The sequence below is a fragment of the Staurois parvus genome, unplaced genomic scaffold (assembly GCF_062004578.1).
Source record: "Staurois parvus isolate SC_StPar_1 unplaced genomic scaffold, SC_StPar_1.0 ptg000212l, whole genome shotgun sequence".
In the NCBI taxonomy this organism is placed as follows: domain Eukaryota; kingdom Metazoa; phylum Chordata; class Amphibia; order Anura; family Ranidae; genus Staurois; species Staurois parvus.
The window spans coordinates 733,674-877,852 of NW_028318008.1; the positions used below are offsets into that span (position 1 = coordinate 733,674).

General features: G+C 44.6%; 4 protein-coding genes across 4 annotated transcripts in view; all 4 read left to right on the forward strand.

Annotated features, from left to right (window-relative positions):
* Positions 1-608: 608 nt before the first annotated feature.
* TBX20 (T-box transcription factor 20) lies at positions 609-81,765 on the forward strand. The gene is made up of 8 exons (XM_089678919.1): positions 609-876; positions 7,604-7,835; positions 27,057-27,221; positions 48,873-48,981; positions 55,136-55,294; positions 59,341-59,417; positions 75,588-75,697; positions 79,088-81,765. Exons 1-8 carry the CDS (start codon positions 750-752, stop codon positions 79,426-79,428), a joined length of 1,320 nt encoding a protein of 439 aa, XP_089535045.1. The 5' UTR covers positions 609-749; the 3' UTR covers positions 79,429-81,765.
* A 14,729-nt stretch (positions 81,766-96,494) lies between these two features.
* Positions 96,495-105,679, forward strand: YAE1 (YAE1 maturation factor of ABCE1). The gene is made up of 3 exons (XM_089678920.1): positions 96,495-96,667; positions 98,221-98,342; positions 104,287-105,679. Exons 1-3 carry the CDS (start codon positions 96,554-96,556, stop codon positions 104,702-104,704), a joined length of 654 nt encoding a protein of 217 aa, XP_089535046.1. The 5' UTR covers positions 96,495-96,553; the 3' UTR covers positions 104,705-105,679.
* Positions 105,680-115,374: 9,695 nt separating this feature from the next.
* On the forward strand, positions 115,375-121,437 carry LOC149461024 (uncharacterized). The gene is made up of 2 exons (XM_089678918.1): positions 115,375-115,486; positions 118,861-121,437. The coding sequence occupies exon 2, from the start codon at positions 118,895-118,897 to the stop codon at positions 120,878-120,880; it is 1,986 nt and encodes a 661-aa protein (XP_089535044.1). The 5' UTR covers positions 115,375-115,486; positions 118,861-118,894; the 3' UTR covers positions 120,881-121,437.
* A 4,165-nt stretch (positions 121,438-125,602) lies between these two features.
* LOC149461025 (uncharacterized) overlaps positions 125,603-144,179 on the forward strand; it is a 28,678-nt gene continuing 10,101 nt past the window's right edge. Inside the window, exons 1-9 of the mRNA XM_089678933.1 lie at positions 125,603-125,678; positions 131,036-131,146; positions 131,251-131,418; positions 131,505-131,676; positions 132,060-134,083; positions 134,198-134,231; positions 134,876-134,985; positions 136,031-136,122; positions 144,033-144,053. Of these exons, the coding sequence (XP_089535059.1) occupies positions 131,069-131,146; positions 131,251-131,418; positions 131,505-131,676; positions 132,060-134,083; positions 134,198-134,231; positions 134,876-134,985; positions 136,031-136,122; positions 144,033-144,053 (2,699 nt within the window). The 5' untranslated portion in view covers positions 125,603-125,678; positions 131,036-131,068. The remainder of the gene's footprint in view (positions 125,679-131,035; positions 131,147-131,250; positions 131,419-131,504; positions 131,677-132,059; positions 134,084-134,197; positions 134,232-134,875; positions 134,986-136,030; positions 136,123-144,032; positions 144,054-144,179) is intronic.

Sequence of the window (144,179 nt, forward strand, 5' to 3'; positions counted from 1 at the left end):
CTCCCATTGACATGATGGCACTGGTGAAGGTGGGTCCCAGATGTCTGACCTGACAAGTGCTGCGTCCTTCCAGCTGACATCTGCAGCCTTGGAGCATTTAGGAACATTATGTAAAGCCCTTTAAATATATGTGTACATTCAGTCAGCGATCTGTATCTTCATGGTGAGGTTTCAGAGGCACGTTGCTGTCTGCTATAAGGGGAATAAAGGTTGTCCCAGTCCTGATCATAATCATACCATAAGGGTAATGACCCAACTCCCCAGCCTAATATTCCCAGCACCCCTCCCTGTAATCCAGGGCTGACATGTAATGATCACCTCTCAGGAAATGACAGAAATGTTGTATTTAGGTATAATCTGTGTACATCTCAGGGCAGCCTGTCTGTGTCCTTCAGTCTTCTAGACATTTATCAGCTGGATCAGCCAGATGTGACGCACAAGTCCTGCCATTGGCCAGTCAGGAGATATGATCTGTGTGGCCATCAAATGGAGGAAGTGGAGGCTGAGATTCAACACAGAATACTACATCAGCTCCAGCCAATCGGCGGCCTCCCTCCCAGGATACTAAGTTCTGTCCTAATGCCAAGGCTTCCCTCCTGCCAGTACACTGCAAGCCTGGAGTCACTGCCACAGACTGTCATCATGTCTCCATAGAAGAACTACTGACACCTTCCATCCTCCAGCTCATCGGATCTACAGCCAGCCGCCTTCTGTCTGCTTCTGACGTGCAGGAGAGAAGAGAGGACAGCATGGAATACACAGCTTCCCCCAAACCTCAGCTCTCCTCCAGGGCGAACGCCTTCTCTATAGCTGCACTCATGTCCACTGCCCCAGGCAAGGACAAGGATGCCTCGGAGAGCACCATCAAACCTCTGGGTAAGTGGAAGCCTGAGGATGGAGACACAGCTATATACTTCTATATACTGGGGGAGTACAATCACTGCTGCACAAGTGCCTTCAACAAAGGAAAGGGCAGTTACAGCTGTCTCTGTGAGATATATATATACATGTGTGTAGCGGGAGAGAACATGAGAAAGTAATCACAACTCAATACATGAGGGCGATATACTGACAAAGTAAACTCACCACTGCACAAATGTAGTCTGACAGGCAGCTGTTGCTAGGAATATATTTTGTATATACTGTATATATATAGAGAGAGAGAAAGAAGAAAGAAAGAAAGAAAGAAACCTATAAAAATACATATAAAAGAATACTATAAGAAGAGAGAGAGAGAGAGAGAGAGAGAGATGCCTATATCAATATAAAACAATATAAATAGTAACATTTTCAGGATTTATCTGTGTATATACTGTATATATATATAGAGAGAGAAAGAGAGAGAGGAAGGAAAGAAAGAAAGAAAGAAAGAAAGAAACCTATAAAAATAAATATAAAAGAATACTATAAGTTGAGAGAGAGAGACAGATGCCTATATCAATATAAAACAATATAAATAGTAACATTTTCAGGATTTATCTGTGTATATACTGTATATATATAGAGAGAGAAAGGAAGGGAGAAAGGAAGGAAGGAAGGAAGGAAGGAAGGAAGGAAAGAAAGAAAGAAAGAAAGAAAGAAAGAAAGAAAGAAAGAAAGAAAGAAAGAAAGAAAGAAAGAAAGAAAGAAAGAAAGAAAGAAAGAGAAAGAAAATATTAATACTATAGATATTAGGCTTCCTCTGTGTAAATACTGTATACATAGAGAGAGAAACACACAGACAGACATGCAAACATAAATATGACTATATCAATATAAAACAATATAAATACTGGTATTTTCAAGCTTTCTCTGTGTATATAGCAAAGAGAGAGAGAGAGAGAAAGAAAAAGAGAAAGAAAGAGAGACGTCTATACAAATATAAAATAATAATACTATAGATCTCAGGCTTTCTCTATGTAAATACTATATATAGAGAGAGACAAACGGAAATATGCCTATATCAATATAAAACAATATAGATACTAAAATGTTTCAGACTTTCTCTGTATATACTGTATATATATATAGAGAGAGAGAGAGAGAGAGAGAGAGAGAGACTTCTGTGAGACTTCTGTCCCATATTCCAAGATGAAACATATAATAAATAAATATTATAGTAACGGTTTCCAGCTGTCTCTGCGAATACATAGAGAGGGAAAGAGATAGAGAGAAATATAAACAGACAGATAAATATATATATAGATAGATAGATAGATAGATAGATAGACTTTGTTATGTTCCAAGATAAAACATATTAAAAAATATATACGTTTTGTTCCTACCTTGGCTTTAGAGTGAATATTTATTAAAGATTTATTTAGCACAGCATATGTCTTATTGTGACACTGTAGGAGTTGATCTACTAAAGGAACAAAGACTTGTTGACAGAAGTTAGTAAACAAGAAGTGTTCGCTGTAATCAGTCAGGTGCCAGTGACGGGTCTATCTTTGTAAAGTCCCCCTCCTATATAAATGTGTATTTGAAGTGGGCTCAGGTTCACCTGGCTTGCTAGCATGTACTTTGCACGTGTTTAGTAATAGTTCAATAAACTCTAATGTTTCTGAGTGTCTCTAGTTCTGACCAGATAGATACAGAACATTGCCTTCCTCTATGGATGATCTAGAAGTCACCCCATTGTATGGCATATACGCAGAACCCGGTGATGACATGGCAGCCATTGGGGTTGAACAGGGAAAAGTGCAATCACCATAGAAAGCAGTGCGTGGCCATCCGAATTTCCTGGAAAAGTGAAGGAAGGAGTTTCCTCGGTCACAGTTTGTGTCTGTCAGTGAGACTGAATTGTAAGTCAGTCTAGTTTGCTTTAAAGAAACAATCGGATCCAGGGGGCTGTTTTCTAATCCCCCCAAATCTGTTTTGGTATCTTAAGCAAATGCAGGCTAGTGTGTAAATCATCCCCTTAGCAGCAGAAGTATTTTTTTCCCAATCGGTGTAGCCAGGATCTTCCAACAGTCTAGCTGTGTTTATTCTGAATCCTGGAAAAAGAATGTATGGAGGTGAACTAATGTGGCATGGTGCCATGTAGAGCCTTAGTATCAGATCTCTAATATAGAAGCAAAGCTTTACATTCAATCTGTACCGGAAAGTTTCTTCCTGGAAATGTCTATACTGTTCAGTACAGTCCAATAGTTTTCTGTATAGTCAGTCCCTGGCTTCATACCTGGCAGACTCATGTTTATAGAGGCACTGGGTAAAATACACATTTTTTTAATTATGTAAAAATAAGTACTTGGCTTAGGCTATGATAGCTATACTGATTTATATTTATACTGAAAAGCATTAATGCGATTGAATGAATTTTGCAGGGTTGAACTATAGCTTACCAGGTGCCTTTCATTCATTCCAGATAATAATATACTCCAGACACATATTCTGCATTGGTATTACTCATTAATACAAAAGGCACAGATGCTAACACTTGTTCTGATACATTCAGCACTATTGTAACATTCCACATTTATATTCTGATACATCAAACACTTTTCTTTAACATTCACATTTAAACATAATTATGAATTACAGCATTCTCCTTTGTATGTAATAATAATATACTCTGTATTTTATAGATTCTGCAGTGCCTTTTAATGCAAAGCCTGAATAGTACTGGTTCTAATTCATTTAACACTATTCTATATAAAAGTATTCCCTTTTCTATCAAATAATAAAATACTATACTGTATAGATTCCGCATTGCTTTTATCGATTAATAAAAATGTCCAAAATAGTGCTGGTTCTAATTAAACACTATGCTATATAAAAGTATTCCCTTTTCTATCAAATAATAAAGTACTATACTGTATAGATTCTGCATTGCTTTTACTGATTAATTAAAATGTCCAAAATAGTACTGGCTCTAATTAATTTAACACTATTCTATATAAAAGTATTCCCTTTTCTATCAAATAATAAAATACTATACTGTATAGATTCCGCATTGCTTTTATCGATTAATAAAAATGTCCAAAATAGTGCTGGCTCTAATTAATTAAACACTATGCTATATAAAAGTATTCCCTTTTATATCAAATAATAAAATACTATGTACTGTATAGATTCCGCATTGCTTTTACTAAATAATAAAAATGTCCAAAATAGTACTGGCTCTAATTAATTCAACACTATATAACAGTATTCCCCTTTATATCAAATAATATACTCTATACCCCTATTAATTCTGATTTACTGGTTAATATAAATAGTACTGATTCATTCAACACTGTTCTAAATCACCATATTCCAAATTATATCAAATAATTGTATACGCTGTGCTCATTCTCCATTGCTTTTACTAATTGATACAAATGCCCAGATAACACTAGTCCCACACATTCAACTATATTTTAAATAACAGTATTCCCCTTTATAATATACTAATATACTTTGCGTTTTTCCTGTATTGTTTTTACCGAATAGTACAAATACCCAGATTACAGTGGTTCTAATACATTCAACACAATTTTTAAATTAATAATAATATTCTCTCTTTTATGTAAAATACTATGTTATTTGATATAAAATATTATATATATTGACTGCCCTTATGTTGTAAAGCGCTGCATAAACTGGTGCTATAAATATCCTGTATAATAATAATATATTCATATGCAATGTTTTTACTAATTAAGATATGCAGAGAACACTGTTTTTTGTCAATATTGATTCTGATTAATTAAATACTATTATAAATAATAATTAAATCCCTTTTATGCATTCATTTTTAGCTTTGTTAACTATTTTTTTTAAATTAGATATTCTTTTGCTAAACATACCGATTTTGCCTAATAGTATCCAAGGGTGAAATGAAATATGCTGAACCCAGTCTGATGTTCTGTCCTTCAAAACCAAGTACAAGCAGAGTAGATCAGAAGGATCCCAGAGTAGACCAGTAAGTTTAATATGTCTGAAGACTCTCACCTTAGAAGAATTGCAATTCCTAAAGGAATCCATTCCCATACTATAACCATATAACTGTCATATTTGTTTTTTTAGTGTATAGGTGATCATGGATAATTCTATGTAAAGGACCAATGTGAAGTGGTTACAGCATTCTGGGAACTGTAAGGGTTAATGTATGTAATCATTGTATTCAGTATATGATTTCCTTCTTCTATTTTACATGCTTTTAATTATATTTGTCTCTACATTTACATGCAAACAATTTTCTCTGTGATTTATGCTGGGTACCTTGGTCTGCATCTAAATGTGGAGAAAACTGATAAAAGCATGTGAACTAAAAAAAGAATGTATATACTATATGCTATCATTACATAAATTAATCTCATGTGGTTTTCAGCCTACAGCATTATCAGTGATAGCTGTTCCTTTAAGAGAGACGTTTTTTACATAAGATCACCTGATATTAGTTCAATTAGCTTGAAAAGCGGAGGCATTGCATTTTAAAGAAAATGACGTTTCTGTAATGTAACCCTTCAGGATACTTTAAGCATGGGGATTTTTAAATCTCTGTTTATGTCTGTAAAAATGTCCCCCAATAGGCACATTAGTGCTTAATGTCCTCAATGGGAAAGGCTGCAACATTTGTAAGATTTGCCATAAAAATGGCAATAAAATCTATATGAATTATGTGTATATAACCATTTGCATTTGTTTCATTTTCTGACATTAAAATAGATAGGGTTGCAGTATTATCTTAAAATAAAAAGTAATTTGTTCTATCTTGAGAAATGTTCAAATATATTGAGGCTCTATTATTTAGGAATATATCTCTTTCTTTATGTTATTTTACTGTAATTATTTTCTAATGTATTATTTAAATAAACAAATATATAATAATCAAAGCTAGCAGTTTTCTTTCTTTCTTTCTTTCTTTCTTTCTTTTTTTCTTTCTTTCTTTCTTTCTTTCTTTCTTTCTTTCTTTCTTTCTTTCTTTCTTTTCTTTCTTTCTTTCCTGACCCTTCTACTTTTTATACTTCTAAATTTGCTGGATTCAGTAAAAAAAAGGTTAGACTCAGCTGAAAATAAACCTTAATCTCTTCAAACGATCTGATGTTTTTACTGTAAATCCCTTGAAAATAAGCTCTTTTTTTAATATGGCATTACATTTGTTATTAAAAGAAATCTATGACTTTGATAGCTCAATGTAATTGACCTACTGGCTGACATACCCTATAACTGATCATAGCACATAAAAAGTTATTTAGGGATTTAGGAAATTTTACTTTCTTTGAGCAAATCTGCAGCATTCAGAATATTTCAAATGTGCATCATACTTTTATTCATCATTCATGGATACAATATGTCCTGTGACACTCTGAATTGACTTTCTGCACAAAGGTACACACCAATTGCTTCTATAGATACTTTGACAGCACAAACTGTCATTACATAATTGCTAAACCTTATGTGCAGTAACTTGGAGCAACCAATCAGCAAAAAGAATGGTAATTTCTTCTGCATCTGAGAATTAGCACTTTAGAATATATCCCTTTTTATTTATTAGGGCCATTTATCCCACCTTGTACAGAGGACATTCAGGTGTTTTAAGTCCCGGATCACACCGGTATGTTGTTAGTGTTGCTTCCTCTGTGTTTGTCTGATAATTCTATGGTACAGGGAAGATGAATGCTTTACACTTTACTGCTTTGATTGAACTTGTGCATCATCCACTTCAATGTTAATAGTTGATTCCCTGTTGGCAAAGTGAAGTTGTGTTTGCTTTGGCCCTCCGGGCGCATGCAAGGGAAGCATCTATGTTTTTAAAATTCTCCTGCATATGATTGGGTGTATGGAGTAAACAATATATACTTACCCCATCAAAAATAGAAATAATATCTTTAGTAAATCAACCTTTAAATACATAGCTGAATAGCATAGGCAATTTGTAAACTACAATGAGTTTTATTACGGGTGAGCTATCCTGTTCCAAAAAAGAATTTTAATATTTAAGATTTTTTATGTTCCTTTCATTTTATTCACATAGGGGGTTGATTACTAAAAGTGGAGAGTAAAATCTGGTGCAGCTCTGCATATACACCAATGAGCTTCCAGGTTTTGCTGCAAAACCGTAATTGAACAAGCTGAAGTTAGAAGCTGATTGGCTACCATGCACAGCTGCACCAGACTCTGGGTGCACTAGTTTTAGTAAATCTCCCCCAGAGTGCTTTGGTAATACTTATAACTTATGAAGTGTGGGTTATGTTGACCAGACATTATGGGGTTGATTTACTAAAACTGGAGAGTGCAAACTCTGGTGCAGTTCTGCATAGAAACCAATCAGCTTCCCGATTTTATTGCCAAAGCTTAATTAAAAAAGCTGAAGTTAGAAGCTGATTGGCAACCATGCACATCTGCACCAGATTTTTCACTCTCATCCCCTATGCAAGCCTTTATACAATACAGTACAATACAATACAATACAGTACAATGCAATACCCATCTATGGGGATAAGGGACACTTTCTGATCCACTTTCATACATATCTCTCGCTGACGTGAATGGAATAGACACTAATGCACAGCTTTTATCTTTCTCATCACCAGCCCAGTATATTCAATTGCTTTTAAATGAGAGAGACTCTCCAGGTCTGCTGCTTTGTGTCCTTGTTAGCTCAGTCACTGATACATTTTCCCTTCCTTTGTGCTAGAACAATTTGTCGAGAAGTCATCCTGTGTTCCTCTGAGTGACATATCCAGCGTGGACCCTCATGGGGATTTCAGCAGCAGCCCTGTCTCTCTGTGTACAGAGCCTCTTATCCCTACCACTCCCATCATCCCCAGCGAAGAGATGGCTAAGATTTCCTGCAGCCTGGAGACCAAGGAACTGTGGGATAAGTTCCATGACCTAGGGACGGAAATGATCATTACCAAGTCTGGCAGGTAAATCTCCTAACTTCCCATCAGGCTTTGTATTTTATATAATACAGGCAAGTCAATGTGATGCATCATTTTCTGCATTCAATTAAAAATCTTTGTTTTTAGCTTACAAACTCTTTTAGGTTGTTCTTTGCTTCATAGCACACATTATAACATATTGGAATGGGTATTGAAAACTATGGAATGCATTTAATAGGTGCCCCAAAGGATGAGCATATCATCTTTTGAGGCCCAACACATGAATAATATAGCAATAAAAATGACACGACATCCATTACACATAATTTGTTGCTGACGTGACGTTCTGGGCCCAGCCAATACACCAGAAAGAAAATTGCAACAACACTAAATATTTTCCAGGAATCCCCGGCCAATCATTTCTTGAAAGCTAGAGACTAATCCCTACCTCCAACTGAGTTAAAAGCTTTACCTACTTTTGTAGCTTTGTGCCTCCATTAGTGAAGAGATCTGTAAAAATGAAAACATACCTGGCCTTATACAGTAAAGGCTGGTCATAGACAATGCATGTTGGGGATTAAAAATGTCCTGACACCTCCACAACTATGTTCCAAATGTGCATTCATGAATACTCAGCTCATGATGAGACGTATTGCCATTTGATGGCTATTTTAAGTGGCAGTTGAACCAATCAAAATCCTTCAAACCTGTTCAATAATTTAAAGGAATTTTGTGCCTGTGGTTAAGAGTCAAATGTAAGAATGTTTGCAGAGCAAAATGTTACTTGTTTCTTTTCAAGCATTTATTCAGTGCTGACATATGACGCAATGGGGCTGATTTACTAAAACTGTCGAGTACAAAATCTGGTGCAGCTGTGCATGGGAGCCAATCAGCTTCTAATTTCAGCTTGTTCAATTAAGCGTTGCCAGAAATACTGGAAGCTGATTGGTTTCTATGCAGAGCTGCACTAGATTTCGAACTCTCCAGGTTTAGTAAATCACCCCCAGTATTTTATAGGGTGTTTGGAACTATTCACTTTGTACAAACAATACCCCATTATTACAAGCTTTTGGAGTGATTGTAACTACATTTTAAAGGAAAGACGCTTATGATAAACAGTTTGAACAGTTTAGCTGTTGCAGGCATTGCTGTCATTTTAAGATTTTTTCAACATTCTGTACACTTAGGCTGGCCATACATTATACAATTTTCTTGAGATTTTTTCTTTGGATTTACCAAAAACCATATAATATGAGGTCAAACCTAACAACACTTTCAGTTGTATCCAATCAGGCAGGCCCTTGCACTACACAGTTGAAGGTAAATCTAAAGGAAATTGGGTAGAAAATTGTAAGAAAATTGAATAATGTATGGCCAGTCTTAGCGTCATCATACACTATACAATTTTCTTACAGTTTTCTGTCCAATTTCTGCCCAATTTCCTTTAGATTTACCTTCAACTATGTAGTGCAAGGGCCGGCCTGATTGGATAGAATTGAAAGTATTGTTCATGTTTAACCTCATATTATATGGTTTTTGGTAAATCTAAAGCAAAATTCTCAAGAAAATTGTATAATGTATGTCCAGCCTTAGACTGGCCATACACTATACAATTTTCTTTAGAAAATCTGAACAACACTTTCAATTGTATCCAATTAAGCAAGCCCTTGCACTACATAGTTGAAGGTAAATCTAAAGGAAATTGGACAGAAAATTGTAAGAAAACTGTATAGTGTATGGCCAGCCTTAGGCTGGCCATACATTATACAATTTTCTTGAGAAATGTGCTTTAGATTTACCCAAAAAAAATATATGAGGTCCAACCTAAACAACAATTTCAATTGTATCCAATTAGGCAGGCCCTTGCACTACATAGTTGAAGGTAAATCTAAAGGAAATTGGACAGAAAATTGTAAGAAAACTGTATAGTGTATGGCCAGCCTAAGCCTAGGGGGTTCATATAATAGATTATTTGTCCTGGCTTTACTCATTCTTTTATCCTTCAAAAGGTGGGTTTGGATTCACACCTTTTCATATGTGTTTTTGTGTGTTTTTACATAAATGGTGTACATGCATTGACGTGTTTTAATACACATAGGTGTGACGAATTTTCAATATTTCAATAAAATCTGTGCCAATGAGAGGAGCCCTGCAGCTGATCTCTGATTAGTTAAAGTATCATGTTTTTTTTACAAAATCAGCCAGTGTCTGAATTGCTGTTGCCGTATAATATTAACTGCCCTCTGGGGAAAACCAATCCGAATATCTACTGCAGGATATAGGCAGAAAGCAGTGCGGGGATCTCTTGCCTCCTTGCAGCTTTCTGCTATAGGCTTTGGTTTTCTAAGGAAAATACTTACTTTGTTTAGTGAGTAAAATGAAGCTGTGTTCACACCAAATACCTAACCACATGAAGGGGAATTACAAAACAACACAGGACTTTGTCTTGCTCATGATGATTGAATTACTAAACACAGTGACTCTTTATTCACTTTATTGGCAATTTTAATTTATAAAATACATGTGGTTTCCATATAGTATCAGTATGAACCGTACTTAACGGATCACAATTACCTGCAGACTATTTTTAATGGGAAAAATGCAACAAAAAAGTTGACTTTAACTCAAATTTGTCTTATAAAAGTAGGTAAAAAAAACATAAACTATTTAAATCTTATTTGTTTATTTTTGTTTTTTTCTTTAATCGTTTTGCCACTGTAAAGAAATCAGCAGTGGAAGATCAGGGGGTCACCTGATCAGGGGGTTGCCTTTTTATTTAAACCTTAGGCTCCATAGATAAAAGTTGCCATGGGGGAGATTTACTAAAATGGAAAAGTTGCCATGGGGGAGATTTACTAAAACTGGAGCACTCAAAATCTGATACATCTGTGCATAGTAACCAATCAGCTTTTAACTGCAGCTTGTCCAATGAAGCTTTGCCAATAAAACCTAGAAGCTGATTGGTTACTATGCGCAGCTCCACCAGATTTTGTGTGCACCAGTTTTAGTAAATCTCCCTATGGAGTTTAATGCCTCACCAGACTTGTAAGTACCCAGATCACTGTTCTTTCTCACTATAAATCTTGAGGATAATTAAAGCTGTATTCTGGTAAAAGTAAAAGTACTCCCTTGCAATGGGGTTACGCATGAACTACAGGAGTTAACTGTTTTTTTATGTCTAGGGGACTGAGTAAAGCAGTTTTACTCACCTGATCCTCTGCTCCCACTGGCTCCTCGATGCTGCCAGACCAGTCTCCTGCACTCCGGTGGTTGGCTGCCCCTGATGTCATCAAATCCAATGCAGGGTCCATAGACCTGCAATGGGCAAGAGGATGCTGAGGGACAGCCCACTGTTGGAGTGCCATTTGCCAGGGGAGTGGAGGATCAGGTAAGTAAAAGTGCTTTTACCATCCCCTAGACTAAACAAGCATTTAACCCTTGCAGTGTGGGCACAGCCCCATCACGAAGGAGAACTTTTACATTTCCCAGAGTTGGGCCTAAACTGTGGACTCCATTTATCATTATAATTATACCTCTTTAGATCAGGCCTCACTTTTTGCATAGCTGATCATTTTCCAATACTCTGGGGGAAGTTATGGTTTAGAATTCCTAGAAATGTGTAATGAATGTGTCTCTGTATTGTTATACTCTATAGTTGACATTCAGCACTCCCAAGTTTTAATACATCTTCTTAGTTAGAGGTTGATTCTTCCAATTAAAGAGAACTTCAGGCTCTCCCCCAAAATTTAAAGTTCAAAATACTGTAGCTGCTGGCTTTTAATATAAGGACACTTACCTGTCCAGGGGTCCAACAACGTCATCACGCAGGCTAGTTCTTCACCAGCCTCGGGGTTCCTGACGCTGACGTTGCAAGGAAGGGAAACCGGAAGTGAAGCTGTGCGGTCGATTTCCTACTGTACATGTTCAAGTCGCACTACGCCTTGTGATTGGTCCCGGTCCCCCCCCCCAAAACAAAGTGCCAAATGTGGCAGGGGAGGGTGTAAACAAGCAGAGCTTCCCCATTTGGGTGGGGCTATGCTTTAAGCTTTGCTTTTTAAATGCAATACAGTTGGATTTTACTAAAGAAATAGTGTTTACGTAACAAATGAAATGTTCACCTAGCTTAGTGCAATGGTTGGAATTGTGTCACCTTCAGTCATATAACCATGTTCATGCAAAATGGGTTTTTTTCTTCTATACCTCACCCATGATTGAGTAGTAAGCCCGGGTTCACACTGATCTGGTGCGGAATTCGGTTTTCTGTGTGAATTCTGCATCAGAATCGCACCCTGTTTGTGCGAACCACTGCGGGTGTGTATGTTAAGTTAACAACACCCCGAAAATGGTCTGCAAAACGTGGTGCGATGTGCAGAATCGGATCACATAGGAGTGAATACCCATGCTATCCTATTCTAGTGCGGACCAAAAAAAGGGTCCTGCGTGTTTTTGGTGCGGGTGCAGTGCGATTAGAGCCATACAAAATGTAAGGCTCCAATCGCACCGCACACAAATCGCATGTTATTTGCACAGGAATGCGGTGCGGTTCCTGTGCGAATCACATGCGATATACCGCACTGCATATGTGTGAACCCGGGCTCAAAATGAACATAACTGGAGCTGGTTTAATAAGCTAAGGGGTAGATTTACTAAACCTGGTGCACTCAGAATATGGCAGCTCTGCATGGCAGCCAATCAGTTTCTAACTTCAGCTTGTTCAATTACACTTTGACAATAAAAACTGGAAGCTGATTGGTTTCTATACAGCAGGGTTGCACCAGATTTTGCACTCTCCAGTTTTAGTAAATAACCCCCTTTGTGTATACACAAATCTCATTACTTTGGTAAGTGAACAGTCTTTATTCCTCTAGTAAAGCGACCCCATAGTGATCTGCAAATGCTTTTGGGATATGATAGAAGCTTACTGTTTGTTTTAACCTATCTGGTCAGACGACAAAGTGATATCTTGAAGTAGGTATAAACTAGGCAAGTACAATTTCATTGATTTTTCTTCACGGCCATTCAGTTCTGTGGTTTCCAGTATTATGTCTTGCTGATTGAGGCTATGAATAATCCATTCGTTTCTAGTACATGCTATTTATTATGGAAGGATTAATGCACTTGTTTTTTCACCATGTCAAGATAACCACAAGGTATCTGTGTATTATCCCTGATTTGTAAAGAATTTAGCAAAGCAATTTAAAGTTATGTCAAGGCAAAAAAAAACCCAAAACATAAGCGGTACATCATGCACTTTAGCACATTCTCTATGAAGACCCTGCAAGTAAAAATACCTCTTGATCTACCAGAAAAGCACTCGGCCCCCTAAGTCCTATTGTGGGCTAACAACACACAACATTTTTGTGGCCTGAGTGGTGTCAGCCCTGCCCAGTTTTCTTTTTACTAAACTTTACCAACTCTCCCATCTCTACAACAAAAAGGCTAATCAGTCTGTAGTTCCAAGATTAGGCTCCGTGCACATTGGAGGTGTTAATAACACTGGTAACGTTAGCTGTATAAAATCACATTAAAAACGTGAGTTTTTCTGCATTTTGGTATTAGCGTTTAGACGCGTTTTTCGCATTTGCGGTTTTTAGCATTTTTTAGAGGTTTTTTTACACAAAAAAAATTTGTTTTTGGTCAAAAAAAGTCCAAAAACGCTGGTTTGCCGCAATTTGCTGCGTTTTTGAGCATTAGAGTGTTTTCACAGCTAAAAAAACTCCTCTAGAAACCCATTAGTTCTGGATTTTTTTTACCAGTCAAAAAACGCCCCTGCCAAAAAACGTTGATTACAGTCTATGTGTGTATGGACACATAGGTAACATACTGGGGGGTTTACTGGCTGTGGAAAAAAAACGTCAAAAGCCAAAAACAGCCGCTGTAAAAACGTCCCGTGTGCATGTTTCACCATGTCAAGATAACTTCAAGATACTGTGTATTATCCCCTGATTTGCAAAGAACTTAGCAAGGCAATTTAACCCCTCGCCTACCGGGCACTTATACCCCCTTCCTTACCAGGCCAATTTTCAGCTTTCAGCGCTGCCGCACTTTGATTGACAATTGCGCAGTCATGCAACATTGTACCCATATGAAATTTTGATCATTTTTTTCTCACAAATAGAGCTTTCTTTTGGTGGTATTTAATCGCCACTGGGCGCTTTACTTTTTGCGCTATAAATAAAAAAATTGCAAAAAATTTGAAAAAAAAAAAAGTTTCTTTGTTTCTATTATAAAATTTTTCAAACAGGTAATTTTTCTCCTTCACTGATGTGCGTTGATGAGGCAGCACTGATGGGCACTGATAGGCAGCACTGATGGGCACTGATAGGCGGCACTGATGGGCACTGATAGGCGGCACTGATGGGCACTAATAGGCAGCACTAAAGGGCACTGATAGGCAGTACTAATGAGGTGGCACGGATAGGCGGCACTGATAGACAGCACTAATGAGGTGTCACAGATAGGCGGCATTAATATGCAGCACTGATAGGCGGCACTGATAGGTGACACTGATGATGGGTACTGATAGACGGCACTGACTGGCATCACTGCTGGGCACTGACTGGCGGCACTGACTGGCACAACCGCTGGGCACTGACTGGTGGCACTGACTGGCAGCACTGCTGGGCTGCACTGGTGGGTGGCACTGGTGGGCAGCACTGGTGGGTGGGCACAGGTGGGTGGCACTGGTGGGCACAGGTGGGTGGGCACAGGTGGGTGGCACTGCTGGGCACAGGTAGGTGGCACTTTTGGGCACAGGTGTGTGACACTGCAGAGTGGCACAGGTGGGTGCTCTGCTGGGCACAGGTGGGTGCACTGCTGGGCACAGGTGGGTGATCTGCTGGGCACAGGTGGGCGGAGCTAGTGGGCGCACTGCTGGGCACAGGTGGGCGGAACTTGTGGGTGGCACTGCTGGGCACCGATCATCAGGGCACTGATCATCAGTGCCCTGATGATCGGTGCCGATCCCCGCTCTGACAACTGCTGGTAATCGGCAGTACTTTCCTCACAATCTGACAGCGTGAGGAAAGTGCAGCCAAGAACCGGCATTTGCATTTCCCTCTGATCAGCGTGTCATTGGACACGGCTGATCACGTGGTAAAAGGCCGGTATGATTGGCCTTTTACCACATCTCGTGATCAGCTGTGTCCGTAGGACACAGCGATCACGGAGATCGCCGGGTGCGCTCCCCCTGGGGCACGCAGGAGAGCGTGTTCTGGGGGGACGTCATATGACGTCCACCCAGAACTGGCCGGCCGCAGTGCAGCCGTCATTCGGCTATCTGCGGTCGGCAACTAGTTAAAGTTATGTCAAGGCAAAAAAAACCTCCAAACAGGAGCGGACTGACCATTTGGAAACTTGGGCACTGCCTGAGGGCCCGGGGTCAGTAGGGGGCCCCATGAGATGCCCCTGGTACTTTTTTCATAGGCTTTTTTGAGTTTGGGCAAGGACACAGGGGCCCCATGATCCCCTATTGCTCGGGGGCCCCATGAGTTGTCAGTCCCCCCCTGCCCCCAAAACATAAGCAGTACATCATGCACTTTAGCACATTCTCTATGAAGACCCTGCAAGTACAATAAGAATACCTCTTGATCTACCAGAAAAGCACTCGGCCCCCTAAGTCCTATTGTGGGCTAACAACACACAACATTTTTGTGGGCTGAGTGGTGTCAGCCCTGCCCAGTTTTCTTTTTACTAAACTATACCTCCTCTCCCATCTCTACAACAAAAAAGGCTAATCAGTCTGTAGTTCCAAGATTAGGCTCCATGCACATTGGAGGTTTTAATAACAGTAGTAACATTAGCTGTATAAAGTCACGTTAAAATGTGAATTTTTTAGCGTTTGCGTATTAGCGTTTAGCAGCATTTTGCTGCTTTTTTTTACATTTGTGGTTTTTAGCGTTTTTTAGAGGTTTTTTTTACAAACAAATTGGGGTTTTTTTGGTCCACAAATGCTGGTTTGCCACAATTTACTGCGTTTTGACGTGTTTTTCAGCGTTAGAGCGTTTTTACAGTTAAAAAACTCCTCTAGTAACCCAATAGTCCTGGGGTTTTTTTCCAGCCAGAAAACGTCCCTGCCAAAAAACGTTGATTACATGATGTGATGATGTGTGCATGGACACATAGGATAACATGCTGCGGAGTTTACTGGTTGTAGGAAAAAACGTCAAAAGCCAAAAACAGCCGCTGTAAAAACATCCCGTGTGCGTGAGGACTAAGAACTAGTTGTTATGCAGACAACACAGGACAGCTTTGAATTTCTGACAAGATCAACAGGTATTATTTGCACTTGGGGTACATTCACACTTGTAAACGCATCAGCAGTCTGACTACAGTACATGTGAGAAACCCAGACAGGGTCCCCGTGATTCGCTGTGAGAGGCTGCCCAATTGAAAGCAATGGGAGGCTGCCATCGCATGTAATTGCCCATGTTCATGCTCAATCACTTGCATGTGATTGCTCTATGAGCAATTGTATGGGAATGGGCGCAATTAGCTGTGGGAACTAGCAGCCTCCAGTTTCTATGGGGCAGCCTCCAGTTCGCAGCTAATCGCGGGAACCCACGCTGGGGGTATGTACAGTATATGGTCCAGTCTTGGGGGGACCAGTCTTGCAGCACGGAGGAGCCAGCGAGAGAGGAGGATCAGGTAAATAAAGCTGCTCTTCCCAGTCCCCTAGACATAGAAGAGCAGTTAACCCATGCAGCGCATGCACAACCCCACTGCAAAGGATGACTTTTATTTTTCCCAAAGTACAGCTTTAATTATCCTAAAAATCTTTGGTGAGAAAAAAATAATCATCTGGCTACTAAAAATTTTGGTGAGGCGTTAGAGTCTAAGGCAACTTTTATCTATGGAATCAGAAGTTTATATAAAAAGACAACCCCTTGATCAGGTGGCCCCCTGGTTTTCCACTTCTGATTGGCAGTGGCAGTGTGAATGAAAAAAAAAAATATTTAAACAGCTTTTTATGTTTTTACCTGCTTTTATAAAACAGATTTGCTTTAAAGTACAATTTCCTGTTGTATTTTATTCCCTTAAATCTAATCTGTCAGTAACTGTAATCTGTTAGGTAAGATTCATACTGAAACTATATGGAAACTACATGCATTATTTTAAATAATATTGCCAATAAAGTGAATAAATAGTCACTGGGGTTGATTTACTAAATCTGGAGAGTGCAAAACCCGGAGCAGCTGTGCACTGTAGCCAATCAGCATTTACCTTCAGCTTGTTCAAGTAAAGCAGAGTTCCAGCGGCGAACTGCGCTGGAAGTGGAAGCGGGTACCTGTCAAAACCAGGTACCCGCCCTCCCCCAAAAGGTGCCAAATATGGCAGTGGAGGGGGGAGGAGGCAACCAAGCGGAGCTTCCACTTTTGGGTGGAACTCCGCTTTAAACTTTGACAATAAAACCTGGAAGCTGCACCAGATTCTGTACTCTTCAATTTTAGTAAATAACACCCATTGTGTTCACTTCAGTTATTCAGTTGTCATGAACAAGACAAAGTCCAGTCTTTTTTTTAATTGCCCATCAGATATAACAAACAGACACAAATAGGAAACGTTCCTTGTTAGGGTTTCCATACACTTGCCATGCCATGTTACATTTTAACTGTTTTCAGATCTGACTAAACCAGGAATTTGTTCTCCGTAAAGAGAACTGCGTTTAGGGTTAGGGTGACCAAAAACAACAAACAATGGCCCCCATTTCAAGCTTTACTTGCAATAATCAAGGTTGGTCAATGTTAGTCCTGCTTCTGTTGCATATTACTGTAAAAAGACACACAAAGAGCGCACCGGCCTAGTGCCTTATCCAAAGCAAATTTTATTAAAATGCTGATAAAGGTTACACTCACAAACAGTGATGGTTGAGACCCTGTGGACCTCCAACACCAGATGGGTGTCATCCAGGAACCAAGAAATTGGCAGACAATGGATGACACCCATTTGGCATTGGAAGGCATTAGAAGGTCCACTAAGTCTCACCCATCACTGTACTATAACTTGTTATGCAAGCTTTGATACACTGTTTGTGAGTATAACCTTTAGGAGCATTTTAATAACATTTGCTTGGTGTAATGCATAGGCTGGTACACTCTTTGTTTGTCTTTTTACAGTTGTGTTTTGGACTACCCCAGCCATGTAAAGAGAACAAGGCCTTTGCCTACCATCATTTTAGGAGAGCGGACTTCGATCCTCCATACCTATGCACAGGAGTATTTGGCATTTTAAACTGTTATTTTGCACATTAGCCTTGACAGAGGGGAAGACCTTGGCCCCAAAAGAGGTTGACTTTTTTTTGATGCTCTTAACCAATAAACATTTAAAAAAGACCTCTGAGTGATAGAAATCTTGGTACTATGCGCTCCTCAATAACTACCCCAGAGTTTTGCAATCAAGCCATTTGTGGCCTCCACTGGATTGATAATTTGTTGAAATATTTTCCTAGGCAAACAGGCCTGACTCTTCAAATGTCCATATACAAGGGTGAAAGCACAAATGACCACATGTTCCCTATTGTCACATGAGGCAAGGTGTACAGTAGACCATGGTGCTCTGTAGGCTCATTTGAAGACAGATACAGTCTCTTCCCATGCAAAGTTCTTTGGTAGATATCTGTCACCTTGACCACAAGCAAATGCAGGCCCTCTTACAATGAAGTCATCATTTCCATACTTTCTGTATGATCCATGATTCCCCACAGTACAGTTTTACTAAGAGTTCTGCTGTAATAGGTTATTTAGTCATTTTAAACCAAGACAATGGTGTCAAGGGATGGTAAGAAGCAGCAAAAACTGGGAAGCTTCAATCTAGAAATTACTGATGTTTTTATTTATGAAATACATCCCATTGTTGAATCAGAATTTGCTCAAGTATTATAAAACAGACATAGCAAGGAAACATAATTGCTTTTCACTGAACAAAGATATTTGGTAGTTTATAATGTCTAAGGCCCCCTTCACATGATCGGTCCAATTGTGTCTACCTGCCCGTTTTTCAGCCTGACCTGATCAGACCCTCCATTCTCATCTATAGAGCAGCAGATGTAAATGGACTTGTGTCCAATTATACCCACCTAACTCCCAATCCAGTCCAATCTGCTAAAAACAAATGGAAATGGATTTGTTCCCTTTCTGTCTAGCAGGTCGGATCGGAGGACAATTGGGTGTAAACATTCTGTTCAAACAATCAGTAGCCCAGATCAGGCTGTATCCGTGATGTCTCTACATAAACGGAGCAGACACAGACCTATCATCCGCCCGCTCTGCTGATAGGGGGGATCAACAGACAGATCCCCCAGCTGAGCTAAGTGGAGTCAAACGGAGTCCACCCCGTGTGAAAATGGCCTCGGTTAAAAGTTAGCCAGAAGGTAATGAGATGCTCTAAGCAGGGGCGGACTGACAACTCATGGGGCCCCCGGGCAATAGGGGATCATGGGGCCCCTGTGTCCTCGCCCAAACTCAAACCACACCCAAAAAAGCCTATGAAAAAGGTACCAGGGGCATCTCATGGGGCCCCCTACTGACTCCGGGCCCTCTGGCAGTGCCCGAGTTTCCAAATTGTCAGTCCGCCCCTGGCTCTAAAGTGCTCCTCGGCATTAGATGATTGTCACCTAATCCAGTTGACTCAGGTCAGATCCATGGACACTATCTATGGGCACCTTCAAATGTGAGCAGATACATCCGTCCAACCTGGACTTACCTGGTCAAACATTAATGTTCTACATAACGCCTGAATTAGGAGGTCTGACTTTACTGAAAAGGACATGGCTGTTTCAGTGAGCTAAAGGTTGAAAATATATTGCTTGACGTTTTTCAATATAAATAAATGCTAAATAATTTAAAATGTTCTCTTCTTTCTCTGCAAAGGTGCAAGTCACTGTTTAAAGAAAAGTATACAATTACAGGATTGACCTAAATGTAATCCTATATGTGAAATTCACATTTTACATGATTAGTTCAATGTCTTTATTATTGTATTAGATGCAAAGATGTTTAGATTAACGTCTATAGGCAGCGTAGATTATGAACTAATTATATTGAGCAGCACTAGAATGCTGGCAGAGGAGCCTGAGTATGTAATGACTGTCCCAATGAACATTTATAATCGCATTGAATTGTATTTATAACAAACATTTTTTAAAAACAAATTTATAATGGTGCACCGAAATTAAAATTCTGGACTGAAACCAAATCCGAAAATTCAGGATGCACCAAAAATCAACTGAAATGAACATTTTTTATATATATATATATATATATATATATATTTTTTTTATATATATCCAGTAACTAAAAAAAACTTTTATTGAAAGTATATTTATATCTTGGGTTGTAAGCTATATGTATATCAGTATGTATATGCTGCACAGTAATTGAAAGGATAAGTTCACCTTTTGAAAAAAAATAATAAATGTACAATTATTTGCAGGTAAAAAAATGTGCATCTATTATTTTTTCGTTGCAGGAGCCTGGTGCCATGCAGGACTCCTGCAGACCTGTCAGTATATCTGCTTGCCCATACATCCCTTTCAAGAAAGCCGATACACTCTGACAGGAAGGACCAATGAACTACCACAGCCCTCACATCACTGTGGCAGTTCACTGAGAACTACAAGCCAATAGCTGCTAAGGCTGTTGGGACTTGTAGTTTTCTCAGTCACAGAATACTGTGAATAAGTGATGCGGCTGGGCAGGTGGAGCCCCGCACAGCCGCGATTTTTAAAAATGTTCACAGTTAGTGGAAGGAAAAGATAACCTACTAGTTTGGGGGGGGAGCAGGGGACAGTCCTTTCATAACATGTTCCATGGTACACCCTGAATATGGGTGTAACATGATGTTATGAGAGGTGAACTTATCCTTTAAAAACATTGGCATTATCGACACCTTTTTTTCTTTCTATTGGCAAGATGTCGATAACCCTATGTTCGGACGATAATTTTCAGCAGCGATATATCGGTACATCCAGGGGCGGACTGACCATTTGAGCACTCGGGCACTGCCTGAGGGCCCGTGGTCAGTAGGGGTTTCCCCTGGTACCTTTTTATAGGCTTTTTTGGGTGTTTTTTGAGTGTGGGCAAGGACACAGGGGCCCCAGGATCCCCTATTTCCCGGGGGCCCCATGCGTTGTCAGTCCGCTCCTGGGTACATCACTACAAATTTATAAAAACATTAATAAACAAGAGCAAATTAACATGATTTATGATAATGTATTTTACATATGTATATGAAAAAAATAGTATTAGATTACAACCTGCATTTAAAGAAGGACTCCAGTATTTCAGGTTTTCTTTTACATTGTAATCATTCAAAAAACCACACTTCCTGTCCCTTGTGACTATTACACTCACTCTCCTCCTATACACTATCTGTAGAGGGAGCCATGGTTGCCGCCCAGGTTGGGCTTCAATACGTCTGCCTTTGATTTTCTCCTATACATGGGGTGTGATGAGTTTATTGGGGAAAGATAAGATTTGTTTCTGTAAAGCTCACATGAAGTATCAAGGACATTGCATTTCTGGAAATCTAAAAAATAAAAAATAATGCAAGCACGACATCTAAGGACTCCCAACCTGCCATGCATTTCGTTTTTATTGGGTTAAGTTATCCTTTAAGTGATTTTTTTAGACTTTTTTGGCTTGACTTCAAAAGGTTTTAAAATCAAAAAGTTGATAGTGAGAGCAATTTCTTTTACAACTGATTCGATCTGCCAAGTGCAGATGTGGAACCCACTGCTTGATCAACATTATGGTCCTATGATTGGCTCACCTTTGAAGCTAGGTACCCACTGGGGCCAGAAATACACTGAACTATCTGAGCAACCTTTTGGTTTTTGGAGAAGTCTGAACTTGATCTTATGATCAATAAATAAACTACTGGATGGTCATAGATGATTTATAGTGTTTGATGTCAGCACTACAAAACCATTTTTATAATCTTAGCATGTATGTAGGCATAGGCAGTTTTATCTTTGATAAAATAGGATCCAACCCTGCCATGGTCACCAAGCAATCCTGGCAGTTGCAGTACAATGTAAGAGTCTCCTTCCCCACATCTCCACAGTCTCCTTCACATTGTTTGTCAAACAGACTTTACAGCTGAACAACAGAAACTTTCCAGCGTGGGGGATTATTATTGGTTCATAAACACTCACATGGTGTATTTAAAGATACTTTTCTAAATTTAAAGGACAGCACTGAAATTTTGGGTGCAATTATCATTAAATGTCACTCCTAAAGTAATGTTTTGTTCTGTGCACCTATTAGAAAAAAAATTAAAAATTTTCAGTGCGTTACAGATATGGGGAGTAGATACAACAGAGAAAATTACTTGTTATAATCATTGGCACACTTGCTGCAGAGTATGACATCATCATATGACAACCCGCTATCCATGAGGAATCCAGTTAATAGTCATGGGCCCTGATACATAGTGGCACTTAAGGCATGATAAAATGAAAAACAATAGTATTGATGGAGAAGCCACTTTAGAATAAATATTGTGCATTTTAAGTTTCCTGAAGTTTAATAAATCAGCTCTATGATCTACATATTTACAAATATTTACATTTTCTGTTATTTATCTTCAGCTGCCCCTGCTTCTTTGGAGATTGAAGATACAGCAGAGATATATTTTCAGTATACAGTGTATAATATATATACACTCACACAATATACACTGATCAGCCAGAATACTATGCCCACCCAATATCCAATATTAAGTTGGTCCCTCGTTTGTCACCAAAAAAGGCCCCTTTTATAGAGGAATAGACACCACTAGATCTCTGAAGGTATGCTGTGGTATCTGTAAGTTCTGTCTTGTAAATTGTGTCCTGTAAGTTGCAAGGTGGAACCTCCAGCCGTGATTTGTCATCATTGTGATGATTATGGCTTACAGCTCATGAAAACCCCAAATCCACAATCTCAGAAAATGAGAATATTCCATGCAATCAATAAAACACGGATTGTACATAGAACAATATCACACCTCTGAAAAGTAGAAGCTGCATATGTACTGAGTACTTGGTTTGGGCCCCTTTTGCAGCAATTACTGCCTCAATGCGGCGTGGCATGGAAGCTATCAGCCTGTGGCACTGCTGAGGTGTTATGGAAGACCAGGATGCTTCAATAGCGGCCTTCAGCTCTTCTGCATTGTTGCGTCTCATGTCTCTCATCTTTCTCTTGGCAATGCCCCATAGATTCTCTATGGGGTTCAGGTCAGGCGAGTTTGCTGGCCAATCAAGCACAGTAATCCCACGGTCATTGAACCAGGTTTTGGTGCTTTTGGCAGTGTGGGCGGTGCCAAGTCCTGCTGGAAAATGAAGTCAGCATCCCCATAAACCTCATCTGCGGAAGGAAGCATGAAGTGCTCCAAAATCTCCTGGTAGAAGGCTGCGTTGACCCTGGACTTAATGAAGCACAGTGGGCCAACACCAGCAGATGACATGGCTCCCCAAATCAACACAGACTGTGGAAACTTCACACTGGACTTCAAGCATCTTGCAGTCTTCCTCCATACTCGGGGTCCTTGGGCCTCTCCATTCTTCCTCCATACTCGGGGTCCTTGGGCCTCTCCATTCTTCCTCCATACTCGGGGTCCTTGGGCCTCTCCATTCTTCCTCCATACTCGGGGTCCTTGGGCCTCTCCATTCTTCCTCCATACTTGGGGTCCTTGTGCCTCTCCATTCTTCCTCCATACTCGGGGTCCTTGGGCCTCTCCATTCTTCCTCCATACTTGAGGTCCTTGGGCCTCTCCATTCTTCCTCCATACTCGGGGTCCTTGGGCCTCTCCATTCTCATCCAGCCTCAGTCCACGACTCCATGACTCCAGCCTCAGTCCACTCCTTGTGAAAGTCCAACACTTTTGAATGGCCTTTTCCTGACAATCCTCTCCAGGCTGCGGTCATCCCTGCTGCTTGTGCACCTTTTTCTTCCACACTTTTCCCTCCCACATAACTTTCTATTAATGTGCTTTGATGCAGCACTTTGGGAACATCCAACTTCTTCTGCAATTCCCTTTTGAGGCTTTCCCTCCTTATGGAGGGTGTCAGTGATGGTGTCAGGTCAGCAGTCTTTCCCTCCTTATGGAGGGTGTCAGTGATGGTGTCAGGTCAGCAGTCTTTCCCATGATTGTGATTCCTACTGAACCAGACTGAGAGACCATTTAAAGGCTCAGGAACCCTTTGCAGGTGTTATGGCTGAATGAGCTGATTAGAGTGGGACACTTTGAGCCGAGATTATTCCACCCTTTCACAATATTCTCATTTTCTGAGATTGTGGATTTGGGGTTTTCATGAGCTGTAAGCCATAATCATCACAATGATGACAAATCACGGCTGGAACTATCTTGCTTTGCATGGAATGAGTCTCATATATTAGTTTCACCTTTTAAGTTGCTGCACTTAAATAAATGAACTTTTGAACCATATTCTCATTTTTCGAGTTTCACCTGTATATGTAGGGCGCTGAATAAATTGACAGCACTATATAAGTACGTCTAATAATAATAAAATAAAACAATGTGAACTGTCAGTGATCATAAAGGTATGGCGGATCAGTGTATACACTAAAGCTGGCCATACACAGATCAAATTTTGGACTTTTTCCAGCTGAAATTGAATTAGTGGGTGATCCTGCCAGCACCACCTGGCTCAACAAACTTTAATCTGAAGACTGAAGGAGCCTGGCAAAAAATGTTTGACTAAACAGTGATGACAGTCAATCAGGTATAGTTAGACCTCATGTAAACTGCTGCAACGTGAGTTTAGGAGCTTCTGGAATTCTTTTGCCAAAGCCCCGGAACTCAACTCCCTGTACACACAGGCTTTTACCAGACTTTAGGAGCAGAAGAGTTTAGGGACAGTTAAAAGAACTGTTGTGCCAGGAAACTCTAAAAACGGCAAAAACGCTTGAAAACACATTTGATGCTAGCTACATTTAGCACTTTGGCGTTTATTCATGTAAATGGAAAATACTCATGTCCAAGCGCTAAAGGTGGGTAAGCACGGTGCCTAGGGACGGCCTTGATGCTCGAGTCAAACATCAGGTATTCAGCTGCGCCCCACAATGTACTGCGCTCTGTATTGTGGTTGGCCAAAGCAATGCACCTGACCACAGGTCAGGTGGAAGGCTTTGGCCAGTCACAGCACAATTGAGCAGAGCTAGCGGTAACGTCACAGCTAGCTCTGCCCAATTGTTCACATCTGACGGGCAAATATGCTCGGCGGGAGCGAACGGGTCTGCGGGCGTCCGTTTTTTTTTCCATTTCGGCAAGTCGGTGTCATCGTAACAATGCTGGACTCAGTGATTGACAATGGATTACAATGATGGAACCATTTTTTCGTCTACATTTAAATATCATGCCTGGGGGGTCCCCTTAAACTACATGCAAAGTTGAACATCTGTACAATCTATAGAACCTGCTGCAGCAGGTCTGACTTTTTAAAAAAAAAAAAAAATTTTATTAAAAGAAAAAAAAACAGCGTGGGGTCCCCCCTAATCTATACCAGACCCTTTAAGTCTGGTGGGAAGGTTAGGAGGGACCCCAGAGTAAGGAATTTTTTAAAAAAGTGCATGGGGTTCCCCCTAAAAGTCATATCAGGCCCTCTAGGCCTGGTAGGACTTTTAAGGGGAACCTCATCCCAAAAACATGGGAGGAAAAGCATGAGGTCACCCCTAAATTCCAATCAGACCCTTGATATGGCCACAGGACTGGCAGGCCAGGAAAGGGGGGGAATGCCCCCCAAACCATACCAGGCCACATTCCCTCAACATGGGGGGGATGCTTTGGGGCAGGGGATTCCCCCCCAAAGCACCTTGTCCCCATGTTGATGGGGACAAGGGCCTCTTCCCCACAACCCTGGCCTTGGACTTATCAGAATCCCCCCATATCCTGGCCCCCTGTGTGAATAAGTATGGGGTACATGGTGCCGCTTCTCATTCATACAAAAAAGAGTAATGTAAAAAATGACAGGAGACAGTCTTTGACAAGTCCTTTATTAACCACTTGCCTACCAGGCATTTGTACCCCCTTCCTGCCCAGGCCAATTTTCAGCTTTCAGCGTTCTCATGCTTTGAATGACAATTGTCTGGTCTTGCAACACTGTACCCATGTGACATTTTTGTCATTTTTTTCACACAAATAGAGCTTTCATTTGGTGGTAATTAATCGCCTCTGGGTGTTTTATTTTCTGCACTATAAACAAAAAAACAGCAAAAAAGTTTTTAAAAATTTTTTATCTTTGTTTCTATTATAAAATTTTGCAAACAGGTAATTTTTCTCCTTCACTGATGTGTGTTGATGAGGCTGCACTGATAAGCAGCACTAATGGCCACTGATAGGCAGCACTGATGGGCACTGACGAAGTGGCACGGATAAGCAGCACTGATGGTCACTGATGAAGTGGCACGCATAGGCAGCACTGATGGTCACTGATAGTCTGCACTGACGATGTGGCACTGATGAGGCGGCACTGGTGGGCATTGATGAGGAGGCACTGAAGATGCTCCACTGATATGCAGCAATGATGGTCATTGATAGGTGGCACTGATGGGTGGCACTGATGGGCAGTGCTGGCTGGCGGCACTGATGGGCGCAACTGCTGGGCAGCACTGCTGGGCCCTGATGATCAGTGCTGATCTGCTCTGTGATGTTTCCCAGTTATCGGCAGTACTTTCCTCATGTTGTGACAGCGTGAGGAAAGTGCTGCTGATAACCATCAACTGTATTTTCTCTGTGGTCATCTGTGTCATTCTGATGTGTCCCGCATCAACATGGGGACAAGGTGCTTTGGGAGGCAGCTCTCTCCTGCTCCAAAGCACCCCCCCACCCATGTTGAGGGTATGTGGCCTAGTATGGTTCGGGAGGGGCGCTTGCTTGTCCCCCCCCCCATTCCTGACCTGCCAGGCTGTATGCTCGGATAATGGTCTGGTATGGATGGTATGGATTTTGGAGGAACCCAACGCCATTTTTTATAAACATTTTGGCATGGGGGTTTCCCTCAAAATCCATACCAAACCCGAAGGGCTTTTTTGCTAAATTTTTAATTGCTGCCAATTCTTTTTACATTCAGCTGTCAGTGGGGAACCAGCGGAAGTGGGAGCGGGTAACTGTCAAATTTGGGTACCCACTCCCCAAAGGTAGGCTGTATCATGTAACAAATCTCTATAAACTTGTTGCTCTCATTATGTAGAAGCCACGGTCAGAGTAATGATTTACATGCACACAGCATTTATTATTATGTAATATACTTTGTGTTTCTTTTTCTAGGAGAATGTTTCCAACTATTCGGGTTTCATTCTCTGGAGTTGATCCAGATGCCAAGTATATAGTGCTAATGGACATCGTGCCAGTTGACAATAAAAGGTACCGATATGCCTATCACAGGTCTTCATGGCTGGTGGCTGGAAAGGCAGATCCTCCTCTACCTGCTCGGTAAGTTGTTACACTACCATTATTAGAAGAAATATTTCAAATCATGATTTTTTTTTTACTTTTTTGTGACTGCAAAAAAAAAGCAGAAACTGCTACATTTTCAAGTCTTACTCCAATGAAAACATAGTTTTTCACAGAACAGGGAGGGAATAGAGCCTTTGCCAGATTTTTTATTATTAATATTATTATCATTGTTATCTGTGGCTTTTTGGGGGATATTTCTAAATCTTTCCTGTTAGGACAGAAAGCGATGAGAAATCTCTCCAAAAGGGACAAATGCTGACAGTCACATCCCCTGCAACATCTTATCCCATTGTATTTCAAGCAGGCAGAGCCTTCATGAGAGTGGTAACTCTGCTCTGAATTCACAAGCAGTGCAGTATTGTTGCCATACAATTACAAGAAGCTGCATTAGGCAGACTTTACTGGCAGGATTCATGGGTATTTGTGGGAATTTGCAGGGGGACTAGTACAGATACACTTGTAATTAAAATGATTTTAAATGTTCAATTTTTTTTGGGGGGGGGATAACAAACTATACTTACCTACTGTGTGCAGTGGTTTTGCACAGAGCAGCCTGGATCCTCATCTTCTCGGGTCCTCCGCTGGATCTCCTGGCCCCTCCCTTCTGTCAGGTGCCCCCACAGCAAGCAGCTTGCAATGGGAGCACCCGCTGCTATGTGTGTCCATTCACACACAGAGCCATTGCTTGGAACTGCCCCTTCTCTCCTGATTGATTGACTGACTGGCTGTGATTGACAGCTGATATATACAGAGTGCTCATCATAAATGAGTACACCCCAACATATTTGTCAGACAACCTTAACTTTCCTTTCAGAATCAACATTTTCTATGGGACATTACAAAATACTCCCACAAATGCGGGCCATTGATTGTAAACAAGATTTGTTAATTTGCACACACAAACAAGAATTTTTCTTAACAAATTCATTCAAGACCATGTTGCAAGAATGAGTACACCCCAATGAAAGTCTTAGGAGCAAAGATAAATTTTAGACAACAAAATCCTAATTAACAATAATTCAACTACAGGTGAGTCTAATTATTCATTAAACAGGTGTCCAGCAGACAGTCGATTGACTATAAAAGGGCGTTAGTTATATTAGAAAACCGCTTCCCATTTCATGCTGTCTGCAATGGCACCACAAAAGAAAATAATTTATTTAAACAAGAAAGGTGAAGGCTAAAAGACCAGCAAAGCTTTACTTATCAGTCAGAATATTGTAGCAAAAGTGATACAAAAATTTTACAAATATGGAACTACAACCATCTCACAGAGGCGTCCAGGGTGTTCACAGAAGTTAACACCTTGAGAAGAGCCTCTTCTGATGAGAAGGACTGAAGAAAGTTCAAAGCAGTTAGTTAAAGAAGTAGAAAGCCAAACTGGGGTGATTGTTTCCCGTGACACAATACGGCGTATACTGCAGAGGAATGGCATGCATGGGGGTCGTCCATGAAGGAAGCCTCTCCTAAACTCCATGCACAAAAAAGCCCACCTAGAACATACCAGGGTCCATCTTAAAAAGAAGACTGCTGGGACTCTGTACTCTGGAGTGATGAGACCAAGATAAATGTTTCTGGAACTGATGGCTTCAAAACTGTATGGCGTCACAAAGGGGAGGAGTACAAAGAAAAATGCATGGTGCCTACAGTGAAACATGGTGGTGGCAGCGCCCTTCTGTGGGGCTGCATGAGTGCTGCTGGTGTTGGGGAGCTTTCAGTGATGATATCATGAATTCACAGATGTACTGCTCTATATTAAAAGAGAAGATGTTACCATCACTCCATGCCCTCGGTCGTCGTGCAGTTTTCCAACATGAGAACGATCCAAAAACAGACATCTAAGGCCACTGTTGCATTTCTAAAGAAGAAGAGGGTGAAAGTGATTCAGTGGCCAAGTATGTTTCCTGATCTGAACCCAATTGAACACCTGTGAGGGATTCTGAAGAGACAAGTTGAGCATCACTCTCCATCCAGCATCCAGGCCAGGGGCGGACTGACAACTCATGGGGCCCCCGGGCAATAGGGGAACATGGGGCCCCTGTGTCCTTGCCCAAACTCAAAAAAGCCTATGAAAAATTTACCAGGGGCATCTCATGGGGACCTCTACTGACCCCGGGCCCTCGGGCAGTGCCCTAGTCTCCAATGGTCAGTCCGCCCCTGATCCAGGCTCTAACAGAGGTCATTCTTGAAGAATGGAAAAAGATCGATGTTGCAATATGTCACCAACTTGTTGATTCTAGAAGACTTGGTGCTGTCCTTACAAATCATGGAGGTCATAGAAAATACCAGATGTAGTAGTTTTTGTTGTGGGGTGGATTCATTTTTGCATCAACTAATTTGAGTAAAACTGAAGATTTTCTAATCTAAGTTATATTATTTGCCTTACTTTCATGTAATGAGCTAAACAAATGTTCTATAAAACTCAATTTTGTCAAAATTTTGAGTACTGTCCATGATACTTTTTTTTATTTGCACTAACATACAATTTTGAGGACAAGCTTTTGGGGAGTGTCCCCTTCTTCAAGGTCCAAGCAGTACTATACAAATCCCAAAGTTTTAGCAGAATGTTAGAGGAGATGAAAAAAAAGGAGGCTAGAGATAAGACACAGCAAAAGCAAAGGGGGGGGGGGGGGGGGGGAAGACACTCACATCACAGAGGGAGTCAAGCTTGAGATGATAGTCATAAAACTGTTGGATAATGATTAAGTCAAAATTTTGGAAATTGTTCTTGTGTTCTCTGAGATATTGATTAAGAACTTACTATTTAAACGGGGTGTACTCATTTATGCTGAGCACTGTGTATATATATAATGTGTGTGTGTACGGGAAGCTGTAAGAGGTTAAGGAAATATTTATTGTATTTTCACTCTGTCCTGTTATTTGAAATATATACAGTGCAGTTATGGAATACTTTGCTCGTTTTGATGTGCAAGTATCATTTTCCTGTAATCCCTCTCTTTCTTACTGAGTCTTTCTTACAAAAAAATTGTAAGAAATATTTCCTATTTAAATATATAAAAACAAGAAACCCAGTAATCATTCTATCTGTGACAGTGTCCCAAGATCTGAAAGACACAGCCAAATACAGCAATGGCAAGGACTACTTAGGGAAATATTTGACGAATGGTTATTCCATAAAATATAAAAATATAAATAAATAGTGATTTACTAAAGGTCTGGCACATCTTCTAATGCATTCTTTCTTTATAAAAGTCAGCTAAGGGGGACTAAAAAAATGACTAAGGGTATTTTAGTTGTTAAAATGCTGGTGGGTTGAATGATCTTTCTAAGACTCCAGGTGAAAGGTCTGCATTCAAGCTCTTTACAGTTTCCGCTGCATCCTCTGTAGTGTAAAATAGATGAATGAATGGAGAAGGACGTTTATCTCCATAACAGCTACAGCTAACCTTAATCTATCTGCATCCACACAAATTTGATATTATGATATTATTCAGTACAAAATGGGTGCTTTAGCATTTATACTTCATTGTTACGTGGCCAACATTACTGGCTATATCCAAGGTGAACACAAAGAGGAGATTAGGACCTAACGTGGCAAGAATCTCTTGTCCCTAACCAGTGATTATAAAAATGGAAATTATTAAGGTCCTCAAGTACAGCCCCCCAACAATTCCAAGAGGCCCACATAAGTGCCCAAAAATGTTAGTCCTCCTGCATTTTTTGAAGTGTACCACAATGCCAAGTAAAAAGAAAGTAGGAAAAAGATAAGCCCCATCATTGGGATCAATGGCAGCAGTAGTAGCCCCAGCATTGGTGTCAGTGGCCACAATAATATTCTCCTGCATTGGTATTAGTAGCTGGATTACTAACCCCCCGCCATCAGTTATGTCAGAGACTGCAATAATGATTCCCATGCTGATGTCAGAGACAACAATAATAATCCCAAGCATTTCTGTCAGTGGCAGTACTACTAACCCCCCACCACATTAATGGTCAGTGGTACTGCTGTTAGGCCCACCCCCACCCCTACTCCTGCACTGGTGCTCAGTTGCAGTGCTAGCCTCTCTCCTAAGATGGTCAGTGGCAGCTCACTTTAAAATTCCTCCCATTGGTGGTCAGTTTCTGTGTTTTCTACCCCCCTGCCTCCTGCACTGGTAGTCAGTAGCAGTGATACCCCCCTCCCCCCGCAAAGGTTACTTACCTGATCACATGCTCCTGGACCACGGTCTCTTTTCCCAAAGGAGCTGTAACTTTACTTGTACGGTCCAGCGGAGATCACTCTGCCTGACGGCACAGTTATAAAGGTAAACTGTTTGAAAATAAACATGGAAGCTGCCATTGCTGTCTTCTTTTTTAAAAATGCTTATTGTCTGGCTGCTATGCTCACCTTTTGGCTTCAGTGCTTTAAAGGAAATGTTAATGGTAATGGTTTTGTAATATGTTTTTGATTTACTGTGACCATGACTAATAAATATCAATTTTATGTTTTCTTTATAGTTAGTTCAATATTTGTTTTCTCACTTTCAGCCAGCAGGTAGAACTGTGTACATTCTTTCATATGTATTCCAAGACAATATTATTTGCCTTTGCTGAAAAAAAGGCATTGTTTAAACAGCTTAAAGTGGTTCTAAAGGCAGAGTAAGGGTATTTTATAACGCCTGTCAGTTTTTTGGGGTTTTTTTGCCATCTGTGTCCCATTGGAGAGATTTCCATTCACTTCCTGTTGCATATTCAATACAGGAAGTGAGAGGAAATCTCTCCAAAGTGAGGGAATCCTGGGGTGTCTCCAGGGTCACTAATACTAGTGTCCCCATTGGGATATTTCACCTCTATTAGTCTTCCGGTGTCAACCCAAAATGTGGGTTTTTCTTTTACTTTCACTTTCAATGACAATGATAGACAAGACAAATAAAGAGGGTGAATCTACCTAATGGGGGGAAATAAACTAAGCCTAGGTTCACACCTATGCAGGTTGTGTTTGAGCCATTTCTGCATTGCATTTTGCGCTTTTGCACCTGCATTGTTGACGAATTTTTGCCACTTTTTTATGCTTTTTTTTATTTTTTCTTGTTGCTAGGTAGATTTAAAACACAAAACGTGGCAAAAATGCAGCAAAAGCGCAGCAAAAATGCAATACATGCTTCTCTGCAGTGTTTCCATTAAAGGCTATGGAACCAAAAATGCAACTTTTTGCGCTCTAAAAAGTCCCTGACCCTCTCCAAAAAATGCACTGAGTGTATGCATGCAGATGTGAACATGTCCCAAAGGAAATCATGTTATATGGACTGTACTGCGTTTCTGCAAAACACAAAACGCTGCAGAAAATGCTTAGGTGTGCACCTAGGGTAAAAACTGAAAGGTGTTCTAATTCATCTCCAAAAGTAAAAAAAAAAAAAAAGTTTTTCCCTTAGTGATGCGTTAAGTATGTATGTCGAATAGCCTGTTTCAGATTCGATTTACCAGTCTGTGGCTATTGCTGCTACAATGTAACCAAAGAAGGTTAAAAACGGCCATTATTATAATCCTAAATGAATGCAGATAAAATTGTCTTTAAAACCATTTCAGGTTTTAGAAAAGATATATTACACAGATTAAGCCCAAGAGTATTGGAATAATGCTATCAAAATAGCAAAATTGTGCAATAAAATATGATGAAGATTTACTTTAACATAAACAGCAGACATTTCATGGAAATAATGATGTAAAAGCACTTCCAGTGAATCCTGTACATGCTTTTATGGCTTATGTTGAAAACGTTTGTTCTGTAAAATACGTTGATTCCACAATACTAATATATCAGCTGAAGAATATTAACACAGAGAAGATGTGTACACCTAACGAATATAGATTAACAAGATAAATAACACCCAAATTATTTTATCCACTGTAAAGTCAAATTTCAAATGTGAAATCTTTAATCAAAAATAATTATATATAGTTACATAGTTAGTCTGGCTGAAAAAAGGCAAAAGTCCATCCAGTTCAACCATTAAAAAAAAAAAAGTTATAATCCGACACCCACAGTTGATCCAGAGGAAGGCAAAAAAACCCAGCAAAGCACGATCCAATGTGCTCCTGCAGGGAAAAAAACCCTCCCTGATCCCCCCAGGGGATCAACTTTACCTATAAATGTTAGTATCCAGTTATATTCTGTGTATCCAAGAAAGGATCCAGGACTTTCCTACAGCAATCCACTGAGCTGGCCACAAGCAACTCTGGAGGGAGTCTATTCCACATTTTCACAGCTCTTACTGTGAAGAAATCTTTCCATATTTGGAGATTAAATCTCTTTTCCTCCAGACATAAAGAGCGCCCCCTTGTCCTCTGTGATGAGCTCAGGGTGAATAGCTCTACACCGAGTTCACTATATGAACCACTGATGTATTGTACATGGAGATCATATCCCCCCTTATGTATTATACATGGAGATCATATCCCCCTTATGTATTACACATGGAGATCATATCCCCCCTTATGTATTATACATGGAGATCATATCCCCCCTTATGTATTATACATGGAGATCGTATCCCCCCTTATGTATTATACATGGAGATCATATCCCCCCTTATGTATTATACATGGAGATCATATCCCCCTTATGTATTATACATGGAGATCATATCCCCCCTTATGTATTATACATGGAGATCATATCCCCCTTATGTATTATACATGGAGATCATATCCCCCCCTTATGTATTATACATGGAGATCATATCCCCCCTTATGTATTATACATGGAGATCATATCCCCCTTATGTATTATACATATAGATCATATCCCCCCCTTATGTATTATACATGGAGATCATATCCCCCCTTATGTATTATACATGGAGATCGTATCCCCCCCTTATGTATTATACATGGAGATCATATCCCCCTTATGTATTATACATGGAGATCATATCCCCCCTTATGTATTATACATGGAGATCATATCCCCCTTATGTATTATACATGGAGATCATATCCCCCCCTTATGTATTATACATGGAGATCATATCCCCCCTTATGTATTATACATGGAGATCATATCCCCCTTATGTATTATACATATAGATCATATCCCCCCCTTATGTATTATACATGGAGATCATATCCCCCCTTATGTATTATACATGGAGATCATATCCCCCCTTATGTATTATACATATAGATCATATCCCCCCTTATGTATTATACATGGAGATCATATCCCCCCCTTATGTATTATACATGGAGATCATATCCCCCCTTATGTATTATACATGGAGATCATATCCCCCATTATGTATTATACATGGAGATCATATCCCCCCCTTATGTATTATACATGGAGATCATATCCCCCCCTTATGTATTATACATGGAGATCATATCCCCCCCTTATGTATTATACATGGTGATCATATCCCCCCCTTATGTATTATACATGGAGATCATATCCCCCCTTATGTATTATACATGGAGATCATATCCCCCTTATGTATTATACATGGAGATCATATCCCCCTTATGTATTATACATGGAGATCATATCCCCCCCCTTATGTATTATACATGGAGATCATATCCCCCCTTATGTATTATACATGGAGATCATATCCCCCTTATGTATTATACATGGAGATCATATCCCCCCCTTATGTATTATACATGGAGATCATATCCCCCCTTATGTATTATACATGGAGATCATATCCCCCTTATGTATTATACATATAGATCATATCCCCCCCTTATGTATTATACATGGAGATCATATCCCCCCTTATGTATTATACATGGAGATCATATCCCCCTCATGTATTATACATGGAGATCATATCCCCCCTTATGTATTATACATATAGATCATATCCCCCCTTATGTATTATACATGGAGATCATATCCCCCCCTTATGTATTATACATGGAGATCATATCCCCCCTTATGTATTATACATGGAGATCATATCCCCCCTTATGTATTATACACGGAGATCATATCCCCCTTATGTATTATACATGGAGATCATATCCCCCCCCCTTATGTATTATACATGGAGATCATATCCCCCCTTATGTATTATACATGGAGATCATATCCCCCTTATGTATTATACATGGAGATCATATCCCCCCTTATGTATTATACATGGAGATCATATCCCCCCTTATGTATTATACATGGAGATCATATCCCCCCCTTATGTATTATACATGGAGATCATATCCCCCCCTTATGTATTATACATGGAGATCATATCCCCCCTTATGTATTATACATGGTGATCATATCCCCCTTATGTATTATACATGGAGATCATATCCCCCCCTTATGTATTATACATGGAGATCATATCCCCCCTTATGTATTATACATGGAGATCATATCCCCCCCTTATGTATTATACATGGAGATCATATCCCCCCCTTATGTATTATACATGGAGATCATATCCCCCCTTATGTATTATACATGGTGATCATATCCCCCCTTATGTATTATACATGGAGATCATATCCCCCCTTATGTATTATACATGGAGATCATATCCCTCTTAATCTCCTTCTCAGTAGAGAATACATTCAGTTCCTCTAATCTCTCCTCATATAGCTGATCTCCTCCATGCCTCGTATCAGTTTGGTTGCCCTTCTCTGTACTTTCTCCAGTTCCCCAATGTTCTTTTTGTGAATTGGTGCCCAAAACTGAACTGCATATTCCAGATGAGGTCTTACTAATGATTTGTACCGGGGGGGAGGGGGTAATATGATACAGTCAGGTCCATAAATATTGGGACATGGACACAATTCTAACATTTTTGGCTCTATACACCACAATGGATTTGAAATGAAACAAACAAGATGAGCTTTAACTGCAGACTGTCAGCTTTAATTTGAGGGTATTTACATCCAAATCAGGTGAACGGTGTAGGAATTACAACAGTTTGCATATGTGCCTCCCACTTGTTAAGGGACCAAAAGTAATGGGACAATTGGCTTCTCAGCTGTTCCATGGCCAGGTGTGTGTTATTCCCTCATTACCCCAATTACAATGAGCAGATAAAAGGTCCAGAGTTCATTTCAAGTGTGCTATTTGCATTTGGAATCTGTTGCTGTCAACTCTCAAGATGAGATCCAAAGAGCTGTCACTATCAGTGAAGCCATCATTAGGCTGAAAAAACAAAACAAACCCATTAGAGAGATAGCAAAAACATTAGGCGTGGCCAAAACAACTGTTTGGAACATTCTTAAAAAGAAGGAACGCACCGGTGAGCTCAGCAACACCAAAAGACCCGGAAGACCACGGAAAACAACTGTGGTGGATGAGCGAAGAATTCTTTCCCTGGTGAAGAAAACACCCTTCACAACAGTTGGCCAGATCAAGAACACTCTCCAGGAGGTAGGTGTATGTGTGTCAAAGTCACCAATCAGGAGAAGACTTCACCAGAGTGAATACAGAGGGTTCACCACAAGATGGAAACCATTGGTGAGCCTCAAACACAGGAAGGCCAGATTAGAGTTTGCCAAACGACATGTAAAAAAGCCTTCACAGTTCTGGAACAACATCCTATGGACAGATGAGACCGACATCAACTTGTACCAGAGTGATGGGAAGAGAAGAGTATGGAGAAGGAACTGCTCATGGTCCTCAGCATACCACCTCATCAGTGATCATGGTGGTGGTAGTGTCATGGCGTGGGCATGTATGGCTGCCAATGGAACTGCTTCTCTTGTATTTATTGATGATGTGACGGCTGACAGAAGCAGCCGGATGAATTGTGAAGTGTTTCGGGAATATTATCGGCTCATATTCAGCCAAATGCTTCACAACTCATTGGACGCTTCACAGTGCAGATGGACAATGACCCAAAGCAGACTGCAAAAGACACCAAAGAAGTGGAATGTTCTGCAATGGCCAATCACCTGACCTGAATCCGATGGAGCATTTCACTTGCTGAAGACAAAACTGAAGGGAAAATGCCCCAAGAACAAGCAGGAACTGAAGACAGTTGTAGTAAAGGCCTGGCAGAGCATCACCAGGGATGAAACCCAGCGTCTGGGGATGTCTATGCGTTCCACACTTCAGGCTGTCATTGACTGCAAAGGATTTGCAACCAAGTATTAAAAAGTGAAAGTTTGATTTATGATTATTATTCTGTCCCATTACTTTTGGTCCCTTAACAAGTGGGAGGCACATATGCAAACTGTTGTAATTCCTACACCGTTCACCTGATTTGGATGTAAATACCCTCAAATTAAAGCTGACAGTCTGCAGTTAAAGCACATCTTGTTTGTTTCATTTCAAATCCATTGTGGTGTATAGAGCCAAAAATGTTAGAATTGTGTCCATGTCCCAATATTTATGGACCTGACTGTATCTCTCTCTCTGGAGTCTATACCTCTTTTAATACAAGAGAGGATTTTGCTTGTATGGTCCATGCAGCAGTTTAATTTAATAGCAAAACCTTTCTGCAGTAAATCTTTGATATTTTTTTACATGGACTAAGGGATTTCTTTACTGTGCAAAAACGATTTGTATTATTTCTGTATTGATTTTAGGGAAACTTCACTCCCTCTCGCACTTTTTTGTGGTGTTATGCACAGCTCACTTACTCCCCCAGCCACCCAATCCAATAAGCCAGCCAATTGTCAAAATAATTGACAATTGCGCGGTCATTCAACACAGCACCCAAATGAAACTTACGTTCTTTTTTTCCCACGAATAGAGCTTTCTTTTGGTGGTATTTGATCACTTGTGCGGTGTTTATTTTTTGCGCTATAAAAAAAAGACCGATTTCAATTTCAAATTCGAGAAGAAAACAATATTTTTGATGTTTTGCTATTAAACATGTCCAGTAAAAAAAATTAAAAAATCAAATTTCGTGATCAATTTAGGCCAAAATGTATTCTGCTACATGTCTTTGCTAAAGAAAAAAAATCCAAATACGTGTAAATTAATTGGTTTACATGAAAGTTATAGCGTTTACAAATGGCGGTATTTATAGTGGGATTTTTTTCATTTTTTATTTTTACAGCGACTTATTGTGGGACTGCGGCAGGCATTCTGACACTGGGGGGGGAACTGACTTGATGTCACAGATATCCCCAGTGACACCAATACAGTGACCATTATTAATAAAAGGCACTGACACTGTACTAATGGCACTGGGCAGGAAGGGTTTAACATGAGGGGCGATCAAAGGTTTACTGTGTGTTGTTTTACTGTGTGCTGTGTGTGTGCTTCACTGCAAGCACAATGCTTTGCATGGCTCTTCTATGCAGAGCCATGCAAAGCAGTGTGCAGGAGCTGACAGAGGAGAGATCTGTATTGTAATGCTCCTCGATCACCTGGTGCCGCCGAGTAATCACCGGCTGGGACCCAGTGATTTACAGCCGAGGCCACAAATCGCAGAAAATGCAAAATCACATATATATACGATTTTGCGCACCCGTTCCTTCCTGTAGCAGTATTACTCCTATAGGCGGACAGGAAGCGGTTAATTAAGCGTTATATTTTTATACAACAATTTTTGTTTATTGTATGTCATATAATGTAAGAAAATGTTAGTATAATCGTTGAAAGGTAAAAAGTTATGTTGCCCATCAAAGGCCCAATCCTGCATCAATCCAATATCAGAAGATGCCCATGCAACCAAACTCATCCTTTCTTCTCAACGAGTTTACAAAAAGGAACCAATAACACACTTGCACCATCAGACAATAAAAAGCACTACAGATGACAGGCAAATACCTCCCTACTTGTCACTCCAGGGAATAGGTGCAGGAACTCCCCCCTTCTCAGTCACTTCTTGTCTCTGCTCCCTACCCTCTTCCTGGCATTGTCCCTTGGTTTCACCCTCTACCCACCTCCCAGTACCGCCCCTTTTAGAGAACACAGACCCGGGTATCATTTTGTGGTGATTTGTATGGAATGTGTTAATGATAACAAGAAAAGCAGTAAAATAGATCCCCCTTCAGCCAGCAGCAATAAACCTGCCCACAGCAATAATAGATTCACCCAGAAACAATAGATTCCACCCCTCAGCAACAATGGACCCTGGCAACAATAGACCCCCGACAGCAACAACAGACTTCCCAGCAGCCAGCATCTATAGACTCTCCAGCAGCCACCAACAACAGACCCCTAACGCAACAGTAGATCTCTTCCAGCAACAATTGACCCCTAGCAACAACAGATCCCCTGCCAGCAACAATAGATCTCTCCAGCAACAGTCAACAGCCACAAAATAGATGCCTTTCAGCAACAAAAGACCTCCAGCAGCCAGCAACAGTAGACCCCCCCCCCTCAACAGTATACTGTATCTTTTTCAAGCAGAGGCCCTATGGTGAGGTTTTTTTTTATGTCACAGCAGCAGTTTTTCAAACACAATTTAAAAAAAATACATTTGAATAAATTCTAATGCCCAAAAACACAATATAATACCTAATTTTTGAGTAAAATAATAAAGATGATATTACCCCAAGTAAGTAGACACCTAATATGTCACGTCTCGTGGAATCACACCAAACTTCGGTACTTACAAATCTCCATAGGCAATGTTTTAAAACCCTTTACAGGTTACCAGTTTCGGGTTACATAGGAGGTCTTGTGCTGGAATCATTGCTCTCACTCTAATGTTCATGGCAATACCTCACGTGTGTACAGATCGCCATTTACATATGTGTGTGGGACTGACAAGTGCATTCCCCATTGTGCGCAAGCATGGTGGGAAGGGGGTCACTTTAAAATTATTTATTTGGATTTTTTTTTCTTTTAACACTGTTTATTTAATTTTTGTCATCACTTGTATTGGTATTAGAGATGAGCGAATTATTCAAAAATTCAATTCGGCTGATTCGCCGAATTCGCGGAATAAATTCGATTCGAGGCGAATATATTCGCTGCGAATTTAACTTATAAAAAGGGTGTTTCTAGGCTTCAGAGAGCCTTTATATTAGTGCAGAACACTGTACCTTTAATTTAAATGCCCTTGGAGTCTGCTGGGGAAGAGAAATAATACTGTCAGTCAGTATGACATGCAGATGAGTGCCGTCGATCTTAGAATCACCGCACACTTCACTCATTTGGGCAGTCACGGGGCCAAAACCAGAGTGTGGAGCCACAGTGTGGCGGTGGAGGCAGCAGCAATGGGAGGCCATACAGCACCCTATGACAAAATGGAACCCACCAGCAGTGTGAGGAGACCTGAAAGTGGCACATGGCAGAGTGTGGCGATGGAGACAGCAGCAATGGGAGGCCGTACAGGGACCCATGAGAGACTCTGGACTTGGCAGCAGCATGAGGAGGCGGTATAGGGGCCCATGGCAGATTAGGGGCCTGGCAGCAGCTATAGGAGGCCCGTAATCTGCCAGCACCCTATGTCAAAAAATTCTACACACCAGCAGTGTGTGAGGAGACCTGAAAGTGGCACATGGCAGAGTGTGGCGATGGAGACAGCAGCAATGGGAGGCCGTACAGGGACCCATGAGAGACTCTGGACCTGGCAGCAGCATGAGGAGGCGGTATATAGGGGCCTATGGCAGATTAGGGGCCTGGCAGCAGCTATGGGAGGCCCGTAATCTGCCAGCACCCTATGTCAAAAAATTCTACACACCAGCAGTGTGTGAGGAGACCTGAAAGTGGCACATGGCAGAGTGTGGCGATGGAGACAGCAGCAATGGGAGGCCGTACAGGGACCCATGAGAGACTCTGGACCTGGCAGCAGCATGAGGAGGCGGTATATAGGGGCCTATGGCAGATTACGGGCCTGGCAGCAGCAGTGGGTGGGCGGTGGATGCAGCAGTATTCGGAAGCCATACACAGGCCTAGGTTAAAAAGCGGAAGCCGTCAGCAGCGTGAGCAGACGACAGAGGCACATGGCGCAGGGTGGCGGTGGAGGCAGCAGCAATGGAAGGCCATACAGCACCCTATCACAAAATGGAACCCACCAACAGTGTAAGGAGACCTGAAAGTGGCACATGGCAGAGTCTGGCGATGAAGTCAGCAGCAATGGGAGGCCGTACAGGGACCCATGACACACTCTGGACCTGGCAGCAGCAAGAGGAGGCGGTACAGGGGCCCATGGCAGAGTGGCGAAGCGTAAGCAGCTTAAATTGAAGGCCATACAGAGGCCTATGTTAAAAATAATAACATGTTTGGGGCATGATTCATGGCGGATTTAGTCAGTTGTGTCAGGAACTGGTGGTTTGAAATCCAGACTAATCCACGCCTGATTCATTTTCACAAACGTGAGTCTCTCCACACTTTGGGTGGACTGTCGTGTCCTCCGCGGAGTTACAATACCTCCTGCCGCACTAAACACGCGCTCCGATGCCACGCTACTGGCCGGGCATGACAGCCTTTCAAGGGCAAATTCAGCTAGTTGGGGCCAAAGGTCAAGTTTCGTTGCCCAGTAGTCAAGGGGATTGTCTACCTCGGTTGGCAGGGTGCTGTCCAAGTAGGCCCAAGCCTGTTGTTTGAGCTCCTGCTCCAGGTCCACCTGATGCTGCTGCTGCTGCTGCGGCTGGTTAGTAATTTCCTCACTGCGCTGGTGAAGAAAGCTACTCATCATCGACTGCAGACTGAGGCAGCCGCTGCTGGTGGAGCTACCACTGCTCCTACCACCCCACCCCTCCCCTGCTGCCATGGCAGCGGAACGCGAGCGCACAGGGCCCACAGTGTCTGAGGATGGACGTTGGCGCACAAAGGCAGAGACCAACTGACTACATAGGTGGTTTTTATAGTACTTTATTTTGGCCTCCCTCTCAGCAGGTGTGAAAAAGGCCACCATTTTTGAACGGTAGCGAGGGTCCAACAAGGTGGACAGCCAAAAGTCATCCCTCTGTCTGATGGTTATTATTCGGCTGTTGCTACGCAAGCAAACGAGCATGCTATGGGCCATTTGTGCCAAGGAATGCGAGGGACTCCCTGCCTCCATCTCCACAGCATACTGCCACGGTGCGTCTGGGTCCTCTGTCTCCTCCTCCTCCTCCTCTACCAGATGCTCCTGCTCCTCCACTCCTGTCCGCTGAGTGGAAAAACCACCCATTTCACTCAATAATTCCTGAGCACAAATGTCCTCCTCTACCTCCTCCTCTTCTTCCTGTCCTGCCCCCACAGGGGTCATGTGGCGTTGAGATCTGTGCGCCACGTCTACCGCACCCTGACCAGCCATTGTTAACAGCATTTGTTCCAGGACGTGCAACAGAGGAATGACGTCGTTCATCCCATAGTCCTGCCGACTCACAAATAGCGTGGCCTCCTCAAAGGGCCTGAGCAAGCGCAGGTGTCACGCATGAGCTGCCAATGACTGACATCGAAGTTACACAGGGGAGTACCTTTATCCGCTTTTAACATCAGGAAATCGGTGATGGCCTTTCGCTGTTCGTAAAGGCGGTCTAACATATGTAGGGTTGAATTCCACCTTGTTGCAACGTCGCAGATCAGGCGATGCTGTGGAATTCCGTTCTGCCGCTGCAGCTCAATGAGGGTGTGCTTTGCGGTGTAGGAATGGCTGAAATGCATGCAAAGTTTACGTGACATTTTAAGGATGTCTTGCAGTGGGATGGTGGATTTTAGGAACCGCTTGACAACCAGATTGAACACGTGAGCCATGTATGGCGCATGGCACAACCTTCCTTGACGCAGAGCAGACACCATGTTCTTTCCGTTGTCGGTCAACATGGTTCCGATTTTCAGTTTGCGCGGAGACAGCCATCTGTCGATTTCTCTGTTCATTACACTCAGAAGTTCCTCCCCTGTGTGACTACGTTCGCCAAGGCATACCAGGTGCAGCACAGCGTGACACCGTTGCGCCCTGCACATGTGATATGCCGGTCGGGTAATGGGACTTGGCACGGGGGTGGCGGCTGAGGACACGGCGGAAGAAGAGGTGGTAGAGGCGGACATCTTTGCCGGACCAAGGACGTGCAAACGTGGAGGCAAAAGCGGCGTGACCTGTCCAAGTTGCTGGTGCGGCTGTGCCGGCACCACGTTCACCCAGTGGGCCGTAAATGACATGTACTGTCCCTGACCGTAGTTACAGCTCCACACGTCGGCGCTGCCGTGCACTTTGGCAGAGACCGACATGCTCAAAGACTGGCCCACCATCTCTTCTACATGTGAATGCAGGGCTGGCACTGCCTTTTTGGCGAAGAAATGACGGCTTGGCACTCTCCACCGCGGCGCGGCACAAGCCATCATTTCTCTGAAAGGTGCTGAGTCCACCACTTGGAAAGGGAGGGACTGCAGCACCAGCAACTTGGACAGGAGGACGTTCAGCTTCTGCACCGTCGGGTGCGTGCTCGCAAACTGTTGTCTCTTGGAAACGGATTCCAAGAAAGACTGCTGACGGAATCCGTGAAGAGGAGTAGCAGGAGAAGGAGCATCTGAACGAGCGGAAGATGCCAACGAGCGACAACTCCCCTCAGCAGAGGTGTTGGAGCCTTGACTGGCTGATAGAGGGCGATTGACGTCGGGTGACGGAGCAAGTAACGGAGCGGGTGATGGAGCAGGGGCTGGGGCAGGCAGAACCGCCGTATCTTTATCACGGTTTTCCCAGGCCACCAAATGGCGACGCTGCATATGCTGCCGCAATGCTGTAGTCCCAACATGGGCCCCCTGGCCACGCTTGACTTTCTGGCCACATAGTCGACATACGGCTACGTTTACTTCCTCGGGCGGCTTGACGAAAAATTGCCACACCACCGAGTAGGAAACTTTGCCCCCGATACTCCTCACTGGCTGACTGCTACTTCCTCCGTGCACACCGGCACCACTACTGGCCGTGGTGGTAGGCTGCAGTGGAGCTGGTGCTCTACTCCGTGGCCATTTGCCTCCACTGACACTGCTGCGACCCTGCTGCCTCCTGGGCAACCCACCGACTGTTTTGCTCGCTGGCAAGCTGGCACCCTCTTCTCCTGATGATGCGGAAGCAATAGCCTGATGACGACGAGGCTGCCAAGTGCGATCAGCCTCATCAGACCTGTCTCTAGACCGGCTACTGAGCCACTCTCCTCGCCACTACTTCTTCGCCTGGCTGCTGAAGAGGCGGATGTCTCCCCCCGTTCCTGACCGCCCTCTGTTAGCTCTTCCTCACTGTACAGTGGGGCTGAGCCCACAGCATGCGATACTTCGCTTGGTGAGGGAACACCAAAGGACAGGGGCAGGTAGAGGACACGTGATTTCAGTGGGCTTGGTCCCGGGCCATGCCAACTAACGGTTGTGTCTGACGTACCCACCGACCGTTGGCTGTAGGTGTCAGAGGTGACCTGGGAAGAGGAAGACGACCGAGCCAACCAATCGATGACGGCAGGGTTGTCGGTGGAGACACGACCGCTGGATGACACCGGGAGCACTGGCCTCTGGCTGCGACTAGTGCTGCCTCGACCCCTTCCTCTGCTGCCACGTCTGCTCGCTCCTGAAACATTGCCTCCTCTGCCACTCCTCTGCATGTTGTCTGACATACTCTTTAATTCAATAAGCACCCCAAACATAAAACAGGATTTAACTCTTTGAACGTACAATAGTGGTTGTGAAGCAGAAAGTAACGATTCTGTGTCCCTGAGTAACAATTCTGTGCCCCTGAGTAACAATTCTGTGTCCCTCAGTAACGATTCTGTGTCCCTCAGTAACGATTCTGTGTCCCTCAGTAACGATTCTGTGTCCCTCAGTAACGATTCTGTGTCCCTGAGTAACGATTCTGTGTCCCTGAGTAACGATTCTGTGTCCCTCAGTAACGATTCTGTGTCCCTGAGTAACGATTCTGTGTCCCTCAGTAACGATTCTGTGTCCCTGAGTAACGATTCTGTGTCCCTGAGTAACGATTCTGTGTCCCTCAGTAACGATTCTGTGTCCCTGAGTAACGATTCTGTGTCCCTGAGTAACGATTCTGTGTCCCTCAGTAACGATTCTGTGTCCCTGAGTAACGATTCTGTGTCCCTGAGTAACGATTCTGTGTCCCTCAGTAACGATTCTGTGTCCCTGAGTAACAATTCTGTGTCCCTGAGTAACAATTCTGTGTCACTGAGTAACAATTCTGTGTCCCTGAGTAACAATTCTGTGTCCCTGAGTAACAATTCTGCGTCCCTGAGTAACAATTCTGTGTCCCTCAGTAACGATTCTGTGTCCCTCAATATCGATTCTGTGTCCCTGAGTAACGATTCTGTGTCCCTGAGTAACGATTCTGTGTCCCTGAGTAACAATTCTGTGTCCCTGAGTAACAATTCTGTGTCCCTCAGTAACGATTCTGTGTCCCTCAGTAACAATTCTGTGTCCCTGAGTAACAATTCTGTGTCCCTCAGTAACGATTCTGTGTCCCTCAGTAACAATTTTGTGTCCCTCAGTAACGATTCTGTGTCCCTGAGTAACGATTCTGTGTCCCTGAGTAACAATTCTGTGTCCCTCAGTAACGATTCTGTGTCCCTCAGTAACGATTCTGTGTCCCTGAGTAACAATTCTGTGTCCCTGAGTAACAATTCTGTGTCCCTCAGTAACGATTCTGTGTCCCTCAGTAACGATTCTGTGTCCCTGAGTAACAATTCTGTGTCCCTCAGTAACGATTCTGTGTCCCTCAGTAACGATTCTGTGTCCCTGAGTAACAATTCTGTGTCCCTGAGTAACAATTCTGTGTCCCTGAGTAACAATTCTGTGTCCCTCAGTAACGATTCTGTGTCCCTCAGTAACGATTCTGTGTCCCTGAGTAACAATTCTGTGTCCCTGAGTAACAATTCTGTGTCCCTGAGTAACGATTCTGTGTCTGTCCCTGAGTAATGATTCTGTGTCTGTCCCTGAGTAACGATTCTGTGTCTGTCCCTGAGTAACAATTCTGTGTCTGTCCCTGAGTAACGATTCTGTGTCCCTGAGTAACGATTCTGTGTCCCTGAGTAACGATTCTGTGGCCCTAAAGTCTCTGTGGCCCTAACTCTGTCCCTAATACAAACAGGTCTGTCTCTCTTGAATGACTGGAGGCTAATGGAGAATTCTAAGATGGCCGCGATTTATAGCTCCACCATTACACAGTGCTGGCTGGCTGGCTGCTGATTGGCTAATGCGATCACATGTCATGAATGAATGCATTATGGGTCAGCGCGCCTTGTCTGCGCGCCTTCCCAGAGATCCCCGCTCCGTCGCCACACATGTCGCCGCCATTTTTGGGAAAATTCGATTCGTGCATCCGAAGTTTGCTAATTTTCGGATTCGGCGCGAATCGAATTTTTCCTAATCTTCGAAACGAATTCCACTTCGTCAAGTTCGATTCGCTCATCTCTAATTGGTATCACAAGTGTGTAAAAATCTCTTGTGATGACAACAAGCAGCGACAGATCCCCATTACTGACATCTGGGGTGTATTAGACCCCAGATGCCTCCTTTGTCCTTGCCAGCTTTGGATCAAACTTGGAGCTTTTTGATCTGAAGCTTTACTAAGCCAGCAATGGCCGGTAAACAACAGACAGAAGCCAGAAGTGAGGAAATCCTCATCACTTCTGGTTTCTGACATCACTTAGTGGGAAGAACAACATCTGTTCCTCCCGCTGTGTTTCAGGAAAGGGTTGCCACCGGATGCATTCCTTACTGGGCATCCCAATCACATGGAATGGCCCGGTAAAGGTGGCGGGAGGAGCGATTACTTTTAGTTTGTGCAGAATCACTGACCCAAAAGAATGTTATGCGATCTTCAGCAACGACCAAGCTGTCCCCCATCCCATCCAAGCACATTCAAGTACATCCTATGGATGGGGAGTGGTGAAGGTGAACCTGTGCTTTTACCATGCAGACAAAGCAACATGTTCCCTTGCATACTGCAGCCCTTCACAGCAGCATATACTTACCTTAAAGCGGAGTTCCAGTGAAACTGTAAAAAAATAAAACTCAGCAGCTACAAAAACTAGCTGCTGACTTTTAAAAACCAGCCACTCACCTGTCCCTCGATCCATCCAGTGGTCCCAGTGCCGGCATTGTACATGCGTGAGTAGTGCTGCGCTTTCTGAATGGTCTCGTAGTCTTCTGGGACTTGTCACGTGTGTCAGAAGACTACGGGGAGGGAGGACAACTTCCGCTTCCAATTGCATAAGGAATCACAGTGGGTACCTGTCAAATTTGGGTACCCGCTCCCCAAAGGTGCCAATCCTTAATGGGGAGCGGGGGAGCAGTCACTAAAGCGGAACTTCCCCTTTTGGGTGGAGCTCTGCTTTTTTTTTCACTTCCACACTGATCCGTTCAGCCTCTGGGAGAAAACCAAAGGCCCTGTGTGAGGTACAAGTCACTGGAGTTGTAGCTCACACAAGGCTGTGGCCCTGTGTGGCATCCCTGATTGGCCCTGAACTGCCACATGGCTAAAGCTGGCCATAGATAGAATTTTGAATTAAAATTCTTAGGAAAAGAAAAGTAGTACAAATATTCTCAGAACATTTGAATGTCATTCGAAAGATTTCACTTGCTTTTAACATTTGGCTTTGGAATGAATGAACTTCACCAAACAAAACAACACATACACTGTACATACACTACAACATTTCCATCCTGTTCCTTCAAATTTCCTTGTCATTGTGGTTGAAAAAGAAAGTTGATTTGACCCTACTAATATTTAGAAAATTGAACAAACTTTCTTAGAACATTCTCTCCCTAAGAACTTTCGTTCAAATGTTTGCCCATCTATGTCCAGCATAAAGCTGAGTTCCAGTTGAATAAAAAAAAATAAAAGTCAACAGTAACAAAAACTGTAGCTGCTGACTTTTAAAATACAGACACTTACCTGTCCCTCGGTCCAGTGGGGTCCTCACCACCGCTGGCTTCACCGGCCGTCTTCTCTCTCCGGCACCAGCATCCTTAGTTTGGGCACCCGGCTGTGACAGCTTGCCGTTTCACAGCCGGGTGCCCACTGCGCATGCGCGAGAAGCACTGCGCTTTGTGAATGGCCCCCGTAGTCTTCTGGGACCTGTCACGTGTCCCAGAAGACTACGGGGAGGGAGGGGGGAGGACAACGTCCGCTTCCGATCGCCTTAGGGATCGCACCAGAAGTGGGAGCGGGTACTTGTCAAATTCAGGTATCCGCTCCCCAAAGGTGCCAATCCTTAATGGGGAGCGGGGGGACAAAGCATTAAAGCGGAACTTCCCTTTTTGGGTGGAGCTCCACTTTAAGTCACTTGCACCTCCATACCTGAAAGTACCAGATATTTCGGTTAGCTCCTGAAACAGAAGGGTGGGGCAAAGGAAACATGAGTATATGCTGCTAAGGATAGGGGGGAGTACTGAAGCAAAGTTTTAGCTTGAAACTTTATGTGTGCAAATTTTAGAACAATTACTATTGAATTGCTGGATTTATTTATCATCAATTACTGATTATCTGTATCTGTCAAACACAGAATGCAATAAACAAACTAAGAATAATCCTGAACTAAAAAAAACATGCTGCATGAAAGAATGGAAAACTATTCCAAGGGAAGAATAAATACATTTGTCAGGTAGAAATGTATAACATTTAATTTGTGAAAAAGGGTTACCCAAACGTTTGCATGTGCTACACAATGTGAATTCAGATAAAATGTTACCGGTAATTGTTATTTCAGTTTTTGCAGAAACATGTTTACTTGCTGCACGTAAAAAGGTTTTGATGAGTCTTAAAATTTGAAATAAATACTTTTTATTAAAAAGCAAATAATGAATATTAACAGTTTATTTTTTATTTCATCATTTAGATTATATGTGCATCCTGATTCTCCATTCACTGGGGAGCAGCTACTGAAGCAAATGGTTTCTTTTGAGAAAGTCAAGCTCACAAACAATGAACTGGACCAGCATGGACATGTAAGTGTGTACATACTGATGGAAGGTCATATACAGTGCAGACACCAAAATAACACCAGCGCCATCCCAGAGGATTGCATTACTCACCCAACCACAAGTGCTTGGACAGATAAAAATTTGGAGAGGATAGAAGTATTCATGTGTGATATGATTAGAGGAAGACGCATGCACAGCTTTTCAAGCAACAGAGATAGTAGCGTGTCTTGTTAATTGTCAGACATTCAGCACATATGTCTATAGTATTTGTAGCGTTAACACAGATATCCTTCATGTGCTGTATTGTATGTTTAGCTGTCCACACTGACAACAAAAAGATATTACAAAACCATAAAGCATATATACAGTGGGGATGGAAAGTTTGGGCACCCCAGCTACAAATGTGTATTAATGTGCATAAAGAAGCCAAGGAAAGATGGAAAAATCTCCAAAAGGCATCAGATTACAGATTAGACATTCTTATAATATGTCAACAAAAGTTAGATTTTATTTCCATCATTTACACTTTCAAAACAACAGAAAACAAAAAAATGGCGTCTGCAAAAGTTTGGGCCCCCTGCAGAGTTAATATCTTGTACTGCCCCCTTTGGCAAGTATCACAGCTTGTAAACGCTTTTTGTAGCCAGCCAAGAGTCTTTCAATTCTTCTTTGAGGTATCTTTGCCCATTCTTCCTTACAAAAGTCTTCCAGTTCTTTGAGATTTCTGGGCTGTCTGTCACGCACGGCTCTTTTAAGGTCTATCCATAGATTTTCAATGATGTTGAGGTCAGGAGATTGTGAAGGCCATGGCAAAACCTTCCGTTTACGCCTCTTGATGTAATCCCCCGTGGATTTCCAGGTGTGTTTAGGATCATTATCCATTTGTAGAAGCCATCCTCTCTTTAACTTCAGCTTTTTCACAGATGGCATCAAGTTACCATCCAAAATTTGCTGAAATTTTATTGAATCCATTTTTCCTTCTACTCGTGAGATGTTCCCTGTGCCACTGGCTGCAAGACAACCCCAAAGCATGATTGATCCAACCCCATGCTTCACAGTTGGACAGAGGTTCTTTTCATTCAATTCTGTGCCCCTTCTTCTCCAAACGTACCTTTGCTCATTCCGGCCAAAAAGTTCAATTTTAACCTCATCGGTCCACAGAACTTGTTTCCAAAATACATCAGGCTTGTCTATATGTTCATTTGCAAAGTTCAAACGATGATTTTTATGGTGAGGACGTAGAAGAGGTTTTCTTCTGATGACTCTTCCATGAAGACCATATTTGTACAAGTATCTCTTTATAGTGGAATAGTGACCACAACTCCAGTGTCTGCCAGATCTTTCTGGAGGGATCGTGCCGTCAAACGTGGGTTTTGAATTGTTTTTCTCACAATCCTGTGAGCTGTTCTGTCTGATATTTTTCTTGGTCTTCCAGATCTTGCTTTAACTTCCACTGTTCCTGATGACTGCCATTTCTTAATTACATTTCGAACAGAGGATATTGACATCTGAAAATGCTTTGCTATCTTCTTATAGCCTTCTCCAGCTTTGTGAGCGTCAACTATTTTCAGTTTCAGTTTTCTAGACAACTGCTTAGAATAACCCATGGTGCTGATTGTTGGGGCAAGGTCAGATGAGTCTGGGCATTTAAAACCTTTGAGATTGACATCACCTGGTCTTCCCAGACGATGATTGAGAACAATCCATGACACTGGCAGGTCTCAGCTTTGCAAAGGGGGCAGTGCATGCTATACATTCTGCAGGGGGCCCAAACTTTTGCAGACGCCATTTTTTTGTTTTCTGTTATTTTGAAAGTGTAAATGATGGAAATAAAATCTAACTTTTGTTGACATATTATAAGAATGTCTAATCTGTAATTTGATGCCTTTTGGAGATTTTTCCATCTTTCCTTGGCTTCTTTATGCACATTAATACACATTTTTAGCTGGGGTGCCCAAACTTTCGATCCCCACTGTAGGTTCTTCAAAAAGTCTCCGCACTTTTTTAACATATATAATATATAAAACTTTTTGAAGTCCCTATATATATATATTTATATATATATATATATATATATACACACACATTATATTTCCAAAAGCATTGGGACACCTGCCTTTAAACGCACTTGAACTTTAATGGCCCCCCAGTCTTAGTCCGTAGGGTCCAATATTGAGTTGGCTCCGCCCTTTGCAGCTATAACAGCCTCAACTCTTCTGGGAAGGCCGTCCACAAGGTTTAGGAGGGTGTCTATGGGAAGGTTGGACCATTCTTCCGAAAGCACATTTGTCAGGTCAGGCACTGATATGGGGGGAGGAGGCCTGGCTTGCAGTCTCCACTGTAATTCAGCCCAAAGCTGTTCTATTGGGCTGAGGTTAGGCCTTTGTGCAATGATGTATTTCAAATAATTCAATATTTAAACCTACATGTGTGCCCAAAATTAAATAAATAATTCTATCACCTTCTTAAAATGTTGAATCATAAAAAATTCATAATAAATAATGATAATACAAATCACTGCTGTCACCTTATATAAAACAAAAGATATCTAATGTGAAAAAAAAACACCTTTCGCAGTGGCGTCGTGAACACTAAACCAAAAAACATGCACATAAAGTATAAATAATTAAAAAATGTCCTTGTTAACATAAGTCCATCATATCAAGTAAGTGCCACATTAAGTGCTCCAATCTTCTTGCCAGTTTACATCCCAAAACAACACCACCAAATGCTCGTGAGACAACACTCCCTTCTGGGTGTTCACTCACCAGACCCACATTCCTTCCACTCTCATGGTTGGCATGTATTGCTTGTTGAGATTTCACTTAAGGGCACCGCTTTGTATACCTTCATAAACCTCCTTACTCCTCTCCACCCAATATTATTTCCATGGAAAGATAAAAACAATCTCCAAGGGTACAGTAACCAATATTCAAAATTGTATTTACTTAAAATGAAAAGCCACTCACAAAATAAATAAACTAAAATCGCTCATCATCATATCACTGTGGATTGACATCAGATGTGGTCATGTAAACTCTCACCACCGCCGGACCTCTTGGGAAAAAGACGCAGGAGCGTGAAATTGTCCAAAATGTCTTGGTATGCTATCACCTTAAGAGTTCCCTTCAGTGGAACTAAGGGGACAACCCCACACCATAATCCCCCCTCCACCAAACTTTACACTTGGCACAATGCAGTCAGGCAAGTACTGTTCTCCTGGCAACCGCCAAACCCAGACACGTCCATCAGATTGCTAGACAGAGAAGCGTGATTCGTCACTCCAGAGAACACGTCACCACTGCTCTAGAGTCTAGTGGCGGCGTGCTTTACACCACTGCATCCGACACTTTGCATTTCTCTTGGTGATGTAAGGCTTGGATGTTGCTGCTCGGCCATGGAAACCCATTCCATGAAGCTCTCTACGCTCATCTGAAGGCCACGTGAAGTTTGGAGGTCTTTAGCTGTTGACTGTAGACATTTGGTGCCTTCTGCGCACTGTGCACTTCAGCATGCGCTGACCCCGCCCTGTCATTTTACGTGGACTACCACTTGGTGGCTGAGTGGCTGTTGTTCCCAGTTACTTCCACTTTGTTATAATACCACTAACAGTTGACCATGGAATATTTAGTAGCCAGGAAATTTCACAAATGTACTTATTGCACAGGCGGCAACTTATCACGGTAACACCCTTGAATTCACTGAGCTCCTGAGAGCGACCCATTCTTTCACAAATGTTTGTAGAAGCAGACTTCATGCCTAGCTGCTTGATTTTATATACCCGTGGCCATGGAGGTGATTGAAACACCTGAATGCAACGATTTGGAAGGGTGTCCCAATACTTTTGGCAATATATTGTATACAGTTAGGTCCATATATTTTTGGACACAGGCAGCTGTCTTCAGTTGTTCTTTGTGGGTATTTCTGCCTTTAGTTTTGACTTCAGTAAGTGAAATGCATGCTCAATTGGGTTGAGATCAGGTGATTGACTCGGCCATTGCAGAATAGTCCACTTCTTTTCCTTCAAAAGCTCCTGGGTTGCTTTTGCAGTGTGTTTGGGATTATTGTCCATCTGAAATGTGAAGCGCCATCCAATCAACTCTATTGCATTTGGCTGAATCTGGGCGGACAGTATATCGCTAAACACTGCAGAATTCATCTGGCTGCTTCTGTCTTCTGTCACATCATCAATAAACACCAATGACCCAGTGCCACTGGAATCCATGCATGCCCATGTCATCACATTGCCTCCACCATGTTTTACAGATGACGTTGTGTGCTTTGGATCATGAGCCGTTCCAAGCCTTCTACACACTTTTTTCTTCCTCTCATTCTTGTACAGATTATTCTTAGTTTCATCCGTCCAAAGAGAGCTTTTCCAGAACTGGTCTGGCTTTTTAGATGTTTTTTGACAAAGTCTAATCTGGCTTTTCTATTCTTCAGGCTTATGAATGGTTTGCACTTTGTGGTGAACCCTCTGTATTTGCTCTCGTGAAGTCTTCTCTTGATTGCAGACTTTGACAATGATACACCCACCTCCTAGAGAGTGTCCTTCACTTCTCTGGATGTTGTAAATGGGTTTTTCTTTACCATAGAGAGGATCCTGCGATCATCCACCACTGTTGTCTCCCGTGGACGTCCATGCCTTTTTATGCTGCTGAGCTCACCAGTGCGTTCTTCTTTCCTCAGAATATACCAAACTGTTGATTTGGCCACTCCTAATGTTGCTGCTATCTCTCTGATAGATTTGTTTAGTTTTTGAAGCCTTACAATGGCCTGTTTCACTTGCATGGACAGCTCCATGATGTAGGTTCACAGCAATAGATTCCAAATGCAAATACCACACTTAGAATCAACTCCAGACCTTTTACCTGCTTAATTGATGAAGAAATAATGAAGGAGTAGCCCACACCTGGCCATGAAACAGCTTTTGATTCAATTACCTAATTACTTTTCTTCCCTTGAAAAAGGGGGGATGGCTACTCTTAAGAGTTGTAATTCCTAAAGCCTTCCTACAATTTGGATGTACATCCCCTCAAATAATTAATCCTGAGAGTTTGCACTTTCAGCCCATGTCCATTATATAATTATAGCTTGAATATGTTTTGGTAAATACCTGGAAAAAACTAAAACTGTGCCTGTGACCAAATACATATGGACCTAACTGTATACACACACACGTAATAATCTAATATTTAGGTGTTCTTTTGGTTATTATTATTCATTTTTCCATCATTTAGATTTCTGAACCAAAGATATGGTACAGTTACCCATTGTACCATATTGTTCTTAAGCATATTCTGGCTGACCAAAACAATACAAATTACAGTATATTGGTCCTATAATATAGAAATTCAGTAAATCTGGATAGTGGGTTTGTAGGTAAGAATCTGAATAACTTAGAATGACTGAGCTCTGGCCACAGAAGTTTAAATCACTCCAAAATGTAGGTCCCAGCTCATTTTGACTATAATATACTAACCTTCATAAAACCATCCTTTTTTTTCCATATTACTCAATACATTTTGGCAAAATCATGTCAGGTGCATTTAGATATTTAAAAGACTTGCATTTGTTATATTTTTCTCTTTTCTGGTGTGATCTTACAACATGCCAACAGCCTGTTTTGTATGCCGCATTAGAGAAGATTTTTATATCAGAAACCAGAAGGCTATGATGCAAACTCTGAATTAGACCCCTTCATCACTCACACAATTTTACTTTGTGGTTTGGCACTTATTTCTATGTCTATACTTTGAGTTGCTTCCAAGTACCCGTTGAAGGAGACCTATGAGTTTGAGACCTGCCTCACCAGAATCAGTGAGCTTGTTTGATGATTTCCTTGTGTTTGTACCATTGGAATTTCTAGAGCCTTTTAAATCTGCTTTTTTGGAGTACACAGCACATTAAAGCACCTTTGTGTGGTCAATGGTCTAACACACACGGGCAGCATATGAGGAATTCATTAGTGGCATTAGAAACTTGCACACAAAATTGTCACTATTAAATTGTACAGCTCTTCTGGCCACCGCTCATCTAACAGACCTGAAGAGATGTGTTGGATGTCCTAGGCTCATGTGTATTCCATATTAATTGAAGAACGACAGAAACAGATATGTCAACTATTCAACATGTAATATCAAAAAACATTTTTACATTGACAGCATTTGTCTTGTAGATTATCCTGAATTCAATGCACAAGTATCAGCCAAGGGTCCATATTATCAAGAAGAAGGACCACACTGCATCTCTACTGAATTTAAAATCAGAAGAATTCAGGACATTTATCTTTCAGGAAACTGTTTTTACCGCTGTCACAGCCTATCAAAACCAATTGGTAAGTTCATCTTCACACAACAATGGGGAAGTGATTACTCTCATATGATACAGATCTCATCAGATACAGAATTACTATAATTACAACATCTAAGATTTTTTTGTAGATAGTGCTAAAGAGTAGCAAATAAAAGCCCATTTTTAAATTAAATTTCTTCTCAGTGCTCCTTTATCGGTAATGAAGTCATGTCAAGGCATATTACAAATATCCAGGGGTGTAATTAATGAGTGTTGGAGAAAAAGCAAGCAAATTCCCGTGGATAAAAACATCACTATTCATAAATCATTTGAATAAGTACGTTTTCAGCCTTTTCACTTCTGTTGCTAAGGGTATGATTCAATTTACTTTTTCATTATTAGATAAAGGATAAACACATTACATTTTCAACAAACTATCTCATGATTTTGGATTTAAAGGTCAGGTTTCAATCTAAGTAGTCAAACCACAATGACAGAGTTGAAGTGCAGGTCAAATGACATGCTTTAAGATGCCTTTTGATAGATATTTATATTTATTGCTCTTTGGGCCAAACCATACATAGCCAATGCTTCCAACTTGTACAAACATACTTAATAAGGCCTAGTTTTTAAATAAAATTCTTCATAAAAATATAAAGTTTACAATATGCAAAGCCTATTTAGATTTCAGGTTGTCCATCAAAAGCTTTCACAATCCATTTTATCCTGTTTATATATATGTAATGTTTATTATAAATTATGTTAAAAAAATGGATTGAAGCTTACACAAAATATTAAACAGAATTAACAATTAATTTTTTGGATTGCATTTACATTTCAAACCATATGTAAATGGATATTCTGTCTTGATTCCAACGTTTAAGTACACTCACAAACTCTTTAAAAGTAAATAAATGTAATGAATTAAGAACCCACAAAAAAGACCCAAGCTACGTAATATTCGATGTACCGTAAGTGGAATACTGTAGTAAGTGAAATGATCTCGGGCATTTGGCCTCTCCTGCAGTACAGTGACAAGAAGCACTTCAGTGAGCGAAAAGTATAGACAAATTAATTAAAGTATACTTAAACCTAAGAAGAAAAATATTATATATTGCAGCTTACCAGTCCATACTGTTCACAGATGTAATGACTGCATTCTTTTTTCAAGCTAAGTAAATTTTCTGCAAGTACAGCAAAATGTCTGCTCATTCTACCAAATGGATATCTCAAACAATGTTATCAGCAGGGGCGGACTGACCATTTGGAAACTCGGGCACTGCCCGAGGGCCTGGAGTCAGTAGGGGGCCCCATGAGATGCCCCTGGTACCTTTTTCATAGGCTTTTTTGAGTTTGGGCAAGGACACAAGGGCCCCATGATCCCCTATTGCCCGGGGGCCCCATGAGTTGTCAGTCCACCCCTGGTTATCAGCTAGCTATTTTATGGAACTACAATATATGCTCTCTCCATATATAATGGACATAAGAAAAGGAGATGTTTGAAGTCCAAATCAGGAGAGCAGCATAGGGTGGCAATGCTGCTCCTCCATAGATACAGTTAAAAAGAAAGTCAATGCTAGGAGGAGAAGGTCTGGGGGAATGGAGGATGGAAAAGGATCTGGACCAAGTAGATGACAGACCTGGCAGTCACATGCAATGCCAAGCTGCAGCAAACAAGGTCAAAAGACTATTAGCATGCATTAAAAAGAATATTTACTAAAGAGACAAAACTATAATGCGGCCACTTTAGAAAACTCTGGTTTGTCCACATCTTGAGTATGTTGTCCAGTTCTAGTCACCAATCTTAAGGAAGGATGTCTTTGAACTGAGCAGGGCAACAAAGCTAACAAGGGAGACGGAGGACCTCAGTTGTGAGGAACGACGACAAAAATGAAACTTATTCTCCCTGGAGAAGTGAAGCTTACGTGAGAATATACAAATTTTCAAATGGAACTCTAGCATTGTGAGGACTTTTTAATCTTAGGTCTCTAAAATGGATATGCAGCCACACAATGAAGTTCAATGAGAAACACTTCAATCTTAAACTATGTAAGGTGTTCTCTACTGTTAGGGCAATAAGGATATGAAATTCCCTTCCACAGTTGGTGGTGTCAGCGGGGAGTGTAGATAAGTTCATAAACATTTAGATGTGTTTCTTAGTGAACACAATGCGCAGGGTTATTAACTACTTGAAGAACGCCCAATAGCAGCTTTACTGCTACAGGGCAGATTCCTTGCGCAAAATCACGTATATAAACGTGACCCACACTCCAAACGTGTTTACAGGCAGGGGGCGCACTTGCTTGCTCGCTGGCTTGGCGGTCCTGTGATTTGGATCAGCACCGATCACTCACCAGATCAAGGTCAATGTTGTTTGGACTAGAGCTGCTGATCAGTTGTACCGAATCAGAGCTCATCCTGGGTCTGAGTTTACAGAACACAGGCACAGGAAATGATGTAATCTTCTCCACATTCTGTTCCAGAGAGAAAAGAACAGATCCACGTGAGTCAAAGCAGCACGCTGACACAGTAAAAGCAGTTAGGTCACATTTAACCCCTTCGTCATCCCCCAGTTAACCCTTTCACTGTCCTGTCACCAGTGTGATTAATACAGTGTACAGATTTTTTTACTGATCACTGTATTAGTGTCACAGGTGACTTCAGGTAGTATTAGTGTCAGTTAGCATCCCTCCCAGACAGCGTCAGATTGCCCGCCACTACATTGCCATCACATTTAACCCTTTGATTGTCAGGAACATGCTCACATACACAATAAACCTCCATTAATAGTATAGCGTCTGAACGGATCATAATCTTTGATCAGATCAGCACTATACCAGCTTTTACAATAGTATAGTGTCCCCGAAAATGCAGTGTTATCAGGATCAGCCCCGACACCTGCCAGCATCTGCGTTTAGTTGTCACTTAAATTATATATTGCTCACACATGCCATGGGTATTTGTGAAATTACACCTTAAAAATACATTCTGCAACTTCTTCTGTGAGACTTTGTGGCAGTCTAGCCACATACAAGATCCTAAAATCCAGAACTGGATGGACCAGTGTCTTTCTGTGCAAGAATGCAGCCACCACATCTAAGGAATGGAAGGCGTTAAGATATTACATTTTATTTTTGTTTTTAAATCTGCTTTATATGTTGTAAAATGTATTTGAAAGATGATAAAAAAATACACAGCCATATTGCAGCATCACACTAACATGTCCCCAAAAAGGACACAAGGGAAGTAATAAAAAAATAACATATGCAATACAATTGTATTATTTCTGCATACAAGAATTCAGTACAATATATGCAGTAAAACTGTGCAATCCATTCACATTTCTCCATGGTTTATCTCTTTAAAAATGCTGCAAGTATAGAAAAATATCTGTTGATGTTACCATTAAGCTCCACTGCTGAACTGAAATCCCAAGCAGTGCTATCAGCCCTGCCTAGTTCTTCTTTTCTGGGCTACAGATACCCCCTTGAAGTTATGAATATTAGCAGGAATAGGTGTTCCGTAATTCAGCACAAGAATTATTATCTCAAACAGATAGTTAAGAGGACACTGGATTTCAGCAGGAATATTTGAGTACTTGGTGTGTTTTTAAACATGGAGAAATGTGCATATATTGAGAAACCTACTGCCAGTTTTGTTATTTTTATTTTACCTATGTGGGCATTTTAACTGCGTTGGTATTGGTCATACTGCTATATTGGTCTGTATATTACAATATTCATAGGGTAACTAAATTATACACACTATGATTTTCATAGTAACAAATAATTGTTAGATTTAACTGAACTGTAGACATTTGAGCATTTGCTTTCTTATATTAAGAACAAATATTATTCTCCTAGAATGGGAAGCTTTCTCAGTAGGCATAAAAAACAAAGGCATAAAAAAAATTGTTATAAATTGTTGTGGGCTTACAAAAAAAGAATAATGTAGTATTTCTAAGAGATAATATAAAAAGGAAATAATAGTGGGAGTTTGTGATTTTATGAGGGTTAATTGTTTGTAGGATGGTTGGGAGTGGTGCCGATGTGTCAGACCTGGAGCCATTGTGTGGCCTTGTCTTTATAGATAACCAAACTGAAAATTGACAGTAACCCTTTCGCCAAAGGATTCCGGGACTCCTCCAGGCTCACTGATATTGAGAGGTAATTAGAACTGCATGCTTACATAAATGATAAGATAAAGTAATGGTATCTATGTCTCTTGCTTTTCATTCTCCAAAAGTACAAGTTTAGAAGTGATACACATTTTATTCCCCATTCTTTCCACTTTGCTTTTTAAAATTAATAATTACAAAAGGATGTTTAAAATTAATTACATTTTGAATTTAAATTTGCATGATTAATATCTATAATTTTATTTTATTTTTTTGTAAAAAAAAGTTTCTCTCATCTGGAAATATATTAGCCATTTCAACATGTTTAGGGCTGATAACAACAGGATCACAGTTAGGTCCGTGCAGTCCTGTTAGTTGTGTTACCAGTGGGCTGGTGTTTAAAGTGTTACTAAACCCAGGACTCTGCATTCACTATATCTGGTACACAGAACATGGAAATGCAATTATTTTAGTAAATATAAACTGCTAAATACCTTTTCTCATCAGTAGTTACAGAAGTCTTGTGACTTCTATCAGTTCAGCTGAGCAATGGTTAAAGCTTGTAGGAGGAGTTTTCTTTCTGGTCTAGGAGGATGCAGAACCCCTTACCTATATCTGGACAGTGTTGATTGGACCTTCACTGATCACATGCACCCTCTCAAGTAAAAAAAAAACCTCTCTAGCATTACACACCTGAGCATTTGTAGAGTGTCTCCACACCATATGTCTTATCAGGAGATAAGAGGGGGGCACTGGAAGAAGGGGAAGATCAGAGAAGTCAGGATCAAACAGCATTATTACACAATGCGGAGGATTAACCCCTTAGGTTCCACACTGAGTTTAACAAACATGCTTTACTGCATCTACAGACTGATTTTACTGTTGTGAGTTTAGTAACACTTTAAAGAAGTGGTCCAAAAAAGTGAGAGTGACCCAGAAATGTGGGAATCAAAGTGCATGTTAACCCTGGCTCCCTTTTAGTCTGTACCATGTAAAGTGGGGTTTTTTAATCTGTTTGATAAGTGCAAAAAACTTTTTGATCTTGTCATAAATTCAGAGCTGTCCTGTGTCTTGTTCATTCTTCATTCAGTATATGAAGGACCCCTTCCAGTTCTTTTTCTTGGACTACAGAACAATTAATATCTATCTTGTTAGCTGTGGAAGGGAAAATGTTTCAGTAGTTTTAACAACAGACAACAGGACAACACTGACATTATTCCTTGCTATCCCACTCAAGCAATAGGCATGTTTTCCATAAGAGGAAATTAGGAGCTGAATGCATTTCGAGCAAATCAACATGTATTTTTCTGTACTGGCAGAGTTTTAAACAACTATATCCTAGATGAGTCAATGTATGGACCCCAAGCAGAGCCCCAGGAATATGAAAATGGTCATTTTAATTCTCTGTCTAGAGAGCCTCATCACAAACATCAAAAAATAGGGGTTCATCTGAAGTATTGTTTTTTTTAAACAAATTTGCTGGAATCTAAAAGCATTATTGTGTGGGCAGTTATTTCGTACCACAGATAGTTTCTAAGTGAAGGGGAAAAAAATTAATCATTTGTCATATTAACATCAAAGGTCAATATTGTTCATTCTATTAAAAAAGGTCAGTAACTAAAACATTCAGATAACTGAGATTTGAAAAAGGTCATAACAAGTATCTTTCAAACCATGCACATTTGAGGAAAATTGCTATACTACGTTGGACCAGAACATAATACAGTTTGTTTAATCAGGAAATACACATATATACATTATTTACAGCAGCCAATGCATTTTGCACATATTGTGCCTGGCTCCAGATCCCACTTGGAATATTATCTGCTATGGTGGTAAGAGGGAAGATTTACTGAATGAGTAGGGACTGTTCAGTATGCAAAGTGAACTCTCACTGAGCTTAGTAAAATTCATGACTGAAAAGACGCATTGAAATATGCAGTGTGGTGCTGGGACTATAAAGGCAGATTTTGATCAAACTGTCTGATGAACTGTTTGCCTGATGCAGTCTAATTAACACAACGGTAAACATTATGATTTATTAAAATTACATAGATTTTAAAAATTACAAATTATAAATACAAATTAAAATGTAATTTTTTCAGAGAGGGCACACAGAATTATTTTGCAGACTTGCTCCACAGTATGTAAGCATTTTTACAAGGCTGAATTTTAAGAGAGAAAAAACAGACAACTTTGTCGTGTTTTCTTTCTTCTTTTTTACCCTTTTGCCTTTTCTGCATCCTATTCTCTTTCTTGTCTTATATATCTTCGTCTTCTGTTTCTTTTTCTCGTTGTCTAAAGCTGGTCATAGACGAATTGAAATTTTGCCAGTTCAACAGAAACCGCAGCAGCAGTGATCATTGTATTCTGACAGCAGAAAAACTCCCGCTGTCAGAATACTCACAGTAGCACAGCAGTAGGGATTTCATACTGTGTTGATGAGGAATCAAGTGATTTTCTTACCTTCGGCCCATGTTTGCATAATGTATGGTCAGCCTTAGCTTTCTTCCGTAGTCTGATTCCTTTTTAACACCCCCGTCCTCTATTCTCCTCTATGTTCTATAAATTCTAAAATCAGGGACCATACAGGTCAAGTTTGTGTATATTCAGGAAGTGAATGTCTCTTTCATTAAGAATCTAACCCTTGACACATTATAGAGCAATAGACTCCATTGTAACTTTTGTATGCTAATGCAGTGTTTCTCAACCTTTTTTCAATCAAGGCACCCTTTAAAATTATGGACAATCTTGAGGCATCCCATTTAAGAATGGGGTGCCTCAAGACTGTCCATAATTTTAAAGGGTGCCTGGGGACTATCCATAATCTTAAAAGGGCACCCCATTCTAAAATGTGAAAAACGATTCTAATAGTTTTATATAACGCAGCAACATCCACGCATGTGGGACTTCCAACGTTAGACGATTTATTCTTTCAGAGCAAACACACTTCTGCACACTGGTGCTGACTAGTATTCCAGTGTTTCTCTTCCCCCTCAGTTTTTCTCCATCACTGACATAATGTGGCCCCAGCACTGATGGAGATGCATTTAAATATGCAGTGAGGTGCTGGGACAATAAAGGCAGATTTTGATCAAATTAGTATGCTGAGTAGGCAGCGGACATCCTCCTTATCAACTGATGATGCCATTGGTTGTCAGGAGACCAGTGGCTAGAAGGTCGTAAATGGTGCGCAATGAAAACCTGCAACTTTGTGTAACTAAAAGGCGGGCTTGTTCCACTCGCTAGCTTGTATACAAATGTTGGGCAATTTGTAGACATTTTGACAAGGCACCCCTAAAGAAACCTCAAGGCACCCCAGTTGAGAAAGGCTGTGTTAATAAACTGGACATAGTTTCTATGAACATGTACTGTATAATACCTTGGCTGTATGTGTTTGTTATTGCTTCAGCTGTGGCTGAGGATTTGTAACTTCTGTGTATCTTTTACATACTCTCTTGTATCTATGTCCTAAATATAAAAAAATAGAAATATAAAAAAAAATAACGAAAAAGTTCACACAAACTATGTGAGGTGCTTTAGTAGACCACAATTGCACAGGTAGACAACAGGCTGGTTTATTATGAAAAAAATCAAAATTAAGTGTTTTATTTAACAGAAAAAAACTAAGAATATTGTATTTTTATTTATTGTACTTTTTGCTAGGTGGCATTTTGAACAAGGACAGTCAGCTTTTAATAAAAAAAAATCCAGTAGTTAAACATAAAATTAGGTTGTAATTGGCAAATCAAAATGATATCCCCCCTGGGAAAACACTCTGGGATGTCTCCCAAATCTGCCATGGAAGCAGGCAAAACACAGTGAGAGGAATTTACTAAGACTGGATCAGCAAAAATATGGAGCTGCTGCACATATCATCTAATCAGCTTTCATTTTAGCTTTCTAGTATTCGAGCTTTCATTTTCAAAGCTGGGGGCGGACTGACCATTTGGGAACTCGGGCACTGCCCGAGGTCCCAGGGTCAGTAGGGGGCCCCAGGAGATGCCCCTGGTACCTTTTTCATAGGCTTTTTTGAGTTTGGGCAAGGACACAGGGGCCCCATGATCCCCTATTGCCCGGGGGCCCCATGAGTTGTCAGTCCGCCCCTGTTCAAAGCTTAACTGAATAAGTTGATAAGTTATGCTCAGCTGCTCCAGAGTCTTCCTGCTCTAGTTTTAATAAATCCCACCACAGACAGTGAGTATAGTATGTGCATCAATCTAAATATGGAAATTTGCAGCAAAGACTAGCATGAACCTTCCTCCTTCCCCCAGAAATACTCTCTAACCTCCCCCTAATCTGGTATAGCACTGTACACTATTAGTTTGAGTGTAAATATAGGTAGACGTTTTCAGTTATCATCACCAGCATCTAACCCTCCCTGGAAACCCTCTAAGATCTCTCCATACTCCCTGGAAACACTCTGAGATCTCTCCATACTCCCTGGAAACACTCTGAGATCTCTCCATACTCCCTGGAAACACTCTGAGATCTCTCCATACTCCCTGGAAACACTCTAAGATCTCTCCATACTCCCTGGAAACCCTCTAAGATCTCTCCATACTCCCTGGAAACCCTCTAAGATCTCTCCATACTCCCTGGAAACACTCTAAGATCTCTCCATACTCCCTGGAAACACTCTAAGATCTCTCCATACTCCCTGGAAACACTCTAAGATCTCTCCATACTCCCTGGAAACACTCTAAGATCTCTCCATACTCCCTGGAAACACTCTGAGATCTCTCCATACTCCCTGGAAACACTCTGAGATCTCTCCATACTCCCTGGAAACACTCTGAGATCTCTCCATACTCCCTGGAAACACTCTGAGATCTCTCCATACTCCCTGGAAACACTCTGAGATCTCTCCATACTCCCTGGAAACACTCTGAGATCTCTCCATACTCCCTGGAAACACTCTAAGATCTCTCCATACTCCCTGGAAACACACTAAGATCTCTCCATACTCCCTGGAAACACTCTGAGATCTCTCCATACTCCCTGGAAACACTCTAAGATATCTCCATACCCCCTGGAAACACTCTAAGATCTCTCCATACTCCCTGGAAACACTCTAAGATCTCTCCATACTCCCTGGAAACCCTCTAAGATCTCTCCATACTCCCTGGAAACCCTCTAAGATCTCTCCATACTCCCTGGAAACACTCTAAGATCTCTCCATACTCCCTGGAAACACTCTAAGATCTCTCCATACTCCCTGGAAACACTCTGAGATCTCTCCATACTCCCTGGAAACACTCTAAGATCTCTCCATACTCCCTGGAAACACTCTGAGATCTCTCCATACTCCCTGGAAACACTCTGAGATCTCTCCATACTCCCTGGAAACACTCTGAGATCTCTCCATACTCCCTGGAAACACTCTGAGATCTCTCCATACTCCCTGGAAACACTCTGAGATCTCTCCATACTCCCTGGAAACACTCTGAGATCTCTCCATACTCCCTGGAAACACTCTGAGATCTCTCCATACTCCCTGGAAACACTCTAAGATCTCTCCATACTCCCTGGAAACACACTAAGATCTCTCCATACTCCCTGGAAACACTCTGAGATCTCTCCATACTCCCTGGAAACACTCTAAGATATCTCCATACCCCCTGGAAACACTCTAAGATCTCTCCATACTCCCTGGAAACACTCTAAGATCTCTCCATACTCCCTGGAAACACTCTAAGATCTCTCCATACTCCCTGGAAACACTCTGAGATCTCTCCATACCCCCTGGAAACACTCTAAGATCTCTCCATACTCCCTGGAAACACTCTAAGATCTCTCCATACTCCCTGGAAACACTCTAAGATCTCTCCATACTCCCTGGAAACACTCTAAGATCTCTCCATACTCCCTGGAAACACTCTAAGATCTCTCCATACCCCCTGGGAACACTCTAAGATCTCTCCATACTCCCTGGAAACACTCTGAGATCTCTCCATACTCCCTGGAAACACTCTAAGATCTCTCCATACTCCCTGGAAACACTCTAAGATCTCTCCATACTCCCTGGAAACACTCTAAGATCTCTCCATACTCCCTGGAAACACTCTGAGATCTCTCCATACTCCCTGGAAACACTCTGAGATCTCTCCATACTCCCTGGAAACACTCTAAGATCTCTCCATACTCTGTATTGCATTATACAACACACTATTAGTGGGTCTGTGACTGTAATTATAAAGACATTTTCAGGAATTAGCACCCAGGTTTTCCTGCAGTCTGGTATCTTTCCTAGCTATCACCTGTCTGTTCCATCACACGCTTAACAAAGTCTGCTGGGAACCCTGACTTTTATAGGGAGGGGACTGGCACATAAGAAGACCACAATGATACCCCCATCTAATCCACATGACCACTGTTTAGATGCCAGAAAATTAATTGTTGGTACTTGGTTGCTATAGGAGCGAATGGTCACATTATTTCACCATTTTCTCAAACAACTTGGGTTTGGGTCAAACTCATGGCAGACCCAAACCTAAAGCTCATCCCTACTGAAGATAGAAAATCTCTCTTGCGAACAATAGAACTCACTTGCCACCCATTCTTTAACCAGAAAAGCAAATGACTAGAAGACCAATATAATATTTTATTCTGGCCCATATTCATGTGTTTTTGATCATGGTTACATAGTTACATAGTTAGTCTGGCTGAAAAACAACAAAAGTCCATCCAGTTCAACCATAAAAAAAGTTCTAATCCTACACCCACAGTTGATCCAGAGGAAGGCAAAAAACCCAGCAAAGCACGATCCAATTTGCTCCTGCAGGGGAAAAAAAATCCTTCCTGACCCCCCGAGAGGCAATCGGATATTCCCTGGATCAACGTTCCCTATAAATGTTCTATCCAGTTATATTCTGTGTATCTAAGAAAGAATCAGGGGCGGACTGACAACTCATGGGGCCCCCGGGCAATAGGGGATCATGGGGCCCCTGTGTCCTTGCCCAAACTCAAAAAAGCCTATGAAAAAGGTACCAGGGGCATCTCGTGGGGCCCCCTACTGACCCCGGGCCCTCGGGCAGTGCCCGAGTTTCCAAATGGTCAGTCAGCCCCTGGAAAGAATCCAGGCCTTTTTTAAAGCAATCCACTGAGCTGGCCAGATCCAACTCTGGAGGGAGTCTATTCCACATTTTCACAGCTCTCACTGTGAAGAAACCTTTCCGTATTTGGAGATTAAATTTCTTTTCCTCCAGACATAAAGAGTGACCTTTGTCCTCTGTGATGACCTCACTTTTTTTGGAGGAACAATAGACAATGAGCTCAACATTGTTTAGTTCATCTAAATGCCGTTTCAATGTCTCATAGACAGCCCAACTGTTGCAAAGTAGAAATGAAAGGCAAAACATTTGTATAGATATAAAAAACATTATAAGTACCTTTTTTCTCTTTTTTATAAGTGATTGCATTCCCTCTGTTCTCAGCAGCATAAGAGCTAGGGGAGGAGAAACAGCAGCACACTGAACTTCCTAATTAATAGCAGTGCAGGAGGGACAGGGGCGGACTGACAACTCATGGGGCTCCCGGGCAATAGGGGATCATGGGGCCCCTGTGTCCTTGCCCAAACTCAAAATAGCCTATGAAAAAGGTACCAGGGGCATCTCATGGGGCCCCCTACTGACCCCACGGGCCCTTGGGCAGTGCCCGAGTTTCCAAACGGTCAGTCCGCCCCTGGGGGGGGGGGGGGTGCCAGCAGCAGAAGTCTGATCATTGTAGAAGAGTGGGCTGGGATCCCAGCATAGCTAGAGAACTGACCACGCTGTGTTCTCCTGCATAGTGTGGCCAGTTTTTAACAGCAGAGAAGCAGTGGGGCTGGCAGGACACCAGGGATTTCAGTCAAAGTTAACAATACAAAGAGAACAGGATATTTTTTCCTATAAGTACCTGGTACAGTGGGCACATATCAGGAATATGAAATGTTGGGTTTACATATTTTTTAATATTGACAACATCCTTGACAACAGGCATCCAACCTAATCATTTTACTGAGACAGAGGAATCTGCTAGAATATTATCCTTGATGATATAATGGAAATGGAGGTTGTCGATATGATAAGATACAAATACACTTTTAATTTTTTTCTTGTTAACATTTTAACTTAAGATCAGAATGATAAAAATGATAAGTGACAGTTACACTTGCAGCAAATCCAGATTTCACTTTCTGAACCTGAGTTATGTGGATCGATGTTTTTGTCGGCTCTAGTAAAAAAAAGGAAACCAAGGCACCTGATGGAGCAGTGAAATTATTTGACAAAATAAAATGTGATTTCACAGCAAGTAGCCAACTAAATTAACAAGCTGCTATCATCTCAGAAGAAATAAAAATGAAAACTTGGCCTGACCCTCTTAAATGGAACCTGTCAGCCATTTTGAACTTGCAAAAGCCCTAATAGCATGCACTTCAGGAAACTTTTTATGAACATTTTCTAACAATATAAACTATACTGTGGTAGATATAAAAGGCACAAATGAGTGCAGCCCTGTAAGCAATGATACATACTGTAATACATTGATTTTTTAAACGCAAGCAGCAAAAGCACTTGAATTTGACTTGGCATCAGCCTCTTGCAGTCTGCTGTACAGTCTGTGCTGCAGACAATGGTGATTGGGAGAGTGAGGCAGCACAGGGAGCCACTATGATGTGCTGTATTGGAAGAAACATGCTGATAGGAGGAGAAAGCAGAGTAAGAAAAAAGATAAAGTTATTAGTGTGTTGCTTTTCCTATCACTGTCCAGTCACAGGGTAGAAGTAGGGAGCAGACCTGTATGTGAAAGTGAAACTGCAGCAGAGAAAGTTCAAGTCCCCTGCCAGGCCAGACTAAGCTGTGTAGTAGAGCTGTATAAACTAAGAACTGGATGAACAGAAATACAAATAATTTGGCAGGTAAAACAACTACCATATATAAATATAAATGTGTTTATTTAGCTGCTTGCCTGGAGTTCAGCTACAAAAAAAGTTATGAAAGGCTATTCAGAGGCACCCATGTCACTGTTGCTTGACAGGATGCAAGAACCAGAGGTGGAATGTTCAGCATAGATTTTCCAGCAACAATCAGGAAATGTCACAATCTTGTACTGCTAAGCAATATCCTGAAAGTGCCAAATCTGGGATTATGTGATGTCACAGGAGATTGGCCTTTTTGGCTATATAGTATGGTTCCAAAAGGATGGCCACCCAATAATGATCCTTTTCCTTAATCACACATATGTGAGGTTCCTTACATAGGCTCCCAATGTTGTCTCAGCCATTGAGGACGGAGAGTCCCCTTAGAGCCGAAACTCTCGTGGAGATTGATGGGGTTCAAGTAAGAATAGAATACAGAACGCTTAGACCCCAAGCACTCCAGAGCCAAATTCCTTCACTTGCACAGATATACATGAATTAAAATGGTTGTAAAGGCTGGTTGTATGCATGAAGGTAAAGATCCTTCTGTGTGCTTCCTCCTCCCACAGCCTCCCTAATACTCACCTGAGCCTGATCTCGGTCCAGTGATGTGCAGGGAGCCTTGGCTGTCCCGGGTCTCTCCCTTCTCATTGGCTGAGACAGCAGAGGGAACCATTGGCTCCAACTACTGTCAATCACAGCCTGTACCCCAATGAGAAGAGAGCGGAGGGCAAGTCCGAGATGCTTGCTATTGGAGGAACTGGTCAAAGGGGAGGAACCAGGAGCACCAGCCGGGGACCCGAGAAGAAGAGGATCTGGGATACTCTGTGCAAAACCATTGCAAGGAGCAAGGAAGTATAACGTTTGTTATTTTTTTTTTAATCAAACCTTTTAATATCACTTTAACAACCCTTAAGCTGGCTAAATGCTAGCAGAATTCAGTTTGAATATTTTTGTTTTAAAACCAATTTTTGATTTTATCAATTTTTTCAAATCGCCAAATCGACCTTTTTGGTTTTATTCACACTGACAAGAAAATTCGCAGGAGCAGGATGAAAAATCTTTATTGAATGAATGAATTTCCAACAGTGTATGTGGTTTATTTGTTCAGGAAATTACGTTCATTTTAAAAATGGATTTTAAAAGTAAACTAAATGTTCAAACAAGATTCGTCCCGTCATCGAATGTATGCACGGAAATTCGTATAAATATTTGTTTGAAAATCTACTAGTGTATGGTCAGCTTTACTGAACAAGCTTGTGAATGCAATAAGTAAATCGAGCTGCCCACCCCCTTTCTGTCTTTATCTCTGGACATCGTTATGCTTTTCCTTTTTTAAAAGGCTAAAAAGAATACTGTTTTGAAAGTACTCAAACTCCATGCATATTCCATATTTACCCTGAGCACATTGTCACTTCTCATATTGTTCACTGATCTGGTTAACTAAATTAAATTGAATTACACAAATGATCTCAAAGCACCTTAAAGAGTAATTAGTAATGACCAGATTAGCATGATTGGACAGTAAATTAAGATAAGAGCAGACCATTAGGTGTCTGGCGGAATACTTAGAGGGCATATAGATAAAACCTTAATGTCTGACCCTCAGTTATTATACATCCACGATCCAGCACTTTTAATATATCAATTGCACATTGTACTCATATTTTTTTAATATATTTGGACGTATATATATTTTCTAGTAATGGCCTATATGTCATTGTTAGATGTTTAACACGGCCTTTCCCCTAAACAGCCTTTAGGGAGAAATCTAAATCAGATCAATTGATCTTCAGAGAAACAAATTCAATCAGTCTGGAGTCAGTTAGTGCACTAAACCGCCGAGTAATTGGATTGCTTCTTGTAACTGATTAGAATCAACTTCTATCTCCAAACAGCACAAAGCGATTTCTTGATAGAAAATTCACTGCATAAAATTTTATTTTATTATATCGTCATAGAAATTGGAGCTTTTGGATACAACTGAATATTACATTCGTATATGAATATAGAAATATTTATATACATATCCTCTAACTGACAACCATAAAAGAAAAATTCAAATCATATGCATGATAAATTTACACCAAAAGTAATCACTAAAATATTCCAGCAGCTAGTCACACGCAATTGGTAACAATAATTTACTCTCATGTTAAAGAATTATCATAGAGATACTGGATCTAAACTCCAAAATGTAATATTGCAGCTTACCAGTCCTTGGATAGCATTTTGATCCATCTATGGCCAGCTTAGTACAAAATATGGCTGTTTATTTTACCAAAATTCCAGTGCCCTTGTAACTGTGCAGTTGTGGGTGATTTTCACTGCACCCATACGGGGCCCCAGAGAGAGAGCTTGCTAGTGGCCCCAGAAACGCTGAGGCTGCCATTCAACACAAGGCTCACTTTAAGACAACACTCCAACTTAAAAACGATGCTTCTTCATAGGATTTCATTAACTCCTTAAAGTCTATGGCACAATTCTTTAACTCATTACACTCTGTACTCTATAGACAATGGCTCAATACCTTCGTAACTCTTCTCTCTGTATCATGCAGCATTTCTGAGCCAGTAATGCTGGGCCTGTTCTGGACTCCCGCAGCCATTACCTTAATTACCTCACTAATAGGGGCGGACTGACAACTCATGGGGCCCCCGGGCAATAGGGGATCATGGGGCCCCCCGGGCAATAGGGGATCATGGGGCCCCTGTGTCCTTGCCCAAACTCATAAAAGCCTATGAAAAAGGTACCAGGGGCATCTCATGGGGCCCCCTACTGACCCCGGGCCCTCGGGCAGTGCCTGAGTTTCCAAATGGTCAGTCCGCCCCTGCTCACTAGTGACATTGATTTGTATATTACTCTTAGAAATACTAGGAAACTTAAAACAGAGCTCCACCCAAAAGGGGAAGTTCCGCTTTAAGGGCTCGTCCCCCTTAAGAATTGTTACCTTTTGGGGAGCGGGTACCTGATTTTGACAGGTACCCTCTCCCACTCCAACCTCCGAGGCAATCGCCGTTCTGTTATACACCATGCATGCACCCCTATAAACTTTGTCCTCAAGTAACATCAGACTAGGCAAAGTTAAATAACAGCAAAAGTAATTTTACTGGAGTTGTTTAAATATAACTTGTGAACAATTCAACAAAGATATGTTTAATACACATTCCTATACATGATCTTCTAAGTGCCCCTTAGGTGTTCTCATGGCACCCCTTGCCAATGATGTAGTCATACTTTGAACAGGTACGAAAAGTCCTTAAAGTCCTTGAGTCAAAAGCATGAGTACATATCCCTAGAACCTCGACTGGGCTCCCACAGGGGGTGGTTAAGTGCAAATAGTTGATCACATCCCAAGCAGCCTACATGTTCCTTGGATCCTGAGACCTGGAATCGAAAACCTCCAGTCATCCTACTCACTGTAGTGCCCCCCCTCCAAGAAGTGGTTCCTCCCTTTCTATGTGGTTGCCCCATAAGGGGGCGGTACTTCCCCCAAAAGACCAGCAGAGTTAACCCTTAGGGCTCATGTACACTGCACTAAGCTGACGTTCAGGACCTGTTCAGCGTTGTTTTCAGCAGCCCCTGAACTCTCCCCAAAGCTTTCCTGTGTCCATGTACACATCGTCATTTACAGTCGTTTACAGGCAGTTGAGTTTACAGTCATTTTTATGAACCAACTTGCGTTCAGGCGTAGATTTTTCTGGCGTTTCAAACGCTTGTAAACACGTGTAAACGCAGTTAATCGTGTTTATAAGCATTTGCGTTTAGAAGTGTTTTTTAACTGTTCCATGTCCAGATGCTGTTCAGAGCCTTTTTTCATCATCAGAAATGCATGCAAAGCATTTTCAATGTATTTAAATGGACCCGGTACACCAGCGCAGTCAGTTCCAGGTTTCACGTGAAGGAAAAAATAGTAGAAAGCGCTGCATTATGCTCATGATGGGATCCATAGTGAATACAACCAGAAAAGATGGGTAATCTCAACACATACTGATCTCTCTGCTTCTGTTCTCTCTATTCCTCTCAAAATGTCTCAAATAGTTAATTATTTACTGTTTTTCAGTGCATTCTGGGCATTTGGGAAGGTCTTCTGAGGTCATCTTTTAAAAACGCTTCCAAACGCACATAAACGCGGAATGCAAACGCGGCTAAACTGACGGTTTTTAACCTAGTTTTCCAGCAGTCAGTTTCCATCGTTCAGAAGAGTTTTCCAAACGCCCCGTGTAAATGAGCCTTTACTTCCCAGGGAGTACTACCTGAGCAGGGCAAACACAACTAAACAGCGCAACATATTTACATTACAATACAGAAATCTAACCACATACCCCAACTTGGGAACAGTAAAACATGGTCAACAAAACAGAAAACGCTTAACATCCATTGCAAACACACTGAACTATGCCAGGCAACTTTATTACTTTTCCCAGCAATCTTCTCTGAATTATAAAAAGCCTCCCTTTGTAATGGAGATGGAAATAGGAGGAGAGATATGTAGTCAAAAATCAGAAGAGCAATCTAGGGTGACAATGCTGATCCCCTATACAGTAGATACAGTGCAGTGAGTGAGTGTTGTCACTGGAGGACAGAACATGTGATACTAGCAGGACCACCACCTAAAGATACTGTAAAGGGAAAAAAAACAATGCAGCCAGCAGATCGAAGAACCGTTTTTGTTTTTGGGTTTAGATACACTTTCAAATGTTACACTACTATAAAAAAGCAACTATTAGTAGACTCCAAGTGATCACATAGTGAGTACATTCTCAATAAACTAAGCAGCATGAACATATAATACACTTCTATTTTACTGTACATTCCATTGACAAATGAAGACCATGCTACTGAACAGCCCATAGGGGTCTGAAACATAAATAAGCAAATATATTATAATTTAAAAAATTAATGAATTGATGAGTAACATACTGTAGGTTCTCAGTTAAGACTTTTGGGTGCTTGAGTTAAAAGACAATAAATAATGAATAGACCAGCGCAAACATAGACCTCCACACACCATCAATACATAAAGTGCATCATAATAAAAAATTAATAAAATTAATAATTAATATTAATAAAAATCAATAAAATTAATAATACAATTTTATTAATATTAATTATTAATTTTATTAATTTTTGTTATGATGCACTTTATGTATTGATGGTGTGTAGAGGTCTATGTTTGCGCTGGTCTATTCATTATTTATTGTGGTTTGTGTTTTTTGCACAGTGCACAGCAGCAGTATAGAACCTGTGGGAATCTGTTGGCGCAGGAATAATAGTTTATATAAAAGACAATAAGACATTTCTCAGCTTGTTGAAAAATAAGATGTATTAAGAGATTATTCTTTGGACCATACCTGTAATGTACAGCGCTGAGCGAACTATTGGCGCTTTATAAATACTGTATAATAATAATAATAATACCTAGCCACTGTATAAATCTCAGTTGAAAAAAAAAAAAAAGAAAAAAGCTCAACTTTTGTTTTCCTTCTCAAACAGCTCCATCTGGTGGTAACATATTTCCATCACACATAAGGCCCATTGCGTGATGGAAACGTTAAGTCGTTCATAGTAAGACTACATGTCATTGAGAATTGCTAGGATTTGATAAAGATTAGTATTAAGCAAGAGTTTTGCATCCTTTATCGTATGCACCAGCATAACTGCCATTTTTAAATGCTGACCTTTTTTTTTATTTCTATTTCCATTTTTTCACAATGTAAAAAAAGTTGACAAATTGGCAGGCCGATTGAGATTCCTTTATAATGACCACTGCAGATTGGTGGACCTAAGAACCTAAGAACAGAGGGTTAAACTTAAGGATTTTAACCCCAAAATAATTTTAGACCCCAATGAAGTTAAATCTTCAGTCTGCTTTCCCCCATATGAGCATACAGCATCTACAGTATGGGAAATACTTTTTTTTTTAGTTTTTGAAAAAGTACAGATTTTCTTTTTCTCTGCCCCATCAGGGAGATTTTCCCTCTGGTGCTGTCCCCAGAGAAACAACAGGAAATAAGATGTGTTCTCAACAAAATGAGGGGACATACTTTCTACCAAAGAAGTAATCGAAACAGATTTAACCATTGGAAGATTTTTTTTTTGTTTTGGAAAAGAGGAGAATAGTTAAAACTCTTCAGGTTTTTCTTTCTGTGACCCTTCAAGGAGATTTTGTCCTAGACACACAACAGGAAGTAAGTTGAGTTGTCACCAAATTGAGGGCAAATCTTCTTTTCCAAAGTAGTTACCAGAACAGATTTAACCATTGGAAGATTTCCCTTCAACTCCTGTTCCTGTAACAACTTTTTGGGATTCCTATCACTTTCGGTACTGAATACAATGGAGCAATAAGAGCTTTGGCTGTACTTCTCCTTTAAAGTGGTTCTAAAGACTATCTAAAGACCTACAATAAAAAAGAGGAGTATACTTATCTGCTCTGTGCAGTGATATTGTACAAAGCGGTCCCTTACCTGTTCTTTAGTGGTCCCCTGACGCTGCTTCCTGCTCCTCTACGTGCTATGGGGGGCAGCCATACGGGTATTTACAAGCCGGCCTGTGTGCATCAATAGACACTCCGCTCTCATCTCACAGGATCTGACTGACAGCAGCAGGAGCCAATGGCTCCCACTGCTCTCAGAATCTCCTGTTGGACCAGTTGGGCACAATGACGGATCGATAGTGGATGACATATTTTTACCTAAATGCAGTGATTGCATTAAAGTAAAAAATGATTTGATTTGAGAACCACTTTAATAATATTTGGCTTTACATAAGTAAGTGAATTGTACTGTATATCACTGGCCTCTAAGCTTAGACTAATATTTACAAAAATGACTTTGTCTTAACTGAGTGCAAGTTTTCTTCCTGAATTAAAGCTGAACTCCGGGCAGATAATTAAAAAGTATCATTTCTTCCAGTTACGGATTCATTAGAAACCAATGAATATGTTTTACATGCATCTGGTAGGCATACCAGAAACTCACTTGATATCAAACTCCCCTCTACATAGCATCCCCTCTACAGCAGCACTCACACTGGGAGAGGAAGGACCAGCAATGACATCCCCACGGCTGAACTGTGTTCCACAGTATTGTTCATCTAACACCATCTTCAACTATTTGCCTTTAAAGTAGGTTTAGCCTTAGAACTATGCATGTGAAAACTGTTTTTATGAATTTTGAGATGTAAAGCAGTGAGTGTTTCATTATTTTGAAAATAAAATATGTATATTTGCTAACAGTGCATTAGTACATACTTCTGTTGCTAGGAAATAAGAAGAATGATAATTAATTCAAACATTTTTTTAACATATATTTTATGCAGAGAAAGTGTGGAAAACCTTATTCAAAAACATTCTTATGCACGATCCCCAATCCGGACTTATGGAGATGATGATGTCTTGACAGAAGATGGCCAGGTGGTACAGAGCAGAGGTAAGACGGTGGGTTTCATTTTTTTAAAGCAAGAATGGCTGTTGACTTTGTAAAATGAATGTACAGTAAGTGAATGCAGTTCAGATGTGTTCACTTTGAATACCTAATTGTGTGCTATCACAAATTCTGTTTTTTTACATTTCACATGCATGTGATTTTTTTATTCAAAGTTAACACAGGTGTGCCTTGTTTATACTTTATTAAAGCAGAATTAAAATTAAAAATTAAAAAACCAAATGGCTTGCCCTAAAAAATATGGCAGCGTATGGTCCAAATGGCTGGCCAAACCCTCCACTGCCTCTGACATGCCGATGCCCTGAGTAGTTGTTGTAATTATAAGGCGTATTTGTACATCCTCCTGGTCTTAGGGACATCACACATGCTATAATGTATACTAGTATGGGACACTTCACATTCCCACATTTATTCCTCTGTTGGTAGTGATGGCCATATGGGCATCTTGGATAATCTTTTGATGCAGCCTTTTTGTTTGTAATCTCTCTGGATGTATAATTTGACCTTCTCCACCCCTGTGAGGGTAGGATACCTGTGAACCATTGTTATGTCTATTGTATGTATTTCCTCAATGTGTTAAACAGTTCAATAAAAAGATTTAAAAAAAAACAAAAACAAATGGCTGACAGGATATGTATGAAGAGCCTACTGGTCTCTTCTCCCTGGCTGTCGGCGTTTGTTTGCTTTTTTCTGAGTGTACACTGAGCTGCACTTGCACAGCTCAGTACGCAATTATGACATGACTCATCCTGATGTCATCCTGCAGTGGCCAATCAAGTGGCCATAGAGTCAGAGCCCAAAAGGAAAACTGGGAGAAGATGGAAGCTTCAGTGATCAACAGGATTGCTGACAGTGCAGCACTGGAGGGAGTCGCTTCCAAGGAATGTCTGCTATAATATGTTAATATGCTGTGTATACTATATTTTTTTTTGTGCTGAGGTTTAATTCTGCTTTAACCACTTGACACCCAGAGGATTTACCCCCCTTACTGACCACGCCTCTTTTTGCTACTCGGCGCTGCACTAATTCAACTGATAATTGCGCGGTCATTACAGTGCTGCACCCAAATGAAATTTACGTCCTTTTTTTCACACAAATAGAGCTTTCTTTCGGTGTAATTTGATCACCTGTGCGCTTTTTATTTTTCACGCTATAAATAACAAAAGGCCAAACATTTTGAAGAAAAACAATATTTTTTACTTTCAGCTATAAAAAATATATAGTAAACTCAAAGTTGGTTATAAATTTAGGCTAAAATGTATTCTGCTCCATGTTTTTGGTAAAAAATCCCAATAAGTGTATATTGATTGCTTTGTGTGGAAGTTATAGCGTCTACAAAATATGGTATAGATACTGCAATTTACGCCATTTTTCTGCTATACAGCGCTGCGCTAGTTTAACGGACAATTGCGCAGTCATGCAATACGGTACATAAATGAAATTTACATCCTTTTTTTCCCCACAAATTGAGCTTTTTTTCGGTGGTATTTGATTGCCTGTGCGGTTTTTATTTTTTGCGCTATAAAAAAAAAGGCTGACAATTTTGAGAAAAAAAAAACAATATTTTGGACTTTTTGCTATAAAACATGTCCAGTAAAAAAAAAATGCAAAAATCAAATTTAGTCATAAATTTCTGCCAAAATGCATTCTGCGACATGTCTCTGCTAAAAAAAAACCAATACGTGTAAATTAATTGGTTTACGTGAAAGTTATAGCGTTTACAAATGGCGGGAAAGATACTGGGATTTTTAGGGGTTTTTTAATACTAATAATGGCGGCGATCAGCGAATTATGGCGGCAATCAGGGACTTATGGCAGCGACCAGCGACTTATGGCAGGACTGCAGGACTGCGGCGGACATTCTGACATTGGGGGGGTACTGACTTGGGGTCACTGACATCCCCAAAAACACTAATACAGTGATCAGTGCAAAAAAAAACCACTGATACTGTACTAATGGCAATGGGGAGGAAGGGGTTAACTTTATTTTGCAGGGAAGGGTTATAGGAGTGAGGGGGCGTGTTTTACTAGGGGGCGGGGTGTGTGCTGGGCGGGACAAGGCTGATCGAGAAAGAGAAACTGTTCTTTCTCGATCAGCTCATCCTCGAGCTGACAGGGAAGTGACAGACAGCACAGCTACTGCAGCTGTGCTGTCTGTCACTGTTTGCCGCCAATCGCCGGGAAACAGCTGCTAAGGACCGGCTGTGACCCGGCGACTCACATCTGCAGCGGTGATCGATGGGACAAATAGGGCGGCGGCGCGCCCTATTTGTTTACAAAACACGCGTTTTAAAACGTGATTTTGCCTGCGAGTGCCGCCCTGCCGCCGTATATCTACAGTGGCTGGGCAGCAAGTAGTTAAAGTGGTTGTAAAGGCTCAATTTTTTTTACCATCCTTCATTCTATGCATGAAGGTAAAAAAAAACTTCTGTGTGCAGCAGCCCCCTCAGCCCCCCTAATTGTTACCTGAGTCCCATAGCGATCCAGCAATGTGCACAAGAGCCTTGACTCTCTGGGAACTCTCCCTCCTCATTGGCCGAGAAAGCCATTGGCTCCCGCTGCTGTCAGCCACAGCCAGTGAGCCAATGAGGAGAGAGAGGGCCCAGATCAGGCACTTGTTCTGATCTCAATGGCTACAACTGGATCCAGGACAATCCCCCAAGAGAAGGTACATATGTGGGAGATCTGTTGATGAAGGTACAAAGTTAGGAGAATTAGTGAAAAAAATCAAGTGAAGAAATCCCAGCATCCTCAGTGGTGCGGAGGATGCTGGACTTTCTTCACTAGTTCTCCTTACAATGGATCTCCCAACACACAGGTTCTTCTCTGGGGGAATGTCCTGGATCCAGTCGTAGCCAGTGAGATCAGAACAAGTGCCTGATCTGGGATGATTGGAATGATCAGAATACATCGAGGAAAAGGTGTTTCTTGGGAGTATTGCTGTTTTGACCTATGTGATGTGGATCAATTGGTGAGGTGAGCGTGCAAGCCTGATGGTGGTGGATATCACATGTGCACATTAAAGGAGAAGAGTCACAGATTTTGCTATTCCCCTTATAAAGAGGGGTCAGGAGTGTCGGTAGGGGACCAAAGAAGAGGAGGATGCGGTGCATAACCACTGCAGAGAGCAGATAAGTATGACATGTTTTTGTTTTTGTTTTTTGCCTTTAATATCACTTAGGGTAAACAGATGGAAGACTTCATACATAGAACTCAATAAGCAAAAGGGATATAACGAGTCCAATCCTGCAAAAGTAGTGGTTCTTATAGAGATATCTTGCAGACAGCATTGCAATTGTTGGACAAATGTTACAAATTTCAACTTTCTCATTATACTAGACTGTAATTAAGAAGTTATTTGTCTATTCTTTATAGGATCAGCTTTTACAGCCTCTGACAACTTATCCCTCACCTCCTGGGTATCCTCCACATCAGGGTTCTCTAGTTTCCAGCACCCACAAACATTGTCAGCGCTGGGTTCTAGCGGTGCTTCTCTGGCAACACCAATTCCTCACCCAATCCAAGGCTCCTTGCCTGCCTACAGTCGGCTCAGCATGCCACTCACACCTTCAGCTCTTGCAAGCACCATGCAAGGTAGTGGGCCTTCATTTCCTTCTTTCCATATGCCCAGGTACCATCACTACTTCCAGCAGGGACCTTATGCAGCCATCCAAGGACTGCGTCACTCCTCGGCTGTGATGACTCCATTTGTATGACTGGTATGTTGCACTTGAACACCTAAAATATAAGACTGAAGCAGTTCATCAATTACAGGGTCACTAGTGCAACTATTCTCACATGCCACTATTATAAGGAACCACATGAAGGAAGAGAAGAAGAGCACTAAACGTATTGATGTGACGATGTAAGCAGCCATGTATGTATCTTATCATGGAGACAAACCTATGTAAGCAGAAGAAAAACATATGAGGAATCATCAAAATGGTTTCTCCACTGTTTGAATTCTCCACAATGACGCTACAAGTTCTGGCACCAACATCGGCCAATTTAGAACCGGTCTCTAGTTGATCTGTATACAGTGTACAGTTTTGATAGATGTGTTGACTGTTGGGTAGTTTTCTCGCTTATACACTTGACGTTCAGTAAACATTCATTGCTGCTTTAATGTTTCAACTGGAGTGGCTGACAAAAAAGAAATATGATTAAAATGCAGTACTGTAAATGACAGATTTCTGATACATTGCAATAATTGTTAGAGGCATATGTTGCTGCTATTCTCCCATTTCAGTACAAATGCAAATTATTTATTACCAGATTTTGTGCATGTTGAAGCATTCTGTGGATCAGTGAACATCTTAGGGACCAGCACAACATCACAACATTTAAGGCAGGACATAGATTTTGTTTTCTCTCCATGTCGCATTCACAAGCCTTTGTTAAATCTGCTTTTCAATAAAATGATTGTGGTTTTCTACAACACAAAAACACAGGACTTTGCAGTCCAATCCGGATATTCAGCAATAACAAATGGTGTGTACTTTGTTTTAAAAAATAAAAATAATGCTTTTATGTTTGAGAAGAGAGGTGATTGTTTGAGAAAAAATACTCATTAGATTTAAGGGCACAACTATTACTTTGTGGCAAATTGAACTTTCTGTGTAAGTGGTGGAAAAAATATTCAGATCTCTGCACTGATGCAGTAATATTTTTCAGGTCTAAAACTTCTCATTAATTTAGAAAGCCAGAAGAGTATCAATTTAGTTATGTTAAAAACTAGTTTTTAACACCAAGATTTGAAAATTGATGAAATGTGTATGCAATGTTCTATAATACAGTTGGATGCTATTGTGTATTTCATCACCATTAAAAAAAAAATTATATATATATATATATGTGTGTGTGTATATATATATATATATATATATATATATATATATATATGGCTTTTGTACAGCGGGAGCACGGGGGAATGCAGTTCCGGCACCTCCAGCATTGAATGTATGTAATGGAGAGGGGTGCAGGGGTGTGCTGGAGGGTCTATTGATGCTGACTGCTGAGGGATTTATTGTCACTGGAGGGGATCTATTTTAAATAGTTCAATAGTCTTCAATGGAGACACTGCAGAAATGCATGTAGTGCATCTTATTGCATTTTTGATGTGTTTGTGATGCATTCTTTATGCATTTTAATCTGCCCAGCAACAAGTTGGCAAAACCTCCCCTGCAAAACGCATCGAAACGCGTCAAAAACACGTGCAAAAATGCAAAAAGCACCACAAAGAGCACTGCAGAATTGATCAAACGCACACTGCATAGGTGTGAACCTAGCCTAAAATGTTATTGTAAAAAAGCAGTACAAGCTGGCCTGTTCATTTATGTAGATCGTAGCGGGATGAATGAGGAAGTATGGATCCGTATACATTCATGCAAAAAGAAAAAAAACATTTTTTTAAATAAGAATTTGCAATGAATTCTCATAAGAAAAAAAATGTAAATTTCCAATTACTTATGTTATTAACACAGTCAACATTTTTTTTTAAATTAGGGTTGGCAGCATGTTAATTATTTATGAACATATACAAAAACAGATCAATATCCACATTGTCTCCCCTGTTAGTCATTGCAATAACCCACCTCTAAGCACAGGTTCAACTCATTCCTCCCTTTACAACAGAGAGTAAGAGCCACATTTGAAAAAAAAAAAACAGGACATGGTCTCATTTGACTTTTAAAACTGGATTTCACTTTTGCCTTTGTTATTAGTTTCCTGTATTACTGTGTCATTTTGTTACCTTTATAATGTGTGTAATCTCTGGAAATAAGTGTAATCTATACAGATGTATTTTATGCCAGAAAAAAATGCAGTTGTTGTTAAAAGTTTATGACGTGGCACCTGATGGAAATATCGTTTTAAGTGCAATATATTTATTTCTGCAAAAATGTTATATCAACATTATGTAATATTTGAAGCGTTTAAAAATGAATGCTACTCAAAAATGGCTTAAATTCTATATATATATAAATATATAACATGAAAACATTGTATATTGTTGCTAATGTGTGGTTCATTATTAAAATATTTGTGTGTTTTAATATATTTTTCAATTGATTGTTTACTGTGAGTAATGGAAAGGTTTGTAGCCAGTGGCAGCTGCTTTGTGAAGGTCCAGGACCTTATGGGTAACTGATGTTGCTTGAATGGATGGATAACCAATGTAGTGCTACCCCTCTGGGGGCTTCAGATTTTTTCCAAATAGTACCCACAAGGACCCTCGTCCCCACAAGTACCAGCCCACACACACGGCTCCAATAACTTAGTGTAGGAAATGTCTTTTTTGTATTTATTGCTGAAAAACGTTTAACAGGAGAGGGGTTTAGGGTTACAGGATATTCCAAAACAATAAATAGCAATAATGGGAGGACAAACCTTTCACCAATCTTCTTACAGCAGCTTTTCCTGGAGGTAACAGGGAATGGCCAGTATATCTATGACTCAGAGCAGTCCATGTAGCAACCTCCGCCACTTAGATCCCTTCTAGCATATGCCCACCCAAAGTCCACAGCAAGGTCTTTACTCACAATGTCCTTGGAGCTGTCTGCCACCCAACCTCCACAGGTAAGATCCTCAGCGAGGGAGATTAAAAGATTCTTCTGGAGGACTTCAGAACAGTGCACTCCAGCAAATACTCCTTTAGCAGTTTTCCTCAGGCCCTCAGCTAAGCTCCTGCTGAGACCCAGACTACAATCTCATCTTTCAGCAGAAACTCTCTCCTAGGGGCAATAGCCCCCCAGGAGAATGATACTCCCTGAAGAGGAAAAACACTCACACAGAGCTTCCAGAGCATTTATCACCCTCCCACTCAGCTTCTGGATGCCTCCTTCCAGGGATTGGCTGGGGCATGAAAAATATTTACACTGGTTACCTGCATCTCCCTGACCCATATTCTGGAAACTTCTTCCAAAGACAGATGGGAGAAATCAAACACCTGACTTAGAAACAGGCAAAAACAATCAATCCAATCACTGCTCCACTCACTACAGTAAAGCCAAAAACAAAATGTAACTAGCAGCCTAAATAGGAGGATGCTACACCAATTAAAACAGAGAGGGTAACGTTAGGAGATATGAAGTAAAATGAGACAGTATTCACTGCAAATATTCAACCATGCCCTTAATTTACAAAAAACAAAGCTTCTCCTGTTTGAAGAGGAACATGGAAGCATTGACGTAGCTTCACACTTTACACGCCACCAGCACAGACACGGAACAAATATAACTGCACAGTGTCTTCCCATCACATCTGCAATAGTGACCATACATTTATACATATACCTGTCACTAGCTGCCTAACTGAAATATACAATGGGCGGTGTTCTTTTTAAAAGGTTAAACTGCCCATACATGTGATATTTAGACATGGCATGTACTGTATATCATCCCCAAACTCTGCTTCTAAGATTACCAAACAGGCATTTAAACCTCAACTCCAGCTAAAACTTTTTTTCTTAGATCAATGGGGAATGTTTAGAACTTCTGCATTTGATTCAAAATATAACATTGTGACAAAAGTTCTAAACTTTACTCATTCTATAAACATTAGTGGTTGCCTTGTCCCTGTTGAAGAGAGATCCCATCACTTCCTATTCCACAGGCTTTCTGTCACCAGCACAGAAAATAATGAGAGTACATATTTCCAATGGGGACACTGACAGCGGCGTAACTATTTATTTCCGGTACTTATATAGCGCCGTCAATTTATGCAGCACTTTACATATATATTGTACATTCACATCAGTCCCTAACCCTCAAGGGGCGTACAATCTAAGGTCCCTAACCCTCAAGGGGCGTACAATCTAAAGTCCCTAACTTACATTCATACATACACATACTAGGGCCAATTTATACAGGATCCAATCAACCTACCAGCAGGTTATAGAAACATGTGAAGGGATGTCTACTGTGTACCTGATAATACAATAGGAAATATATTTACCATTTTATTTAAATTTGAATCATATCCTATAGTCCTGGCTGTAATAAATACAGAAAAAATATATACCAAACCACTTTACATCCCCTTTATAATAATGTCCTTCCTGTTACTTTGATCATGATGCCCTATAATAAAATGTGTATGGTGTCCCTCAGTGACCTCCTTCTGTGGCACCTGGTAGTGTCAACTGTCAGTGATCAGAACATACATTTGGTCTAAATCAAGGACAGGTAGCTGAATATATATATTATTATGGACCAGTGCTGTGTATATAGAGTATGTTATCAGAAAAGAGAAGCCTTTTAGATCCTCAAGGCCTTAATGCAAATTCTAGGCCCACCTACCTCTTCCACCACCACAACAGTAAATGCTGAAAGAAGAGGTCAAGGAATATTTAATTTTATGGCATAATTGGGTGCAAGGAGACCCAGGTGCTGTGTGCAGCCCAATGCCAGCGGACTGTCATAATCAGTGGCAGACTTAACAACGCGGTGACTGCAAATAACTGGATACTGTGTGAGTATGAACCTGACAAAGGTTTTTACCACTTTCTGCTCTGTCAATGGAATATATTAAGCTTTGTAATACAATGCTTCACCTTTGCTGGGTTCTAATATCATGACATCAACTGGTAAAAAAAAAAGATTAGTTTCTGCTCCCAGCTGATGGAGAATTGCCCACTGTACATAGCCACACAGATTCACAATGACGAGCAATATCCAGATATCTAGCTGCAATTATGGTCAACATATATGAGGAATTAGTACACACATTTTCCTTAAAGCAGTTGTGTTTTGCAGCTTTAAGCTTGTTTTACCCCTTTAGCTGATGTGATGTATTCTGATGTATGCAGCACGGGTTTTCTAGATAGGGTACAGTTTTTGACAGTCAAATGGTTAGAGGTTGTGGAATATAAGTTGCTCATAGTAACTAGAAGGTTTTACTTCCTGCAGATACAATTGTATTGAGATCTGGCTGAATGATGTTGACGTTACCTTTATTCTCTCTTCCTACAGTGTTTTCCAGAATATTGGTGACATTTCTGGCCGTTAACACATATACTTTTTTTATTGTGGGTAGTTTACTTTATTCACATTCATTTGAATTAACGTATCAGGACAGGCCTTTGATGTAGAGCATTGTGTTGTTTTATACCTGAAATTCCTGCTGTTTAGCTAAAGCCAAAAGAAATCCATGAACCAACTCCAGCAGAGTCTTTGAAGTCCAGACATTTCTTCCAGCAAGACAAAACTGAGCACTAAGTATATACGGTATATAGTGATGTGAGCGCTTACTGAATGACCACTGAGAACATGAAAAACTCAATGGTAGAGATGAGTTTTAACTGAGTGCCAAGACAGTTTTATTTATCCATAGCTCTTATCAGAAAAAATCATTGGCCTTACCCCAATTTACAGAAACTGCACCTGTCAAAAATATCTAAGCAGTGGTCTCCTCTGCCAGGGCAATTGGTGACCATCTGTGCCCTTCTCCTCCATCTGTGGCATGGTTTGGTGTGCTTGGTGTTGGGCCTGCCTTGGTATGACCTCCTATTGGATCTTCTGTTTCCTGATGTTGTTCCTCCTTTCCTCCGTTACCTACTGTGTACCTGTTACTCTTGAAGCTATTTTTTCTGTTCTACCTCAGTCCTCCTATCCACCTGTTGATACTTCTCAAGCTGTCCCCTCTCCTATAATCCACTCTGGCTTTTCCTGTGTTCTAGCCTACCCCAGCATGTGTATTCTTGTTCTAATTTCTATTCGGACCCACTGTGCACAGGAGGTGCTAAGGGTAGAACCCCGTTTTGGTCCGTATCCCTTTAAAAGAGCAGCAGAAGGTACATTCTGGTTGCTTGTTGTAGCATTGTTTCTTCTCATTGATGCCATCAATCATATTCTCAAGGTGCCAGTGCATGCATATAAAGAATCCCCAATAGGTATTTGATAAAAGTGGTCACCTAGTCATCGGTCACCTAGTCTTAACAGAGGCCTAACCATTGCACATGGCATTTTGCTTGAACCAGCCCCCAGTTTTACACCTAATTTAGAGTTCTGACACTTGACAAGGCCGACTGCCCCAACTCCCTGGAGCTGTGAAGACATGGTAGGTGCTAGACAGAGGCCAGTGGCACTCTGTCCTATTGCCAGCGCTTCAGCTGGGGAACCCACATCTTCCGCTTTGGCTAACTGGACTATCAAACTGGGGAGATGAGCGGGTTGCTCTAGCTCCTGGACTCCAGGACTCCTACTGTCTAGCGAGGACGACTTCTTGTACTCCCGAGTCCCTACACTGCTGCTGGGGAGGGAGGATGACCACCTCCTCTCCTAGACTGTGTATCTGCCGCTGGACAGAGAGGATAACCACCTCCTCTCCCAGATTATGGAACTGCCACTGATGAAATGAGCCAGTTGCTCCGTCTCCTGAACTCCCAGACTTCCGCAGTTGTAAGCCGTGTACCGGGGGGGGCTCCCCAGGATACAGTGAATGTGTAAGCCGTGTACCGGGGTGGGCTCCCCAGGATACAGTGAAGTCACGAACGAGGAAAGCAACCTCAACACCAGCTTTTGCCACAACAGAATTTTACTTAGATGTGGCAAGTAAACACAACCACAAATGCTGGGAACATACAATAAATTTACATACACCCAGCCCAAAGGCTGAGACCCTTGTGCTGCACAGCACGGCGCCTCCTGATGGATGAAGGTAGAAGGTGAAGTAATTTACCTACTGGGGGGCACAACTAAGCTGCCACACCTTACCTGTTATTACCCCACAGAGCAGGAATCAGTGTATGGGGGTACGGTATGGGCTAGCCTGCGGTGCAGCACAACAGCTTACAATCTTACACAAATCTACAGTATTTCCCCTCCCATAACTGGTCCTGTAGCACGTGCCTGAGTATTCCTTCTGAGCAAAACACCAGTCTGGCTTGAGTTTGTAGGATTTTATCAGTTCTCCAATGTGAAATGTCACTTTAAGTGGTGGAGTCCTTCCAATAATCAGTAACAACACTTGCGGCCTGACACAGAGACCCTAACTAACTAACTATCGGCCTGGACTCAGTCTCTGGGCGCCAACACTGAAATGAGGTGCGTGCACAATCTTACCAACCTGGGTCTGCTTTGCATCCGCTGGTGATTCTGAATAGAACAAATGTTGCTTAGTTCCTCTGCTCTCATCAGCCTTCCTGGCAGCAATCTCTGGTTAGTGAGGGACACTTTCACACCTGGATGTCATCGGATTTTCAGCTCACACGGCCCCTGTATTCAGCATCGTCCAAAACATGGCTCCTGTCTCCTCTTTCTGTTTTCCTCAACTCCGTGTGAAAACCCCACCTCTTCATGAATATACAAATATCTATGCAGTCTGAGGCTGTGTTAGAAAAACAGTGACATCTTGTGGCTAAACCGCAGAATGTCAGTCAAAACATCAATTTACTCCACACAATAATTTACTGCACACAAACAGTGTTCAAACAATGAGAGCTGTTTCCCCATCTCACACTGTGAAGCAAGGACGACTTCCTGCTCTCCCGAGAAACTACACTGCTGCTGGGGAGGGAGGATGACCACCCCTCCTCTGCCGGACTATGGCTATACCATTGGGGAGGGAAGAGGACCACCTCCTCTCCTGGACTGTGGATCTGCCACTGGGGAGTGATGATGGCTTCCTCCTCTTCCAGGTATGTGAATTTCCGCTGGGGAGATGAATCAGAAGCTCCATCTCCCGTACCCTCACCTAGCTGCTGGAATGCTATTTCTCTGGTAATGTCTGCCAGGTGCACGGATCCTAGCTGAGGAGGGAAGAAAGTTTCCTCCACTCTGGCTGACTGTCACGGAGGGAAGACGGCTTCTTCCGCTCCCAAATTATGGATCTGTCCTTGGGGAGAAGAAACACTGACTACTTCTCCCTGAGGTTCCCATGTTGTTTTAGGTGTTGGTCAGAGGTAGTTGACCCTCTGTTCTGTTGCCAGCTTTTATGCTGGTATTAGGAGTTCCACTGTATCAGCCTGCTGCTGGGGAGAAGGGCTTCCTGCCCTGGCTCCCTGGAGCTCCAGAAGTGCTGTTGGTGCTGGGTAAAGGTCAGTGGTGATCTGCCTTGATGCCAACTCTTTTGATGGAGGTTCACTCGGTTGTTCCTCCTCAGCAGACAAGTCTATGAAATCCCCAGTCTCTGGAGCTGGTGGTTGGGGATAGAGGTTTTAATATCTCCTCTCCCTAGTTCCACAGAGCCGCTGAAGCTGCTGTGCAGAGGTTGGCAGTGCTCTGCCCCACTGCCAGCACTTCTGCTGGGGACTCACAATCCATAGCATCTATGGGTACTGGGGCATACTGTTCAGCTTCGTCAAGCAGTCTTTTATTTGCTTGTTCTAGCTCCCATTCCTAAATGGCTAAAAACTCCAAAACCTTACTGTGCCCGGGGCACTTCCTAGATGTTCAGCATCTGGTCTTTGTTATCCATGATTTCCTCCAAACGCCACCCCAGATCACTCCCGAAGTCAGGATCTCCTGATAGCCTCCAATACAACAGCCCCAAGCCGCCGTAGACAAAGCCTTTCATGGGGCTGTCATCCAAGGGCACACTTGGGCTAGAAGCCAGTGGAGGACTCTGTAATTCTCTTCCAGCTGTATATCTGCCCGGACCTGCCTGCTTAGCCCAGCTGTCCGCTCCTTGTGTGGTTGTTCCACCAATAACAGCATCCGTACAACTTATTGCAACCAGTACCTTTCCTAGATGGAGAGGATCATTTTTCCCTGGTGCCACTGCTCTCGGTCTAGTCCTTTCTTCCAGAGTTGCGGGCAGATGGAGTCATACCATACCAGCAGGACCTGCGTTTGCACTGGTCCCCTGTGCTGCACCTACATCTCTTGCAGCCTCCTTATGAATTCCTCTTCCATGGTGGCTGGTATCTGTACCTCTCCTTTTCTGCTAACCGTACCTCACATCCCAGTGGTGGTTTTGATGTCCCAGACTGCAGGAAGCATCCCACTGCTGCCACCAAGAGAACTGCTTCCTTGCTGCTGGGACCCAGTAACAAGGTATTATTGCTGGGCATTGCACCCAAGAATTAGATTACACTAGCTTAGGTACAACTGGAACTCTTTATTAAACTGAATTACATTTTATTTGTTTATTTTAAACAGTTTGAAATACAGGTTTTTATATACTCCAAAAATAGGGGCAGCCCCCACATGAACAATAAAAACAAATATTACACATTGGGATAAACATCCCGCTCTGACTAGGTACTGAGGTAAAGTTGACACAAAACTAATCCCATCATGTAGGAACCTCCAGGAGGTCTAGCCAACAGACAGAAACAATAGGCGACTCAATTAAATCAATTAACAATGAAACAAAGACACCACAATAAACACATAACACCTTAATAAACAGATTACAGTAAGAGACCTCAACATTGGGTTGTTTTGAGCTGATTATATTAACGTCTGCTCTGAGTCTAAGACGGGGGTTGAAGCAGTCAATGCTGATTTAGGCACAGAGACCCTAAACCTGTATCCTGGTTATCCAGTTCTGAGTCTGTGTGTTTCGGGGCGACATGGACTTGAATCTGAAGTAATCTACTCCAAAGGTCCCCCCAGGCACACACCTCCCAAAGAATAGAGCCCCCTCTGATGCCAGAGCCCATAGTCAGTAGGCAAGTGGCTAGCCTGCAGTCCCCTTCAGAAGCCTCTGTCCTGGTTGGATCTGTCACAGTTGGTAACTAGGCAAGCATGAACTGGATTAACAATGATAATAACACAATTTAGCATACAAACTGATTACCAGTAAAGACTAGACATAGGATTCAAGTCCATGTCGCCCCGAAACACACAGACTCCGAACTGGATAACCAGGATATAGGTTTGGGGTCTCTGTGCCCGAACCAGCTTTGACATTTGGCCACCAGATCAGCATAAACAGCAGCAAGGCCGCCTCAAGTACACAGTGAGCAGTTGTAAAGTTTAATCTACTTAGTGCTGGAACTATATTACCAGAGCGCATTGATGGCAGCGATGCTATTCCTGGACCGTTTGGGTATCTACTGTGAACAAAGCAGGTTTGCAGAATAATTATTACAGGAGGGGAAGTCCTTTGAGATTTTCTTCTACTGGCTATTGTTGGGGCCCTTTAAGAGTTTCAGTTAACTTGCACACAGAACAGGTACAGTATAATCTCGGCACAGGTGCAAGGGTAGATGGGGTTCAAATGTGGTAACGTTTCAGTGAAATGCGGTATAGGGCTGGTATAGGTCCAGTATAGGTTTTGAATAAGTGCAGTATAGAGTGCAATATGGGTTTGGTATGAATTGAATACATTTGGCATCCTGCTCTCGGTGGCTCAGTCCCTGCTTGCAGTATCAGCAATGGGTGAATAGCCCTCTCTTCAGTCCCTGCTGTTGTTACCTCACGCTGTAGGAGGGGGGCCCTTTTGTAACTTCACAGGATTCCTCTGATGATCAGTGATAGGAAGCTCTGGATGAGAGCAAACTGTGAATGAGAGGAAGCTCTGACTGGGAGGAAGCTCTAGATAAGATGAAGCTCTGGATGAGAGGAAGCTCTGACTGGGAGGAAGCTCAAGGTGAGATGAAGCTCTGGATGAGAGGAAGCTCTGACTGGGAGGAAGCTCTAGATGAGATGAAGCTCTGTATGAGAGGAAGCTCTAGATGAGATGAAGCTCTGGATGAGAGGAAGCTCTGACTGGGAGGAAGCTCTAGATGAGATGAAGCTCTGGATGAGAGGAAGCTCTGACTGGGAGGAAGCTCAAGGTGAGATGAAGCTCTGGATGAGAGGAAGCTCTGACTGGGAGGAAGCTCTAGATGAGATGAAGCTCTGGATGAGAGGAAGCTCTAGATGAGATGAAGCTCTGGATGAGAGGAAGCTCTGACTGGGAGGAAGCTCTAGATGAGATGAAGCTCTGGATGAGAGGAAGCTCTGACTGGGAAGAAGCTCTAGATGAGATGAAGCTCTGGATGAGAGGAAGCTCTGGATGAGAGGAAGCTCTGACTGGGAGGAAGCTCGAGGTGAGATGAAGCTCTGGATGAGAGGAAGCTCTGGGTCTCCCTGCGATAACGGTGCAGATGTGATCACTGCAGTCTGCCCTGCACTGCCCTGGGTATCTCTCTTCCCAGGTCTTATGATTGATCTCTGCTGGTCTGGCCTTTCAGTAGTCTGGTCAGTTAGCAGCAGATGTGCCCTATTTGCTCTACTCGGTTCCCACAGCTCCATGAAGAAGATGCGTCCTTGGCAGTTTGATTAAACCCATCCACACCCCTTCCTCCTTGGTGCCCTGCATAGAAGTCTATGGGCTTTTTGGCTTTAGCTTTCCCCCTGCTAGCTGGGGGAGACTGGTGCAGCATAACATCAGAACCTCAGCAGATGGAGAGAAGAATAAAAGGCAATGTCTCCTTCTCCATATTGTTGTAGCCTAGCACCTGGCTCAGCACTAGATTCTACTAGCCAATGTATTTGCTTTATTTCTTAAAACACACTTCCTCACTTTTTCTGTGTACTGTTCATTCTTTGTTCTGTTTTTTTTTTTTACTTTTAATAGATTTTGTCGAGAGGTATACTACATCGGATGCCGGTAAATCATGAAGGGGGCTGTAAGGAGTGCTGACTGTAATAGCAATGATCTTATAACGGTCTCCTACAGCATCTCCCCAGTTTTCACCATTCCTGTAGCATGTCTGCTGTCTCCAACCATCCCCATTTAGCATACTGGTAGCCTCTGCTCATCCTTTGTAGCATTCTTCTAGCCATCCCTGATAGCATCCCAATAACCTCTGACAATCCCAGGTAGCATACCGTAGCATACTGGTAGCCTCTACCCATCCCCTGTAACATACCCCTAGCCTCTGCCTATGCACTGTGGTATGTCCAGTCTCTGGTTATTTTCTCTACCATTAAATACACGGTACAGAATGTGTGGCCTTTTGGTGACATCGGGGTCTACACTTGTGGACCACTATATCTATTAAGTTGATCATAACAGATTTAGGCCTCATGCACAAATAGGGCAAACCTCCCTAACAGGCAGCAATAAAAGCCTAATACTTTATGTGTTCTAATCCATCTCCTCTCTATCCCAAACTTAAAAAAAGGTTTTGCCTTTAGTTATACTTTAATAATAGGAAACAAATCTTTGTTGCATCTGAAATAAATTGACAATTTATACAATCAAGAATTTAAAGTAGGTCTGAGGGCGAGTTTTATGATGACCATACACACTTCAATAAATGATTGATTTATTTTCTGATCGCTCTCTCCTTACAGGAAAAATGATTATATAGTCGACCACATATTTGATTGATATGACACACTTGGGGAAGTGAATTTTGATTGAGAGTTGGATGATACAATTGTAAATTATCAATCGTATCTCTCTTTTTATCATGCAACCTCATAAACTGTTCAATTGAAATACAATCAAATTGATGGACAAAGCTGCAGATCAATGCAACACAATCAATACATTCTGCCCTGGCTGATTGACTCATCTTTATTGAATCAGACCTAACCCGAGTCTGAAGCCAACTATAGATGGTTCAGCAGGAACAGAAAGAATTTTGATTAATCTACAAGCAGGTTGGTTGTTCTGAAGTTGATATCTCAATTGACTTCAGTACAACCAGCCTGTCAGGTTTTTTCATTTGATCACTGCTGACAACTATAGCTGCCAGCAGTGATCATTGTATTCTGCAGATTGGGAAAGCTCCCAGAACACAATAGTGCTGTGGGAGGGATTTCCCCATCAACAATGTGTGTGCTAATGGGGGGATCAAGCAGTTTTCTTTCTTTCAACCTCTGGTTGAAGGAAAGACAATAGCATAATGCATGGCATACCTAAATTGATTGGATTTTAATTGTATCTCACATCAATCAAATAATAAAATCAATTGTATCTCACACTGATCAAATAATCAAACCAAAATACAGATTGGAGCAGGATCAGGTAAGCACAGTGGCTAAATGGTTAGTACTTACGCCTGGCAGTACGTGGGTCATTGGTTCAAAACCCAAACATGGCACCATCTGCCTGGAGTTTGCATGTTCTCCCTGTGCCTGTGTGGGTTTCCTCCAGGTACATCAGTTTCCTCCCACACTCCAAAGACAAGCTGGTAGGTTAATTGGATCCTGTCTAAATTGGCCCTAGTATGTGTATGTATGAATGAATGTGAGTTATGGACCTTAGATTGTACACCCCTGGAGGGTTAGGGACTGATGTGAATGTGCAATATATATATATACATGTAAAGTACTGCATAAATTGACAGTGCTAAATAAGTACTCAAAATAAATAATGAAAATTAGAACACCTGTCAGATGTTTATTGCTGTCTGTGTCCTGATTAGGGAGATTCTCCCTCTCTATTTGTCTTGCTGCTCATTATTACCAAAAGTGGAAGAAAATCCCAAATTATGAATGGTCACCAGACCAGGAATAAAGGGAAAACCTTCCAATGGGGACACTAGATGACTATGAATGAGCTCAGGCATATTCAGATCCTAGCTGGGACACACCTAAGCCATCACTGTACAGAGCCATTGATAAGCGGCCGGGGCATTCCCCACCCCACAGCCGCATGGATACAAGGAGTATGTATATGTGCGGCTGCATGGCGGGAATGCCCCAGTCACTTATGGTTGGCTGTGTACAGTAATGGCTTCCTTGTGAGACAACTCAAGTGGGTTCCCACTTGGATCCGAACACACCCGAGCACATCCCTAGTCATGACAACAAAAGATTTCCTCTCACTTCCTTTTCTGACTATGGAGCAAGAACTAAGGTTGCCACCTCATTCCTTTAATACCGAACACACATTAATGACAGGTTCTGTGGCTGATTAAGGTGGTAATTAAACTCACTTAGCGCCTTATCTGCATTAAATTAGCCTCAGAACCTGTCTTTGCTTTTGCTGTCTTATCTCTAGTCTAATCCTATGTCTTATAACCATTGCTGTGTACATCTGTTTGTGTGTTTCTTCAACATCTCTTCTAACATTCTGCTAAAACTTTGTGTTCAGTACTGCTTGGACCTGAAGAAGGGGACATTCCCCGAAAGTTTGTCCTCAAAATTGTATGTTAGTGCAAATAAAAAAAAGTATCACGTCAGAACTCCATTGTTTCTGTCCTCTGAACCTGTGTAATTAATATGTGTTTGGTTTTAAAGGAATGAGGTGGCAACCCTAGCAAGTTCTGCAGAGGAAACTCCCCAATAGGACATAGATGGCAACAAAAAGAAAACTGACATCCAAAATGAAAAAATTTTGCCTTTCATTCTTTTTTAACCGCCTCCCACCCACCATATAAGGAAATGACGGGAGGGCGGTGGCTGACTCATTCTGGGAGGACATCATATGAGGTCCTCCCACTCTAGCTGCACATGTGCACCCCCCTGGGGGCGCATGGCAATCAGTGATTCGCTGTGTCCCAGGGATCACCGATCACAGTAAAAAGTCAATGACACAGGCTCTACATGTGATCAGCTGCGTCCAATCACAGCTGATTGCATGTAAATAGGAAATGCCAGTTATCGGCAGTCCTCTCCTCATGCTGACAGCGCGTAAGGACAGGTAAGTGGCATTCCTCAGAGGGGACATCTACATTGATCATCAGTGCTCTGATTTTCAGTGTAGCCCCATCAGTACTGCCTTTCAGTGCCCATAATTGCCACATAGGCAGGAAGGGGGTAGAAGTGCCCTGTAGGCAGGAAGGGGGTAGAAGTGCCCTGTAGGCAGGAAGGGGGTAGAAGTGCCCTGTAGGCAGGAAGGGGGTAGAAGTGCCCGGTAGGCAGGAAGGGGGTAGAAGTGCCCGGTAGGCAGGAAGGGGGTAGAAGTGTCCTGTATGCAGGAAGGAGGTAGAAGTGCCCTGTAGGCAGGAAGGGGGTAGAAGTGCCCTGTAGGCAGGAAGGGGGTAGAAGTGCCCGGTAGGCAGGAAGGGGGTAGAAGTGCCCTGTAGGCAGGGAGGGGGTAGAAGTGTCCGGTAGGCAGGAAGGGGGTAGAAGTGCCCTGTAGGCAGGAAGGGGGTAGAAGTGTCCTGTAGGCAGGAAGGGTGTAGAAGTGCCCGGTAGGCAGGAAGGGGGTAGAAGTGTCCTGTATGCAGGAAGGGGGTAGAAGTGCCCTGTAGGCAGGAAGGGGGTAGAAGTGCCCCGTAGGCAGGAAGGGGGTAGAAGTGCCCTGTAGGCAGGAAGGGAGTAGAAGTGCCCAGTAGGCAGGAAAGGGGGTAGAAGTGTCCTGTAGGCAGGAAGGGGGTAGAAGTGCCCGGTAGGCAGGAAGGGGGTAGAAGTGCCCAATAGGCAGGAAAGGGGTAGAAGTGTCCGGCAGGCAGGAAGGGGGTAGAAGTGTCCGGCAGGCAGGAAGGGGGTACAAGTGTCCGGCAGGCAGGAAGGGGGTAGAAGTGCCCGGTAGGCAGGAAGAAGGTACAAGTGTCCGGTAGGCAGGAAGGGGGTAGAAGTGCCCGGTAGGCAGGAAGAAGGTAGAAGTGCGCTGTAGGCAGGAAGGGGGTAGAAGTGTCCTGTAGGCAGGAAGGGAGTAGAAATGCCCGGTAGGCAGGAAGGGGGTAGAAGTGCCCAATAGGCAGGAAAGGGGTAGAAGTGTCCGGCAGGCAGGAAGGGGGTAGAAGTGTCCGGCAGGCAGGAAGGGGGTACAAGTGTCCGGTAGGCAGGAAGGGGGTAGAAGTGCCCGGTAGGCAGGAAGAAGGTAGAAGTGCGCTGTAGGCAGGAAGGGGGTAGAAGTGTCCTGTAGGCAGGAAGGGAGTAGAAGTGCCCAGTAGGCAGGAAAGGGGGTAGAAGTGTCCTGTAGGCAGGAAGGGGGTAGAAGTGCCCGGTAGGCAGGAAGGGGGTAGAAGTGCCCAATAGGCAGGAAAGGGGTAGAAGTGTCCGGCAGGCAGGAAGGGGGTAGAAGTGTCCGGCAGGCAGGAAGGGGGTACTAGTGTCCGGTAGGCAGGAAGGGGGTAGAAGTGCCCGGCAGGCAGGGAGGGGGTAGAAGTGCCCTGTAGGCAGGAAGGGGGTAGAAGTGCCCTGTAGGCAGGAAGGGGGTAGAAGTGCCCAGTAGGCAGGGAGGGGGTAGAAGTGCCCAATAGGCAGGAAGGGGGTAGAAGTGCCCTGTAGGCAGGAAGGGGGTAGAAGTGCCCTGTAGGCAGGAAGGGGGTAGAAGTGCCCTGTAGGCAGGAAGGAGGTAGAAGTGTCCTGTAGGCAGGAAGGGGGTAGAAGTGCCCTGTAGGCAGGAAGGGGGTAGAAGTGCCCTGTAGGCGGGAAGGGGGTAGAAGTGCCCTGTAGGCGGGAAGGGGGTAGAAGTGCCCTGTAGGCAGGAAGGGGGTAGAAGTGTCCGGTAGGCAGGAAGGGGGTAGAAGTGTCCTGTAGGCAGGAAGGGGGTAGAAGTGCCCCGTAGGCGGGGAGGGGGTAGAAGTGCCCCGTAGGCGGGAAGGGGGTAGAAGTGTCCGGTAGGCAGGAAGGGGGTAGAAGTGTCCTGTAGGCGGGAAGGGGGTAGAAGTGTCCGGTAGGCGGGAAGGGGGTAGAAGTGTCCTGTAGGCAGGAAGGGGGTAGAAGTGTCCTGTAGGCGGGAAGGGGGTAGAAGTGTCCGGTAGGCAGGAAGGGGGTAGAAGTGTCCGGTAGGCAGGAAGGGGGTAAATACTAAAGTCAGAGTAACATTCAGCTATGGTTCTGAATTCCTGTTTCTCGCTAACCCGCCATTCTTCTATATATGCACTAGATGGCGCTCACGCGTTATTGGTGTAACGATCACATCACAATATAGAAGGCAGTGAGAACGCTCCAGAGGTCTCTGATAGGTCTTTTTTTTCACGTGACTCACGTGATGCTGAACGCCGGAATACTAGCATGTGTCGAGGAGATTGTACGTCACAGGAGGCGTTGGAGGTGTGAGGAGATGTCCTGGGTGAGGGCGGCCATGGGCCGGGAGGAGGAAGTGTTCGATGAGGAGGGAGATGAGATGAACCTCCTACACAGAGAATGGCAGAGCTCCATGGAGAAGAGACTGAAGGTGAGGAGAAGGGAGAGCAGACTCCTGGCAGTGCTGGGACAATGGGGGGGCATTTTCCTGGCAGTGTTGGGACAGTAGGGGGGGGGGGGCATTTCTCCATTCCTCTACTGAATCCTCCTTTTATTCTCTTCCATGATTCTGGCTGCATTTAGCTGAGCGCTCCGCAGGTTTCTATGGACAATAGTGATCGATGAGCCCGCACTCCGCTCATCCTACTTGTGGAAATCAGCATTGCATTTAGCAGCACGCAGGAACATAGGACACGTCTGTCCAGGGCCACACAGACCTACAAATTGTACACATACGTGACTAAGCGTTGTACACGTCTAAATGGAAGCACTTAAAGTAGAGCTCCACCCAAAAGGGAAAGTTCCACTTTAAAGAGACTAGTCCCCCACCCCATGTTAAGGATTGGCACCTTTGGGGAGCGGGTACCCAAAACTGACAGGTACTCCGGGGAGCGGGTACCCAAAACTGACAGGTACTCCAGGGAGCGGGTACCCAAAACTGACAGGTACTCCAGGGAGCGGGTACCCAAAACTGACAGGTACTCCGGGGAGCGGGTATCCAAAACTGACAGGTACTCCGGGGAGCGGGTACCCAAAACTGACAGGTACCCCGCTCCCAGAAAACTGCAGGACCATTCACAAAGCTCAGCGCTGCTCACGTATGCACAGTGGGCACTCGGCTGTCATCCCGCAAGCTGTCATCCCGCAAGCTGTCATAGCCGGGGGCCCACACTGAAGTATAACCGCCCTTCAAGAATGTCAATATGCCATTAAGTGGAAGGTTTGCTCCCTCCGGGGCCCCCCGCTCAGTGATGTCTGACACATTCATATGTATTATAACCTGCATCCTTCACTGGCATTCCTGGTGATAAGTGATCTCTGGACACAAAATAAACCCCTGAAAGGTATCTTGTTGACACTGGAATACCATTCTACAGTAAATTGCTGATCGCAGGGCTTTACATTGATTTCTTTTAGCACAAGTCCAGTTCTGCTTCACATCTGCAATAACTAATATGTAGCTGATATGGAAGAATAGAAAGTCACATATAATAGACAAAAAAAGAAATTCAGCTTAAAGTGGATTTCAGTCAGTTTTGTGTTTATTAAAAGTCAGCAACTACAAAAACTGTCCCAGGATCCAGACTGGCACCAGACTGGGAAAGCTTGCGGCTGCACAGCTGGATGCCCACTGCGCATGCGCGAGTCACACTGCCCATTCTCATTGGTCTTCTGGGACCTCTGAAGGTTCCCAGGAAACTGCAGGAGGAAGGGAGGGGCTGAATTTCCAGCTCACTTTGCCGTGGCTAACTGAGCCAGAAGTGGGAGCGGGCAACTTTCAAAAACAAGTATTCGCTCACCCCCCAAAAGGTGCCAAATATGGCAGTGGAGGGGAGGGGTGGGGGGGAGCGGAGCATCTGCTTTTGAGTGGAACTCCACTTTAAATTGGAATTCATATATTTTTTAAGAAGATGCACAGGACTATAGAACTTGCTTCCATTTATGGCTCCAATTATTTAATTTCCTAAATTTCTTTTATTTCAGGAAGGGTATCTGGATGGGATTGATGCTGGAAAGGAAAATTCACTGCAGACAGGATTCAACCTGGGATACAAGTTGGGAGTAAACACGCTAATGCCATGTGGAGAACTTCGAGGGATTATTAGGTACCGGAATATTTTATGGTTTCATATATTGTAGATTCCTGGTGTGCGTGAACATTTATAAAGAGGTACCCACCATTCCTGTTTATCTTTTCCTTGTGAAATCTAATACACACAGAATGCTCGCCATGATCTAGTTTTATGGGAGGTTTATGTGCTTTGCTTACACATGATCAGCATGGAGGTGCTCCTTTAGAGTATCGGGTCACATCAAAAATAGAATCCCTCCAGTCACCTGAGGATGGTTCACCTGAGGATGGTTCACCTGAGGATGGTTCACCTGAGGATGGTTCACCTGAGGATGGTTCACCTGAGGATGGTTCACCTGAGGATGGTTCACCTGAGGATGGTTCACCTAGTATAGTTCACCTGAGGATGGTTCACCTGAGGATGGTTCACCTAGTATAGTTCACCTGAGGCATTGCTGCTGCCTCCTCCAAGGTCAGAACATTAAAACTTCCCTACCAGTTCTTTTATGTCATTCAGCTTTAGAAGACTTACACAACAACACACAAGAGTCAAAGCTTGATCCTCTCTGTGTTGCTACAAACACTTTTTATTTTTCTCTCTCTCAGGAACATTGCTGGCAAAGTATTAGTTGGAACATGAAACCATCTATCCACACCGGATGGTCTTTAAATTTAATTTTTACTTTCAGTTTAAACCAGCTAAATACACGGCTCCAAAAAAATAAAGGGACAATTTGAAAACACATCAGATCTCAATGGGGAAAAATCTCATGCTGGATATCTATACTGACATGGACGGGGTAATGTGTGAGGAATGTAAGGACGCCCCATCATTTGATGGAAAATGTAAATTATCAACCTACAGAGGACTGAATTCAAAGACACCCCGAAAATCAAAGTAAAAATGATGCAGCAGGCGAGTCAATTTTGTGGAAATTTCATTGCAGCAACTCAAAGTGGTCCTCAGTAGTTTGTATGGCCCCCAGGTGTTTGTATGCATGCCTGACAACGTCGGGGGAGGGTCCTAATGAGACGACGGATGGTGTCCTGGGGGATTTCCTCCCAGATCTGGACCAGGGCATCACTGAGCTCATAGACAGTCTGGACAGAGGTGCAATCTGGCGTCCTCAGATGGCCCGAAACATGATATCCCAGAGGTGTTCTATTGGATTTAGGTCAGGCGAGTGTGGGGGCCATTCAATGGTATCAATTCCTTCATCCTCCAGGAACTGCCTGCATACTCTCCCCACATGAGACCGGGCATTGTCATGCACCAGGAGGAACCCAGGACCCCCTGCACCAGGAGGAACCCAGGACCCCCTGCACCAGCGTAGGGTCTGACAAAGGGTCCAAGGACTTCATCCTGATACCTAGTGCCAGTCAGGGGGCCATTGTCTAGCCTGTAGAGGTCTGTGTGTCCCTCCATGCATATGCCCCCCCAGACCATCACTGACCCACCACCATATCGGTCATGCTGAACCATGTTACAGGCAGCAGAATGTTCTCCATGGCTTCTCCAGACCCTTTCACGTCTGTCACATGTGCTCAGGGTGCCAATTCTGGTGTTCAAAGGCAAATGCCAATCCAGCTCTATGGTGCCGGGCAGTGAGCACAGGGTACACTAGAGGATGTCGGGCCCTCAGGACACCCTCATGAAGTCTGTTTCTGATTGTTTGGTCAGAGACATTCACACCAGTGGCCTGCTGGAGGTCATTTTGTAGGGCTCTGGCAGGGCTCATCCTGTTCCTCCTTGTACAAAGGAGCAAATACCGGTCCTGCTGATGGGTTAAGGTCCTTCTACAGCCTTGTCCAGTTCTCTTAGAGGAACTGCCTGTCTCCTGGAATCTCCTCCGTGCTCTCGTCTCCTGGAATCTCCTCCATGCTCTTGAGACTGTGCTGGGAGACACAGCACACCTTCTGGCAATGACATGTATTGATGTGCCATCCTGGAGGAGTTGGGCTGCCTGTACAACCTCTGTAGGGTCCAGGTATGGCCTCATGCTACCAGTAGTGACACTGACTCTAGCTGAAGGCAAAAACTGAGAAAAATAGTCAGAAAAGATGAGCAGGGAAAATAATGTCAGTGGCCTCCACCTGTAATACTCTTGTATTGGGGGTCGTCTCATTGTTGCCCATCTAGGGCACCTGTTGTTAATTTAATTAGCATCAAAGCAGCTGAAACTGATGAACAACCCCCTCTGCTACTTACCTGACCAGATCCATATCCCAGGAGTGTCACTGACTTGATGCTAGACTCTGATTAAAAAGTGTTCCTTTAATTTCCCTTTGAGCCGTGTACATTCTAAGTGCATTAAAAAAAAGATGTTCAAAGTCTTACAGTCTATTTCTTTAGAGTAGCCAGAATCTGAGTAGAAAAGTCTATGACCTGCCAGCATGTTGCAGAGAAGGACCTTTTGTTATGTGTGTGACAGCAGTGGTCTCTCTTCAAAGTTCTATCACAATCCTGCTTATGCTCCCTGTTGATTGGGGGCTCTAGCTTTGACTCTGGAGTGTGTTGAACCTCTGCAGAGACACCACTGCTTCCACAGGGTCCATCCCTACACAGCTGTCCCTGCCTCTAAGACTGAGCACTGAGTGATCAAAAACCGCTAATCACTCACTTCTTAGTCTTCAGTCGGCAGATAGTTGGTGACTGTCAGTCACTGTACCTCCAGTACTAAGGGGCACAATGAGAGGCTGAGCCAGCTGCCAGTCAGACATCTGGGTGGATCCTGACAATATGGTCCGGAACCTTGCAGAGCCTGGACTGGCTCCGTGATGTTGGCTGAAAATGGGTCCTAGGAGAACAGAACTAAGTGCACTCCTGTGACCTATAGGAAGAAAAGAACTTTGGCCCTACTTCTCCTTTAAACTGACAGTTCAGTTGGGCTTTATATATAGTTTCACAGGTAGGCACGTCACTCTATGTTGGAGATAAATGATCAGGTGCCCAACCACAAAGAAATCCATAGAAATCCAAAACTGGTTCAGAGGCACTCAAGGGTCTTGGAGAGGAGGAAGATCAAAGGTTTAGGTCAACGTTTCGGTGAAGCTCAGTCCATCTTCACTTTGAATTCAGTTAGGATTTTGCATATTTAGTTTTTTTGATGAACTATTGTGTTTTACTCTGTTTGTGATCCCTCTTTACCTTTTCCCTGTGTGAGGTCATCAGTAGGGGGTGTTGTTGGTGGTGGGACTTTGGGTTTATTAGTGTTGTAGAGTCTTGAGAAAGATGGATTGAGCTTCATCGAGACGTTGACAATAAAATCACTGCTGCTGTGGATCCTCTTTCTCTGCATGAAACCCTTCTGACTGCAAGCTGTGGATTATTATGTATGGCGTCCCGTGTTGAGAACATTAATCTATGTTCCATTTTATTACTAGGACCTGCAGAAGCTGGTCTCACGGTAAAGCTCAGGACATGATCAAAAATCCCTCCGACAAGGACAGAAATAAGAAAAAAAATACCCAGAGGCTCTATTCCGTTCTCACTTTATTCCAAATGAAATCGGTTTTGGCAAATGTATGAACAGAACACTCCTTGACCGTTATAAACGCGTCAGCTGTGATTTCCTCACGTAAAATGAATGAGCCAAGTCTCAGAAAATACAGATGTTGCCAAGAAAGCCTTACCTTGTAAAAGCAGCTGCTCCCCATCCCAGGAACCGCTGACTTCCTTTTCCCAGCTTGCAGTCAAATGGTCTGTCATGGCCCTTCTGCTTCCCACGGTGTACTCTTCACTGTATATTAAAGTGCATACTTCACAGCACGGAACTTGGGCCCCGGGTCAGTAGATGTACAAGATTCTGCTGAAAGGACCCCGGGGGTTTAAAAGGAGAAGGTATGCTGTGTCTGATATTGATAGGAAGGCATGCTTGCTGGATCTGCATTGTCTTACTGGGGGGTTCATGATGAATGAACATGGGTCAGAGAACAGATTTAAAGCAGAACTACACTGCCAAAAGCCACAAAATGCTATTAATTCATTTTTAATATTCAAAGCAAACTCCCCCATCCATCCATGTCTCCATTTTGCTGAGAAATCACTTTGATAAAAACACCTCTTAGCATTTCTGGGTGCGGCCATCTTGAGTAAGGGCAGATAATTAATGTAGCATTTACTTCCTGGAACTTCCAGCAGGCAGGAGGATGCATTTAGCTGAGAAGACTCTCTCCCCTTCTGAAGATTCATGATATGTAAGACACCATTTTGCCTAGGCCTGGAAACCAGGAAGTTACTGAAGAAATGTTCAAAACAAGTAAATATGAAATTTCCTATCGTAAGGATTACAAATAGTAATGATTGATTAAGAGAGTAAAATTCCCCTTTAAATGCAGCAATGCAAATTTCTTTGCCTGTATAAATGTTAATCCGACTCTGCTGTCTCTGCTGTCTCTGGCTGTCTCTGGCTGTCTCTGGCTGTCTCTGGCTGTCTCTGCTGTCTCTGGCTGTCTTTGGCTGACTCTGCTGTCTCTGGCTGTCTCTGGCTGTCTCTGCTGTCTCTGCTGTCTCTGGCTGTCTCTGCTGTCTTTGGCTGACTCTGCTGTCTCTGGCTGTCTCTGGCTGTCTCTGCTGTCTCTGGCTGTCTCTGGCTGTCTCTGGCTGTCTCTGCTGTCTTTGCTGTCTTTGGCTGTCTCTGGCTGTCTCTGCTGTCTCTGGCTGTCTCTGCTGTCTTTGGCTGACTCTGCTGTCTCTGGCTGTCTCTGCTGTCTCTGGCTGTCTCTGCTGTCTCTGGCTGTCTCTGCTGTCTCTGGCTGTCTCTGGCTGTCTCTGGCTGTCTCTGGCTGTCTCTGCTGTCTCTGGCTGTCTCTGCTGTCTCTGGCTGTCTCGGCTGTCTCTGCTGTCTCTGGCTGTCTCTGCTTGTCTCTGCTGTCTCTGGCTGTCTCTGGCTGACTCTGCTGTCTCTGGCTGTCTCTGCTGTCTTTGCTGTCTTTGGCTGTCTCTGGCTGTCTCTGCTGTCTCTGGCTGTCTCTGCTGTCTCTGGCTGTCTCTGGCTGACTCTGCTGTCTCTGGCTGTCTCTGCTGTCTTTGGCTGTCTCTGGCTGTCTCTGGCTGTCTCTGGCTGTCTCTGCTGTCTCTGGCTGTCTCTGCTGTCTCTGGCTGTCTCGGCTGTCTCTGCTGTCTCTGGCTGTCTCTGCTGTCTCTGGCTGTCTCTGCTGTCTCTGGCTGTCTCTGGCTGTCTCTGGCTGTCTCTGGCTGTCTCTGGCTGTCTCTGCTGTCTCTGGCTGTCTCTGGCTGTCTCGGCTGTCTCTGCTGTCTCTGGCTGTCTCTGCTTGTCTCTGCTGTCTCTGGCTGTCTCTGGCTGACTCTGCTGTCTCTGGCTGTCTCTGCTGTCTTTGCTGTCTTTGGCTGTCTCTGGCTGTCTCTGGCTGTCTCTGCTGTCTCTGGCTGTCTCTGCTGTCTCTGGCTGTCTCTGGCTGACTCTGCTGTCTCTGGCTGTCTCTGCTGTCTCTGGCTGTCTCTGGCTGTCTCTGGCTGTCTCTGCTGTCTCTGGCTGTCTCTGCTGTCTCTGGCTGTCTCTGCTGTCTCTGGCTGTCTCTGCTGTCTCTGGCTGTCTCTGCTTGTCTCTGCTGTCTCTGCTGTCTCTGGCTGTCTCTGCTGTCTCTGGCTGTCTCTGCTGTCTCTGGCTGTCTCTGCTGTCTCTGGCTGTCTCTGGCTGTCTCTGGCTGTCTCTGGCTGTCTCACAGACTTGTCCCTTTATGCAACAAATACTTTGAAAAGTAATTGGATATTGAAACCTAATTTGAAATGCAAAAGGAATAGTCGGCTCATTTGTATTATCTGAATGCTGCCAAATCAACTGCGCCTCAGTAATGTGTGTCTGAAGGTGAATTGTCTGTTATTTGTGACCTAGAACCGCCTTCCGTTGTCATGCTGGCAGGAAGTATTTGTGTGACCATTGTGCCCACTTTGATGAATGAGACCCCATATGGTGATCACTGTGTGAACGATCGTAATACTGATGTTTGCTTTTCAGTGCTCTGGTCACATGGTGTCAAGTTCACAGTTTGGATCCCGCGGTGAATACACGACTTGCTGAGCTCCTATCTGCCGTCTGCCAATCTGAGGACCAGATTGTCCAGAGCCTGTCTTCTGTTCACCAGGTTGTTCATCCCTCGGAGTTATCAAGCTGCATGGATGACATGGGACTCAGCAACCATACACATGAGCCCAGCAATGACACGTGTGCTGCAGGCCGGGGCTGTGGCGGCAAGCAGGAGTGTCTTCCTTCTTCCTTTCAAAACTGTAGGACTATCCAGGAGCTGAATGATGTCATGAAACATGAACTTGGTGGTATCTTAAAAGACGTTCGCTCTGTAGTTCAACAGATGAACACGACTTCCGGTCTGCTTTGTTATTTGCAAACTCTTCAAATTAAGTATTCATTGATTTGAAGATTTTTTTTTTTTTGAAGTTTTACCCACCATGGTCAAACAGTTATAATTTGTTCATTTTAGAAACCAATACTAATGATTGGTATTGGCACTTGTGTGAGCCTGTAGGCGATCCAGCACTCTCCTCACAGGAGAGTCTGAGAGCAGCGGGAGCCATTGGCTACTGCTGCTGTCAATCAAACTCTGAGGGGGTGGAGGCTGAGCTTCACTGTGTGTCATTGGACACACAGCCGGATTCGAGATCAAGCCCACAGGTGTGCCCCCATAGCGATCAGCTTGCTAGGGGGCACACAAAGAGATCCTGGAGGGCCTGCAAGGGACCCCAGAATATAAGGTTCACGCCGCTATGCACAGAACAGGTAAGTAGAAACCGGTTTGGTAATAAAAAAAAAAAAATCCACCCTTTCCAAAAACTTAAACATGTATTTAGGGACATCCCTGTGTCTTCTCTCCCGGCACCCCTACGCTGCCTAAATGTTTGGCTGTTTTCATTGGTCGAAATTCGAGTTTGGACTCTCACTCCCATACTTTGGCTTTGAGACAACCAGGAAGTGCTGAAATTGTACCAATCAGATAAGCCTAGCATTTGGGTGGAGTGACAACACTGAAAGTGAAAGTGAAAGTGTGTGGCTGCACTTCATATCATCATTTGTATTATTTTATAGTGATCGTGGCACTTTCACCACTTAAGCTCAGATTTTACCCCCTTCATGACCAGGGCATTATTTGCTATGCGGCACTGTGCTACTTTAACAGGTAATTGCGCGGTCCTGCAAAACTGTGTGCAAATTAAATTTATCATTTTTTCCCACAAATAGAGATTTCTTTTGATGGTATATGATCACCGCTGGGTTTTCCATCTATTATTATACAAATGAAAAAAAGACTGAAAATTTTGAAGAACAACAATATTTTTTACTTTCTGCTATAAAACCTATCCAATAAAATAAAATTTCTTATAAATTTAGGCCAAAATGTTTTCTGCTCCATGTCTTTGGTAAAAACAAAAAAATCCCAGTAAGTGTATATTGATTGGTTTGTGTGAAAGTTACAGAATCTACAAACTATGGGAGAGATAATGGAATTTAGGCAGCTTTGGACGCTATACCGGTAATGCTACTTATAGTAGGACTGTGATAGTGTGGAGGGCAATCTGACACTAAGTGGGAACTGACTCGCATCACCAGTGACACTACTACAATGATTTGTGCCAATAATATACGCTATCACTTTATTAATGACTCTAGCTGAGAAGGGTTTATATCTAGTGGCAATCAAAGAGTTCACGCTCTGCCTATCAATGTGTAATATTCATGCTTTTCTTAAGCCATGTGTTTGTATCTTTCTCCCTGCAAAGCAGGGAGAAAAACAGGCACGTTGCTGCTCTCCGTTCAGAGCCCCGTGTTCTTAGTAATCGGGGCCCCGTGTTCTTAGTAATCGGGGCCCCGTGTTCTTAGTAATCGGGGCCCCGTGTTCTTAGTAATCGGGGCCCCGTGTTCTTAGTAATCGGGGCCCCGTGTTCTTAGTAATCGGGGCCCCGTGTTCTCGGTAATCGGGGCCCCGTGTTCTCGGTAATCGGGGCCCCGTGTTCTCGGTAATCGGGGCCCCGTGTTCTCGGTAATCGGGGCCCCGTGTTCTCGGTAATCGGGGCCCCGTGTTCTCGGTAATCGGAGCCCCGGGTTCTCGGTAATCGGAGCCCCGGGTTCTCGGTAATCGGGGCCCCGTGTTCTCGGTAATCGGGGCCCCGTGTTCTCGGTAATCGGGGCCCCGTGTTCTCGGTAATCGGGGCCCCGTGTTCTCGGTAATCGGGGCCCCGTGTTCTCGGTAATCGGGGCCCCGTGTTCTCGGTAATCGGGGCCCCAGGTTCTCGGTAATCGGGGCCCCAGGTTCTCGGTAATCGGGGCCCCGTGTTCTCGGTAATCGGGGCCCCGGGTTCTCGGTAATCGGGGCCCCGCGCTCTCGGTAATCGGAGCCCCGCGCTCTCGGTAATCGGGGCCCCGCGCTCTCGGTAATCGGGGCCCCGCGCTCTCGGTAATCGGGGCCCCGCGCTCTCGGTAATCGGGGCCCCGCGCTCTCGGTAACCGGGGCCCCGCGCTCTCGGTAACCGGGGCCCCGCGCTCTCGGTAACCGGGGCCCCGCGCTCTCAGTAATCGGGGCCCCGTGTTCTCAGTAAAGGGCTCTGAACTGTCTTTCGCTAAGCCAATTAGCAGGTGTGGCCATAAATCTTTGGCCTGGACCTGATGATCAGCTGGTGCTGCGAAGGACCGCACTGAAGGGGCAGTGGGCGCCCCCCTTACCCTGGGATGTTAGAACACGTACATGTATGTGATCTTGCGCAGTGGGGCTGCTCTGCCGCAGTAAAACTGGTCAGCAACTGGTTAAAGCAGGATGAGCACAGACATGTAACACATGAAAAGCATGTACATCAACATGACACATTAAACAGATAATGACGCACCAACTCAAATACTTCAATCATTTATTTAGACTTCCAACTGTGCTAAAGCAGAGCTATAAGCCGAACCCCTTTTAGCCATTTTGGAGAGAGTAAGTGAGAGTTATAACCCCTGCCGGGTTTTGTTTTTTTTTCAATCTCTTTTCCATTGTGAAGACTTCCCTTCAATTCCAGTCCCAGAGACTAAAAGAAGTGAGGGGGAATCCCTCCGAAGTGAGGGAATCCCTGGTTGTCACCAGTGTCCCCTGATCTAGTGTCCCCATTTGAAGATATTCCCTCTATTGCTGTTCTGGTGACAGCCAAAAAACTGGGAATTTTTTTTTTCTTTCACTTTCTATGATAACAGTAAACATGATAAATAGGATGAATCTCCCTGATGGGGCAGCAATAAAAATCTGGCAGGTGTTCTAATCCCTCTCCACTCTTTCCAAAACTAAAAAATGAAAAGTTCTGCCTTTTCTATATCCTAGCACTACGTTTTAGGGGGCCCTCTCACTGAGCGTTTTAGCCAGTCTCAGGCATGGTTCACCCCCTTGGGGTCAGTTCATTTGTGTACTGTGAGTGCTTGGAACTATGCCTGGGATCGGTTCAGCATGCCGTGCCTCTAACCATTTACAGAGGGGGGCCCCTACACCCTCAATGTGGACTGATAGTTGGTTTCAGCGCCGGAGCACAGAGCTCTCCATTGACAACAAGTTCCTGCATTGGATCCCTCGTCTGGTTAGCACACAAGTGTGTCCTGGGAACTCTTCCTTTCATAGTCCATTGTAAGTGCGTACCAGTGGGAGGCGCGGGAGAATCGAACTTGAGCACCGTTCACTTTAAATGGCCTCGGGGTCAATGCATTTCATGGCGGTTGGTATGTTTTCCTGAAAGTTTAATTGTTCCCGGTCAGATTTTGGATTATTTCATACTTTGTGCTGCAGAGAGCCTTAAAATAAAGATTTTTTACTTCTCTTGGAGTAAAGTACAGAGCTGTAAGTATTGATGGTGGATTAATTGGTGCCACCTTCAGGTAAGGACAGTCCATGTAACCTCCCACTCCCGACAAGTCTCAGTTTTTTAGCAAGCAATCAGAAAAAAAGGGCATGTTGGGGGAAAGGTTCTTTATTGCATGCGAAAGATTGTATAGGCAAGTCACAAATCCTTTGTTAATTGTCCAGCACACAACTCCTAATTGACTATGGGATGTCCCAAAACAAATGGGAAGTGGGCAACACGGCTAAAATGCCCAAAGGCTTTAACAAGGGAATTGGGTTCTAAAACTCAAAAAGCAGCTTGAAGCACATGATGGCTGAAACTGGCATCCACAGAGGCATGAAGTGTCGCCTGATAAAACTCTACAAAGGGGTGAACGGAGGACAATGTGGGGCCTTGTAAATAATGACCGCCTGGTGCTGAGAAGCCCAAAAGGCACCGACTGAACCAATCAAGTGAGCCCTAACCTGGAAGGAAGGAGTCCAATCCTTCAGGGATTAATCCTTCATGATAACCCACCTAATCCAGACATGGTGGAACAAGAAGCAGGACAGGCCGTGCAGGGGCCTGTAGGGAGGACAAATAGAATGTGCACTGTGTGTGCTGCATCTGAACAAGAGATTTGGGATTCTTAGGATCGGGGCACAGAGAGGGTAGTATGATGTTCTGATTGAGGCTCTGTTCATGCCAATGCGTTTTTAGCACTTTTTTGCAGAAACGCACTACAGTCCATTTTAACATGGTTTCCTATGGAACATGTTCACATCTAGGCTTTTTTGAGCTGCTGCGTTTTTGGAAAGGGTCAGAGACTTTTTTAAAAGCAAAAAGCAGCGTTTTTGCTACAATAGAGTTCAATGGAGAAGCTGCTGGAATGCGCGGTACTGCATTGTTATTCTGCCCAGCAATTAAAAAAATTCCACTTTAACAAAAAAAAAAAGCTGAACAAAATGCAAAAAAAATGCAAAACGAACTGCGAAAAGTCCTGCAAACCAGACAAAAAGCAAACTGCATAGGTGTGAACGGAGCCTAAGCTGGAAGCGGGAATCCACCTTAACTACTTAAAGTCCGGACACTTTCCCCCCTTCCAGTCCGGACACTTTCCCCCCCTTCCAGTCCGGACACTTTCCCCCCCTTCCAGTCCGGACACTTTCACCCCCTTCCAGTCCGGACACTCTCCCCCCCTTCCAGTCTGGACACTTTCCCCCCTTCCAGTCCGGACACTTTCCCCCCTTCCAGTCCGGACACTTTCCCCCCCTTCCAGTCCGGACACTTTCACCCCCTTCCAGTCTGGACACTCCCCCGTCCCCTTCCAGTCTGGACACTCCCCCCCCTTCCAGTCTGGACACTCCCCCCCCCTTCCAGTCTGGACACTTTCCCCCCCTTCCAGTCTGGACACTCCCCCCCCCCCCCCCCCCCTTCCAGTCCGGACACTTTTACCCCCTTCCTGTCCGGACACTTCCCCCCTTCCAGTCCGGACACTTCCCCCCTTCCAGTCCGGACACTTTCCCCCCCTTCCGGTCCGGACGCTTTCCCCCCCTTCCGGTCCGGACGCTTTCCCCCCCTTCCGGTCCGGACGCTTTCCCCCCCTTCCGGTCCGGACGCTTTCCCCCCCTTCCGGTCCGGACGCTTTCCCCCCCTTCCGGTCCGGACGCTTTCCCCCCCTTCCGGTCCGGACGCTTTCCCCCCCTTCCGGTCCGGACGCTTTCCCCCCCTTCCGGTCCGGACGCTTTCCCCCCCCTTCCAGTCTGGACACTCCCCCCCCCCCCCCCCCTTCCGGTCCGGACGCTTTCCCCCCCTTCCGGTCCGGACGCTTTCCCCCCCTTCCGGTCCGGACGCTTTCCCCCCCTTCCGGTCCGGACGCTTTCCCCCCCTTCCGGTCCGGACGCTTTCCCCCCCTTCCGGTCCGGACGCTTTCCCCCCCTTCCGGTCCGGACGCTTTCCCCCCCTTCCGGTCCGGACGCTTTCCCCCCCTTCCGGTCCGGACGCTTTCCCCCCCTTCCGGTCCAAACGCTTTCCCCCCCTTCCGGTCCGGACGCTTTCCCCCCCCCTCCGGTCCGGACGCTTTCCCCCCCTTCCGGTCCGGACGCTTTCCCCCCCTTCCGGTCCGGACGCTTTCCCCCCCTTCCGGTCCGGACACTTTCCCCCCTTCCGGTCCGGACACTTTCACCCCCTTCCGGTCCGGACACTTTCACCCCCCTTCCAGTCCGGACACTTTCCCCCCTTCCAGTCCGGACACTTTCCCCCCTTCCAGTCCGGACACTTTCACCCCCTTCCAGTCCGGACACTTTCCCCCCCTTCCAGTCCGGACACTTTCCCCCCCTTCCAGTCCAGGCCAATTTTCAGCTTTCAGCACTATCACACTTTGAATGACAATTGCGCGGTCATGCAACACTGTACCCAGATGAATTTTTAGCATTTTTTTTGAGACAGATAAAATTTTATTTTGGTGGTATTTATTCACCGCTGGGATTTTTAATTTTTTGCTATATATATGAAAAAGTCCAAACATTTTGAAAAAAAAAGTTTTTTCTTATAAAATTTTAGAATAAATAATCTTTCTTCATAAATCTTGGTCAAAATGTATTCAGCTATATTTTTAGTACAAAAAAAAATAACCCAAATTAGTTGATAACCAAAAATTATAATTTTTCTAAAGCATTTTAATTTTATTTTTTATATTAGATTTTTTGTTTTGTTTTTTAACAAACTGTCACCCTAGCAGTGCAGTGTCACCATAGTGACACTGTACTACTTGTGGGGGGTGATGAAGATTATATTTTTACACTGATTGCTTTTACACCCATAAAGGGTGTAAAAGCAATCATTTCTCCTTCTCTCTGGCTGCATTCTTGCAGCCATTGAGAAATACTGTGAAACCTGTAATTGGTCACAGCTTGTCACATGGTACAATTCTGTTGTGAATAGCCTTGTACCATGTGATCACTGTGATCATTCACAGATTTCACTAGTAGTAAGCAATGATGTCATGAAGTGACATCTTGCTCACTACTATTCATGTGATCACTGATTGGCCAATCAGTGATCATATGATCAGGACCTCTCACAGAGGTCCAGTACAGCGATCGGACACAGTGGTCACCGGATCGCGGACAGGCAGGGAATACAGCACGTTTATAAATGGCCACCCGCTCCTGCACTGCTTTTGTCTGGCCGTTTATGTACATGGGCCGGAGGGGAAGTGGTTGAGGAGGAAGGCGGCTCATGGCCTGTCTATGAAGAACAAGGAAGGGTTTGTTACAGGATAATCCAAGCAGAAAACAGAGCAGCGCTGAAAAATGACAAAACCTTAGAATAACCATAAATTATAAAGATTTAAATCCATCATTATCCGGGATGTAAATATATTCAATATATGTGAATGGCGCTGTGAATGGCGCAGTACAAGGGAAGTGCGACTGTTAGAAGCTTTCCTTAACCCGATATCTGCTTATTAACATTACTAACATATGAAGGAGTTGGATCCGAATAGAAGAACTGACTTGTTATATTTCTGTTTCTTCTAGATTGGGAAAAGTAAGAGAAATAGACTTTTTATAGTCTCTGTGAATATACATAAATGTATGGGGATATACAGGGGAAAGTGGAGAAATGAGAAGCTGGTGCATTCATTCATTCATTGATTTCAGTGCAGCAACTTAAAAGGTGAAACTAATATATGAGACTCATTCCATGCAAAGCAAGATAGTTCAAGCCGTGATTTGTCATCATTGTGATGATTATGGCTTACAGCTCATGAAAACCCCAAATCCACAATCTCAGAAAATGAGAATCTTGTGAAAAGGTGGAATAATCTCGGCTCAAAGTGTCCCACTCTAATCAGCTCATTCAGCCATAACACCTGCAAAGGGTTCCTGAGCCTTTAAATCATCTCTCAGTCTGGTTCAGTAGGAATCCCAATCATGGGAAAGACTGCTGACCTGACACCATCACTGACACCCTTTGAGCTGAGAATTGCATCTTTTCACTATATTCTACTTTTCAGAGGTGCGATATTGTTCTATGTACAATCCGTGTTTTATTGATTGCATGGAATATTCTCATTTTCTGAGATTGTGGATTTGGGGTTTTCATGAGCTGTAAGCCATAATCATCACAATGATGACAAATCACGGCTGGAACTATCTTGCTTTGCATGGAATGAGTCTCATATATTAGTGTCACCTTTTAAGTTGCTGCACTGAAATCAATGAACTTTTGCACCAGATTCTCATTTCTCCACTTTCACCTGTATATACGTATATCTTGGTTTGTTCTCTACATTCAAGCAATGTGCTAGTAATTCGTTAGCTTTCCCTCCCCCATCTCTGTGAGTAAGCTAAAGTTTCACTAATAAGAGAAATATAAGAATATTTCATCTGTTCAGCTACAAGATTTATACTGTAAGATTTCTTCATTACGATATTTATATATGAAATAACTTTATATCATTACTTTTGGGAGAATATATAGGAATCTGTTATATTTGTAACACACCAATCCCCTGACTGATGGAATGTCAAGTTTTGGCTGGAGGTCCTAAGGATTGAATTTCAGACTCTCTCCTATCGGAGGGGGAGGGGAGAAGACTGAAGGTTTGTTCTATACATCTGTTGCCAAATATCTTTGTAGGACTACAAGGGACAGAAAGGTAAACCAGCCCACGTGTAGGAGAAGGTGGGGGCTGGACTGCCCCTTATAGAGCGGAACAAACACCTTTAAGGCACACTTTTGTAGAAGCCGAGATTCATGACACGCGCAGGTTCATGACACGCGCAGGTTCATGACACGCGCAGGTTTATGACACGCGCAGATTTATGACACACGCAGATTTATGACACGCGCAGGTTCATGACACGCGCAGGTTCATGACACGCAGATTCATACCACACGCAGATTCATGACACGCGCAGGTTCATGACACGCGCAGGTTCATACCACGCGCAGGTTTATGACACGCGCAGGTTTATGACACGCGCAGGTTCATGACACGCGCAGGTTCATGACACGCGCAGGTTCATGACACGCGCAGGTTCATGACACGCGCAGGTTCATGACACGCGCAGGTTCATGACACGCGCAGATTCATACCACACGCAGATTCATGACACGCAGATTCATACCACACACAGATTCATGACACACACAGATTCATGACACGCAGATTCATACCACACGCAGATTCATACCACACGCAGATTCATACCACACGCAGATTCATACCACACGCAGATTCATGACACGCAGATTCATACCACACGCAGATTCATACCACACGCAGATTCATGACACGCAGATTCATACCACACACAGATTCATGACACACGCAGATTCATGACACACGCAGATTCATGACACACGCAGATTCATGACACGCAGATTCATACCGCACGCAGGTTCATGACACGCAGATTCATACCACACGCAGATTCATGACACGCAGGTTCATGACACGCAGGTTCATACCGCACGCAGGTTCATACCACACGCAGGTTCATACCACACGCAGATTCATACCACACGCAGATTCATACCACACGCAGATTCATACCACACGCAGATTCATACCACACGCAGATTCATACGACACGCAGATTCATGACACGCAGATTCATACCACACACAGATTCATGACACGCAGATTCATGACACGCAGATTCATACCGCACGCAGATTCATGACACGCAGATTCATGACACGCAGATTCATACCACACGCAGATTCATGACACGCAGATTCATACCGCACGCAGATTCATGACACGCAGATTCATGACACGCAGATTCATACCACACACAGATTCATGACACGCAGATTCATGACACGCAGATTCATACCACACGCAGATTCATGACACGCAGATTCATGACACGCAGATTCATACCGCACGCAGATTCATACCACACGCAGATTCATACCACACACATAAAATTACATACAATCTTTATATCAAGAACTTAACTTTATTTTTTGGACATTAAACATTCTGTATTCCAATATTTTATGCAATAATATTATTATTAAATCAATTTTTGAGTTTCTCTAAGAGTTGGAAGGACTTTCTATTTTGAACTTTTCTCACCAATACAAGTTAACAAAATATTGAGACAATACAGTAATTTACAGCTGCACTACAAGTCCCAGCATGGCCCCCCGTACAACGTGTGATAGGCAGTCGCTGCACTACAAGTCCCAGCATGGCCCCCCCTACAATGTGTGATAGGCAGTCGCTGCACTACAAGTGCCAGCATGGCCCCCCGTACAATGTGTGATAGACAGTCGCTGCACTAGAAGTCCCAGCATGGCCCCCCGTACAATGTGTGATAGACAGTCGCTGCACTACAAGTCCCAGCATGGCCCGCCCATAGAATGTGTGATAGGCAGTCGCTGCACTAGAAGTCCCAGCATGGCCCCCCGTACAATGTGTGATAGACAGTCGCTGCACTACAAGTCCCAGCATGGCCCGCCCATAGAATGTGTGATAGGCAGTTGCTGCACTACAAGTCCCAGCATGGCCCCCCCTACAATGTGTGATAGGCAGTCGCTGCACTACAAGTGCCAGCATGGCCCCCCGTACAATGTGTGATAGGCAGTCACTGCACTACAAGTCCCAGCATGGCCCCCCCTACAATGTGTGATAGGCAGTCGCTGCACTACAAGTGCCAGCATGGCCCCCCGTACAATGTGTGATAGGCAGTCACTGCACTACAAGTCCCAGCATGGCCCCCCGTACAATGTGTGATAGGCAGTCGCTGCACTACAAGTCCCAGCATGGCCCCCCCGTACAATGATGTTGGGAGACGCTCTGGGCACCTCTAACCTCAGCCCATGACATAAAAGGGGAGGTGACACCACTCTGTGGATATCGGGGTCTTAGTGTCATGGATGGCGGGGTTCCCCAGGATGATATGGAGTCAGTTCTAGTGGAAGGTCGCAGCTTATCGGACGATGTCAGAGGGAAGCGGATGAATCGAGACCAAGGAATGTCTTCATGTTGTCACCACCAGTCAGAGCTCACTGTACGTCTTCTGATTGGTTGTCAGATGTGCCCGGTGAGAGGAAAAGGCAGAAGACAGAGGAGTGTATTATTAGAAATCACCACAAGATGGCAGCACAGCAGCGGAGATATTCTCTGGGTGAAGTAACCAATTGTGGCCACTGGATGGCAGCACAGCGTATGGAGGAGGAAAACAGGACAGGTCAGGTGACCAGAAATGAAGGATTCTTCCGGGTTTATCCAGTAGTTATAGTGGGGAACTTCCGGTCTCCGAGAAGATGGCAGAAGGAAAGGGATTGTGGGTGGGGGAGGGGAAACTTCTGATGGAAATACTCGAGTCACACTACAGATACAGGTATTAATACCACTATACCCCCCCTTCCCCCACCCTGAATTATTACTACCCTCAGTATTAATACTACTACCCCTCCCACCAGTATTAATACTACTACTCCTCCCCCACCCCAATATTATTACTACCCCCCCTACCCCCAGTATTAGTACTACTACCCCTCCCCACCCCAGTTTTATTACTAACCCCCCAGTATTAATACTACCCCCTCAGAATTATTACTACCCCCCCCCCCCCCCCCCCAGTATTATTACTACCCCCCACCCTCAGTATTAATACTACTACCCCTCCCCTCCAGAATTATTACTACTTATTACTACTCCCTCCAGTATTATTCCCACCCCACCCCAGTATTATTACTACCTCCACCCTCCAGTATTAATTCTACCACCGCTTCCCCCCCCCCCACCCCCAGTATTATTACTACCCCCACCCTCAGTATTAATACTACTACCCCTCCCACCAGTATTAATACTACTACTCCTCCCCCACCCCAATATTACCCCCCCCCGTATTAGTACTACTACCCCTCCCCACCCCAGTTTTATTACTAACCCCCCAGTATTAATACTACCCCCTCAGAATTATTACTACCCCCCCAGTATTATTACTACCCCCCACCCTCAGTATTAATACTACTACCCCTCCCCTCCAGAATTATTACTACTCCCTCCAGTATTATTCCCACCCCACCCCAGTATTATTACTACCTCCACCCTCCAGTATTAATTCTACCACCGCTTCCCTCCCCCCCACCCCCAATATTATTACTACCCCCACCCTCAGTATTAATACTACTACCCCTCCCACCAGTATTAATACTACTACTCCTCCCCCACCCCAATATTATTACTACCCTCCCCCCAGTATTAGTACGACTACCCCTCCCCACCCCAGTTTTATTACTAACCCCCCAGTATTAATACTACCCCCTCAGAATTATTACTACCCCCCCCCAGTATTATTACTACCCCCCACCCTCAGTATTAATACTACTACCCCTCCCCTCCAGAATTATTACTACTCATTACTACTCCCTCCAGTATTATTCCCACCCCACCCCAGTATTATTACTACCTCCACCCTCCAGTATTAATTCTACCACCGCTTCCCCCCCCCCCCACCCCCAGTATTATTACTACCCCCACCCTCAGTATTAATACTACCACCGCTCCCCCCCACCCCCAGTATTATTACTACCCCCACCCTCCAGTATTAATACTACTACCCCTCCCACCAGTATTAATACTACTACCCCTCCCCACCCCAGTTTTATTACTAACCCCCCAGTATTAATACTACCCCCTCAGAATTATTACTCCCCCCCCCCTTTCCCAGTATTATTACTACCCCCCACCCTCGGTATTAATACTACTACTCCAGAATTATTACTACTCCCCCCAGTATTATTATTTCCTTCCCCCCAACAACCCGTCCCAGTATTATTACTACCCACGTATTAATGCTACCACACCTCCACCCCAGAATTATTACTACTTATTACTACTCCCCCCAGTATTATTACCACCTCCCCCCACCCCAGTATTATTACTACCTCCACCCTCCAGTATTAATACTACCACCGCTCCCCCCCACCCCCAGTATTATTACTACCCCCCATCCCCTAGTATTAATACTACCCCCTCAGAATTATTACTCCCCCACCCACCCAACCAACGTATTATTACAACTACCCCCCCACTCCAGAATTATTACTACTTATTACTACTCCCCCAGTATTATTACTTCCTTCCCCCCAACAACCTGCCCCAGTATTATTACTACCCCCCTATTAATACTACCACCCCACCATTACTACTACCCCCCCACCCCCAGTATTAATACTACCACCCCTCCCCCCCCACCCCAGAATTATTACTACTTATTACTCCCCCCAGTATTATTACTACTGCCCCCAATATTATTACCACCTCCCCCCACCCCCGTATTATTACTACCCCTGCCCCCAGTATTAATATTACCACCCCTCCCCCCACCCCAGTATTATTACTACCCCACCCTCCAGTATTAATACTACCACCGCTCCCCCCAACCCAGTATTATTACTACCTCCACCCTCCAGTATTAATACTACCCCCCCAGTATTATTACTACTTATTGCTACTCCCCCCAGTATTATTAATACTCCCCCAGTATTATTTCTACTCCCCCCAGAATTACTACTAGTCCCCCCAGTATTATTACTTCCGTCCCCCCACACCCCGCCCCAGTATTACTACCTCCCCCCAGTATTATTACTACCCCCGTATTAATACTACCACCCCACCATTACTACTACCATCCCTCCCCCTAGTATTAATACTACTACCTCTCCTCCACACACACACCACCATTAATACTACCACCCCTCCCCCCCACCCTAGAATTATTACTACTACTCCCCCCCAGTATTATTACCACCTCCCCCCACCCCAGTATTATTACTGCTTATTACTACCTCCCCCAGTATCATTAATACCCCCTGTATTAATACCACCCCACCATTACTACTTCCACCCCTCCCCCTAGTATTAATACTACCACCCCTCACCCCAGTATTAATACTACTAGCTCTCCCCCCACCAATAATTAATACTACCACCCCTACCCCAGAATTATTACTACTTATCAGTATTACTACCACCCCTCCCCCTAGTATTAATACTACCACCCCTCCCCCTAGTATTAATACTACCACCCTCCCCCCCACACCATTAATACTACCACCCTCCCCCAGTATTAATACTACTACCTCTCCCCCTCCCTCTGTATTCATACTACTACCACCACCCCTCCCCCCCCCACCATTAATACTACCACCCCTCACCCCTCCAATAATACTACCATCCCTCCCCCCAGTATTATTATTACCTCCCCTCCCTTCCAGTATTAATACTACCACCCCTCCCTCCCAGTAATATTATTACCTCCCCTCCCTTCCAGTATTAATACTACCCCCCCTCAGTAATATTATTACCTCCCCTCCCTTCCAGTATTAATACTACTATTCCCCTCCCCACCCTCAGTATTAACCACTATACCCCACCCCAAGAATTAATACCACCCCCCCACCATTAATACTACCACCCCTCCCCTCAGTATTATTATTACCACCAGTAAAAATACTACCCATCATCCTCCTGTTATCAACCCCCATGCCCGTATCATTACCCATCATCCCCTCCATCCTTCTCTCATTTCCTGGGACGGAGCTGCTGAGCCCCTCCCTGCCACCACCATTTGGGTTCTGCACCATATTGGGGGGGATGGGTGATCAATGCTCTCCTCCTGGTCCTTGGTTGATCAGTGAGCCCGTAGCTCCTCCCCTCTTTCAGTATTTGCATACATGGTAGTAACAGAATGTGTTTTTTTTCGAGGTGAGAACTCCGACTCGCCATCAATGAGGACAATATGGCCGACATGAAGCCCACATCTGCTGGTGCTAAGGGGGAACTATGCTCATTGGATGAAGACCGTTCCACCTCAACCACCCAACACACTGCTGGTACTAAGGAGAAACTCCGCTCATGGGATAAAGACCGTTCCACCTCAACCACCCAACACACTGCTGGTACTATGGAGGAACTCCGCTCATGGGATAAAGACCGTTCCACCTCAACCACCCAACACACTGCTGGTACTATGAAGGAACTCCGCTCATGGGATGAAGACCGTTCCACCTCAACCACCCAACACACTGCTGGTACTATGGAGGAACTCCGCTCATGGGATAAAGACCGTTCCACCTCAACCACCCAACACACTGCTGGTACTATGGAGGAACTCCGCTCATGGGATAAAGACCGTTCCACCTCAACCACCCAACACACTGCTGGTACTACGGAGGAACTCCACTCATGGGATGAAGACCGTTCCACCTCAACCACCCAACACACTGCTGGTACTAGGGAGGAACGTCACTCATGGGATGAAGACCGTTCCACCTCAACCACCCAACACACTGCTGGTACTACGGAGGAACTCCACTCATGGGATGAAGACCGTTCCACCTCAACCACCCAACACACTGCTGGTACTACGGAGGAACTCCACTCATGGGATGAAGACCGTTCCACCTCAACCACCCAACACACTGCTGGTACTAGGGAGGAACTTCACTCATGGGATGAAGACCGTTCCACCTCAACCACCCAACACACTGCTGGTACTAGGGAGGAACTCCACTCAGCTAATGAGGGATATGCTGAACCCCAAATTAAAGTGGAACCCTTTGAAGATGAAGATCCTCCACATCATACTCGCTCTCTGTATCTGACCAATCGTATTAAAAAAGAGCCATGTGACTATGAAGAAGGGCTCCTCCCACCTGCAGATCGGTATGTGGGCAGTACTTGTGAGGATCTGCTCCCAGGTGGGGGTGGGCTACCCAGGGCCAATGTTTCTCCGCCTCCAAACTCCACCCCCTACTCTTCCTCCTTATGTATTAAAAAGGAGTCAGGTGAGGATGACCTGGGGGAGGAGCTGGAATACACCACTGTCTGCATTAAGGAGGAGCCAATCTCTGGTGACGAAGGTGACATTCCTCCAGCAGACATTGGGGGGTGTATCTTGGGGGTGTTACCAGAAGACTCCACCCTGGGTGGAGACGAGTCGGATAGCCTAAGTGAACGCACAGAAATTGAATACACCACAGTGCGCATCAAGGGGGAGGAGTCATCTGACGAGGACTACTTGGAGGTGGTCCCTGACACCGACAACCACGCCACCCGAGATCACACCTACATGGTGACCCGCACGGATGACCGCATGAGGGCGCCCTGCAACACCCGCAAGCTCCACAAGACTCTGAACTGCAGTGAGTGCGGGAAGGTCTTCTTCGGCAAAGCTGCCTATCGGCTCCACCAGAGACTTCACCGGGGTGAGGCCATCTATGCCTGCTCCACCTGTGGGAAGAAGTTCTCCCGGAAGGGTTCCTGTGAGAAGCACCAAGAAGCTGCTCACAGCCGAGAGAAGTCCTTCGAGTGTGCCAACTGCGACCGCTACTTCTCCTCCAAGCTGGGCCTGACGCTGCACCAGCGCATCCACACCCGAGAGCCCGCCTTCGCCTGCAAGGACTGCGCCAAGTCCTTCACCAGTAACTCCGCTCTTGTCCAGCACCAGCGGGTCCACTACACCGACCGGCGTCTAGTGTGCGCCAAGTGTGGCGTGACCTTTGATAACAAGTCAGACTTAATCAACCATGAGATCCTCCACCCGGTGCAGCAGTCCTTTGTGTGCTCAGAGTGCAGCGAGAAGTTCCTGACCAAGGCGGAGCTCTCCGCCCACTGGAAGGTCCACACCGTCATCAAAGCCTTCTCCTGGAGGAAGATCCACTTCACACATCAGGACACTCGCGGCCCCGAGGAGACGGCGCCCAGTGCTGCCAAAGGACAGTGATGGCGGCACAACCCCCAACTTGACCCATTTAAAGTCCTCCTAGAGGTTCTCATTACTGGCCAGTCCACCCAAAAGTGATCATTCTGCACAGGAAGCATGTAGGGTTGGGTAGGTTGTCCCGGGAGCTTATTGGAAGGACCTATCCAGCACAGACATTGTACTGGAGTCTCGTATATGAAGGGAGGAGTGGAGAAATGAGCCCATGAATAATATGGGAGGCTTGAGGTTGAGTCACCCCTCCACCTATGACTGGAACCTCCATTTTGGATGGAGGGGTTCTTAATCTCCAGGAGAATCTGGCACTTTGTTCAGTATAACAGCGGAAGTCCCCTTTAGTCTGGGAGGGGGTTCTTATAAAAGTCTCCTGACCCAGCAATGGCACCATATTTTGGGTGTGGTCACCGTCCAGAGAATGAGGGTGGGGTCTAGAGAAGGCGGAGACCCTGCTCACAAGCTGGTTGACCGTGTGGAAATCTGCATTTTATTTTCTGTTAAACTTCTCATTTAGATGCGGGTTCAATATTTTATCATAAAAACTTTGAGGGAAAAAATGCCAACTTTTCATTTTCTTCACATAATTATTTCTTACTGTATTCCACCAATATCTTGCCTGGATGTGGAGGAGTGGTAGCACACAATGCCTGCTCTGGATGTAGAGGAGTGGTAGCACACAATGCCTGCTCTGGATGTAGAGGAGTGGTAGCACACAATGCCTGCTCTGGATGTAGAGGAGTGGTAGCACACAATGCCTGCTCTATATGTGGAGTGGTAGCACACAATGCCTGCTCTGGATGTAGAGGAGTGGTAGCACACAATTCCTGCTCTAGATGTGGAGGAGTGGTAGCACACAATGCCTGCTCTGGATGTGGAGGAGTGGTAGCACACAATGCCTGCTCTGGATGTGGAGGAGTGGTAGCACACAATGCCTGCTCTGGATGTGGAGGAGTGGTAGCACACAATGCCTGCTCTGGATGTGGAGGAGTGGTAGCACACAATGCCTGCTCTGGATGTAGAGGAGTGGTAGCACACAATGCCTGCTCTGGATGTAGAGGAGTGGTAGCACACAATGCCTGCTCTGGATGTAGAGGAGTGGTAGCACACAATGCCTGCTCTGGATGTAGAGGAGTGGTAGCACACAATGCCTGCTCTGGATGTAGAGGAGTGGTAGCACACAATGCCTGCTCTGGATGTAGAGGAGTGGTAGCACACAATGCCTGCTCTATATGTGGAGTGGTAGCACACAATGCCTGCTCTGGATGTAGAGGAGTGGTAGCACACAATTCCTGCTCTAGATGTGGAGGAGTGGTAGCACACAATGCCTGCTCTGGATGTGGAGGAGTGGTAGCACACAATGCCTGCTCTGGATGTGGAGGAGTGGTAGCACACAATGCCTGCTCTGGATGTGGAGGAGTGGTAGCACACAATGCCTGCTCTGGATGTGGAGGAGTGGTAGCACACAATGCCTGCTCTGGATGTAGAGGAGTGGTAGCACACAATGCCTGCTCTGGATGTAGAGGAGTGGTAGCACACAATGCCTGCTCTGGATGTAGAGGAGTGGTAGCACACAATGCCTGCTCTGGATGTAGAGGAGTGGTAGCACACAATGCCTGCTCTGGATGTAGAGGAGTGGTAGCACACAATGCCTGCTCTGGATGTAGAGGAGTGTTAGCACACATTGCCTGCTCTGGATGTAGAGGAGTGTTAGCACACAATGCCTGCTCTGGATGTAGAGGAGTGTTAGCACACAATGCCTGCTCTGGATGTGGAGGAGTGGTAGCACACAATGCCTGCTCTAGATGTGGAGGAGTGGTAGCACACAATGCCTGCTCTAGATGTGGAGGAGTGGTAGCACACAATGCCTGCTCTAGATGTAGAGGAGTGTTAGCACACAATGCCTGCTCTATATGTGGAGTGGTAGCACACAATGCCTGCTCTGGATGTAGAGGAGTGGTAGCACACAATGCCTGCTCTGGATGTAGAGGAGTGGTAGCACACAATGCCTGCTCTAGATGTGGAGGAGTGGTAGCACACAATGCCTGATTAAGATGTGGAGGAGTGGTAGCACACAATGCCTGATTAAGATGTAGAGGAGTGGTAGCACACAATTCCTGCTCTAGATGTGAAGGAGTGGTAGCACACAATGCCTGCTCTGGATGTAGAGGAGTGGTAGCACACAATGCCTGCTCTGGATGTAGAGGAGTGGTAGCACACAATTCCTGCTCTAGATGTGAAGGAGTGGTAGCACACAATGCCTGCTCTGGATGTAGAGGAGTGGTAGCACACAATGCCTGCTCTGGATGTAGAGGAGTGGTAGCACACAATGCCTGCTCTGGATGTGGAGGAGTGGTAGCACACAATGCCTGCTCTAGACGTGGAGGAGTGGTAGCACACAATGCCTGCTCTAGACGTGGAGGAGTGGTAGCCCACAATGCTCTGGATGTGGAGGAGTGGTAGCACACAATGCCTGCTCTAGACGTGGAGGAGTGGTAGCCCACAATGTTCTGGATGTGGAGGAGTGGTAGCACACAATGCCTGCTCTAGATGTGGAGGAGTGGTAGCACACAATGCCTGCTCTAGATGTGGAGGAGTGGTAGCACACAATTCCTGCTCTAGATGTGGAGGAGTGGTAGCCCACAATGCTCTGGATGAGGAGGAGTGGAAGCACACAATGCCTGCTCTAGATGTAGAGGAGTGGTAGCACACAATGTCTGCTTTGGATGTGGAGGAGTGGTAGCACACAATGTCTGCTCTAGATGTGGAGGAGTGGTAGCACACAATGCCTGCTCTAGACGTGAAGGAGTGGTAGCCCACAATGCTCTGGATGTGGAGGAGTGGAAGCACACAATGCCTGCTCTAGATGTAGAAGAGTGGTAGCACACAATGTCTGCTCTAGATGTGGAGGAGTGGTAGCACACAATGCCTGCTCTAGATGTGGAGGAGTGGTAGCACACAATTCCTGCTCTAGATGTGGAGGAGTGGTAGCCCACAATGCTCTGGATGAGGAGGAGTGGAAGCACACAATGCCTGCTCTAGATGTAGAGGAGTGGTAGCACACAATGTCTGCTCTAGATGTAGAAGAGTGGTAGCACACAATGTCTGCTCTAGATGTAGAGGAGTGGTAGCACACAATGTCTGCTCTAGATGTGGAGAAGTGGTAGCACACAATGCCTGCTCTAGATGTGGAGGAGTGGTAGCACACAATGCCTGCTCTAGACGTGAAGGAGTGGTAGCCCACAATGCCTGCTCTAGACGTGAAGGAGTGGTAGCACACAATGCCTGCTCTAGACGTGAAGGAGTGGTAGCCCACAATGCTCTGGATGTGGAGGAGTGGTAGCACACAATGCTCTATATGTATGGGGAAATGGGGCAACGTTCTACATGTACCTCTCCCCGGGGGATCAGAACACATGACTGGAAGTGAGACTTCTATACTGTATGGCCAGACGTTGGAGGACACCTGCCTGCCTCTGGGAGCTTGTTGGACATCACATTTCAAGTCTTTCCCTCCATGGCCATTAGTAGGAGTTGCCCTCTTTGTGGCTATACCATCCTCCACTCTTCTGGGAAGACCACAAGACTTTGGAGGGTGTCTGCGGGACTTTAGGCCCCATTTGTGAGGTCAGGTACTGATGTTGGATGAGAAGACCTGGCTCGCATGTTGGGCCTCATGTTGGGCACCAGGAAAGACCTGACCTCTATTGCTGTTCCAGTTCAGTAGGGTTGAGCTCAGGTACTGATGGTGGATGAGAAGACCTAACTATTGGGGTTCCAATCCATCCAAAGGTGTTCAGTAGGTTGAGGTCAGGACTCTGTGAAGGACACTCAAGTTCCTCCACCCCAAACTGGTCATCCATGTCTTTATGGAGCTGGCTTTGTACACAGGATAGTCATGGGGGAAAAGAAAAGGGTCTTCACCAAACTGGTCATCCATGTCTTTATGGAGCTGGCTTTGTACACAGGGGACAGTCATGGGGGAAAAGAAAAGGGTCTTCACCAAACTGTTACCACAAGGGTAGAAGAGCACAATTGTCTCCAATGTCATTTTATGATGATTACCAGGAGCCTTCACTGGAGACCCCTGACCTCCATCATTGGGGGGCTCACATCCATGCGGTCACACAGTGTATGGTATATGTATGGGCCCGGGGTATTACAAGGAATGTGAAATGGAACAAAGTCTGATGTGATGTTTTATGAGGACTTCATTGATGACGAGGAAGAGGATGCAGGTGACCAGAACATCGAGACGTCCTATGTTCTCCTCCCCTGGCTGCCCTATGGGAGAGCAATGGTACTGCCAGGTGAGGTATGAGGAAGGACCAGCTGTGGGAATTGATTGTTCCTGGGGGAGTTCTCCTTTTCTCTGCATATTATTGGTATGGTCCAAAGTCATCCACCACCACCACTGACGGAACAGAATGGAAGTGTCCACCCCCCTAGTGACAGAACATTCTAGAAGTCCCTCCATCCTCCTCTCACTGCCTTCTCTATGATGGAAGAATCGCATCTCCAGTGTATTTCTCTGTTTTGTGTCCCCGCACGGCCGCATTACCCACTCTGGTATATGAATAGATATGTCTCCGACACAGCGGCTCTTCTCTTCATAGGCTGCGCTGAGTTTTGGTCTCCGAGAAAATGGCGGCCGCTATTATCTATAGCGAGCGGAACTGGAGACACATCGTATCTCAGCGGTCACAGCATGAAGGGAGAAGAGACTTCCGGTGTTGAGGCTGAACTGGGACTGGTGAGAGGAATGAGTGTTGTCACCGTGTGTGTCAGTGCTGTGCGGGGACACGGGGTATGTTAGCGTTCTATACATTACAGGTCAGTGTTCTATACAGTGTATATTAGTGCATGGACAGGGACATGGTGTATGTTAAATGTATACATGCACATGATGTATGTAATGGCTATGTATGATCAATGTCAGTGACATGGAAGCCGAGGTCCGGGATCACCTCACGCCGGACGCCGAGGTCCGGGATCACCTCACGCCGTAAGCCGAGGTCCGGGGTCACTTCCCGACTCCTCACGCTGGACGCCGATGTCCGGGATCACTTCCCGACTCCTCACGCTGGACGCCGATGTCCGGGATCACTTCCCGACTCCTCACGCTGGACGCCGAGGTCCGGGATCACTTCCCGACTCCTCACGCTGGACGCCGAGGTCCGGGATCATCTCACGCTGTAGGCCGAGGTTCCTGGATCATCTCACGCTGGACGCCGATGTCCGGGATCACTTCCCGACTCCTCACGCTGGACGCCGATGTCCGGGATCACTTCCCGACTCCTCACGCTGGACGCCGATGTCCGGGATCACTTCCCGACTCCTCACGCTGTAGGCCGAGGTCCGGGATCACTTCCCGACTCCTCACGCTGTAGGCCGAGGTCCGGGATCACTTCCCGACTCCTCACGCTGGACGCCGATGTCCGGGATCACTTCCCGACTCCTCACGCTGTAGGCCGAGGTCCGGGATCACTTCCCGACTCCTCACGCTGGACGCCGATGTCCGGGATCACTTCCCGACTCCTCACGCTGGACGCCGAGGTCCGGGATCACTTCCCGACTCCTCACGCTGTAGGCCGATGTCCGGGATCACTTCCCAACTCCTCACGCTGGATGCCGAGGTCCGGGATCATCTCACGCTGGACGCCGAGGTCCGGGATCACTTCCCGACTCCTCACGCTGTAGGCCGAGGTCCGGGATCACCTCCCGACTCCTCACGCTGTAGGCTGAGGTCCAGGATCACCTCCCGACTCCTCACGCTGTAGGCCGAGGTCCGGGATCACTTCCCGACTCCTCACGCTGTAGGCCGAGGTCCGGGATCACTTCCCGACTCCTGACGCTGTAGGCCGAGGTCCGGGATCACTTCCCGACTCCTCACGCTGTAGGCCGAGGTCCGGGATCACCTCCCGACTCTTCACGCTGGACGCCGATGTCCGGGATCACCTCCCGACTCTTCACGCTGGACGCCGATGTCCGGGATCACTTCCCGACTCCTCACGCTGGACGCCGATGTCCGGGATCACTTCCCGACTCCTCACGCTGGACGCCGATGTCCGGGATCACTTCCCGACTCCTCACGCTGGACGCCGATGTCCGGGATCACTTCCCGACTCCTCACGCTGTAGGCCGAGGTCCGGGATCACTTCCCGACTCCTCACGCTGTGGGCCGAGGTCCGGGATCACTTCCCGACTCCTCACGCTGTAGGCCGAGGTCCGGGATCACTTCCCGACTCCTCACGCTGTAGGCCGAGGTCCGGGATCACTTCCCGACTCCTCACGCTGTAGGCCGAGGTCCGGGATCACTTCCCGACTCCTCACGCTGTAGGCCGAGGTCCGGGATCACTTCCCGACTCCTCACGCTGTATGCCGAGGTCCGGGATCACCTCCCGACTCTTCACGCTGGACGCCGATGTCCGGGATCACCTCCCGACTCTTCACGCTGGACGCCGATGTCCGGGATCACTTCCCGACTCCTCACGCTGGACGCCGATGTCCGGGATCACTTCCCGACTCCTCACGCTGGACGCCGATGTCCGGGATCACTTCCCGACTCCTCACGCTGGACGCCGATGTCCGGGATCACTTCCCGACTCCTCACGCTGGACGCCGATGTCCGGGATCACTTCCCGACTCCTCACGCTGGACGCCGAGGTCCGGGATCACTTCCCGACTCCTCACGCTGTAGGCCGAGGTCCGGGATCACTTCCCGACTCCTCACGCTGTAGGCCGAGGTCCGGGATCACCTCCCGACTCCTCACGCTGGACGCCGATGTCCGGGATCACTTCCCGACTCCTCACGCTGGACGCCGATGTCCGGGATCACTTCCCGACTCCTCACGCTGGACGCCGATGTCCGGGATCACTTCCCGACTCCTCACGCTGGACGCCGATGTCCGGGATCACTTCCCGACTCCTCACGCTGGACGCCGAGGTCCGGGATCACTTCCCGACTCCTCACGCTGTAGGCCGACACGGGATCACTTCCCAACTCCTCACGCTGGATGCCGAGGTCCGGGATCATCTCACGCTGTAGGCCGAGGTTCTTGGATCATCTCACGCTGGAAGCCGATGTCCGGGATCACTTCCCAACTCCTCACACTGGACGCCGATGTCCGGGATCACTTCCTGACTCCTCACGCTGGACGCCGATGTCCGGGATCACTTCCCGACTCCTCACGCTAGACGCCGATGTCCGGGATCACTTCCCGACTCCTCACGCTGGACGCCGATGTCCGGGATCACTTCCCGACTCCTCACGCTGGACGCCGAGGTCCGGGATCACTTCCCGACTCCTCACGCTGTAGGCCGAGGTCCGGGATCACCTCCCGACTCTTCACGCTGTAGGCCGAGGTCCGGGATCACTTCCCGACTCCTCACGCTGTAGGCCGAGGTCCGGGATCACTTCCCGACTCCTCACGCTGTAGGCCGAGGTCCGGGATCACTTCCCGACTCCTCACGCTGTAGGCCGAGGTCCGGGATCACCTCCCGACTTTTCACGCTGGACGCCGATGTCCGGGATCACTTCCCGACTCCTCACGCTGGACGCCGATGTCCGGGATCACTTCCCGACTCCTCACGCTGGACGCCGATGTCCGGGATCACTTCCCGACTCCTCACGCTGGACGCCGAGGTCCGGGATCATCTCACACTGTAGGCCGAGGTCTGGGATCATCTCACACTGCAGGCCGAGGTCTGGGATCACCTCCCGACTTCTCACGCTGGACGCCGATTGTCCGGGATCACTTCCCGACTCCTCACGCTGGAAGCCGATGTCCGGGATCACTTCCCGACTCCTCACGCTGGATGCCGATGTCCGGGATCACTTCCCGACTCCTCACGCTGGATGCCGATGTCCGGGATCACTTCCCGACTCCTCACGCTGGACGCCGATGTCCGGGATCACTTCCCGACTCCTCACGCTGGAAGCCGATGTCCGGGATCACTTCCCGACTCCTCACGCTGGAAGCCGATGTCCGGGATCACTTCCCGACTCCTCACGCTGGATGCCGATGTCCGGGATCACTTCCCGACTCCTCACGCTGGATGCCGATGTCCGGGATCACTTCCCGACTCCTCACGCTGGATGCCGATGTCCGGGATCACTTCCCGACTCCTCACGCTGGACGCCGATGTCCGGGATCACTTCCCGACTCCTCACGCTGGACGCCGATGTCCGGGATCACTTCCCGACTCCTCACGCTGTAGGCCGAGGTCCGGGATCACTTCCCGACTCCTCACGCTGTAGGCCGATGTCCGGGATAACTTCCCGACTCCTCACGCTGTAGGCCGATGTCCGGGATCACTTCCTGACTCCTCACGGTGGACGCCGATGTCCGGGATCACTTCCCGACTCTTCACGCTGTAGGCCGAGGTCCGGGATCACTTCTCGACTCTTCACGCTGTAGGCCGAGGTCCGGGATCACCTCCCGACTCTTCACGCTGGACGCCGATGTCCGGGATCATCTCACACTGGAGGCTGAGGTCTGGGATCACTTCCCGACTCCTCACGCTGGATGCCGATGTCCGGGATCACTTCCCGACTCCTCACACTGGATGCCGATGTCCGGGATCACTTCCCGACTCCTCACGCTGGACGCCGATGTCCGGGATCACTTCCCGACTCCTCACGCTGGAAGCCGATGTCCGGGATCACTTCCCGACTCCTCACGCTGGAAGCCGATGTCCGGGATCACTTCCCGACTCCTCACGCTGGATGCCGATGTCCGGGATCACTTCCCGACTCCTCACGCTGGATGCCGATGTCCGGGATCACTTCCCGACTCCTCACGCTGGATGCCGATGTCCGGGATCACTTCCCGACTCCTCACGCTGGACGCCGATGTCCGGGATCACTTCCCGACTCCTCACGCTGGACGCCGATGTCCGGGATCACTTCCCGACTCCTCACGCTGTAGGCCGAGGTCCGGGATCACTTCCCGACTCCTCACGCTGTAGGCCGATGTCCGGGATAACTTCCCGACTCCTCACGCTGTAGGCCGATGTCCGGGATCACTTCCTGACTCCTCACGGTGGACGCCGATGTCCGGGATCACTTCCCGACTCTTCACGCTGTAGGCCGAGGTCCGGGATCACTTCTCGACTCTTCACGCTGTAGGCCGAGGTCCGGGATCACCTCCCGACTCTTCACGCTGGACGCCGATGTCCGGGATCATCTCACACTGGAGGCTGAGGTCTGGGATCACTTCCTGACTCCTCACACTGGTTGTCGAGGTCCGGGATCACCTCCCGACTTCTCATGCTGGACGCCGAGGTCCGGGACCACCTCACGCTGGAGGCCAAGGTCCGGGATCACCTCACGCTGGAGGCCAAGGTCCGGGATCACCTCACGCTGGAGGCCAAGGTCCGGGATCACCTCACGCTGGAGGCCAAGGTCCGGGATCACCTCACGCTGGAGGCCAAGGTCCGGGATCACCTCACGCTGGAAGCCGAGCTCCAGGATCACCCCCCGACTCCTCACGCTGGATACCGAGGTCCGAGATCAGGACCCAGTTGATCATTCTGGATGATGCCGCAGTTGTGGTTTGAGTATTTGGTTTCTCCCTATAACCGGCACAGTGAGGACAAGAATGAGAAAGACAGAACAGGACTGAACTCCTCCCTACTCTGTCCACAACTGACTCGTCTTTCGACCGTAGTGCCAAAATGTCTTTATCTTAGTATGGGGGAGGGGAAGGGGGTGTGAGTTAATGTAGTTGGCTAGAATGAAAAAATCCACAAACCTCACACATTGGTTACCTGGTTTCCAGGATGTAGGTAGTTGTGTCTCCATAGCCTTCCCCATTGTGCTCCACCTACAGTTCTGCCCCACACAGGATTCACAGAATGCTTCACTTGTTACATTTGCTGCTGCCAGCTTTCTTTATGACCTTCTGAGCTCCAGACCCTTAGATGATGCTGCTGATCTCTGGCACATTCCACCCTTCTCTTCCTGACTTCAGTTGTCGGCTTCCTGTTGCTTTCTGGTAACTTGTAGACCGGAACCTCCTTTACAGCTTGTCATGGAGCCCATATTTCATGCATTGAATAGACTGACCCCATAGGAACATCACATGACTAGTAATACTTTGTGTGTCACCCATGAGCGGGCCTGATATTCTGACTACATGCGTTGGTTTTCTGTCTCTTCAGACGTGATGTACTGTTGTTTCAACTTATGCTAAGATGGAGAAGGACAGAAACAAGATGGCCACCAAGATATTAAGTCTCACCTTGAAGATCATCTACCTGCTGACCGGAGAGGTGAGGAGGATTCTGGGAGGTCACATGACATTGCCCTTATTTAGTGTGCTGTTTTTAGCAGGCATTGGCTGAATGTTGGCTTCTTCTTCTGTTTGATTCTGTAGGATTATGTTGTGGTAAAGAAGTCTGGTGAGGACCAAATTTCAGGAGGTCAGAGCAGAACCCAGAGCCCCATCACAGAGCCTGCACCTCCCTCCATGACTCCTGAGAGAGATAGTGACCAGAAGATCCTGGAACTGACCAAGAAGATGATGGAGCTGCTGACAGGAGAGGTGAGCGGTGCCGGGAATTCTGGGACATTCTCCAGTAACAGACAAGGGATGTGTCTGGATGGTGACTGTATCATTGTGTGTGTCAGGTTCCTATAAGGTGTCAGGATGTCACTGTCTATTTCTCCATGGAGGAGTGGGAGTATTTAGAAGGAAATAAGGATCTCTACAAGGACGTCATGATGGAGGACCACCAGAAAGGACACAAGGATCTCTACAAGGACGTCATGATGGAGGACCATCACACCCTCCCGGATCCAGGTAAGATGTGTTGTATGTAGTCATTTTATCTTACAGAATTGGTGTATTTACTAGTTATGAAGCATCCTGACCTGTAGGGGGTTTAGCCGTTATTCGGTGCCCTGTACTCCACGACAGCAGATAACAAGTGGGTTCCTGCTATAGAGTTCATGCTTCATTGTGTACATACAAGTCAGCAGTTTTTGCAGGGGATCCATAATCTTGGCTCTTTGACCTCAGATTATCAGATAGCTGCTGCCGATTGGTCTCTGAAGTTGAAGATTCCACCAAACTCTTGAAGTTCTGATTGGTCAGAGAGGATTGATGGAGTTATGAATGGAGGAATCTTAGGAAGTCTGAATTTTTTCTTTCTGTTCTGACAAAACGTTTCTCGTTCCCTCTAGAGGAGACGCTGGCTGAAGATGCCTCTTCCAGAGGATTCCATCCCTGTCTTTCCATACACCGTTCTAAACGTAAAGAGGAGAAATGTATGAAAAGCTATCGGGAGGCTAATGGCCTGAGATGTGTGATGGCTGGTGAGAAGCAGAAGATGTGCCTGAGAGACATGACAGGGAGGGAGGGGAATAATAGACACATGAACTGTGTGACCCGTGTGCAGGAGGGAGAGAATCTTTCCACCACCCACCATAGTCATGAAGGTCCAGCCTTGTATGGAGGAGATCAGACACAATATATATCTACCCCAACGAAGGAGGGGGATCATTTCACCGACCTTCCCACTACCCACCTTAGTCATGAAGGTCCTGCCTTGTATGGAGAAGATCAGAGACAATATACAGCTACCCCAATGAAGAAGCGGGATCATTTCACCGACCTTCCCACCACCCACCATAGTCATGAGGGTCCAGCCTTGTATGGAGGAGATCAGACACAATATACATCTACCCCAATGAAGGAGGGGGATCATTTCACCGACCTTCCCACCACCCACCATAGTCATGAAAGTCCTGCCTTGTATGGAGGAGATCGGACAGAATTTATAGCTAGCCCACTGAATGAGGGGGAGCATTTCACTGACTTTCCCAACCCCCAACATACAGTTCCTCATAACCATGAAGTTCCAGCCTTGCAAAAAGAAGACCAGATACAATATATATCTACCCCTATTAAGGAGAGGGAAAATCTCACCGTGCTTCCATTCACCCAACATACATCTCATATTCATGAAGGTCCATCCTCATGTGGAGGAGACCAGACACACTATACATCTCCCCTGATGAAGGAGGGGGATCATTTCACTGACTTTCCCAACCCCCAACATCCATCTCCTCATAGCCATGAAGGTCCAGGCTGGTATGGAGATCTCAGAGGTCATACCCTGATGAAGAAGGAGCCCCGTCTGTTTATAGATGGGACCCCCCCACTGATAAAGAAGGATCCCTGTCTGTCCATAGATGGGACCCCCCCAAAAGATGACATATATAACCATAGAGACACTTTGCAGGGTCTGTGTACTAAAATTAAGGAGGAGCCCCGGTCATGTGAGGCAGTTAACCACACTGAGTCTGGCATCCATACTCCTAGAAGCAATCCACATTCATTTCCTTCTCATATCAAAGAAGAACCCCCCTCTTGTGAGGAAGTAGATCATCCCAGGAGTGGAACCAACTGCCTTACAAACAGTACACCATATCCTTCTTCTCGTATTGGGGTGGAAACCGTGTCATGTGTGGGAGGAGATTTCACAGATATTTTCTTACCCATAGACATGTATGAAGAACCAGAACTCACCGCATACGCACCAACTGACCAGCTGTACAGTGACACTGGAATTATGGGATACAACAGCTGGGATGTGGGATCTGATCCTCTCCACAACTCGATGTTTGTAACTTGCACTAAGCGTGGGGAAAACCTTTCCAATAGGATGCCTTCTCAGACCAATCAGAGATCTTGTGTAGCAGACAGACCCACCTCTTATCCTGACTGGTGGAGGACTTTTGGCGGCAGCCCGAATTTGATGGTGCCTGGGAGGGGGGCCAGTAGTGGGAAGTCTTTCTCTTACTACGAACGAGAGAGACGGTTTTCAAGGCAACCACGATTTCCTCCTAGAGACATGCCACGCTTCTTCTGCTTCGAATGTGGTAAGTATTTCTCCAGCAACCCGCACCTCATCCGCCATCAGCGCATTCACACCGGTGAGAAGCCATTTTCTTGTACCGAATGTGGGAAGAGCTTCAATCAGAAGTCCATCCTGGTGACTCACCAAAGGACCCACACAGGAGAAAAACCATTTGTGTGTTCGCTTTGTGGGAAATCCTTCATCAAGAGCTCCAACCTGGTCACCCACCAGCGGATCCATGGCGGAGAGAAACCATTCTGTTGTCCGGACTGTGGGAAGTCCTTCATGAAAAGTTCCAGCCTTGTAGCCCACCAAAGGACTCACCGAGGAAGGAAGCCGTTTCCTTTCTTCTAGGAAGCCGGGATTGGTGGAGGAGGTCAGCGTTGGGTGCCTGTATGCCTCCCATCCTCCAATCCTCATTTGGAGCATCTTCTGTCATCCTGCTCCTCCGTCTTCTAGAATGTGTCGGGATGGAAGTTCCGGTCTGGTGGAGGTGAGTGTGTCACTCGTGTGACTCTGCTGATCTCTGCCTGAACAGAGCTGTTTCCCCTGTGAGTCTGAATGGACTTTTCCACCATTCTATATTTATTTCTTGAATTTATAAGAGTTATTAAACATAAAACTGAATATATGATTCGAGCCAATCACTGTGATCGGAGTCTTTTACTGTCTTTCCATTGTCTCTGTGTTGGGACTCTACCACCGCTGCTTCCACCACCACCCCAATCTTCGCAGGTTCAATGTCAACACCAGCCAAAGGTTAGAATATCTCCACCCATTTGGGGGGGGGGGGCTACTCTCTTTATCTCTGGTCACCAAGGAGATATTTGTCCTGCTGACTGTCTAAGGGGGTTTTCTTTCATCCTGGTGAGCTGGCCTCTCACTTCTTGTTGTATCTCCAGGTCAGGAAGTCTCCCTGATGGGGTCAGAAACAGTCATAAAAATCTGACAGGGGTCCAACCCTTCCTCACTACCTCTAAAAAACATTTTTTTTGGCTTGTGTTGCGTTTTCATCCATCTTCATCTTTTCTGAGCTGGTAGAAACATGACTGTATGATGATGGGGGTGGGATATGGTGCACCATGTCCTCTCTGATTGGGCCAGGGGCTTTACCCAACTTGTCTTCTGTCTATGTAGCTGATCTCTTCTCGGCCTGGGGAAAGCATGGTGGTGGCACAGTAGATGGTGGAGAAGGTTTGTATGGAGTGGTTGGGTCATATGACCAGCTGGAGCCCCTGACGGTGAAGGTGGGGGAGGGGGATCCTGCACATTATTATAAGCTGTAGTAGGCCTTGTAGAGGATCTCCGGGCAGAACTGTCATTCCATTTGTTGTGGTGGGCCTTCCCTGTGTGGAAACACTGAGCACATGGCTCCAACAGTCACTGGGAGGGAGGAGTACAATAGCCAGTGTTCTTTAATGGCCCCTTTTCTTCCCAAGTTCGGTCTTACACAATCCTTTGAAGTCCTTCTAGTGTTAATGAGATGTACTGCTGGCCTTTACCCGCTAGATGGTGCAGCAAATATACCCTCTGCAGCACCCGGGAAGACCTAAGAGGGATGCTCCATCACTCCCGCTGTAGGGGACAGAACCTGGCTGATCCCACAGATTTAGTCATTACATCGAGGTCAGGCTGTATTGCCCTTGGGCTGAATGCAGAGTCCCCCGGTTTCAGTGTTGATGTATGAGAAGATCTCAGTGCATCTTCAAGGACAAGGCATGAAATTGGCGCATCCCCAGATCTGTGTTTTAGAAGGTGAAACTCTTCCGAGATGTTGAAAGAGTTCAGTGGTGATGAAGAGGTCTGACGAACCCCAACTGTGCTTAGAGAATGGGGGATGGGTGCAGTACTCCGTGCCACCCTTGTTTTCTTCAAAAATGGTCAGATCAGAATCTCCTGTCTGCACTAGGCAGTCAGGGAAGGTGACACGTTTGACAAAACACAATCCACACTAGAAGGAGTTAATATTTTTTTTGTTTTTCAAATATTTCAGTATTTTTTTTTTCTTTATATTATAAAAAAAATCCAGTGATGATGAAATACCACCAAAAGAAAGCTCTGTTTGTGTGAAAAAAATGATCACAATGTCATTTGGGTACCGTGTTGCATGACGGAGCAAGTAGCGCAGTGCTGAATAGCAAAAAAAATGGTCTGGTCATGAAGGGGGGAGAATTTTCTGGTCAAGTGGTTCAGAAATGCACATTTGTGAGACTTGGGTGGTGACCTCTTATTGACCTATACCTGGGCTCTCCTACTTCGCAACCCTTCAGGTTTCATTTCATATTCCATAAGTCCTACAATAATAGAGATACCTACAGAAGGGTCTACACCGATGCAGAACAAGGCGGCTCAGATAACCCACGCTCATACGTGGTGCGATTTTTGTTTGTAAACTCTTTCTTGAGTCAACTAATTTGTCTGAAAGCCTCCAAAATTTCATCCAGACCTACTTGAGTGGAATCCCAGACACGTTAAGCAGGCTTCATTACATGTGAGATGTTTCCACAACAATAATCACATTCACAGTTAGAATTTCCCTTTTTTCAAAAACATTTTCCATCTGGCTCCTTTGAACTTTACAATTGCAGAAACATCAGCTCACTGAAAACAAACGTTGATTTACCACCAATGGCCATTAGAGAATTAAAGGAACGTTCCGAATTCTAACCCCAAACGTGTTTCTTTTACAAGGTCCAGAAGACACATGGGACCTCCTAGGAGGAAGACCTGTCAGATCTACAGTGTATATATATATATATATATATATATATACATTGTATACAGTCCGGGGGAGGGGTGGACTCACTTCTGGGAGATACTGTATGTACAGTATGTATATATATATATATTATATATAGTGGTACAAAAAAGTACTTAGTCCCCACCAATTGTACAAGTTCTCCCACTTACAAAGATGAGAGAGGCCTGTAATTGGCATCATAGGGAGACCTCAACTATGAGAGACAAAATGAGAAAACAAATCCAGACAATCTCATTGGCTGATCTGGAAAGAATTTATTTGCAAATTATGGTGGAAAATAAGTATTTGGTGAATATGAAAAGTTCATGTCAATACTTTGTTATATATCCTTTGTTGGCAATGACAGAGGTCAGACGTTTCCTGGAAGTCTTCACAAGGTTGGCACACACTGTTGCTGGTATGTTGGCCCATCCTCCATGCAGATCTCCTCCTCCATGCAGATCTCCTCTAGAGCAGTGATGTTTTGGGGCTGTCGCTGGGCAACACGGACTTTCAACTCCCTCCAAAGGTTTTCTATGGGGTTGAGATCTGGAGACTGGCTAGGCCACTCCAGGACCTTGAAATGCTTCTTACGAAGCCACTCCTTCGTTGCCCGGGCGGTATGTTTGGGATCATTGTCATGTTGGAAGACCCAGCCACGTTTCATCTTCAGTCCCCTTGCTGATGGAAGGAGGTTTGCACTCAAAATCTCACGATACATGGCCCCATTCATTCTGTCCTGTACATGGACCTGGTCCCTTTGCGGAGAAACAGCCCCAAAGCACGATGTTGCCACCCCCATGCTTCACAGTAGGTATGGTGTTCTTTGGATGCAACTCAGCATTCTCTCTACTCCAAACAGGACGAGTTGTGTTTCTACCAAACAGTTCTATTTTGGTTTCATCTGACCATATGACATTCTCCCAATCCTCCTCTGGATCATCCAAATGCTCTCTAGCAAACCTCAGACGGGCCCCGGACATGTACTGGCTTAAGCAGGGGGACACGTCTGGCACTGCAGGATCTGAGTCCCTGGCGGCGTAGTGTGTTACTGATGGTAGCCTTTGTTACGTTGGTCCCAGCTCTCTGCAGGTCATTCACTAGGTCCCCCCTGTGGTCCTGGGATTTTTGCTCACCGTTCTTGTGATCATTTTGACCCCACGGGGTGAGATCTTGCGTGGAGCCCCAGATCGAGGGAGATTATCAGTGGTCTTGTATGTCTTCCATTTTCTAATTATTGCTCCCACAGTTGATTTGTTCACACCAAGCTGCTTGCCTATTGCAGATTCAGTCTTCCCAGCCTGGTGCAGGTCTACAATTTTGTTTCTGGTGTCCTTCGACAGCTCATTGGTCTTCACCATAGTGGAGTTTGGAGTGTGACTGTTTGAGGTTGTGGACAGGTGTCTTTTATACTGATAACAAGTTCAAACAGGTGCCATTGATACAGGTAATGAGTGCAGGAGGAGGAGCCTCTTAGAGAAGAAGGTCCAGGTCTGTGAGAGCCAGAAATCTTGCTTGTTTGTAGGTGACCAAATACATATTTTCCACCATAATTTGCAAATAAATTCTTTCCAGATCAGCCAATGTGATTGTCTGGATTTGTTTTCTCATTTTGTCTCTCATAGTTGAGGTCTCCCTATGATGCCAATTACAGGCCTCTCTCATCTTTGTAAGTGGGAGAACTTGCACAATTGGTGGGGACTAAATACTTGTTTGCCCCACTGTATATACATTGCATACAGTCCGGGGGAGGGGTGGATTCACTTCTGGGAGATACTGTATGTCATATTTAGTGTTTACCAAATCATCATTTCATTCTGCTTCCTAATATGCTGGTTGTCGGATTGTGAAACCTTGCCAGATGGACATATACAGTCAGGTCCATAAATATTGGGACATGGACACAATTCTAACATTTTTGGCTCTATACACCACAATGGATTTGAAATGAAACGAACAAGATGTGCTTTAACTGCAGACTGTCAGCTTTAATTTGAGGGTATTTACATCCAAATCAGGTGAACGGTTTAGGAATGACAACAGTTTGCATATATGCCTCCCACTTGTTAAGGGACCAAAAGTAATGGGACAAATGGCTTCTCAGCTGTTCCATGGCCAGGTGTGTGTTATTCCCTCATTATCCCAATTACAATGAGCAGATAAAAGGTCCAGAGTTAATTTCAAGTGTGCTATTTGCATTTGGAATCTGTTGCTGTCAACTCTCAAGATGAGACCCAAAGAGCTGTCACTATCAGTGAAGCCATCATTAGGCTGAAAAAACAAAACAAACCCATCAGAGAGATAGCAAAAACATTAGGCGTGGCCAAAACAACTGTTTGGAACATTCTTTAAAAGAAGGAACGCACCGGTGAGCCCAGCAACACCAAAAGACCCGGAAGACCACGGAAAACAACTGTGGTGGATGAGCGAAGAATTCTTTCCCTGGTGAAGAAAACACCCTTCACAACAGTTGGCCGGATCAAGAACACCCTCCAGGAGGTAGGTGTATGTGTGTCAAAGTCACCAATCAAGAGAAGACTTCACCAGAGTGAATACAGAGGGTTCACCACAAGATGGAAACCATTGGTGAGCCTCAAACACAGGAAGGCCAGATTAGAGTTTGCCAAACGACATGTAAAAAAGCCTTCACAGTTCTGGAACAACATCCTATGGACAGATGAGACCGACATCAACTTGTACCAGAGTGATGGGAAGAGAAGAGTATGGAGAAGGAACTGCTCATGGTCCTCAGCATACCACCTCATCAGTGATCATGGTGGTGGTAGTGTCATGGCGTGGGCATGTATGGCTGCCAATGGAACTGCTTCTCTTGTATTTATTGATGATGTGACGGCTGACAGAAGCAGCCGGATGAATTGTGAAGTGTTTCGGGAATATTATCGGCTCATATTCAGCCAAATGCTTCACAACTCATTGGACGCTTCACAGTGCAGATGGACAATGACCCAAAGCAGACTGCAAAAGACACCAAAGAAGTGGAATGTTCTGCAATGGCCAATCACCTGACCTGAATCCGATTGAGCATTTCACTTGCTGAAGACAAAACTGAAGGGAAAATGCCCCAAGAACAAGCAGGAACTGAAGACAGTTGCAGTAAAGGCCTGGCAGAGCATCACCAGGGATGAAACCCAGCGTCTGGTGATGTCTATGCGTTCCACACTTCAGGCTGTCATTGACTGCAAAGGATTTGTAACCAAGTATTAAAAAGTGAAAGTTTGATTTATGATTATTATTATGTCCCATTACTTTTGGTCCCTTAACAAGTGGGAGGCAGCTATGCAAACTGTTGTCATTCCTACACCGTCCACCTGATTTGGATGTAAATACCCTCAAATTAAAGCTGACAGTCTGCAATTAAAGCACATCTTGTTTGTTTCATTTCAAATCCATTGTGGTGTATAGAGCCAAAAATGTTAGAATTGTGTCCATGTCCCAATATTTATGGACCTGACTATAGATGTACCCAGGATAGGGTGTGTCCAGAGGGCATAATAAAACCCTAGAGCATACCTAACACCCCCCCCCCCCATCCTCAGATCCTTTAGTTGGGTGGAGCTGGCTTTGCAACATTCTCGCCAGGGACAAAAAAGATGGCTGCACACACAGCTCTAGTCTTGCCATCATAACTATTCAGGAGTTCTTCATGAGGATCAGGGACTTCTGTACATCAGAGTAGACCCATTCATCAGGTGATCCCAGCTCTGCAGGACACACCAGGCCGACTCCACCTAAACATTTTTCTGTTGCTTATGTCTGTTTTGTAATATCTTTTCTGTAAATTTTGTCTTCCATTGTTAAAGTGGAACTAAAGACAAAACTTTTTTTTTCAATTCGAGTGGAGTAAGGGAGGGTCATAACCCGGTCATGTGTCCCATTGGGGAGCTTTCCCTTCATTTCCTGTTTCATAGCCAAAACATGAAGTGAGAGGAAATTCCTCTAATGTTTGGGAATCCCTGGTTGTCACCAGAACTAGTGTCTCTACTGGAAGGTTTCAGCTCTCCACCTGTTCTGGTGACAGCCCAAAATTTGGGATTGTCCATCACTCTCGATGGTAACGGTCATCATGACAAATGGGGTGAATCTCCCTAACAGGAGCACAGACAACCATAGATATCTGGCAGGAGGTCTAATCCCTCTGACCAGGTCCAGGGACCAAACAAGGGTACAGATTGGAAGGGGGTCAATCTTTATTAGGTGTGAGTATGTACACCAGAGAGGAAAGTTGTCTGATTGGACACCAAACTCTTGAGAGGCTTCAGCGGCCATCTTGGGTGAGGGAACCTTTTAAATAAGGGAACCTTCGTCATTTTGGTACTTCTGGTGAATAAACGATCAGGGACAGGAACCTACTTGTGAAGGACAGGAACCTACTTGTGAGGGACAGGAACCTACTTGTGAAGGACAGGAACCTACTTGTGAGGGACAGGAGCCTACTTTTGAAGGACAGGAACCTACTTGTGAGGAACAGGAACCTACTTGTGAGGGACAGGAACCTACCTGTGAAGGACAGGAACCTACCGGTGAGGGACAGGAACCTACCTGTGAGGGACAGGAACCTACCTGTGAGGGACAGGAACCTACTTGTGAGGGACAGGAACCTACTTGTGAGGGACAGGAACCTACCTGTGAGGGACAGGAACCTACTTGTGAGGGACAGGAACCTACTTGTGAGGGACAGGAGCCTACTTGTGAGGGACAGGAACCTACCGGTGAGGGACAGGAACCTACTTGTGAGGGACAGGAACCTACTTGTGAGGGACAGGAACCTACTTGTGAGGGACAGGAGCCTACTTGTGAGGGACAGGAGCCTACTTGTGAGGGACAGTATTAAGTGTAGAGAGAGGTTCCAGATGAGGAAGGCTTCTTATTTATTGGTTACACTCTGGTGCTGGATATGGAGGTGTGGAGTCGGTACAGGCTGCAGAATTATCCAGAACTTTTCCGGGAAGGGACACTACCCCCACTAACTAGCTGTCCTCTGGTAGAACACATCCATATAATACTCAGACTGGATTGTTCTGGATCACTATATATGTACATCAGGGCCAAGGGCTGGCTGGTCTTCAGCTCATTTTCTCGAGATGTATAAAGGATATTGGTGTATCGTACATTGTGTGTGAGATTATTCCCCATCTACAACCGAGTGACCACCTCATCAGGAATAACCTTCTCGATCCCCTTCAGTCTGGATTTCCTCCTCAATACTCCACAGAAACTGCTCTCCTAAATCTCACCATCTACTAATGGCTAAAACCAATGGACACCATTCTGTACTCCTACCCCTGGACCTCTCTGCTGCCTTGGCCATAGTGGACCACCCTTCCTCCTCCGCAAAAAACTCCACCACTTTAGACTCCATGACTGTATTCTTCACTGGTTTTCATCCTACTGATCCCACCCCACCTTCAGTGTCACAATATTACTTCCCCCTTTCCTCTTTCGGTCAGGGTCCCCCAAGGTTCTGTTCTTGGACCTCCCCTAGTCTCCATCTACACCTCCTCCCATGGCTTTCAATACCATCTCTATGCCGATGACACCCAAATCTATCTCTGTACCCTCAACTCACTCCATCTCCCCACACATCACTAATCTACTAACAGACATATCACACTGGATTACACACCACTTCCTCCAACTGTATCCAAAACTGAGCCCATAATATTACCCCCCCGATCCGATCACTGTCCAAATCATGCCACCTCAACCTCCGACAGATCTCCAAAATACGCCCCTTCCTGACCAATTACGTTACAGAGCTTCTAATTCACTGGTCATCTCCCGCAACTCCCTCTTCATTGGATGACCTTTATAGGCCACCCCCCCTCCAGTCTACAATGAATGCTGCTGCCAGGCTCATCCACCTTACCAAACATTCAGTGTCCTCCACCCCTCTCTGCCAATCCCTCCACTGGTCTCCATTCAGTGTCCTCCACCCCTCTCTGCCAATCCCTCCACTGGTCTCCATTCAGTGTCCTCCACCCCTCTCTACCAATCCCCCCACTGGCCTCCACTCAGTGTCCTCCACCCCTCTCTGCCAATCCCTCCACTGGTCTCCATTCAGTGTCCTCCACCCCTCTCTACCAATCCCCCCACTGGCCTCTCCAATCATTGTCCTCCACCCCTCTCTGCCAATCCCTCCACTGGCCTCTCCAAACAGTGTCCTCCACCCCTCTCTGCCAATCCCTCTACTGGCCTCTCCAAACAGTGTCCTCCACCCCTCTCTGCCAATCCCTCCACTGGCCTCTCCAATCAGTGTCCTCCACACCTCTCTACCAATCCCTCCACAGGCCTCCATTCAGTGTCCTCCACCACTCTCTACCAATCCCTCCATTCAGTGTCCTCCATCCCTCTCTGCCAATCCCTCCACTGGCCTCCACTCAGTGTCCTCCATCCCTCTCTGCCAATCCCTCCACTGGCCTCCACTCAGTGTCCTCCACCCCCCTCTACCAATCCCTCCACTGGCCTCCACTCAGTGTCCTCCACCCCTCTCTGCCAATCCCTCCACTGGCTTCCATTCAGTGTTCTCCACCCCTCTCTGCCAATCCCTCCACTGGTCTCCACTCAGTGTCCTCCACCCCTCTCTACCAATCCCTCCACTGGCCTCCACTCAGTGTCCTCCACCCCTCTCTGCCAATCCCTCCACTGGCCTCCACTCAGTGTCCTCCACCCCTCTCTACCAATCCCTCCACTGGCCTCCACTCAGTGTCCTCCACCCCTCTCTGCCAATCCCTCCACTGGCTTCTTCTCACCCAATGAATTAAATTCAAAATACTAACAACAACTTACAAATCCATCCACAACTTGGCCCCCCAGCGACATCACCAACCTGGTCTCAAAATACCAACCAAATTGTTCTCTCAGCTCCTCCCAAGACCTCCTGCTCTCTAGCTCCCTTGTCTCCTCCCATGCTCATCTGCAGGACTTCTCCAGAGCCTCTCCCATCCTCTGGAATACTCTACCCCAATCTGTTTATCTCCTACTCTATCCTCTTTTAGATGATCCCCGAAAACACTTCTCTTTAGAGAAAACTACTCTGTCCCCATCTAACAACTGTACTATTATCTTCCCCATCAGCCCATCCTCCACAGTTTTTACCCCTCCCCCCCCCCCCTTAGATTGTAAGCTCCTGGGAGCCGGGCTCTCTGATTCCCCCTTGTATTGAATTGTACTGTAACTGTACTGTTTGCCCTCATGTTGTACATCGCTGCGCAGACTGTTGGCGCTATAAATCCCGTGTGATAATAATGATGATGATGAAGTGTCAGTGTTGGTATAACACAAAATGGCTGCCTTCATAGAGGAGACTCTGCAGCCATTGGCTCCTTCTGCCTCTATTGTCCCATCTGTCCCAGCTTCTTACAGTGATTGGTCTGCTGTGGTCATGTGACTCCTCCAGCCCAGTACTAGAGGGAAAGAAATGTGTCCACATGGCCGTCAGTGTGACTGCAGAGACTCTGGTATGATGGCTGAGACTGGAGCTCCCAGAATCCCCTGGGCTGTGATATCACAACTTCCTGTGTCACCATGAATGAGGTTCCCCTTCTCTGCTGAGAGGTAATCAGACTTTGCTGTGTTATAATCCTGTGTGGAGTGTAATCCTGTGATTGGTCCCCCGAGGTGCCTGTCCATCCTGACCGTAATAATGTCCCTGAACCCATACACCCGCCCCCCTGACCGACC

Excerpts from the sequence above, each read along its gene's own strand:
- LOC149461024 (XM_089678918.1), top strand. The coding sequence starts at position 118,895 with ATGGCCGACATGAAGCCCACATCTGCTGGTGCTAAGGGGGAACTATGC.
- YAE1 (XM_089678920.1), top strand. The coding sequence starts at position 96,554 with ATGTCCTGGGTGAGGGCGGCCATGGGCCGGGAGGAGGAAGTGTTCGAT. Across the intron at positions 96,668-98,220 it reads CCATGGAGAAGAGACTGAAG|GAAGGGTATCTGGATGGGAT; the intron begins GTGAGGAGAAGG and ends CTTTTATTTCAG. Across the intron at positions 98,343-104,286 it reads GAACTTCGAGGGATTATTAG|TGCTCTGGTCACATGGTGTC; the intron begins GTACCGGAATAT and ends TTTGCTTTTCAG.
- TBX20 (XM_089678919.1), top strand. The coding sequence starts at position 750 with ATGGAATACACAGCTTCCCCCAAACCTCAGCTCTCCTCCAGGGCGAAC. Across the intron at positions 877-7,603 it reads GAGCACCATCAAACCTCTGG|AACAATTTGTCGAGAAGTCA; the intron begins GTAAGTGGAAGC and ends CCTTTGTGCTAG. Across the intron at positions 75,698-79,087 it reads CCAGGTGGTACAGAGCAGAG|GATCAGCTTTTACAGCCTCT; the intron begins GTAAGACGGTGG and ends TATTCTTTATAG.